This window comes from Aquarana catesbeiana, linkage group LG04 (genome assembly GCF_042186555.1).
Source record: "Aquarana catesbeiana isolate 2022-GZ linkage group LG04, ASM4218655v1, whole genome shotgun sequence".
NCBI classification, from domain to species: Eukaryota; Metazoa; Chordata; class Amphibia; order Anura; family Ranidae; genus Aquarana; species Aquarana catesbeiana.
Genome location: NC_133327.1, coordinates 64434432 through 64578610, shown reverse-complemented (window position 1 = coordinate 64578610; position 144179 = coordinate 64434432). Strand labels below are relative to the sequence as shown.

The window sequence follows — 144179 nt, the reverse complement described above, 5'->3', positions numbered from 1 at the left end:
ACCAGAGCCATGCTATACCCGCACCACCAGAGAGAACCACACTGTACCCGCACCACCAGAGCCACGCTGTACATGCACCACCAGAGAGAACCACACTGTACCCGCACCACCAGAGCCACGCTGTACCCACACCACCAGAGAGAACCACATTGTACCTGCACCACCAGAGAGAGCCACACTGTACCCGCACCACCAGAGAGAGCCACGCTGTACCCGCACCGCCAGAGAGAGCCACGCTTTACCCGCACCACCAGAGAGCCACGCTGTACCCGCACCACCAGAAAGAAAGCCACATTGTTCCCGCACCACCAGAGAGGGAGCCACACTGTACCTTCACCACCAGAGAGCCACGCTGTACTCACACCACCAGAGAGAGAGCCACGCTGTACCCGCACCACCATAGAGAGAGCCACGCTGTACCTGCACCACCAGACAGGGAGCCACGCCACCAGAGAGAGCCACGCTTTTCCCGCACCACCAAAGAGAGAGCCACGCTGTACCTGCACCACCAGACAGGGAGCCACGCCACCAGAGAGAGCCATAAATGTTGTAATGTTCTGTTTCAAACATCACTTTATTAAAAATAAACCTAATGGCTTTTTTTTCGGAATATGTTCAAATGTTTGTTTCCATTTGAATTAATGTACAAATGTCTGAGGTATTTCATTATATATGTGTACATACTGTATAAACATGTACAACTGCACATGTATCGGTTTATAGTAGAATGTACAATAATATGTGGAGCACAGCATATTATTGTGGTGCAGTTTAGTCCATAAAAGCGCTACAGTTTGCAGTGCACCCAATGCACCACCTCTCCCACATAAATCTCTTGCCATAGCTGCCAAATAAAAATTATAGAATAAGCCCCATGTTAACAACATCATGCCATAAGGCGCAAGGGCAGAGGCAGAAGTAGTTGTCAAAGGGTGAGCAACATCTGTAGCCACAAGTCAAGGTAGTGGTCAAGGTGCAGCATCCAGAGGCTGTGGGCATGCTATACCCCTAGATCACTTGGAGGACATGGTAGAGTGGCTAATCAAGCCTTCAAGTTATTCTGAGCCTAGGAGACAGGAGAGGATGATAAAACCTTCATCAGCATCTAGTTATGCCTTCTCAACCACGGTTACTCTTGACATTGCCTCACAACTGACATAGAGGAGTCAGCCGAGTTATTTCAGCACAATATCAGCCATTTGATGCAAGACAATGAGTAGCAAAAAACTGCATATGAGGTTGAAGAGGAAACCAGTAGGAGCATGGAGGAAGGTTTGGCTTGGAAAACCAATTGGTGCAGATATACCTGCAACTGTAGCCTACTGCCAAGTTGGCTCTGGAGTTGAGGAGGGTGCCAGATATAGCTGAGGAGGAACGTGAGAGAGAGGTACAACATCAGCAAGGCAAGGTGTTATCCAGAGGCAGGTCGCAGAGGAGTGGAGGAACTGGTCATCCTATTCCATTAGATGGAAGAGCTCCATGGGACTGGGCACTGTTTTGGAAGCTCCAAAAGGCTCAGCTATGAGGAACAAGCTGAAAATGTGGCTCTGTGGTGCAATGGATAGCGCATTGGACTTCTAGAAAGTGTAGTAATTCAAAGGTTGTGGGTTCGAGTTCCACCAGAGTCAATTTTTGGTAACACATATTCATAATTCTCCCACCATACAAGACTCTGGGCCAGCCACATCTGGAGTATGTTGTCCTCCCTTGCATGGAGCCCCAGACTGAGTAGGTTGATAGTTATTTTGTATTTGTTCCATTGGCGAATAATTGTTGTCACCCTTTCACCAAGCTGCTTGCAATGGTCTTGTAGCCCATTCCAGCCTTGTGTAGGTCTACAATCTTGTCCCTGACATCCTTGGACAGCTCTCTGGTCTTGGCCATGGTGGAGAGATTGGAATCTGAATAATTGCTTCTGTGGACAGGTGTCTTTTATACAGGTACCAATCTGAGATTTGGAGCTCTCCCTTTAAGAGAGTGCTACTGATGTCAGCTTGTTACCTGTATAGAAAACACCTGGGAGACAGAAATCTTGCAGATTGGGTATCAAATACTTATTTCACTCATTAAAATGCAAATCAATTTAAAACTTTTTTGAAATGTGTTTTTCTGGATATTTTTGTTGTTGTTCCGTCTCTCACTGTTAGAAAACACCTACCATTAAAATTATAGACTGATCATTTCTTTGTCAGTAGGCAAACTTACAAAACCAGCAGGGGATCAAATACTTTTTTCCCTCACTGTAAGTATTTAGACAGTGTTCTAGTTTTCCTGGCATTACAGAAAGGGTTGGTCTGGTTTTGTCACCCTCCAGTCGAATAATTCAGGTAACTGTTCAATTAACTGACAAAACGCAACTAAGTAATACAAAAAAGGTTGCATAGCTTAAGCAAGGATGCTGATATACTTTATAGGCTGTAACACAGCTAAAACTTCCTTTAGCAAAAGTGCTTACAAGCAATGTAAGTGGTATAAGTTATTACACAAACAAAGTTATTACACAAACAAGGAAGGATCTGGCTCTGTGGCACAATGGATTGTGCATTGGACTTCTAGGCTCTCTAGCAATTCAACATTTGTGGGTTTGAGTCCCACCAGAGTTCTGTTTTGGTCACGTCGTTACATGGAAATTGCTCCCATGTTGAAAATCAAGATAGTCTTCCAATAAGCCAAAATCAAAAAACCTGCATGTTGATGCCCTTATTTTGCAATGAGAAAGGAGCTAAAATGCAGCCTAGGATCTAATCATAATATTGTGTTGTGTTCACCCCTCTACTACATCATGGTGATTGACAGAACACCATACCCAGATTATGTGATCTTCTTATTGTATCACTGACACTGTTTGCATTTAAACAGAACGGAATGAGCTAAAACACATTTTGAAAATAGTTCATAAAGGCTTTCATGCATTTTCAGTTCCATGGAAGTCAATAATTATCCATGACAATGCATGTATGATGCTTTTTTATTTATTTATTTATTTATTTTTGCATTTTCAACCTCTGGTAGAAGCCTAAATAGTAAAAACCGGCCAACATGAAAAAACACAGGATGCATGAAAATGCATTAAAAAAGCATGCAAATAAAACATATTAAACAAATGAAAACGAAAATACAAAGATGTGAACCTAGCCTAACGGGGTTAGCCGTGGGACAAATAAGGCACATGGTCTTGCCATTAAAGAAAAACTCCTCTAAGACCCCATTAAAACATTTACATTTTAATGTCACAGTGGTGTAGTGGTTAGCATTCTCACCTAGCAGTAAAAAGGGGTTGCTGGTTTGAATCCCAACCACAACGCTACCTGCCTGGAGGTTGCATGTTCTCCCTCTGCCTGTGTGGGGGTACTCCAGTTTCCTCCCACACTCCAAAGACATGCTGGTAGGTTAATTGGCTTCTATCTAAATTGGCCCTAGTATATGAATGTGGGTTAGGAACCTTAGATTTGTAAGCTTCTTGAGGGCAGGGACCAATGTGAATGTACAATGTATATATAAAGTGCCGTGTAAATTGACGGTGCTATATAAGTACCTTAAATAATAATGTGTGTGACGGAATGAGCTAAAATGCATGTGTCATCATAAAGCATAATAGTAACATATCATTACATGGGAAATCCTCTCACTGTGAAAATATTGTCTGTGCCCTAGAATTTTTTGGTGGAGCAAACTCCTACCCAGTGGTGTCTGCATAGTTCTAGCTTCAAATCAAGAGGAGCAGAAAAGGAGATGTGGCACATACAAAGGTAAGTAAGTGACCAGCGAACAGTAATGCTGGAATGTTTCCTAATCCCATTGACCCCCACACTGAATCAATAATTTACCCCAATGACACCAACAATTTCCTCCCACTGACACAGATGGGGCACCATTCCTCTCACTAATTCCCCTGACACTAATAATAGGACACAATTCTATCCAAGAATTACCCTGGTGAATTTTCCCTGTCACTAATATCATCATTTTGAAGTTATTCTTCCCCCTGTTGACCTCTGTTACTGTGGCAGAAATTATATATATTACATCAAGAATCTCACACAGACACATGTTCTGTGGAGGATAGTTTGAGTCGAACATATACATAGGAAAATAATACTGTAGTCAAATAATCCTGAGAACTATGCAGCATTAAGTTTTTCCACCAATGCTGGGAACGTCTCTGGTGATGGCCCAGACAAAAAGGCATATCCTGGTCCTCCAGATTTGAAGCTAGGTGTTTGGTTAACAACACCCTAACCCGTGTAAAAAACAAGGCTGCAAAGCCTAAACTAGATGACCAAAATACTTCATGGGCTGTAACACTCCAAGGACAAGTTTTCTTTACAGCAAATCTAAAGTCACCTTTTAAAATATACAATTAGAAGTTACCTGACATAGAAGACACTCACCTGTTCTACTGCCTACGTCAGGATAGGACACAGCAGAGATCTAATGGCCAGTACAAGGAAACACAGCATGAAATCTCTGGAAATGTGTTGGATGTAAAGTTTTAGGTCTGCACCCTTATGCCGCGTACACACAAGCGGACTTTATGGCAGACTTTGCCCGGCGGACTTTTCGACGTACTTTACGACAGACTTTCCGAATGAACAGACTTGCCTACACACAATCCACCAAAGTCTGTCGAATTCGTACGTGATGACGTACGACCGGACTAAAACAAGGAAGTTCATAGCCAGTAGCCAATAGCTGCCCTAGCGTGGCTTTATGTCCGTTGAACTAGCATACAGACGGCGGACTTTTCGACCGGACTCGATTTCGACGGATTAATTTAAAACATGTTTCAAATCTAAGTCCGTCCAACTTTTGAGAAAACAAAGTCCGCTGGAGCCCACACACGATCGAATTGTCCGACCAAATCCCGTCCGCCGGGCAAAGTCTGCCGTAAAGTCCGCTCGTGTGTACGCAGCATAAGTGCAATTTATTTTAAAACGTATGGCTCCACAGACCCAATGTCTATTCTGATCAAACTAAATCAATAAACTTTCTTTTCTTTTTTTTTTTTTTTTAAGTCCACGCCATTTTTGTAAGTATTCTATGCCAAACATGTCAGTTGTAATGTTCACTTTCACCTGCTATGCTGATGTGTTGTAACAGCTTTATCATAGAACCACAATAAAGTGCTTTACAAATAATAGTACTATAAGAGGTGGATCTTGGGACAAATAAGGCATGACACTTATGGAAGGCTCGAGAATTACATATATTATACATGGCTTAGTTCTTTCCCCATGCAAGCTCAAACTCTTTGAACATTATTCAGAAGCATACTGTTATTGGAAATAGAACTCACACGTGTTATATCTTGCTAGTACTGTACAGTCGCCTTACTAAGCACACCACAGAAACATTCACTTTGCTGTCTTGCTAAGGACTTGCATATTATGCAGTATCATATAAAAAACATCAATGATAGCAAAAAATGTTGCAATGTTCTGTTTCAAACATCACTTTATTAAATATAAACCTAATGGCTTTTTTTTTCGGAATATGTTCAAATGTTTGTTTCCATTTGAATTAATGTACAAATGTCAGGTATTTCATTATATATGTATATACTTTATAAGCATGTACAACTGCACATGTATCGCTTTATAGTAGAATGTACAATAATATGTGGAGCACAGCATATTATTGTGGTGCAGTTTAGTCCATAAAAGCGCTACAGTTTGCAGTGCACCCAATGCACCACCTCTCCCACATAAATCTCTTGCCATAGCTGCCAAGTAAAAATTCTGGAATAAGCTCCATGTTAACAACATCATGCCATAAGGCGCAAGGGGAGAGGCAGAAGTAGTTGTCAGGGGGTGAGCAACATCTGTAGCCACAAGTCAAGGTAGTGGTCTAGGTGCAGCATCCAGAGGCTGTGGGCGTGCTATACCCCTAGATCACGTGGAGGACGTGGTAGAGTGGTTAATCAAGCCTTCAAGTTATTCTGAGCCTAGGAGACAGGAGAGGATAATAAAATAGTCATCAGCATCTTGTTATGCCTTCTCAACCACGTGTACTCTTGACATTGCCTCGCAACTGACTTAGAGGAGTCAGCCGAGTTATTTCAGCACAATATCAGCCACTTGATGCAAGATGATGAGTAGCAATAAACTGCATATGAGGTTGAAGAGGAAAGCAGCAGTAGGAGCATGGAGGAAGGTTTGGCTTGGAAAACCAATTGGTGCAGATATAACTGCAACTGTAGACTACTGCCAAGTTGGTTCCGGAGTTGAAGAGGGTGCCAGATATAGCTGAGGAGGAAAGTTAGAGAGAGGTACAACATCAGCAAGGCAAAATGTTATCCAGAGGCAGGTCGCAGAGGAGTGGAGGAACTGGTCATCCTATTCCATTAGATGGAAGAGCTCCAAGGGACAGGGCACTGTTCGGGCAGCTCCAAAAGGCTCAGCTATGAGGGGCCCATTACAGATGTGGCTCTGTGGCGCAATGGATAGCGCATTGGACTTCTAGAAAGTGTAGCAATTCAAAGGTTGTGGGTTCGAGTCCCACCAGAGTCTCTTTTTGGTAACACATATTCATAATTCTCCTACCATACAAAACTCTGGGCTGGCCGCATCTGGAGTATGCCGTCCAGATCTCAGAAATAGTCCTCAGGAAGGATGAACTGGAGAGGGTCCAGAGAAGTGCAACAAAGCTAATAAAGGGACTGGAGGATCTCAGTTATGAGGAAAGACTGCAAGCATTGAATTATTCTCTCTGGAGAAGAGATTCTTGAGAGGGGATATGACTTCAATGTACAAATACTGTACTGGTGACTCCGCAATAGGGATAAAACTTTTCCACGCAAGGGAATTAAAAAAAAACGCGGCCATACACTAAAATTAGAAGAGAAGCGGTTTAACCTTAAACTGTGTAGAGGGTTCTTTACTGTAAGAGCAGTAAGGATGTGGAATTCTCTTCCACAAGCAGTGGTTTCAGCAGGGAACATCGATAATTAAAAAAAAACGATTCGATTGGCACCTAAACGACCACAACATACATGGGTATACAATGTATTATTAACATAAAAACACACACACAGGCTGGACTTGATGGACTTCTGTCTTTTTTCAGGCTTACCAACTATGTATATAAGGGCTCATTTACACCACTTGTGGTGCGCAAAATGGGAATTTCTACAAGTGTTTTGCGCATTGTCCTCTGTTAGACACAATGGGGTGCCATTCATTTTTCATGGCACCCCAAAGGCTTCCAGCAAAATGAGCACTTTTGCGGCCACCAAACTGTACGCTATTGCGCTACCATAAAATTTGATGCAATGTGATGTTAACAGTCGCTTTACTTTTTGCGCTTTCTCACTTACCTGCCCCTGGATCCAGCACTGTCCTCACCTGAGCCAATTGTTAAAACAGCTTTGGGTCCAGGAACCAACATCTTGACTAGGCAAAACCGGCAATGAAGCCTTGCAGCTTCACAGCTGGCTTCCAACTGTGCATGCGCGAGCTGCGCTGTGGTTTGTGAATGGTCCCGCAGTCTTCCGGGAATTGTGATGTGTACCAGAAAGCTTTGGGGGAGGGACAGGGACTGAACTTTTTCTCAGCTTGCCACAGCAATCTGACTGGAAGTGGGGGAGCGAGTATCTGTCAAAAAATGAAGTGCCAAGCATAAAGGAGGAGGGGGGAGGTGGAAGAGCAGAACTTTTGGGTGAAGTTCCAGTTTGAGTAAACATAGGCAATTCAAAAACTTAGTTACAAAGTGGGTGGTTATATTTTTGGTTATTGGCTTTAAAATGTCAAGAACATTTTTTAGAAAATAAAAAAATATATTTTTTAACTGCCTGGTGAAAGAATAGTGCAGAAAAGTGATTTCCCCCCGCCCGCCTGGCCTCTATGTAAAAAAATATAAGGACTGTATGAGATAATGTATAGAAATAAATGACAGGACACACATATAGAAGCTATCAATGCAATATCAAGAGAAGGCTACGTACAAAAGAAAAAAAGAAAGCTACAGAGAAGATTATGGCATATTGTTTAATATCATCTTTAAAGCTGAAGTTTATTCTGCTTATACTTTGCTTTCTCCAATCCCCCCCCCCCTCAACAACATGCTATAGAAGTTTTTAAGCTGAACTCTGGCCAAAAATGTTTTTGATCATTTGTGCTATAAAAATAACAGAACAATAATGAAGGGAGTACAGTGTGTGACCCTCAATACTTCAGGTTGGCTCTGTGGCCCAATGGATAGCACATTGGACTTCTAGTAAATGTAGTAATTCAAAGGTTGTGGGTTCAAGTCTTACCAGAGTTACTTTTTGTTCACATGCATAAATCATAGTATCAGGTCAGTCCCTCATCCTGGCAGAGAGAGCTCCTATATCAATTACAATAGGTTGTTGCTCATTTTCATGCACTCGAGGAAGTAGGGATTTTAGGAGAAAGTGGTACTAAATACCTAATTCTCCTTCTTATCCAAAATCCCCAACCCCTTTCCCTACTTTATTAGATTTTTTTTAAAAACTCATTTATATTCTTCACAGTTGAATCCTCCCTAATAATTTATAGGTATTGACATCAGACAGCAATTTTCCCTTCCCCTCTTTATTATCATTCATATTTAAGACCACAATTTACTCCCCCCTTACCCACCCAATCTTTTTCTAGCTTCTAGTGTCTTCATTCTTTTAATATTATCTTTAATCTTCTCTACCCTTTTAGCAGGGCCGGATTAAGAACATCATGGGCCTGGTGCTGAGGATTTTGGTGGGGCTTTTTATAAAAATAAATAAATAAATAAAAATGTAAACAATTTTTTGTTATAACAAATTAAATTAAATAGAGAGAGGGAGGATGAGAGAGAGAGAAAGGTGATGAGAGAGGGGTGAGGGGTAATGGAGGGAGGATTAGAGAGAGAGTGGATGCGCATGAGCATTCTTGGGATTGACATCAACACAGCCCAGCCAAGGCAAGTGACTGAAGGCACAGAGCCCGGAAGGAAGACCAGGTGAAGATGGAATCGCCTGGGACCCGCCGGATTGATTACAGCGCAGCACTGGAGGGCTCAGTCTGACAGGTAAGTGTACCTTAATGTGCTAATATGCTGTGCATTCTAGTACATTATGGCATAACCTACCTCAGGGCCTCTAAAAAGTAGTAATGTTATCGAAGATTACTACCGCTTTAATATCACAGGATCCCAGGAGCTTCTCATGGGGCCCCCTACTTACCCAGTGGCCCTTGGGCAATGCCACTTTTTTTTTTACCAGTGGTATATTTACAGTAGCTGACATCCCCTATGTTCCTCTATACATCACAGTAGTAATCACAAAATTAAATGAATACTAATAATGGGCAGCTCAAATATGAGGACTGAGAAGATTTCCTTTAGTTGAACTAACAAAAGTGTGCCAGTTTTAGAGCTGGTAACATTGAGGATATTCAATATAATTTTAAAGAACGTTTTTTGTGGGTAAGAGGCATAGGGGAGGAGTATGGATGGTATAAAAGTGGGAAGTATGTGCAGGTGAGGGAGAGGAATGTGGAGGGTATAACAGTGTGCACTATGTACAGGAGAGGAGTGTGGAGGGTATGACAGTGGGCAGTATGTGCAGGTGAGGAGTGTGGAGGGTATGCCAGTGGGCAGTATGTACAGGAGAGGAGTGTGGAAGGTATGATAGTGGGCAGTATGCACAGGAGAGGAGTGTGAAGGGTATGACAGCCGGCACTATGTACAGTAGAGGAGTTTATGAAAGTGAGCAGTATGTACAGGAGAGGAGTGTGAAGGGTATGACAGTGGGCAGTATGTACAGGAGAGGAGTGTGGGCGGTATGATACTGAGCAGTATGTACAAGAGACGAGTGTGGAGGGTAAGACAGTGGGCAGTATGTACAGGAGAAGAGCGTGGAGGATGTGACAGTGGGCAGTATGTACAGGAGAAGAGCGTGGAGGATATGACAGTGGGCAGTATGTACAGAAAAGGAGTGTGGAGGGTATGACAGTGAGCAGTATGTACAGAAAAGGAGTGTGGAGGGTATGACAGCGGACACTGTACAGGTGAGGAGGATGAAGGAATCTTGGAAGGAAAAATTTAAAGGTTTGTGGAAGGATTTTTAGGGACTGCGTAGTGGTTAAGCGTCAATCTATTAATCGACTTGAGTGCAACCAGCCTGTCAGGTTTTTCCCAAAACAATTAGTGCTATCAGCTATAGTTAGCAACACTGATCATTGTATTGTGTGGGTAGGGAAGGCTTCCCACTGGCAGAACACAAAAACACTGTGGGAGTGATTCCCCCATCCACAGGTCAGCAGGTGAGAGGGTATGTTGGGACAGGCTGGGGAGAGAGGTCTGTTAGCAGGGGGGTGTGAGGTGGTCATGGAGGGATATCAATCAGCATGTGGGGGGAGTAACTCAGAGTGATATGTTTTGGAGTAGGGTCTGTCATCTGCAGGTTGGGAAATGGTCACCTGTCATATAAGTTGAAGGAAGGTGGCTAACATGGGAAGTGGCTGGGGAGTGACCTGGTTGGTGGGGAGTGTGAAATGGATGATGTGTTTTAAGTTTCTTTCACATTTGCAGTAATGCTTACTGCCCATTGAAAAGTGACCTGTGGTGGATTGCTTTTCAATGAGTGGTATAGCAGCAGCTGACAGGCGTTCATCAGGTGCTACTGCCGCCTCCTTGTTTTTTTTACATTGCTGAATGGTAATTTTACATTGTTGGACTATGCTGCTACTGCGAGCGAGTTTGGCTTGCAGTTGCAGAGTGGCCCCATTGAAATCAATAGGCAAGTTTGACAGGCGGTGCTGCCTGTCAAACTCTGCAGGCTCCAAGCTGTTCATTGAGCTCAGTGCCTCTGACAAGAAGTGAGGAGAGGCACTGTGAGCTCATCCTCTCAGTCTGCAGCAGAGTGTGTCAGCTTGTATTTAAATTGGTCGCTCTGTATGTAGCTTCTGACAGGCTACGCAAGGAGCCCCATATCTCCGGAACCATAGATGATAGGAGCCCCAATGGTGAGGTAGGTCTTCAGCTACCTACCCCCCAAAATTTGGGGTCTCTGTGACCCCTGATCACAGAGTCACAAACCTCAAAGTCGATCATTTATTTATTTATTTTTTCGGCAAATGGGCCTATCTTAAGGTAAGGGGCCTAGAGCTGCAGCTCCAATAGCCTCTATGTTAATCTGGCCCTGCCTTTTAGTCCTCAGAATCCTTATATCATTGTTAACCAGTATCTGAAGGACAGCCAAAAAGAGGTTTGTTGTGGAATAAAAATGGACTTATTAGTTTATACTTAAGCCTCGTACACACGATCTGATTTTTGGCCAACAAAACCATGGAATTTTGTCTGAAGGGCGTTGGCCCAAACTTGTCTTGCATACGTACGGCCACACAATTGTTGGCCAACAATCATGAACGTAGTTACATACTACGTGGTTTTTCAGCTCTTTAGTGCCAGTCTTTGGGCTCTTTCTGCTAATTTCGTGTTAGTAGAAGTTTGGTGAGTGTCGATTCGTGCTTTTAATTTCACGCTTTTCATTTCACGCTTTTCAGTTTGTTTCTGAACGGCCGTTCGTCAACCAGACATGTTGCTGAATCGGAGGAGATAATGTGTTATTTATTATTGGCCTTGGAGTTATTGCTTTGACATTATTTTTTTGGTTGAATAATGATTTGATTTGGTATATTTTCTATATTTTTGGATGCATAGAATGCACTTTTTGGTTAAGTTCTATTGGCAGATAGCATGTCTAATTTTATTTGTTTTCTTTTTTTAATGCACAATAAAAAAATTGTGGAGAATAATACTTGGCTTTGTGTTTTACTTCAAATGACAGTTTGGGGGTAGGCAGTTACATTTAAAAAAATACAATGTAAAACTAACAAGGGACACAATATAGTTAGTTGTATCTTTGATCTTAAAAACTCGGGATAATGGTGTTGTGGTAAATTGCCCAAATAAAAAAAAAAAAAAAAAAGCATAATAATATTATTCTTGATATCACTAGAAAAAAAAGCCTTTGAAAATGAGTTTGCAATAACTCCATCAGTATAACCAGCAAAGCAGCTTCATTATTATCCCATTAAAGAAGAGAATATGCGCTGCATTTTGAGATTTCATAATTTGCCACGTCACGAATGTTAATTTTCCATTAAACACTAGTTTACAAGACCGACTGCTTCTGGCTGGTCCTTGCTTCCGAGCATGCGTGCTTGTACTTTGAACTTTTGTACGACGGACTTGTGTACACACGCTCGGAAAATCCGACAACAGACATTTGTCCGCAGAAAATTTTAAAATCTGCTATCCAACATTTGTCCGCGGAAAGTCCGACAACAATTGTCCGATGGAGCGTACAAACGGTCGGATTTACTGCCAACAGCCTGTCATCGAACATTTCCCGTCAGAAAGTCTGATCGTGTGCACGAGGCTTTAGAGCCACAGGTTAGCAAGAAAATATTTCTTAATATTCAATTTTCTAGTGAATTTCTGTAGTTCAATATACAGTATCTCACAAAAGTGAGTACACCCCACACATTTTTGTAAATATTTTATCATATCTTTTCATGTGACAACACTGAAGAAATGACACTTTGCTACAATGTAAAGTAGTGAGTTTACAGCTTGTATAAATTAGCTGTCCCCTCAAAGACACAGCCATTAACTACTTCAGCCCCAGAAGATTTGGCTGTTCAATGACCAGACCATTTTTTGCGATATGGCACTGCGTCAATTTAACTGACAATTGCGCGGTTGCGCAACGCTGTACCCAAACAAGATTGCCGTCCTTTTTTCCCCACAAATAGAGCTTTCTTTTGGTGGTATTTGATCATCTCTGCAGGTTTTATTTTTTGCGCTATAAACAAAAAAAGACCGAAAATTTTGAAAAAAACACAATATTTTGTACTTTTTGCTATAATAAATATCCCCATTTTTTTTAAAAAAAAACAAATTTTCTCCTTAGTTTAGGCCAATATATATTCTTCTAAATATTTTTGGTAATAAAATAAAAATCGCAATAAGCGTACATTGATTGGTTTGCGCAAAATTTAAAAGTCTCCAAAATAGGGGAAAGATTTATGGAATTTTTATTATTATTTTTTTTTACTAGTAATGGCGGTAATCAGCGATTTTTATTGGGACTGCAACATTATGGCGGACAGATTGGACACTTTTGACACATTTTAGGGACCATTGGCATTGATACAGCGATCAGTGCTATAAAAATGCACTGATTACTGTGTAAATGTCACTGGCAGAGAAGGGGTTAACAGTAGGGGCCCATCAAAGGGTTAACTGTGTTACCTAGGGAGTGATTCTAACTGTGGGGGCATGGGATTGACTGGGTGAGGGGAGCGATCGTTGTTCATACTTATAAAGCCTAGGAAAAAAAAAGGGGGATGGGAAGCACGCAAGTTATCACATGTACACGGTCAAATACGTTAGATGACCAGTGTTAAATCCTTCACCCGTCAGGGTATTGTTGCTGTAACCATAAGCATATAGATACAGAAGGGGTGAGGGGGGAAGGAATTTAGCCCAATAGAAGCGGGCTAAAAAAAGGGGTTACTTTTGGCAACAAGTATCAATCATGCAAAAATAACAGCTTTATTCTGATATCAATTGAAAAAGTTAATTAAGAATTAATTTATAAAGTGCAATACAATAAAACAGATTAATTCCAATCAAACATGAAACAAATCCCACAGACAATTCAAACATACAGGACAAACTGTATGTGGGGGCCCACCGGTAGAATCATAGGTGGAGTCCCTCCAGGCTATAGTTTGTCTGTGGCTAGCAACAAGTGTGTTCAAGTGTTTATCCACAAGTCCAGTCCTTTATAACTTTATACCAAAGTTATACAAAAGGTTTCACTGATCACAGTGGCGGTCTGTGCACCGGTATTTAGCTCTGATAATCACAAGTGTAGTAGTCACTCAATGGCATATATCTGAAGCACATGGCGTAATTCAATCAATGTAGCAAGCTAGCTTATATGGATGTTTAACAGGTGTTTAGCCTGTATAACGGTACATTACCACCTCGTTCCGAGACTGCACCGTATGTAGCTTTCCGCGGCTCCTATGTGCGGTTAGTTCCTTATCACTTCAATGTTGTATGATAACATGCAGAGGGGAGAAGGCAAGTCGCATTCATCACCTCTTGCTGCGGCGGCTGCGGCAGCTAGTATGTGCTTAGGGCCGGTCGGTTATGGCTAATCGTTGCTGCTATCAAGACTGATAAGCCATATCGTTCGTGGTCTCCCCGCTCTCACTTCTCACTTCACATAGTACTCCATGCCTGTGACGTCCACGGACTGGGCAGCGTTGTGACGGCAACGTGTTTCGTCGTGTCTAATGGCGTAGCTTCATCTCATACTTAGTATGAACAACAGATCGCTCTTCTCACCCATGACAGCATGGAGATCTGTCTGTTTACATTGACAGATCTCCGTTCTGTTTCTGTGTGGAGCGATCGCGGGTGCCCCGGCAGTCATCGCAACCAATGGGTACGCGCATCGTGGCGAACCGATGTACAGCTATGACGGTTCGCCCAGGGGAGCCAACCTGCCGCAGTATAACTGCGGCGGCTGGTCAGGAAGGGGTTAATGTCTAAACCACTGGCAACAAAAGTGAGTACACCCCTAAGTGAAAATGTCCAAATTGGGCCCAATTAGCAATTTTCCCTCCCCGTTGTGATGTGACTCATTAGTGTTACAAGGTCTCAGGTGTGAACGGGGAGCATGTGTGTTAAATTAGGTGTTATCGCTCTCACTCTCCCACACTGATCACTGGAAGTTCAACATGGCACCTCATGGCAAGGAACTCTCTGAGGATCTGAAAAAAAGAATTGTTGCTCTACATAAAGATGGCTTAGGCTATAAGAAGATTGCCAAGACCCTGAAACTGAGCTGCAGCACAGTGACCAAGACCATATAGTGGTTTAACAGGACAGGTTCCACTCAGAACATGGCCTCGCCATGGTCGACCAAAGAAGTTGAGTGCACATGCTCAGCATCATATCCAGAGGTTGTCTTTGGGAAATAGACGTATGAGTGCTGCCAGCATTGCTGCAGAGGTTGAAGGGGTGGGGTGTCAGCCTGTCAGTGCTCAGTGCACACCACATCAAATTGGTCTGCATTGCTGTCATCCCAGAAGGAAGCCTCTTCTAAAGATGATGCACAATAAAGCTTGCAAACAGCTTGCTGAAGACAAGCAGACTAAGGACATAAATTACTGGAACCAGGCCATGTGGTCTGATGGGACCAAGATAAACTTATTTATCTTGGTCCCATCAGGTCCCATATCTTGGTTCTCAACTTCTGTCCCCAGGACCCACTAACAGGCCAGGTTTGTAAGATAACTGAAATACATCACAGGTGATATAATTTGCCGTTCAGTGATTGCAGTATTTTAGTCTGCCTCTCCCCAAGGTAATACTTAAAATCTGGCCTGTTAGTGGATCCTGAGGACAGGAGTTGAAAACCACTGGTTTAGATGGTGTCAAGCGTGTGTGATGGCAACCAGGTGAGGAGTACAAAGACAAGTGTGTCTTGCCTACAGTCAAGCATGGTGGTGGGAGTGTCATGGTCTGGGGCTGTATGAGTGCTGCCGACACTTGGGAGCTACAGTTCATTGAGGGAACCATGAATGCCAACATGTACTGTGACATACTGAAGCAGAGCATGATCCCCTCCCGTCGGAGACTGGACTGCAGGGCAACATTCCAACATGATAACGACCCCGAACACACCTCCAAGACGACCACTGCCTTGCTTAAGAAGCTGAGGGTAAAGGTGATGGACTGGCCAAGCATGTCTCCAGACCAAAACCTTATTGAGCATCTGTGGGGAATCCTCAAATGGAAGGTGGAAGATCGCAAGGTCTCTAACATCCACCAGCTCCGTGATGTTGTCATGGAGGAGTAGAAGAGGACTCCAGTGGCAACCTGTGAAGCTCTAGTGAACTTCATGCCCAAGAGGGTTAAGGCAGTGCTGGAAAATAATGGTGGCCACACAAAATATTGACACTTTGGGCCCAATTTGGACATTTTCACTTAGGGGTGTACTCACTTTTGTTGCCAGCGGTTTAGACATTAATAGCTGTGTGTTGAGTTATTTTGAGGGGACAGTAAATTTAAGCCCATACACACTCTCTGCTGATTTTTGTCTTCAGATTTACCAAAACCATGTAGTGCAAGGGCCTGCTTGATTGCATACACATTGAAACTCCTAAGGTTTGACCTCATATTATATGGTTTTGCTAAATCTGAAGGAAAAAATCAGCAGAAAATCTGATAGTGTGTATGGGGCTTAATACAAGCTGTACACTCACTACTTTACATTGTAGCTAAGTGTCATTTATTCAGTGTTGTCATATGAAAAGATATGATAAAATATTTACAAAAATGTGAGGGGTGTACTTAGTTTTGTGAGATACTGTAAGTATCAGATTTATTGAGCCGTTTCTTGAGCATATTTCAGTCCTTAATCAAGCACCTTAAAGGGTTACTAAAGCCAAAACATTTTTTTAAATTAAAATAATAAATATGTTATACTCACCTGCTCCGTGCAATGGTTTTGCACAGAATGGTCCTGAACAACCACTTCTGGGGTCTGCCGCTGGCAATTTTGGCTCCTCCTCTTCTCTGTGTTCCCCTATAGCAAGCTGCAAGCACTCTGGCGATGTGATGGGGGAACTTACTACCCCCATCCGAAATATAGTCTATTCCCCACTCTCCTTGATGGGTAACTATCCTCACACTCTTGAAGTAGCATAAATAGATTTTGTAATATAATTCCCCCTTGAACATGGTTCTGAGTTTTTTTTTATTGCGGATTTTTCCACTGTTTTCTACCTCTAATCTACTTTACTCTCATTTCTCCAACTGTACCACTGTTCAGGCATAGACAAGGAACAATTGGAGGATTTATGTATGCTATTATCATTACCTTATTCGGTTAACCGCTTGCCGACCTCCGCACACAGATGTACGTCGGGCAGAATGGCACAGGCAGGCAAATGGGCGTAAAGGTACGTCCCTTTAAATTTGCTCGATCTTCTCCGGCGGCCCGCAATTGTGGAGAGGTAGAACAGGGAAGTGCCTATGTAAACAAGGCATTTCCCCGTTCTGCCTTGTGTAATGACAGAGATCTACTGCTCCCTGTGATCGGGAGCAATGATTGCTGTCATATCCTAGGTAGCCCCCCCCCCCACAGTTAGAATCACTCTCTAGGACACACTTAACCCCTTCATCGCCCCCTAGTGGTTAACCCCTTCACTGCCAGTGTCATTTACACAGTAATCAGTGCATTTTTATAGCACCGATCGCTGTATAAATGAAAATGGTCCCAAAATAGTGTCAAAGTGTCCGATGTGTCTGCCATAATGTCGCAGTTACAATACAAATCGCAGATCGCCGCCATTACTAATAAAAAAAATTAATAATAAACATGCCATTTTGTAGACACTATACATTTTGTGTAAACCAATCAATATACGCTTATTGCGATTTTTTTAACCAAAAATATGTAGAAGAAAACATATCAGCCTAAACAGAGGAAAGAATTTGTTTTTTTATATATTTTTGGGGGATATTTGTTAAGGCAAAAAGTAAAAAAATATTGCTTTTTTTTAAAAATTGTCACTCTTTTTTTGTTAATAGCGCAAAAAATAAAAAACGGCAGAGGTGATCAAATACCACCAAAAGAAAGCTCTATTTGTGCGTATTTGTTTGTGTACAACGTCGCACGACCGCGCAATTGTCAGTTAAAGCGACGCAGTGCCGAATCGCAAAAAATGGCCCGGTCATTTAGCAGCAAAATCTTCCGGGGCTGAACTGTTTAAGGGGTCCACATCATAAGTTGAGCTGATCACCATAGGGGAATCCTTGAGAGCAGATTACAAACCGAGTGTGAGGATTTCATATGACATTTGGAACTGTCTGTGTGTTTGGAGACACTGGTTGGATCACATTTATCTGTAAAAGCTACAAATGTTTTCACTTCGTTCTTTCACTGAAGCACACTGTAATGACTGTGAATGATGAACTGTAATTATATTTGACGGACTTTACAGATTTATTTATAGTGTGATTGCACTTTCTGTATTTACAATTTGAAAGTTTTATATAATTTTATCAGTGCTGTAATTCATTTGCAGTTTATGTTTTTTTACAAAGTTGCAGCCCTCATACAATAAAGGGCTATAGTCCTAGTAGTTGATTGTCCATGTGTGTAAGTTTATTGTGGGTGACAGTTGACAGTATTGCAGTGTAATGTGCTACTACAGCCATTCAGTGCTATATTCATCCATATATATTGCCAATTATACTTTGCAGTGAATTGCAATTTGTGTGGCTATAAATAGGAATGAGCCAAACACCCCCTGGTTCGGTTCGCACCAGAACTTGCGAGCAGACAAAAAATTTGTGGGAACATGCGAACACGGTTAAAGCCTATGGGACACGAACGTGAAAAATCAAAAGTGCTCATTTTAAAGGCTTATATGCAAGCTATTGCCTTAAAAAGTGTTTGGGGACATGGGTCCTGCCCCAGGGAACATGTATCAATGCAAAAAAGAATGCCCAAAGTGAAACAATAAAAATGAAATATTCCTTAAATATCGTGCCTGGGGGGTGCCCTTAGTCTGCCTGTAAAGTAGCGCATTTTCCCCATGTTTAGAACAGTACCGCAGCAAAACTACATTTCTAAAGGAAAAAATGTAATTCAAAATTGCTCGTGGCTGTAATATATTGCCAGATCCCAGCAATATACATAAAAAATCATTGAAAAAAACAGCGTGGATCCCCCCCCCCAGTCCATACCAGGCCATTCAGGGGAACTAAGGGGAACTCCACGCCAAAATTTAAAAAAAAATGGCTTGGGGGTCCCCCCCAAAATCCATACCAGACCCAAAGGGCCATGCTGTTTTTTTCTTAATTCTGTCATAGGGCTCCCCTTAACCACTCAATACACTATATTATATATTGTACACTGCACTATATACCCTGCAGTGTATTATATATATACTACACTGACTGCACTATATACTCTGAACTGCAGTATATATACTATACGGACTGCACTATATACTCTGAACTGCAGTATATATACTATATGGACTGCAACATATACTCTGCTGAAAAATTGGGCCTTAGATGTTGGTGGTGGCAGAACACGGTAACTCCTCACAGTTGCTCCTGTTGGGCGCAGGAACGGGCCCTGCTGTTAAATATTATTTCAAAAATTGTAATTACGTGCCCCTGTTAAAAAGGGGCAGAAACATTAGGCCTTATGCCGTGTACACACAACCGGTTTTTCCGTCAGAATAAACTCTGTCGATTTTTCTGACGGAGTTCCGCTGAAACGGACTTGCGTACACACGATCACACCAAAGTCCGATCGTTTAGAACACGGTGACGTACAACACGTATGACGTGACTAGAAAAAGGTAGTTAAATAGCCAGTAGCCAATAGCTGCCCTTGCGTCGTTTTTGGTCCGTCGGAATAGCATACAGACGAACGTTTTTTCCGATAGGAATTGATTCAATCGGAAAGATTTAAAACATGTTCTATTTCTAGGTCCGTCAGAATTTTCGCAAGAGAAAGTCTGATGAAGCCCACACACGATTGGAATATCCGATGGAATGATTCCGTTGGACCTTTTCTGTCAGAAAGTCCAGTCGTGTGTACGCAGCATTAGGTGTTGGTGGAGCCAGGACACGGTAACCCCTCACAGTTACTCTTGCTGGGCACAGGAAAGGTCCCTGCTATTAAATATTATTTAAAAAATTGTAATTACATGCCCCTGTTAAACAGGAGCAGAAACATTGGGCCCTAAGTGTTGGAGGTGCCAGAACATGGTAACCTCTCACAGTTACTCTTGTTGGGTGCAGGAACGGTCCCTGCTGTTAAATATTATTTAAAATATTGTAATTACATGCCCCTGTTAAACAGGAGCAGAAACATTGGGCCCTAGGTGTTGGTGGTGCCAGAACATGGTAACCTCTCACAGTTACTCTTGTTGGGCGTAGGAACGGGCCCTGCTATTAAATATAATTTCAAAAATTTTAATTACATGCCCCTGTTAAACAGGGGCAGAAAAATTGGGCCTTGGATAGTGGTGGTGCCACAACACTGTAACCCCTCACAGTTACTCTTGTTGAGCTCAGGAACGGGCCCTGCTGTTAAATATTATTTAAAAAACTGTAATTACATGCCCCTGTTAAACAGGGGCAGAAACATTGAGTCTTAGGTGTTGGTAGTATCAGAACACTGTAACCCCTCACAGTTACTCTTGTTGGGCGCAGGAATGGGCCCTGCTGTTAAATATCATTTGAAAAATTGTAATTACATGCCCCTGTTAAACAGTGGCAGAAAAGTTGGGCCTTGGGTGGTGGTGGTACCCTAAACCAAAAATATTGTTGGAAGCTAGCATCATCATTATTGAGGAGGAATAGGATAGGCACACACCATTGCAGCCCCTCTCTCTCTCACACTATTGCAGCCCCCCTCTCTCTCACACACCATTGCAGCCTCTCTCTCACACCATTGCAGCCCCCCTCTCTCTCTCACCATTGCAGCCCCTCTCTCTCTCTCTCTCTCTTCAAGGGATCCCAGATCCATAGCAAATTCAATCAGTTACATCAGCATCAGGTGCTTGATAGCTGCTGATCCAGGACTGATTCATTTTTATGACCTTGGCGCTGAGGACTGAAAAATTGTTCAAAGGCATCGGTCAGCCGGCCACCTTCTCCACCGCACTCCCTCTGACCAAATGAAGCGTTAGAAACACGTTGTCCAGCCGCAGGAAATTATAACCTCCCAGGGTCTGGAAATGCGTTACACACACTTTTCTTCAAGGTCTCCTGAAGATGTTTCATCCTCTGCTCCTTCTGTGAAGGCAGGATGAGTTCTGCAACCTTACCCTTGTAATGTGGATCAAGAAGGGTTGCCATCCAGTGATGAACCCTCTCATTAATACCACGAATCCTAGGGTCCTTTCGCAGGCTTTGCAGAATCAGGGAGGTCATGTAGCGTAAGTTTGCAGAGGCATTCGATTCTGAGTCCTCTGGGTCACTAAGGATTACATTATCCGTAACTACCTCCTCCCAGCCATGTACAACTCCTTGGGTTTCTGGGGACTGAAAACCATCCCTTGAAGTCTGCTACGTGTTATCCTCGACATCCATGCTGACACAATCCTCCTCCTCCTCTTCATCCTGTGTGTTTGGCGGACCCGCAGGAATGATATTTGGATAAAAGGGAGCATGTAGAGGAAGGAAGTCCTCCTCTTCCTCCCGCTGTTCTGCCTAAAGTGCCCTGTCCGTGATACCATGAAGTGTTTGCTCTAGCAGGAAGACTAGAGGGACAGTGTCACTGATGCATGCATTGTCGCTGTTCACCATCCTTGTGGCCTCCTCAAATGGTGACAGAACAGTGCATGCATCCTTAATCAGTAGCCACTGGGGTGGCGAAAAGAAGCCAAGCTCCCCTGACCCTGTCCTGGTGCCATACTCGCACATGATGGTGGGGCTACGGAAGGAGTAACTGTGGACAAGGAGCCGGTGGAAAAGGCTGCTTTGGCAAACTACTAGGAGCCTGGGTGACAGAGGATGACGGCGGCTTCGTTATCCACTCCACCAACTCTTCTGCATGTTGTGGGTCAATAACATGGCCAACAGCAGAAAAAAAGGACAAGCATGCCCCACGGCCACATGCAGAGGATGCTCCATGTCCACGAACACCACCGTTGACTGTAGACACAGAGGCTGCTTGCCCTCTTTTAGTGGCCTGTGAGCGTCTGCCTCTCCTTGGTGGCCTTCCGGACATGATGGGGATTTTTTCTTTTCACAGCACACTACACTGTATTATATACTGTGTACACTGCCTGCACTGTATTAGAAACGGTACACCGGCTGCACTGTATTATATACTGTGTACACCGCCTAAAGTGTATTAGAAACTGTACACACTGTGTTATATACTGTGTATACTGCCTGCAGTGTATTAGAAACTGTACACCGGCTGCACTACATTGTATACTGTGTACACCACCCAAAGTGTATTAGAAACTGTACACACTGTATTATATACTGTGTACACCGGCTGCACTGTATTATATACTGTGTACACCACCTGAAGTGTATTAGAAACTGTACACACTGTATTATATGCTGTGTACACTGCCTAAAGTGTATTAGAAACTGTACATCACTGAATGCACTGTATACAGTATTTGGCAGATGTTGTAGCAGCTGGCAGGGGTCTCAGGGTCTTGAAAGGCAGTGATGGCTTAAAGTTTGGAAAAGGAGGGGTGGGGCCCATCTCAGGTATGGGTGTTCCTACCCTGGTAAATTGAGCCAGTAATGGTTTGAATGAGTTGTTTGGCTGTATCGCGGGTGTCTTAATAGTGGTAGTCCTCGAGCTAGTGTAGTTGTGGATGAGGGCTTGGAAGTCTATTTGGATGGTGATACAGCCAGTCGGTGGAATATAAGTTGCCTTCTAGGATCCTAGACTTTAATAATTGTAGTTTCTGTTCTGAGGTTGGCTTATTAAAACCCTTTACAACCACTTTATACTACAGGCAAGCCTATAATTAGGCTTACCTGTAGCTACACTGGATATCTCCTAAACCTGCACGGTTTAGGAGATATCCCTGTATTTGCATGTGTCAACGTCATCGGCACATGCGCACTTAAGCAAACTGAAGCAACGGCACGTACGTGTCGTTGCTTCAGTTGTACTGTGCCGTTACCGGTGGCTCCTGCGCACATGCGCGGGAGTGACGTCATGTGATTGGCCAGAGCCGCGATACCTGAAAGTAACCCCCCGGAGAGATGACGGCCGCCGGAGGTTTTTTTTTTTTTTTTGGAATTTTTTTAAAGGGTTTACAACCACTTTAATGTTTCAGTTATAAATAAATACAAAACGAACCCCTATCTGCACAAAACAAGCGCTTAGGGAGAAAGTAAAACAGATATAAATCCCTCAATGGGTAAATGAGTGTGGCCAATTAAGGCTGAAGTTGCTAGCACTCATACCTGCTGATTTGCAAGTGTCACTAGTACATAAGTATAAAACAAACAAAAAGGCAGCGCTACATATCAATAAAATAAAATAAAAATATATTACATTCCAAAACGTCCCCCCTTTTAGGACTTGCACTTACTTAAGATAATTATCAATAACGCATCAACATCTTATCAGTGAAATCAGCATATAACCATATGGGGAGAAACCCAGGAGGTGTCGCCTACCACACGCTGCTCAGCTCACTAGCGATAGCAGTAACGGTGTGCCCGATCGGCGTGCTGATGTCACAAATGGTCGTCGTTTGGCCCAAACTCAACGAAAAGCGAAGAGGCAAGTCCACATCATGATGCACCATGGACTGGATGGTGCTGTATTTTATGATGAGCTTTGATGCAATTGTCATTTTTTAAGTATAGCACTTACCATCTTTTACTATATATAAAGTCATGTTTTTAGGAAAATGCACTAGGCCGGTGCGCCCACTGTTTTGTTTTATGGTTTCAATGCTCTCTCTTAACTGTGTCTTTCCCATACCACATGACAAGGCCATAGATCTCCACAACGCTAGTCTGCTCCAGGTTGCAATGGGAGATGGGCTGCTGAGAAGGGAACCAGGACACCGACCCCCTCGCAACCAGAGGATCTGTCACCTTACCAGGCACAGCGCGTAACAACGGGTTACTGTAGCTTGTTCCTTGACTTGGTTACCTTAGCAACTACACTCCTCTTCCTTGTCTTGTGAGTTAGCCTTTTGTAGTAGTGTTACTTCATACCCCATAGGGCAATTACAGACCCAGGTTCTTTGGAATACCCCAGAACCAACATGTACCCCTTGGATAACTTCAGACCAGACTTAGAATGGTTAACATAACTTCGCTGATGAAATGCAGAATGATAATACAGAACGAAAAATGTCCTTTCCCTAATCCTAACTAACAACGGTGTAGTGGCCCAGGTGTACCTCCATGAGGTGAGAGTCCATATAGGCATTGTCCATAACTTGGATGCTGTCGTAAATCCCGGTATCTTCACTTTTTCTCCCCAACAGCAGGACCTTACAGTGCTCTCTGAATGAGACTGCTACTACAATTACTCTCCTACAGATCTCCCTAATCTTAGCGGTCCTCCTCTTTATTTAGCACAGGATGGCCCGCCAAAATCAAATAGGCCAGGAACGAGGCCGAAAGTGTTTACCCTTACCCCAGCCTGAAACGGCTGCTGGAAACGAATTTAATGCGTTTTCAACCTGCCTACAAGCTTAACCTATGACTAAGCCCAATGAGGGCGAAACACATCAGAGGGCCATGGCCTAGGGAAGGACTGTGTCTTGGAAGCCAAATACATTGAATAAACTACTATATTGCAGTGGCGGCTGGTGCTACATTTTTTTTTTTTGAGGGGGGGGCGGCAGTGCTCTGCGCCCGAGCCCACCCTTTTTGAAGCAATATAGAGCCGCTGACTCTAATCATGTGCTTCACAAAACAAAAAAAATAACTTGTAGAACTCTATGCGTCCGGTGATCCGCATGGAGATTAAGGGCCGGCGCATAGAGATTAGGGTGCGGAGCCCCTGCGCCCCTTATGGATGGGCCGCCGTTGCTACATTGTGATTTTAACAGTGTGCGGCTTTGCCATCACTTTTTTTGCAAGTTTGCCTTCATGGCAATACATCCTTATACATGTGAATTGTTCCGCAAATACCGGCATATAAACAAACAGTCATTGATTTTTATGGATAGCTGTGGCTCCCAGGCGGGAAATACACCTGAATTGTGCATCATATGACTCCAGGCATTTGTATGCATGAGTCCAAAAGATATATAGGTAATGTTGGCAATGTATGGACTACAAATAAGTACTTGTTGCAATATGGGGCCTCCAAAAATAGATACAATATGTGGACAAAGTATGAGCAAACATTACAATATGCAGGAAGTTATCGTCCTGACTCCATGAAATCATCTCCGTACATACAGTTGGGGAGTCTAATAAAAAGAGAAAGTATTATGTACCTTTGAGAAGGAAGGTGTAGAAGTGGACTAGTGGCCCTTTGTTTGGTTCCCCACATGGGCTTCTCCTGCCATGAGCCTTAAGGTACTGACACTCGGAAATGACCTAAAGGGGACAAGGACTTGAAATCAAGCCAAAAGATTTAGGTTCTCTGGACTATATCAAGATGTGAAGATTGTACCAGTTTTTTTACTGAGTAAGGGAGGAAGAAGTTGGTTGATGTGTTATTCAAAGTGGGTGCCTGAATACCTGTTTGGAAGCATGTAAGGTGGGCCTGTATGTAGTTAGACCATGGGCAGCTGGACAGGTACTGACTCATAATATACTACACTGATGTGGATGAACAGGATCCCGAATGCAAGGTACACGGTGTAAGCCTGGTCAGGTCCAGAGCTGGTGGTGGCTAGTGGTAAGAGGTCTACATTTCCTGCTGGTGAGTGGAGGACCCCTCAAATGAAACACGCATCAGGTGACCTGATCCCTGGGTTGCATGGGCCCCAGGTGTGTAGTGAAGTCATCTGAACCATAGACTGTAACCACAAGGAAAAGCCCTTGCAGGTAATTAGCTCCCACCTGAACTGAAGACATGAGAGGTGGCATAGTATAAACCTGCCATACACAGGAAGACTTAAGTACTGGTCTGTATTGAGCTTTGGGATGAGAACAGGTAAGTGGTTTGGCCCGAGTAGACCTACCTACATGAAGAGGTAGTTGTTGTGGCTTTAGAGGGAGATTTTGTTTTTTTTAATGGGGCTGGAGGGGGCAACACTTCTTGTTTAAAATGAGGGGACAGAACACAATGGGAGTAGCAAGGCTGCAAATCCAATTGATTTTCATGTATTGTAATGGTCGGCCATTTGTTGCTTTTGTATTCTAACTGTTGCCCATTCCTTGGCCAGTGCTCATGTACTGTGTTGTAATAGTTGCTTGTTCATTTAAATATTGCAAAGGTTGTATGTTTGGTAGTATGTAGTCTAGCAAGATCCAGCTGCCATGCAGGCAGTGGCCAGTGGAGTGATCTTTCATCCAGCAGTGCCTACATTGTTCCAGCACCAGTGCCACTTCTGTTCAGTCCCACCTATATGTATTTTTTCTGTATAGTATTGAACTGCATCAGGTTTTTATTGTTCTGTAGTATGCCGACATCTAGTGGCAGTTTAGGGCCACTACATCTTGTTTACCTATGTGATTTAGAATCTTCCTCTGTCCTCCCCTCCTGTTTAGTGCTAGTTAGTTCAGTCCCAGCTAGACCTTCCCTGTCTGTTCCATGTTCATTCTTTATTCAGTCAGTGTTAGTACTTTGTACAGACAGGACGTAGGAAAATTATTGTCTTCTTGCACTTCAAAGGACTGGAAAAACATCCTCTGTTCTGCAATTAATTTATGTAAAATGGTGTTGGATTCAATTTCTGGATCTTATTGAAGGCTTAAGCTGATAGGGGGTGGTGCCAAGTCAGCAGATGACCATACTGTCCAGACAGACTGAGTCTAAGGAAGTATATCAATGCATAAAGCTGCATTTGAACCAGATCACTGTGCCTTTGCCCTATGAGGTAAATAACCTGGTCAAGTGCGGTAGTGTCATCTGTTTCAGTACACTGCGTTAAACAAATATGCATGTCTGATGGTTCATGCATTAAGTTGTTCTGTTAGTCCATTAAGATGAATGAATGGCATAATGAGGTGCACCTTAATGCTTAGAAATGCATTGCATTAACACAAGTGCAAACAATACAATGCATTCTTGGAAGGGAGCTTAAGGGTCCCTTTATATCTTTGTGTTGTGGTAATGTACATATTACACAAAGTATGTAAAGGGCGTTTTGAATGGCACAGTAATGCACATCTAGTTGCAGTGCACCGCAAAGCATGAAAGACTAAAATTGAGCAACAAACCGGCACGTATCCTTGTTTTTGAAGGGGTAAGGTTCCCCTATTCAGATACTTACAAAGGCCCATTTCTTAAAATTGTTCCCCTCTCCTAACAACTATGCTTACCAACCTGTGTAAGAGAGATGAACATACTTACCTATTTTCAAGCCTCTCCAATCCGGTCTAGTGATCTTCTCTAGATGAAAGAGCGCTTCAACGGCTGGTTGTCTTGTCACCTATAGGCTTCAATGGCCCATCTGTTGTGGTCACTCCCTCCTCTCCCCTGCAGCGGAGCTGGCTAACACCAGGGAGCTGAATCATGTGACTTGACTGGAGTAGCCTGAAAATAGGAAAGTGAATGAATCTTTCCTACACAGGTTAGTATAGATTTTAGGAGGAGGGAGGCGACAGTATTATAAATAGTTAGGGTTAACCCAGAATTTCACTTTAAATGTATATTTATTATATTATATTGAAACTGTAGAAAGGTGACATTTGATTGCTACAGGTTATGACACTGTATGTATCTTGCATGGTTCTGCTCTCTTCCTTTCCTGCAGTGATGCAGGGCTGCACCATTCACAATGCGCAGAAGGAATAATGAAACGGTAAATTGATCTCTTCATAAGGGTTTGCTGAAGACAACATCTTTTAATAGAGAAGCACAATGGCTTTCCACTGAAATGCTGTAATAGTTACCTTGATGTGAAATAAATCACAAGGCGAAGAATGCCATTATGTCCCAGCTCACTACAATTTAAACATTTTACATAATTTACAATATGCAGCAAAAAACTGAGGCTTGGGATGCACACATGAAAGCACACAATATCTCTGATGCTGGCAGAATATGTTCAAAATATTCTCAAAAATCATTTAAAATAGCTGCTAAAAATAGAGATCTTCCAGAAAAAAACTTGTGCTGTAACAGAAATATAATAATCTTAAAGTAGCTCTTGTGCTGCGTACACACTATCGGGATTTCGGTCGGGAAAAGATATGATGGCTTTTCCGACGGGATTCCGTTCAAGCTTGTCTTGCATACACACGGTCACACAAAAGTTCTCTGAACTTTCAACCGTCAAGAACGCAGTGATGTACAACACTACTACGAGCCGAGAAAATGAAGTTCAATGCTTCAGAGCATGCGTCGAATTGTTTCTGAGCATGCGTGATTTTTTGCGCATCTGAATTGCATACAGACGATCGCTTTTTCGAATAGGAACTTTTTCCCACCAAAAAATAGAGAACCTGCTCTCAGTCTTTTGCTGACTGGAATTCCGCCAGCAAAAGTCCGATGGAGCATACACATTTTACGCATTTTCCGACCAAAAGCTCACATCGGTCTTTTGCTGGCGGCAATTCCAATCGTGTGTATGGGGCATAAAACTTAAACTGCATTTAGTTTCGCTAAAGCATGTGTATTAATCAATTGCCATGGGTTTTTTTTATTAAAAAAATTATTGTTTTCACCTTTTTTCATCCTTACATTCCGATGCTGCTGATCTCCTTCTGCCTATACTCATTCCAGCGTCAGTTGCATACCATAAACCAATGTGCAATGTGTGTTGGAATGACCATTTGTTGTCACCAGGGATGAGCCTTGAGTTTGGCTTGAACATGGATGCAAAGTCAGTTCACAGTTCGCGAACATGCAAATAATTTGGCAATGTCTGGCAGTTTGTCTGCCCCACAAACCTCTAACTGGCCTCTAGCCAGAAGTTTGTCATCTAGCCGTGGAAACTAAATGACAGATCCAAATTGACTTCTGTTTGAAATTGTAATTAAACTGTCAGGGATTCTAGGTAATGTCATTGACCAAATATGGACATGACCTTATTTTGTCAATGACGTCACCCAGGTTCCCTGGAACTGTGGGATAGATTTACTAGAGGTGGAGCAGTCAGAATCTGGTGCAGCTGTGCATGGTGGGTACAATCAGCTTCTAACTTCAGTTTGTTCAATTGAGCTTTGGCAATAAAACCTGGAAGCTGACTGGTTTCTATGCAGAGCTGCACCAGATTTTCTACCAGTTCACACTGTTCCCACATGGGCCAGGGTTGTCAAGAAGAGGCCCTTGTCCCCATCAACATGGTCTTTGGGGGGGGTCTCCATGCCTTTTTTTAAATTTTGGCGTGGGGTTCCCCCTCAAGATCCATACCAGACTCAAAGGGCCTGGTATGGATCTGTTTTTTTTTCCAATTTTGGCATGGGTTCCCCCTCAAGATCCTCAGAGCACAAGTCGCATGCCACAAGTCGGATCAGTTAAGATGATGATCCCGACTTCAATTCAAATCAATGAGCTTAAATTGTGCCCAGGTCAGACCAAAGAAGTGCAGGAAGCATTTTCAAAGTCAGACCAACACATGTCGGACTAGTGTGAACCGGCCCTTAGTAAATAACCCTCTTTGTTAATATTCCAGAAGCAGCAGTGTAATGGCAAGAAGTCATTGTGGAGGCGGGTCTACATTGTTGGTTGCTAGATGACATAATTGACATTGAATTTAAATTGTGGTGCATGGTTTTTGTGCATATATACAGTATCTCACAAAAGTGAGTACACCCCTCACATTTTTGTAAATATTGTCAACACATGTGACAACACTGAAGAAATTACACTTTGCTACAATGTAAAGTAGTGAGTGTACAGCTTGTATAACAGTGTAAATTTGCTGTCCCCTCAAAATAACTCAACACACAGCCATTAATGTCTAAACCACTGGCAACAAAAGTGAGTACACCCCTAAGTGAAAATGTCCAAATTGGGCCCAAAGTGTCAATATTTTGTGTGGCCACCATTATTTTCCAGCACTGCCTTAACCCTCTTGGGCATGGAGTTCACCAGAACTTCACAGGTTACCACTGGAGTTCTCTTCCACTCCTTCATGACGACATCACTGAGCTGGTGAATGTTAGAGACCTTTCTCTCCTCCACCTTTTGTTTGAGGATGCCCCACAGATGCTGATGTAGCACCCTGATGTTTAGGCAAGGTTGCTCCGAAATTTACCTGCCAGGTGTAGCTACCTTGGCTTATTGTTAGTGATCAATTGGTTTTGCCCTAAATCTAGAATTGCTGCACTTCTCTCTTTTGTCACTAGATGGCCGGGTATCTGGTGGCATTAGATAAGAGAAGGGCAAAGCAAGGACAGATTATGAGTATATAGATCTCAGCCAATGGGCAGGGGTTTTCTTAAATCCCTTGGCCTGCTGGGAGAACCTATATATTTGGGTGGAGTCAGGTGATCGGGGTTCTGTGCCACCTGGATGGCTGTCTGGGTGGATGTGTGTTGTATTGCCCGGGTTGCTAGGCTGGAGTTTGGGCTTATCCCGGACACATCTAGCTGCTGGGCTGTCTGAGGGTCTATCCAGAAGCAAGAGAGCAGCGTAGGGTTGGGACTGCATGCTTGCAGTCCAACCAGAAGTGACGGTTCTGCCGGCTGGAGAACCTGTCATGGTCGGAGGTAGAGGGGAAGCTGTCGCCATTAAGGGACCATCCACCTTGTTACCAGTGACTGCAGTGAGTAGCTGAAGCAAATACCGGAGCAGTATTCTTACCAACCGGGGATGGTGAAGAATGGGGAAACTTCAGCAGGTTTCAAGCCAGGGACCCAGCCAGCGGAGGTGACACTTGCAGAGCAGCCTTGTGTGGCAAGCCAGAGACCGAGCAGGCCAGTGGGGTGAAGCTTGAGAAGTATCTGGAGTGCCAAGCTAGGGACCCATCAGGGAAGCGGGGTGATGCTTGAAGAAGATACTAAAGTGAAGATTGGAAGAGCTCAAGGGATCATTGGCAGTGAATCAGCAAGTCTAGTGAGAGACACTGGGAGCTCAGTGGGTTGAGAACCTACAAGAAATGATTGTAAAGAAAGTGAAGGAGTTTGTTACAATTTGTGTTCGGAACTGTTCTAAGACTGTTGCCATAGGAGACAGCATTCCTTCACATGCAGATGTGGTGTCTTGCTGGATGCCTTTACCTGCATGGTTGTCTACCTGTAGAAGTCTTGGAGTCTGCTAATTAACATTGCAACTACCTTAAGGGTGTCCTGGCCCTAAACCCCCTCTCCTATAGTTCTGTTCAAAAGAAATAAAATCTCTTTGCATTCAAGAAGTATCTGGCGCCCATGAATCTATCTTACACTACACCCACTATGCCTTACAACCCATGCTATATGGAAGGATGTCAGCAACTCTTGACTCTGGAAGTTCTCATTAGACTAAAGGAGGCCTGGAACCTTGCTACACTCAATAGTCTTTAGGTCTGCAGACATGCTTGGCCAGTCCATCACCTTTACCCTCAGCTTCTTTAGCAAGGCAGTGGTCGTCTTGGAGGTGTGTTTGGGGTCCTTATCATGTTGGCATACTGCCCTGTGGCCCAGTCTCTGAAGGGAGGGGATCATGCTCTGCTTCAGTATGTCATAGTACATGTTGACATTCATGGTTCCCTCAATGAACTGTAGCTCACCAGTGCCGGCAGCACTTATGCAGCCCCAGACCATGACACTCCCACCACCATGCTTGACTGTAGGCAAGACACACTTGTCTTTGTACTCCTCACCTGCTTGCTGCCACACACGCTTGACACCATCTGAAGTAAATAAGTTTATCTTGGTCTCATCAGACCACAGGACATGGTTCCAGTAATCCATGTCCTTAGTCTGCTGGTCTTCAGCAAACTGTTTGCAGGCTTTCTTGTCCATTATCTTTAGAAGAGGCTTCCTTCTGGGACGACAGCCATGCAGACCAATTTGATGCAGTGTTTGGTGTATGGTCTGAGCACTGACAAGCTGACCCCCCACCCCTTCAACCTCTGCAGCGATGCTGACAGCACTCTTATTTTTTTTTTTTTTTTATGGTTGAACTAGATGTACTTTTTTCAACCTGACTAACCATGTAACTATCTAACTATGTAACTATGTAACTATGTAACTCATATGTCCATTTCCCAAAGACAATCTCTGGATATGACCCTGAGCACGTGCACTCAACTTCTTTGGTCGAGCATGGCGAGGCCTGTTCTGAGTGGAACCTGACCTGTTAAACTGCTGTATGGTCTTGGCCACCGTGCTGCAGCTCAGTTTCAGAGTCTTGCCGATCTTCTTATAGCCTAGGCCAGTGATGGCGAACCTTGACACCCCAGATGTTTTGGAACTACATTTCCCATGATGCTCATGCACTCTGCAGTGTAGTTGAGCATCGTGGGAAATGTAGTTCCAAAACATCTGGGATGCCAAGGTTCGCCATCACTAGCCTAGGCCATCTTTATGTAGAGTAACAATTCTTTTTTTCAGATTCTCAGAGAGTTCTTTGCCATGAGGTGCCATGTTGAACTTTCAGTGACCAGTATGAGAGAGTGAGAGCGATAACACCAAATTTAACACACCTGCTCCCCATTCACACCTGAGACCTTGTAACACTAACGAGTCACATGACACTGGGGAGGGAAAATGGCTAATTGGGCCCAATTTGGACATTTTCACTTGATGTGTACTCACTTTTGTTGCCAGCGGTTTAGACATTAATGGCTGTGTGTTGAGTTATTTTGAGGGGACAGTAAACTTACACTGTTATACCAACTGTACACTCACTACTTTACATTGTAGCAAAGTGTCATTTCTTCAGTGTTGTCACATGAAAAGATATAATAAAATATTTACAAAGATGTGAGGGGTGTACTCACTTTTGTGAAATACTGCATATATATATATATATTTTTTTTTTTTTTAATTATTTTTTTTAATAAAGTTTGGGCATTTTTATTTACATGTTTCTGTTTGTTTGCTCTGTACCCCATAGTCATTCATGTAGGAGGTGGGGTAGTTATCTGGGGGGGCTCTCTTATTCTAAAAGGATCTTCCAGATTTCAACAAGTCCTCTCTGAAGACTCCCTCATCTCTTTTTGGGGGACAGTTGTGAGGATAAAGCCCTAGTCTCCATCAACATGTAAGGTACTTTCCCAATGTGGAGTACATGTGACCTGGCACTATATGTTGTGGAGGGACTGTATGCTCACTGCCCCCACCTTTCCTGGCCAGCTAGGCTGCATGCCGGGATAGGAGTATTTTATGAATTTTTAGGGGCCAGTGCACCAATTAAAGCGATTTTTTTTTTTTGTTAATTGTGTGGGGTCCTTTTAAAAATTCATACAAGAACCTTATCCAAGCATGCAGCCTGGCTGGCCAGGGAAGGGGGCAGTGAGCATGAACGATACCAGGCAACATGTCCTCAACATTGAGGGGGTACCTTGCAAGGGGGGGGGGGGGGCACTGTAGCCTTTCCCCCTTCCATGGCACTTTGTCCCCATGTTGATGTATACTATTTACTACCAGAGGTGTTATAATGCACTAAATTTTTTATCCAACCTCTGTATTATTGCTTTTGTTATAAATGAAAATAGAGGTCAAAATAGCACTTGCATTGTTTAGCCAATCATTTTCTGAATTTTAGATCTTTGTGTAACCAGGGCCACGGCTAATATGTAATAATTAAAGCATATTTCTGTGCGGACAGAGTTGAGGGGATAGACACATTTTTGGGGAATGAAACAAAATGGATCTTACCCCTGTATGTCATGTGCACAATGTTCTAGCATGAAAAAAAAGTTACTTCATCTGCCCCACAACTGTACCCCCCTTTCTTATCTGCCTCACTGCTGTACTCCCTTCTCTTCTGCACCACCAGTGTACTCCCTTTCTCATCTGCCCCACTACTGTACCCCTATGCTTATCTGCTTCACTGCTGTACTCCCTTTTCTTCTGCTCCATCACTGTACTGCCTTTCTCATCTGCCACACTGCTGTACCCCTATACTTATCTGCTCCACTGCTGTACTCCCTTCTCTTCTTCCCCACTGCTCTACCCCCTTTACCATATGCTCCACTGCTGTACCCCACTTCTCATCTTCCCCACTGCTGTACTTCCTTTCTCTTTTGTCCCATCACTGTACCCCACCCCTCTCTTCTGCCCCACTGTTGTACTCCCTGCTTATCTACCCCCTTCTCATCTGCTCCACCGCTGTACCTTCTGTTTATCTGCCCCACCACTGTACCCCACTACTCATCTGTACCTGGCACTGTACCTCTTGCTCATCCACCCACATCGCTGTACCCCAATTCTTATCTGTACCTGACCCTGCACATCCCATTCATCTGTTCCAGGCACTGCATCTACTGGTTGCTTATATCTCATACTGCACCTCCCGGTCATCTGTATCTGACATTGAGCCTCCTTCTCTTTTTTTCCCGGCACTGTTCTCTCTGCTCCGCTGTCGCTTTCAGCATTTCCTGGCAGGAGTTTATGCGGCGGTGCGCTCTGGGGGGGCAAGAGCTGGATGTCCGGGGCAATAATGAGGCTCCATGCACACTAGCTTTTTTTAAGCTCCTAGAAGCTGTTATTTGCATTTTTTTTTCTGCTCCTAGAAACTAAAATAGTGTGTCCATCCACACTACTTTAAGCTATTAGCATTTGTTAAGCTTAGCATCTAGGAGCAGAGAAAAAAAAATAGTTTTTGTAGAGCTTTTAGAGCATTTTTCAAGCAGAAAAGAAAAAACGCTGAATGCTCCTAACTGCTCCTTAAGTGCTACTAAGAGCTTTTTTTTTAGATTTTTTTTTTTCTTCATGTACTGCGAAAATGCTAATAAAATGCTAATGTTCCTAACTGCTCCTAAAGGCTTCTAAAGGCTACTAAAATGCTACTAGAAGCTGGCATAAAAATGCTATTATTAGCATTTTTCATCCAGCGTTTTTTTCTAGCTTTTTTTTGAGATTATGAAAAATGCTAGGGTGCATGGAGCTTGAAGAGAGAAAAAAAAAAAAAAAATTACAGGTGCTGTGCTAGATCAGTGGAACTGTCAAGGAAGCCAACGTGTGAAGGCAGTAGGTGCCATCCGAGGCACATGTGCTGGGGGTTACCAACCCCTGAACCAGGTTATAACAAACTTGATACTAATATCATCAATTGTATACTGTAGATGTTTCGTCTTTTATTGTGACTGGTGGTATGATACCATCTATATAGGAAATTTTGTATGTAAAAATATTTTTCAATAAAATCAGATTAAACGTAATATCGTAACTTGATACAAAAGAGACACATAATTATAAAGTCACTAAAAAATCTAAAAGTAATACATATGTAAGAAACAAAATAAAAAATAAAACACTTAATAAACCTTTACAAAAATAAATATAAATCAAAATCCATTATATATATATACTGTACATACTATATATATATATACAGTATATTTTTTGACAATAATGAAATATTTATTGCTTTAACATTACTCTCTGTCCTGCTGTAAACTATTAATCTATATTGGCAACGTTCCATCAGTGTCAGACACGTACAGTATTTTGCTCCTGCTGTTTATTCTGTGGTCACCTAGGACACCCCATTGTTCACGAGAAGGACTAGTTGTCAGGTTTGAATGGAGAGTCTGTTTACCACAACATGATGTGTACGTTGGAGGTTGTGTACACAAGTTGGGGAAGTGCTGATCTCTCCCATAAAGACAAGCTGTGGAGGTCATGACAATGCTGCAGGACCCCCTATCCCAGAAAGGTATGTTCATGGAATAATGGATTTACATTATGCTGATTCTTGCCATCTGCAGGTTTTAACAATAAATATGAACAAGATTAAATATGAATAATCTTGAGCGTCAAAAAAAATAAATAAATAAATAATTGAATGTTTTGCTAATTAAATATCTTTATTTGCCATAGCATTAACCACTTAAGGACCAGGCCTTTTTCTGACATTAAAAATCAGTATTGTTTGCTAGAAAATTACTTAGAACCCCCAAACATTATATATATTTTTTTGGCATAGACCCTAGAGAATAAAATAGCGGTGGGTGCAATATTTTATGTCACACTGTTTATGCGCAGCGGTCTTTCAAATGCAATTTTTGTCAGTAAAATTTTTTTTTGTGATTCAAAAAAAAAAAAAAACATAAGTTGTCCAAATTTTTTGTATAATGTGAAAGATGATGTTATGCCAAGTAAATAGATACCTAACATGTCACGCTTTAAAATGGCGCACGCTCGTAGAATGGGAACAAACAATCTCCATAGGCACCTCTCCCATCACTTTTATCTGAAAGGCTGCCGCCTAAGGGGAAAAATAATACTGGGGTTATGGCATCTAGCTGCTGCCATAATAATGGCATTTAACGTCAAAAACGTGACGTACATTCCCAGTTAGGTGGTCGGCAAGTATGGCCATGGCCTATTTTTCTTTTATGTAAATCAGGTTTCTACAGTTAGGCAGCAGTTGGGGGTCACATAGCTGTTTGTAGATAAATCTTCTTCAGCACATATGTGTTAAAAAATGTGTTCTAATGCCTTAATTCCACCCAAATGCTCTTACATAAAAAAAAAAAAAGTATCCACAGTATTATAGCACACCACAAAACAGGATATGATTGCTCTATGCGGTGCACTGCACAACTTTCCAATAATAATGTTAGGCAAGTTTTTGTGCATTAGGAAGTATGGGCTGCCTTAACTTTGCACACATTAACATGCATTTGTTACCATGTGAATGACTCATTAAAGAGACCCTGTCATCAACTTAAAAAAATTGCAGGTAAAAACACAGAAAAATCAAATATTTTAAATACTTACCTGAGTTGGACCACCCTTTGCAGCTATAACAGCTTTAACTCTTCTAGGAAGGCTGTCCTCAAGGTTTAGGAGTGTGTCTATGGGAATGTTTGACCATTCTTCCAGAAGTGCATTTGTGAGGTCAGGCACTGATGTTGGACTGGCTCACAGTCTCCGCTCTAATTAATCCCAAAGGTGTTCTATCGGGTTGAGGTCAGGACTCTGTGCAGGCCAGTCAAGCTCCTCCACCCAAACTCGTTCATCCATGTCTTTATGGGCATTGCTCTGTGCACTGGTGCGCAGTCATGTTGGAACAAGAAGGGGAAATCCCCAAACTGTTCCCACAAAGTTGGACGCATGAAATTATCCAAAATGTCTTGGTATGCTGACGTCTTAAGCGTTCTCTTCACTGGAACTAAAGGGCCAAACCCAACCCCTGAAAAACAACCCCACACCATAATCCCCCCTCCACTAAATGATTTGGATCAGTGTACAAAGCAAGACATGGATTTAAAGACATTGGAGATGGATATAAACACATTGGTGGAAATAATCCCAACTGGGAAACAACAATAACAACTCAGCAATCTTCCTACTCAGGTTTTTTTTTTTTTATTCAGATATAACTGTGGTCCAGCACTGTACTATTTTCGTGGTAATCTGGTAAACTAATGCTGGCCATACACGGTTAGAAAATCATTCGAATAAGCGTTCTATACCCTTGATCGTTCGACTTTCAAAACATTAGTGGTCTAATTCCGATTATGGAAATGCAACGTTTCATGGCAAAAAACGAACTGTCGTGTCAGATTTTTTTAGCCTAAACGATCGATTTTCTAAACATTAGTAATGTAATTGATCGAACACAGTTTGAAATAAATCTAAAGCGCATGCGTCCGTTAAAGTGTATTCCCAGATTGTGTCATTGATGAAAATGTACCCTTTATGTTGTTATCGATCGATAATATGTCAATAAGTAGGCAAAATTCAACTGTTTTTTTCTAACGATTTTCTAAGCGTGTATGGCCAGCATCAGAACCCATTTTGCTTACCTGTGTGCAATGCAAGAGAGGAGTTCCCAAACACACCCTTTGAAGGTTTTGTGTTTACCATACTAAAGCCTGTCAGTGGTAAGAGGCACATGTATTCACATCTGACTTGGAGGTATAAATCGGATTGATGACATATCCTCTTGCTGATGACCTCTATGTCAATACAAGATACAGTAGTGATGTAGAGGTCATTAGGAGGGGCCTATATGAGCTGTGGGGTACCCAGGAGACTGACACTCCTGGAAGTGTTGGTTTCTACTGAACAGCAGAGCATTCAGCAGCTTGAAAATTACAAAAAGGAACACTAGGTGGCGCCTACCCAAGTGCAGCATCAATGAGTTTAATATGAATAAAAAGCCAAAGAAATAACATCAAAGAGCTCATCTGAAGCCATGCCACATTGGATGGAAGCCGTCCACCGGAAGAGCTGCTTGTGACAGCAAACAGCGTGTTGTCAGTGAGGAAACCAAGTCCAATGTGAGGAGGAAGTGAGGAGAGCCACTGTGAAGCACAGGACAGGATGTGATGTCACACCTGGGGCGGTCTGGTTGGTATGGTAATGCATTTCAGAATTCCTATTGGCTCCTTTCTTAAACCATTGCCACCATTGGCTTTCTGATCGTAATAAACCCATTGACACTGCACTTAGCTGGTGCCCCCTTGTGTTCCTATTTGTAATTTCAGAGATTCGTTCCTGTCTTAGGTGAAGCTGCCTACTGAAGTACAACACCCTTCCTTTGGGATTTTTATTAACTTCTTATGAACAATTTATACCTATCCTACACAAGTGTATCTTCACATTTATCTAGGGGGGGGGTAGAGGCTAACACATGTGGATGGTGCATCAGCATTTGTATCCTCCACAATTTCATTTGTTGTTTCAGCAGCTTGGGCAGTGGGAAATGTAAGTTTATACTTTTTTTACATGTATAACCTAACTTTGAATCTTTAGTATAGGGACAGGAATGCTTTAAAGCTCATTGACACCATTGTGGTGCATTAGTGCAATGTTGCGTGTTAATGTGCATTGGCTTAGGCTGCTTTCATACTGAGGCGCTTTTCAGGCGCTATATCGCTAAAAATAGCGCCTGCAAAATGCCTGTAAAGAGCCTCTCCTCTCACTCAAAGCCCGAGGGCTTTCACACTGGAGCGTTGAGCTGGCAGGACGCCAAAAAAAGTCCTGCAAGCCGCATCTTTGCAGCGCTGTAGGAGCGGTGTATTCACCGCTCCTAATACGCCCCTGCCCATTGAAATCAATGGGCAGCCCCGCCAAACCACCGGCATAGCGCCGCTGCAGTGGTGCTTTGCGGGTGGTTTTAACCCTTTTTCACCCGCTAGCGGGGGTTAAAAGTACCCCGCTAGCGGGCGAAAACCCTCCGCAAAAGCGGCACTTTAACGCCGGCGCCCCCAATGCCCCAGTGTGAAAGTAACCTTAAACGGGTTGTAAGCCCTAAATGTAAATAAATAAATAAATAAATAAACCTGCAAGACAAAGGCCTAATGAACTAGTATGCATAGCTTACTAGCTCATTATGAATTACTTACCTGAGATCGAAGCCCCCGAAGCGGTCCTCGCTCACCGCTCCGGCAGCCGACATCGCTCCCGGAGTTACTTCCTGGTATTGCGGGCTCCGGCGCTGTGATTGGCCAGAGCCGCAATGACGTCACTCCTGCGCAACGGTAACGGCACAGGCTAACTGAAGCAACGGCACATACGTGCCGTTGCTTCAGTTTGCTTCAGTGCGCATGTGCCGATGACGTTGGCAGATGCAAATACAGGGGATATCTCCTAAACCGTGCAGGTTTAGGAGATATCCAGTGTAGCTACAGCTAAGCCTTATTATAGGCTTACCTGTAGCAAAAAGTGTGCTGTAAAGTGTTTACAACCACTTTAACTGCTTGCCGACCGCCGGGTGTCAATTGACGGCAAGGCGGCGCGGCTCTCATATGATGCCCTCGCCTTCCCGGCCCACCAGGGGGGCGCGCGTGCCGCCGGCGGCACTGGCGCCCGCCCGCCGTGTCACTGGGGACTAGATGTGCATGCCTGGCGGCCGGTGTGTGGAAACACACAGATCCAGGTCCTGTCAGAGGAGAGGAGACTGATGGTGTGTTCTCAGTACAGAGGAACACCGATCGGTCTCCTCCCCTTGTGAATCCCCTCCCCCTACAGTTAGAATCATGCCCTAGGAACATAATTAACCCCCTCGATCACCCCCTAGTGTTAACCCCTTCCCTGCCAGTCACATTTATACAGTAATCAATGCATTTTTATTGCACTGATCGCTGTATAAATGTGAATGGTCCCAAAAATGTGTCAAAAGTGTGTCCGCCGCAATATCGCAGTCACGATAAAAATCGCAGATCGCCGCCATTACTAGTAAAAAAAATAATAATAAAAATGCTATAAATCTATCCCCTATTTTGTAGACGCTATAACTTGTGCGCAAACCAATCAATATACGCTTATTGTGATTTTTTTTTACCAAAAATATGTAGAATACGTATCGGCCTAAACTGAGGAGAAAAATTTTTGTTCTAAAAAAAAAAAAAAAAAATTGGATATTTATTATAGCAAAAAGTAAAAAATATTGTGTTTTTTTCAAACTTGTCACTCATCTTTTGTTTATAGCGCACAAAATAAAAACCGCAGAGGTGATCAAATACCACTAAAAGAAAGCTCTATTTGTGGGGAAAAAATTATAACAATTTCATCTGGGTACAGTGTTGCATGACCGCGCAATTGTCATTCAAAATGTGACAGCGCTGAAAGCTGAAAAATGGCTTGGGCAGGAAGGGGGTGAAAATGCCCTGTATTGAGGTGGTTACGGTAACCTGATATTTTGCATGGACTGTCTAGTGCACCAAAAAACGTGCATGTAGCATTTCTACAGGTACAAAGCAATTTATGTCTGTTGGCAAGGAGCATTGGGTTGCTATTCAGAATGAAGGGCACTTCATCATTCAAATGAATGTAATGCAAATAGGGCCTAATATTCAGTTTTTGCTTTTATTTAGAGATTTACAACATAGTTATTATCCTTCAGGCTTGAGGACCAAAGTATTTTAGATCAGTTTACTTTTTTCAGCTTTTGTGTATCTTTTTCTATTGAATATTATGGTGTTTCTTAGATTAAGAAAAGTGGTCTACATGTTTTTCAGATGATGGAGAAGGCCATCCTAAAGAAAAGCCTGGTAAAGGAATCAGCTTACCTCTTATCCGCAACACTGCACTATCTTATCCTAAGTAAGTAGTAACATATCATATATCCTATCCTTCTTCAAGGGCTAGTTAAATGAAGTAACGTTCAATGCAACATACATAGAAAAGACATTAGATATAAAGACATATCCTCGAGGAATTCCTTTTTATTAATCAGTTGACTAAAGTTTTCTTTTTATGTATGCCATGGTTGATATCCAGGGCTTACTATTATAATTTTGAGCCAACTTACATCCTATAGATGTGAATAAATGGAATCTGCCATTAACCACTTCCCGCCCGTAGGACGTCATATGGAATCCTGGACTTTGTGTGGAGATATCTGAATGATGCTTGCAGCTGATCCTTTTTTCAGCCTGAAATTCCCTCACCATAGAGCTGACTGCGGTCCAGATGGTCCCTGGCCATCTCTATGACCCTTGGGGGCCAGAAGCAAGGTCATGATGTCACTCCCGGCATCGGCAGATGTAAACACTGGCGTTTTTTTTACTGGCAAGCCTGAGATCTATTCTTTTTTTCTTTTGTATCTCAGGCTTTTCAGCATAGAGGAGAGATCTGGGGACTTCTAAAACACCAGACCTCTCTGTAAAGAGGACCTGTCATGCCCTATTCCTAAGGGATGTATACATTTAATATATATATTTTTTTTAAAGTACCCCTGTTTTCTCATGCTTGCACGCAGAAGCGAATACATACATAGGCCGCGCCCACATATGTACAGTGCCTTGCAAAAGTATTCACCCCCTTGGCTTTTTACCTATTTTATTAAATTACAGCCTTTAGTTCAATGTTTTATTAATCTGAATTACATGTGATGGATCAGAACACAATAGTCTAAGTTGGTGAAGTAAAATTAGAAAAATATATACATAAAACTATTTTTCAGAAATAAAAAACTGATAATTGGTATGTGCGTATGTATTCTCCCCCTTTGTTATGAAGCCCATAAAAAGCTCTGGTGAAACCAATTACCTTCAGAAGTCACATACTTAGTGAAATGATGTCCACCTGTGTGCAATCTAAGTGTCACATGATCTGTCATTACATATACACACCTTTTTGAAAGGCCCCAGAGGTTGCAACATCTAAGCAAGAGGCACCACTAACCAAACACTGCCAAACACTGCCAGCTGGCATCATGCTGTGGGGATGTTTTTCAGCAGTGGGACTGGGAAACTGTTCAGAGTTGAGAGAAAGATGGATGGTGCTAAATACAGGAATATTCTTGAGCAAAACCTGTACCACTCTGTGTGTGATTTGAGGCTAGGACGGAGGTTCACCTTCCAGCAGGACAATCACCCCAAACACACTGCTAAAGCAACACTTGAGTGGTTTAAAGGAGAAACATGTAATTGTATTGGAATGGCCTAGTCAAAGCCCAAAATGCAATCCAATAGAAAATCTGTGGTCAGAATTAAAGATTGCTGTTCACAAGTGCAAACCATACAACTTGAAGGAGCTGGAGCAGTTTTGCAAGGAGGAATGGGCAAAAATCCCAGTGGTAAGATGTGGCAATCTCATAGAGACTTATCCATAGCAACTTGGAGCTGTGATAGCCGCAAAAGGTGGCTCTATAACAGTGGTTCTCAACCTTACTAGTGCCGTGACCCCTTGATAAAATTTCCCAAGTTGTGGAGACCCCAACCGTAAAATTATTTTTGTAGCGTGGGTTGTCAGCACCCAAGGCAAGGCAAGTAATTTGCGCCCCTAATCCACGGACATTTAGCGCTCCCTGAGTCCCTTCCACTCGTACAGTATTAAAACCTCTTATGGTACATTTTAGGATGTACCACTCTTTCTCTCTGTTATCCTTTCTTTCCCTTTTATCTCTCTCTATCCTAATTTCTTGTTTTTTTCCCCCATCCCTCTTTCTAGCCATCTTTCTTGTTCTTTCTTTTATTCTTTCTCTCCCTTTCTCTCCCTGATCTGAGAACTGTAGTGGGGACTTTTAATGACAACTATAATCACAGGTAGTGTTACTCACTGTGTCTCCGACATTGTGGTGTCTCGTAGCAGTGACACCTATGCCGAAATCAGGAGATGGGGTCTCCTCCAGACGGCGGGCGGCTGCGGGCGCCAGGGACAGCCCTGCCGGGCGGCCACAAAATAGCTGGGAGAGCGGTGCGGGCTTCAGAAACAGCCAAGGATTTGGTGACCCCTGGCAAATCATCATTTGACCCCCGAGGGGGTCCCGACCCCCAGGTTGAGAACCACTGCTCTATAAAGTATTGACTTTAGGGGGGGTGAATAGTTAGGCAACATTGACTTTTTCTTTTTTTTGTTCTATTTGTTGTTTGCTTCACAATAAAAAAAACATCTTCAAAGTTGTGGACATGTTCTGTAAATTAAATGATGCAAATCCTCAAACATTCCATGTTAATTCCAGGTTGTGAGGCAACAAAACACGAAAAATGCCAAGGGGGTGAATACTTTTGCAAGGCACTGTAAACGGCGCTCAAACCACACATGTGAGGTATCGCAGTGAACATTAAAGCAGGAGCAATAACTCCAGTGCAAGACCTCTTCTGTAACTCTAAATTGGCAACCTGTAAAAAGTGTTAATGCGTCGCCTATTTACATTTTTAATGTTTGGCGCCATTCCATGAGTGTGCGCAATTTTTAAGCGTAAAAAAAAAAAAAAAAAGGACAAGAAGTGCCAATCTAAGTGTAGTATCATAAAAACTTTAATTTAAATAAAATAAAAACAACAGCCAAATGGCTACTCACAAAGGCAGGATTAATATAGGCAAGGACATATAATGGGTCCAGGGACGTCCTCCTCAGATGTTGTAAAGGTACATAGTGCAGGTTCCAGTGGAGGTGCTGTCAGCGCTATGATGTACGGGTGGTCTCTGGGGTCACTGCTGTGGGTGCTGGGCTGCAAAGGGGATGGAAGTGTCCGCAAGGAGAGCCGGCATCTACTCGGACATAAGGAGCCAGGACCGTGGCAGGAAACAGGAACCGGATGGAGACAGGCATGGAACGCAAACACTATTCCAGAAACCAAAAGAGCGGAAGTGACGTATGGACGTGTCAGATGACGCGTTTCAATGCTTCCGCATTTTCTTCAGATCTAATCTTCAGATTTAAGCGTGACATGTTTAGTATCTATTTACTTAGTGTAACATCATCTTTCATATGATATAAAAAAAAACTGGGTTAACTTTAGTTTTTTTTAATTCATTTTCAAGTTTTTTTTTTTCAAATAAACAAAATCATGTTTGAAAAATTTCTGCGCAAATACCAGGTGACATAAAAAATTGCAACGACCACTATTTTTTCCCCTAGGGTCTCTGCTAATATATATATATATATATATATATATACACAGTCAGGTCCATAAATATTGGGACATCGACAAAATTCTAATCTTTTTGGCTCTATACACCACCACAATGGATTTGAAATGAAACGAACAAGCTGTGCTTTAACCGCAGACTTTCAGATTTAATTTGAGGGTATTTACATCCAAATCAGGATGATATTAAAAGCAGGTTACATTTTACTGAAAACTGTATATTTTATACGTCAGTCAGCAAGCCAGCAAGCAAGTCCTATACTGTACACTCTATAGTCTATACCATCCTTTCTCAACCAGTTTCTCCAGACATTGCTAGGGGTTCCTTGAGCTGTGAACAAATGGAATATATACAGAAAAGACAATACATGTAAAGAATTATCTTTAGTGGGTACTTGATGGAGAAACCCTTGTTGGCAAGCACAGAGGTAAGCCATTTCTTGTAGATGGTCACCAGGTTTGCACACATCTCAGGAGGGATTTTGGTCCACCCTTCTTTACAGATCTTCTCTAAATCCTTAAAGTGGTTGTAACTCTAAAAAAAAAAAAAAAAAAAAAAAAAAAGAGATCCTATTCCCTTATAGCAGGTTAAACAACACAGTGCTTGTGCTGTCTAACCTGTCTCTCTCTAAGCTGTAAAAAAACTGGCTGATCCTGCCTGTTCCTGTGTCCCCCTTGGTGTGCTGACCACAGTAATCATGGCTGCTGATCCCTGACTACCATGGTCAGTTTACATGCCTTCGTCATCCGCTGCTCACCTCACCCCGGTCTGTCAGTTCCTGTGTGTGCTTGAGCCATCTCCGCCCCTCCCCCTCATGCCACTATTAGTAGTAAAGTAAACTTAAAGTGGATGTAAACCCTCACATACACCCAGTGATGTGAACAGCCTCAGATGATACACAGAGATGAAATAAATCTTCCTACATAAGTTTTATTTGTATATCTGCTGCCTTCAGCTGTTTAGAAAGTGAACATTGTGTTAGAAATTTTCCTTCCTGTTCCACCACTGGGTGTGGAGTCTTGGCATACACTGTGTGAGAGCTGATTGGAGGAAAGGCACCCACCCCTCCACATAGGCAGAGGAATGAAGAAACATGCAGAGCTGTACTGTGAATAGACAAGCTCTCTGCTAATCTATCTCTAAGCACCCACCTGACACAAATTTCCAGCTGTTTTTATCTCATGTGCCGGAGAACTTGTCAGAAGTTATTTTGCTGATAACAGAGGGACGAAGCAGCAGAAAAAGACGGGACTTAGTGCTTTAGAGAGCGATAAGTAAACACTATATGTGCTTCACTGCTTCGGTCAGATTTCATGAATGGGGTTTACATCCACTTTATTGAAATATCACTGCTAGCTCCTCTCTTTTATGCAACCATAATACACTGTGTACATGTTTATGGAAAACAATGCCTCTTAATACTTTTTTTCAGATCCCTTCTTGCTGGTCACGTGACCTCCAGCCGCTGTCCTTCCCCATCTAAGGGCTGAGCGGCCAGAACAGTGGTCACGTGACCTCCTCGGCTGATGGCAGATGGAGATCTCAGTCTCTCCAGCTGTAGCCTGTAGATCGGAGGAATAGAGTGGCCGGAGATCATGTAACTGGCCAGAAGAGATGTGAAAAAAGGTATTTAGAGGCATCGTTTGACACAAGCATGTTATGGCTGCATAAAATAGAGGGGCTGGCAGTGATATTTTTTTAAGGTTACATCCACTTTAAGGTTTCTTGGGTGTCGCTTGGCAACTCGACCCCTCCATAAATGTTCTACAGGATTAAGGTCTGGATACTGACCAGGCCACTCTATAACATTAATGTGCTTCTTCTTGAGCCACTCCTGTTTTGCCTGTGATGGTGTGTTTTGGGTCATTGTCATGCTGGAAGACCCATCCACAATCCATCTTCAGAGTTCTAGATGAGGGCCCCGTATATTGGCGGCTCAATGCGGCAAAGTGGGCCTGTTCCTTCAGCAGAGAAACAGCCCCAAAGCATGTTTTCACCTCTGTGCTTGACTGTAGGGATGGTGTTCCTAGGGTCATAGTCAGCATTTTTGTTGCTTCAAACACAGCGAGTTGAGTTAATGCCAAAGAGCTCAATTTTGGTCTCATTTGACCACAGCACTTTCTCCCAATCCTTCTCTGAATCATTTAGATAATCATTGGCAAACTTTAGACGGGCCTGTTCATGTGCCTTCTTGAGGAGGGGGACCTTGCAGATGCTGAAGAATTTCAATTCGTGGAGGTGTATTGTGTTACCAATGGTTTGTTTGGTGATTGTGGTCCCAACTGCCTTGAGATTATTTACAAGCTCCTTCCATGTAGTTCTGGGCTGATGCCTCACTTTTCTCATGATCATCCTTACCCCATGAGGCGAAATCTAGCATTGAGCTCCAGACCGAGGGCGATTGATGGTTATTTTGTATTTCTTCCATTTGCGAATAATCGCTCCAACAGTTATCTCCTTCTCACCAAGCTTCTTGCTTATGGCTTTTAGCCCATTCCAGTCTTGTGCAGGTCTACAATCTTGTCCCAGCTTGCCCACGATGGTGAGGTTTGAATGGAAGAAAGCGAATCTGTGGACAGGTTTCTTTTACACACATAACGAGTTGTTGTTAGGAGCACCTTCTTAAATTGACAGGACTAAACTGTGTACCACATGAGCACATACTGTAGCCAGGCTGTGGGAGCCAGAATTATTGTTGGTTGGTAGAGGTTAAAATAATTATTTTACTCACTAAACAGCAACTCAATTTATAACATTTGTATTGTGTTTTTTATGGATTTTTGATTGATATCACAGAAGCGCATTTGTGGGGTCAGGCACTGATGTTGGACGAGAAGGCCTGGCTCACAGTCTCCGCTCTAATGTGAAGGCCAGTCAAGTTTCTCCACCCCAAACTCATCCATGTCTTTATGGACCTTGCTTTGAACACTGGTCCAAATCATTTGTTACATAGTTACATAGTTACATAGTAGGTGAGGTTGAAAAAAGACACAAGTCCATCAAGTCCAACCTATGTGTGTGATTATGTGTCAGTATTACATTATATATCCCTGTATGTTGCGGTCGTTCAGGTGATTATCTAATAGTTTCTTGGAGCTATCAATGCTCCCCGCTGAGACCACCACCTGTGGAAGGGAATTCCACATCCTTGCCGCTCTTACAGTAAAGAACCCTCTACGCAGTTTAAGGTTAAACCTCTTTTCTTCTAATTGTAATGAGTGGCCACATGTCTTGTTAAACTCTCTTCTGCGAAAAAGTTTTATCCCTATTGTGGAGTCACCAGTACAGTATTTGTAAATTGAAATCATATCCCCTCTCAAGCGTCTCTTCTCCAGAGAGAATAAGTTCAGTGCTTGCAACCTTTCCTCCAGACCCTTTATTAGCTTTGTTACCCTTCTTTGTACTCGCTCCATTTCCAGTACATCCTTCTTGAGGACTGGTGCCCAGAACTGGACAGCATACTCCAGGTGCGGCCAGACCAGAGTCTTGTAGAGCGGGAGAATTATCATTTTATCTCTTGCGTTGATCCCCCTTTTAATGCATGCCAATATTCTGTTTGCTTTATTAGCAGCAGCTTGGCATTGCATGCCATTGCTGAGCCTATCATCTACTAGGACCCCCAGGCCCTTTTCCATCCTAGATTCCCCCAGAGGTTCTCCCCCCAGTGTATAGATTGCATTCATATTTTTGCCACCCAAATGCATTATTTTACATTTTTCTACATTGAACCTCATTTGTCATGTAGTCGCCCACCCCATTAATTTGTTCAGGTCTTTTTGCAAGGTTTCCACATCCTGCTGAGAAGTTATTGCCCTGCTTAGCTTAGTATCGTCTGCAAATACAGAGATTGAACTGTTTATCCCATCCTCCAGGTCGTTTATAAACAAATTAAATAGGATTGGTCAGCACAGAACCCTGGGGAACCCCACTACCCACCCCTGACCATTCTGAGTACTCCCCATTTATCACCACCCTCTGAACTCGCCCTTGTAGCCAGTTTTCAATCCATGTACTCACCCTATGGTCCATGCCAACGGACCTTATTTTGTACAGTAAACGTCTATGGGGAACTGTATCACTGAGGTCCCTCAGTGAGTATAACAAACATGCTTTACTGCATATACAGTATATCACAAAAGTGAGTACACCCCTCACATTTTTGTAAATATTATCTTTTCATGTGACAAAACTGAAGAAATGACACTTTGCTAAAATGTAAAGGAGTGAGTGTATGAGCCGCTGAGAGGCTGAAACTGCCGCTCCCCGCCCCTCCACAGTTCAGTGTTCCAATAAGTGTGGAGGAGCAGAGCGGAGAGCTGCGGATTGACAGTCAGCAGCTCTCTGCTCGGGGAGCCAAGAGAACCGAGCCATCGGCAGTGTTAGTTGGCTCGGTTCTCAGTGCAGAGACTCCAGGGGACAGATGCATCATCCACTTAGGTAAGTATAAATATGGAAAAAAATCCAAACCCATACTTCTCTTTTAATCATTGCATTGTGAGTGTCTTCTCAGCGACTAGTTGAGAATGTACCATTTCTAGATGGTAATAAAAAGCAAATCAGTACAAATCAGTACCCTCCCTTGTTGGAGGGGGGATTTTGGTGTGAGGTTGTTTTTCAGGGGTTGGGCTTGGCCCCTTCGTTCCAGTGCAGGGAACTCTTAAGGCGTCAGCAAACCAAGAAATTTTGGACAATTTCATGCTCCCAACCTTGTGGGAACAGTTTGGGGATGGCCCCTTCCTGTTCCAACATGACTGTGCACTAGTTCACAAAACAAGGTCCATAAAGACATGGACTTAGCAGGGGTGGCGGAAAATTAACTTCAGGTGCAAAAATTCACATTATAATAGTAAGTAAACATATAGAATTAAATGTAACAATCTAAAAAATAAAAATTCCGAAGTGCTTTAATGGTGTGAACCTCCCAACTAAAAAAGTTTTTGTACTTGAAGATAGTTTGTATTGCAATTATCTGTAGAGGGGTTTCCATCCCTGCTAAGTTAAAAAAAATGTTTTTGCCTTATTCTTATTTTGATGTGTATTGCATGTGAAAGCACATATCACTGGAATTATTGCACTTGAAGTTAATCTGTATGGCAAATATCTATAGGAGGGGTTTCCACCATCCCTGCTAAGTTTAATTTTTTAATGTCTTTTTTTAGTTTGATGTGTATTATATGTGACGTTACATATCACAGAGACCGGTATTGTGGTAATATTGAAATTTATTGAGATTTCCATACATTAGAGGATTCAACCATTATTGTTAAGTTGTTGATTAGTAAGTTACCGCTGTTTTTTTGTGGTGTGTGAACACATAACAGTGCTTAGCGGCAGGTCTTTTACTGATACTTTTTAATTTTACCTCCAGTAGTTTATTGCAAATAGTAGCGTGGTGATTACCTATTTTACTAAAGATTGGCATGTAGCATTAATAAACATCAACAGATTTCAGTTGTTCCCCACCAGGCCGACCCCCCATTGACAATGTTTCTGGCTGCTGAGTTCATTTCCCCATCCCTGCATTCAGTGCACTGATGGGCACTGATTGGCAGCACTGATGGGAACTGATTGGCAGCACTGATAGGCAGCACTCAGGGGCACTGATTGGTGGCATTGGTTAGCACTGATAGGCAGCGCTGATGGGCACTGATTGGCACTGATAGGTGGAACTGATTGGAAGAACTGATTGGCACTGATTGGCACTGATAGGTGGCACTGATTGGCACTTATAGATTGCATTGGTTGGTACTGATTGGCAGCACTGATTGGCACTGACAGGTAGCACTGATTGGCACTGACATGTGGCACTGATAGGTGGCATTGGTTGGCACTGATTGGCACTGACAGGTGGCACTGATTGGCACTGATAGGTGGCATTGGTTGGCACTGATTTGTGGCGTTGGTTGGCACTGATTGGCACTGACAGGTGGCACTGATAGGTGACATTGGTTGGCACTGACAGCTGGCACTGATTGGCACTGACAGGTGGCATTGATTGGCACTGACAGGTGGCACTGATTAACACGGATAGGTGGCATTGGTTTGCATTGATTGGCACTGACAGGTGGCACTGATTGGCACTGTTAGGTGGCATTGGTTTGCATCAATTGGCACTGACAGGTGGCACTGATAGGTGACATTGGTTGGCACTGACAGGTGGCATTGATTGGCACTGATAGAGGAGAGGGGCAGCAGATCGCCAGGCTTGTAAGAGCCATTAAGTGTGTTAAACTGTCATGTAACGTCACTGCTTGCAGAGACTAGCTGTCAAAACTCGGCAGTGATGTTGGGGGTAGGCGGGACCAAACAGCTATCATACACCAGCTAACGGGATAGGGGCTGGGCGGGCTGCTGCATGCATGTGGCTCTGCCCCTTTCTTAAGAAGCCCCCTTTCTATCAGCTATCAAACACCAGCCAATGGATTGGGCTGCTTAAAAAAGGGGCGGAGCCACATACATGGAGCCGCCCGCCCAGCCCTTATCCCGTTGACTTGTGTTTGATAGGCTAGCTGTTTGGTCCCAACCACCCCCGAAATCACGAGTTTTGACAGCTAGTCTCTGCAAGCAGTGACATTACATGATAGTTTAAACCACTTAGTGGCTCTTAGCCTGGCAATCTGCTCAATGTAAAAACGCTATACACTCTCTTGTAGCATTTCACAGGAGAACTCAGGAGACAGCTGGTGTTCTGTCGGATAGTGCCCGCTATCGAGAAGTGACCGGGTTGTACTGTGCATGCACCATAAGAAACAGAACAACAGCTGATTTTACGATCAGCTGTTGTGACTGCGAATGCGCAGTACATCCCGGGCACTTCTCGATAGTGGGCACTATCCGACAGAACACCGGCATGCAGCTACACTAGCAGGGGGTGATTAGGGCGTGCCCAGGCACACCCCCTGTGCACGCCTATGGTGATAACTATTATAGACCCTTAATTTCTTTGTAAGTGGGCAAACTTACAAAATCTGCAGAGAGTCAAATAATTATTTTCCCCACTTTATGCTGAGACACAAGTAGAAAGAAGGTGAGAGTCTTGTAAGCACAGTGGTGACAGAATAACACCAATAAGGGACACAGAAGTTCATTTTGAGCACAATAGGTGAGGGGCAAAGAAAAGATACAAGAGACAGATTTGATATATTTACACTGTTTATTATATTTCTGAGAAAAATAGACCATTTGTCAATACGCACAGGATAATAAAATTTTATTCACTCATTATACGAATTGGTTTATTCTAGTTTGATATGTTGAATTTGCAAACCACTGTTGGATTTACATTATATAATGCATTATAATCTGTGCTATACATAGACTACATATTTATTTTTTAGCACTAATACTGAATATTCACGTTATTACATATTTAAACATTGAATAGTAGAGCAGCAACACTCACTGTAATATTTGTATACACTACATAGTTTTGGGAAAGCTAACCGGTGTTTGCCGCGTACACACGGTCGGATTTTCTGACGGAAAATGTTCAATGGGAGCCTTTTGTCGGAAATTCCGACCGTGTGTAGGCTCCATTGGACATTTTCCATAGGAATTTCTGTCACACAAAATTTGAAATCTGGATCTCAAATTTTCCGACAACAAAATCCGTTGTTGGAAATTCCGACCGTGTGTACACAATTCTGACGCACAACATTCCACGCATGCTCGGAATTAAGCAGAAGAGCCGCACTGGCTATTGAACTTAATTTTTCTCGGCTCGTCGTACGTGTTGTACGTCACCGCATTCTTGACAGTCGCATATTCCGACCAACTTTGTGTGACTGTGCGTATTTCCGTCAAAAAAAAACATGGATTTTGTTGTCAGAATGTGCGATCGTGTGTACGCAGCATAAGAGTGTTAGTATGGGAGTACCACTTATTTATTTTTTTTTTTTACAATATTTTTAGGGGTTCCATTGAACAGACTGGACCCCCTAAAACAGCGGGAAATCTTGGAAGTAATTCTGAATTCTTCTGAATATTCCTGATCCCTTATATAGTATGATATACAGTAAAGAAGAGGGATTTTGGATTCATAGACTACACCTCTATTTAGTTTGAATGCCTTACTTACATTATGGTAATCTTGGCACCATGGATTGCAGAGTTGGCCTAGTCACACCAGGAATGTTGAAACTAGGAGGCACCAGTGTTTCAAGACATGTTCTCATTTCAGTTTCTCATGTACAAGTTTGAAGAATGAATGTGGTGACCAATTACATTTGTTATTTAAAATGGACTGCAAGAAACTGACAAATTTAGTTGGGAGTCACCAATTTCAAACTGGTCCTGGAGCAACTGAAGTGTGGAATATGTTGTTAGGTCATTGGTGCATTCTAGCTTCAGGAGCCCTGGTCTGGATAGGCTAACCCACAATGATGCCAGGTTTGACACATTAATCTTTTCTGTTATTTTCACACGGCTACCCATAACATTCCAATTTACTGGGCAGGTATTGATCTGACTGGTGGCTGAGGGGAAGTCTAGCTACTATTAAGAGCACATTGATGTACCAGAACTGTAGCTAAGTACTATATTGCCACTTTTTCATTACAGCTGTGATCTAGATTGGAAACCTTCTGTAAGATGGTTGCCCTCTCCAAGATACTCAGATGCTCCACTGCCTCACATCAAAGAAAACAAGTTCCCGGATCGAATTAGACTTCAACGTTCTTATCCAAGTAAGCCACCTTAATTCTTTGAGATTATTTGGAATCTAAGGAAATTCAGTTGTTCAAAGCTTTTAGCTTTCATATTCTCTTCATATTTTAAAGTGTAACTCTAGCCAAACCTTTTTTTTAACTATGGAGCAAGGAAGAGCAAGAACCTCTGTCTGAGATTAGAAAATTAAATAGGAAAATACTAACAGGGCAGCATGTTCTCTGCAAATTAATCAACAGGGGAGACATGCGTATAGACAACCTTAAGCATATGTAGAATCCCTGGTAGATGGGCTACACACCAAAAGACTGAAAAGGTATTCCATGGACATAATAAGGACAATCTAATAAAAATCATATCAAATAACCCATAAAAAACACATGTCTAGAAAATTAGATCCGCATGGAAGACTATGAGATGACATCAGGACATTCTTGAGACTGCAGAAAGTTGGGAAAGGAAGAGGGGGGAAGCAGGAAAAAGGGTGGAGGAGAGAACGTACAAGGTAAAGGGGGTGAAAAGTATGGGGGAAGGAGGTAAAGGAAGAGAACCGCAGATAAGGAATGACACAATGTCTACTTAGTCATTAAACAGTAGAACTCCATTATTTTGGTTAAATGGGTCAAATGATTTTCATTACTCACTTCATTGAGTTTATCCTACATTTTCTGTTCCCAGAGACACAACAAGAAGTAAGTGGAAATCTCAATAAAATGAGAAATAATTCTTTTTACATTTGCCAATGGAACAGGTGTCCCCACTGAAAGATGTCCCCTTTACTTCTTTTCCAGTGACAATTGTAAAATTTTGCATTCTCCTTCAGTTTCACTCCTAGAGGAAGACTTATTTCAGTCTGCGAGAAACCTGAGACTTGAGTGCAGATCCAGTTTTAAGCAGGATGAGGACCTGAAGACACAGCCATAGCTACACTGGAGTGGTTTGAAGTCAAGAATCTTGATGCCTTTGTCCCACCCAAAAAATTTATGTTCACCAACAGTCAACAGTTAAAAATACATTGACACTGTTGAGTATGTTGTATAAATCAAATTGTACAACATTCCAGTAAAATCTATAGTCAGCACAATAATTATCAGCAAATTACATAATATCATGTTTCTGAAATTTACTTTCTACATGATTACAAGCTAAATCTGGGGTATGGAGGAGGATATACACCGATCAACCATTACATTATCACCACTGACAGGAAAAACGAATAACATTAGTTATCTTGTTACAATGGCATCTCACTGCTGGTGTGCTTTAGAAGGCAGCAAGTGAACATGTTGTTCCTGAAGTAGCTGTGTTCAAAGCAGAAAAAATGAACGTACGCAAGGATTTGGGTAACTTAGACAAGGGCCAAATTGTAATGGGCAGATGCCTGGGACAGAGCATCTCCAAAACGGCAGCTCATGTGGGATGTTTCAAGTCTGCAGTGGTCAGGACCTACCAAAATTGGTCCAAGGAAAGAAAACCAGTGAAACAGCAACAGGGTCATAGGTAGCTAAAGCTCATTGATGTATGTGGGGAATGTAGGCTGGCCTGTGTAGTCTAATCCAATAGAAGGGCTATTGTAGCTCAAATTGCTGAAAAAGTTAATGTTGGTTCTGATAGAAAGGATTACATAGTGCATCACAGTTTGTTGTGTATGGGGCTGCATAGCTGCAGACCAGTCAGCTTGCCAATGCTGATGTGTGTCCACAAGCAAAAGCTCCTACAACACACATGTGAGGAACAGAACTGGACCATAGAACAATGAAAGGTGGCCTGGCCTGATGAATTCAAGAATGGTTGAGGAACACAACAAGTTCAAGGTGTTTGCTTGGCATTTCAATTCTCCAGATCTCAGTCTAATTCAGCATTGGTGGAACATGCTGGAAAAAACAAGTCTGAACCATGGAGGCCCCACCTTGCTACTTAGAGGACTTCAAGGATCTGCCACTGATGGCTTGGTAAAAGATGCCATAGCATACCTTCAAAGGCATCCGGGGTTTATGGTGGATGGTCATAAAGTTACGGGTGATCGTTATATATTTGTTTGTACTATACATATCTTTTCTTCCAATAGTGTTCTGGCCGGTCAGGGCCGTATTCTACAGGGAATACTACAGGGAGTGGCACCAGGTAATAACATCTGCAATACTCTCTGCAGTATTGTACTTTGAGCCTAGACAACATGTTGACACACCAACGTCAGAGGCATATGTCTATGATGGCCTGGACTCACAGAAAATGGATTGAGTTACACTGTTTTGAAAAGGACTGGCAGCAGACTGATTATTATGCAGGAGAACAGTCCTTAGGGCAGGGTGAATAATGCAGCATTTTTATTTTTAATACATCTATTTTGCAGCGAATTCCATCAAAGTCTATGGGGGGACGATACTTGATACTAAATTCTGGCCATTTTCAAGGCTAATAGGCAAGCTATTGTCAAAAAAGAGCATGGGGACTGAACGTTGCCAGGGATCGTTTAACAAAGAATAACATTTTTTAAAATATCGTATAGGGGGGAGAGTGTCCTTTTAACCTCTTGTCGCCGGCCGTACGCAAATATGCGGCCTCTCGGTGGGTGGGCCTTGGTGCCGAGCGCAAATACAGCTGTGCCGAGAGCGTGCGCATTGTTTGGGATCTTTTCTACCCTTATGCTTAGAGTTCCTGTGTGGATTTCTTACTTTGTCCTGTTATAAAGGTTTTAGGATAATTACCGTGTTATCAGACCTTGCGCGTGCACACGGGAGTAAAACATCACAGGAGACAGTGTATGATGCTTTAGCTCAATTTGTATTCAGATTCATACAGAATATATAGTAGAATTACAGACGTCATCTTTCAGGCGTTTACATTTGAACCAATCACAATAAGACAACTCAATGTCACTGAAACCTTAATGATTAATTGCACATGATCATATCTACTGTTTACTATCTTTTATCTAATATTTGCTCTCTTGGTTCGGTCAGGGCGATCAGGTACTTTCTGCAAATTATCTCTTAGGTAAATAGACAAAACATAGTCAACAGTTTCTGAGTTTAACTTGAAAGTCCTACTGATGAATAATAATCTTATATAAAAGGATAATGGAAGCTGCATAATCAACATGGAGGCTGTGAAGTCAGTCATATCCTCACAATCCCTCCTTTTATCCCTGAATAGGGATAAATCTTAAAGCAAATCATGAGTCCAAGGTACTATCCACAAGATCAAGTTCTGAGCATCTCTGTCTCGTAGAGGGATGCTGCATCTTGAGGGTAAACATCACCATTCCCCTGGTAATGATTAGGCCATTATCGGTTGTAGCTCATATTCAGTTCCTGATGATTGATTCATCTTGTAATGGTATCCTTTGACCAAGCAGAGCAGGATTTTGAAGATGACATATGCAAAAAGAACAAACAAAAGACACATCAGTATCACACCAACTTTCTTTATCCAAAGAAATAGTCCACTAAACCACTCTCCAACTCCTATTCCTTTAAATGGATTCCATCCTTCTTCTGCAATGCTCCTAGCTTTGTGCTGTAATTTTTTTATTTTATGCAAATGTTCTTCTATCTTGTCTTCATAGTCTGATGTCCAAGTGCAACATTAATTTCCTATATATTGACAAAACCCTCCTTCTGAAGCTAATAAGTAATCTAAAGCCATTTTCTCATGCAAAGCTAATCTACTTAATTCTCTTACTTCTTCATTTAGCAAATCAATAGCATTTGTGGTTTCATTCAAAATTTCGTCCATTATATTTGAAAAATTATTTAATTTTTCCATTAGAATAATTCCCCACCCTGTGAAGGATGGGGACATAGACCAGGTCATGTCCCCAGCATCAAACAGTTCTCATTTCTCTTTATTATTCCATACAGTTTTCAACTGATAACTAGCATCTACAGTGGGGACGGAAAGTATTCAGACCCCCTTAAATTTTTCACTCTTTGTTATATTGCAGCCATTTGCTAAAATCATTTAAGTTCTTTTTTTTCCTCATTAATGTACACACAGCACCCCATATTGACAGAAAAACACAGAATTGTTGACATTTTTGCAGATTTAATAAAGAAAAACTGAAATATCACATGGTCCTAAGTATTCAGACCCTTTGCTGTGACACTCATATTTAACTCAGGTGCTGTCTATTTCTTCTGATCATCCTTGAGATGGTTCTACACCTTCATTTGAGTCCAGCTGTGTTTGATTATAATGATTGGACTTGATTAGGAAAGCCACACACCTGTCTATATAAGACCTTACAGCTCACAGTGCATGTCAGAGCAAATGAGAATCATGAGGTCAAAGAAACTGCCTGAAGAGCTCAGAGACAGAATTGTAGCAAGGCACAGATCTGGCCAAGGTTACAAAAAAATTTCTGCTGCACTTAAGGTTCCTAAGAGCACAGTGGCCTCCATAATCCTTAAATGGAAGATGTTTGGGACGACCACAACCCTTCATAGAGCTGGCCGTCCGGCCAAACTGAGCTATCAGGGGACCAGAGCCTTGGTGAGAGAGGTAATGAAGAACCCAAAGATCACTGTGGCTGAGTTCCAGAGATGCAGTCAGGAGATGGGAGAAAGTTGTAGAAAGTCAACCATCACTGCAGCCCTCCTCCAGTCGGGGCTTTATGGCAGAGTGGCCCGACGGAAGCCTCTCCTCAGTGCAAGACACATGAAAGCCTGCATTGAGTTTGCTAAAAAAACACCTGAAGGAATCCAAGATGGTGAGAAATAAAATTCTTTGGTCTGATGAGACCAAGATAGAACTTTTTTGGCCTTAATTCTAAGCGGTATGTGTGAAGAAAACCAGGCACTGCTCATCACCTGTCCAATACAGTCCCAACAGTGAAGCATGGTGGTGGCAGCATCATGCTGTGGGGGTGTTTTTCAGCTGCAGGGACAGGACGACTGGTTGCAATCGAGGGAAAGATAAATGCGGCCAAGTACAGGGATATCCTGGACGAAAACCTTCTCCAGAGTGCTCAGGACCTCAGACTGGGCCGAAGGTTTATCTTCCAACAAGACACTGACCCTAAGCACACAGCTAAAATAACAAAGGAGTGGCTTCGCAACAACTCCATGACTGTTCTTTTTCTGTCAATATGGGGTGCTGTGTGTACATTAATGAGGAACAAAAATGAACTTAAATGATTTTAGCAAATGGCTGCAATATAACAAAGAGTGAAAAATTTAAGTCTGAATACTTTCCGTCCCCACTGTATATCATTATCTGACACATAGGCAGCGAGCGAATACCAATGTTACCAGGGTACAAACCCCAGAAACATTAGCAGGAACAATTTTATAGGCGTGCTCTCCACACAACCAGAAGAAAGGTGTGGTTATTGAGAAACATTTAGGAATCCTAGCCTTTTGTATGACTTTATCAATCAGAAAAAAGGTTGAATACAGATGTTTGTTCATTTTTGCAGAACTACAATGCTTTCCTTGACATACAACCAAATTATCCATACTGTGGGGATCTGATATATCTATATCCCCTATGTCTATTACAAGGCCTTTGGGACATTTGATTCTTCCAAGTCTCCCACCTTTCCCTCCTAGTCTATATCCAATACTAGGTTTTCCATGTTTACCACTGACATAAATTGGCTGTCGTAATTGTTTACAGAAGAATTAATCCCTGCTGGAAAAATTCTTTCCTATTCCTGATTCCCAAAAAGTATCATAGGGATATGCAAGTCTGACATTCAAACTTTCATTCATGGGTGCTGATTTATGGTTATGTTGTAGGGAATAAATACAGCCATCATTGCTGGATTTGTAATACCCAAAGGGGGTTTGGAACATACCCAGCAGTTAGACTTGTTGGCTGTCTGAGCAATTTTCATATGAGTTTTCCATAACAGACTAGGGTATTCATTATTCTCGATATTCCTCTTGCCAATGTGTGAGGTAGTTATGACCTGGTTGCAATGTGATCTATCTGACCAAGGACACACATCATATATGTCACATGCAATCATATAGATAACAAGAGCGAGAGTTATGCCGCTTACACACGATCGGAATTTCGGCCCGTAAAAGACCGATGAGAGTTTTTTGTCTGAAAATGCGACCGTGTGTATGCTCCATCGGACTTTTGCTGGCCGAATTCCAGCCAGCAAAAGATTGAGAGCATGTTCTCAATGTTTCAGTCGGGAAAAGTTCCTATCCGAAAATGTGATCGTCTGTGGCAATTCCGCCGAGCAAAATTCCTACGCATGCTCGGAAACAATTCGACGCATGCTCGGAAGCATTGAACTTCATTTTCTCGGCTCGTCGTAGTGTTGTACGTTACCGCGATCTTGACAGTCGTAATTTCAGCAAACTTTTGCGTGACTGTGTGTATGCAAGGCAAACTTGAGCGGAATCCCGTCGGAAAAGCCGTCATATCTTTTTCCGACGAGAAGTCTGATCGTGTGTATGCGGCATAATAGCAATAGTGCAGGCAGTTACTCCCCTATTTCTCATCAGCACTGCCAATGGTATCTCCTTAGGTAGTTCCCTTCTTGGTGCCTTGGAGCTCATCATTTCTTCTTGGTCCTGTGAGTGGTGCATTCTTGAGCCTGGAGGCATGTATCCACACCGGGGATTGCTCTGTTAGAACAGCCGTTCTAGTAACTGCGACCACTGTTGTCGGTTCACCACAGGGTGGATCCAGTGAACCATGTTTCTGCAGTTGTTTGACAAGAACTCAGTCACCTGTTTGAAAAGGATGTGTTGGCTTGCCTGCTGGAAGTAGGAAAGACAAAGAGACATCACCATAGATTAATTCAATTTTTCAATTAATCTGACTACATGCTCTTGTTGTATGACCTATATATCTCCTTGCTGTATCTGAGGTGTACCTCTAACCCAAAGTAGGAAATGGTCTACACATGAGAATCTCAAAAGGGGATAATCCTGTGGTTTTATTCGGGGTCATTCTAATTTCTGCAATTACAGCTGGTAAGTGTTCTATCCAATTTTTGAAACTTCCCCCTGTTCCTTTTCTTAGTTTATCTTTAATGGTCCTGTTCATTCTTTCTACAATTCCCGAACTTTGTGGATGATATGGTATGTGGAACTTCCAGTCAATAGCTAATAGTCTGCTAATGTGTCCTGTCATTGCAGCAGTGAATGCTGGTCCTTTATCACTGTCTATGACCAAGGGGCAACCATATCTCGGAATCCATTCCTTACACAAGATTTTAGCAACTGTTTTAGCACTTTCTCTCATAGTGGGGATGCCTTCTACCCACTTTGAGAATTTATTCACAATTACCAAAAGATATTTGAACCCTCCCTTTGCTACTGGCATGTGTGAGAAATCAATTTGTAATTCCTGCATTGGACCTTGGGGTACTGGTAAGTGATCCAATGCTCCTACCTTTTTTCCTTGTACATTGTTCCTTGCACATGTTAAGCATCTGGAAAGTTGAGCATCAACTAGATTTCATAGATCTCTACATACAAAATGCCTGGAAATAGCTATTAATGTCTTCTTTTTACTCTTGTGTCCAAAACCATGATAATGAGAGATGAACAATGGAGCAGCCGCTCTTGGGAGGCCATACTTACCTATGTCTCCCTCCTTGTTGGATCACAGACCAAATCGGTCTTGGGACAACCCATTCCTTGACCAGAACTGTATGTCTTCTGGAGTTGCTAAGGCTTGTAAGTGTCAAAGGTCAGTATCCTCTACCAGAGAAGGTATTAAAAATTTTGACATGAGCAGATATGAAGGGCAAACCGGTTTGGTAGCGATTGCTTTAGCAACTTGATCTGCTAATCTATTTCCCAAGGCAATTTTATCTGTCCCTATGCTATGACCTTGGCATTTAATTACAGCAACTTTTGCTGGGAGCATTATTGCTGACAGAAGATCTTGAATAAGATCTGAATGAGAAATTCCTTTCCCATCAGCTGTGACAAAACCTTGCCTTTGCCAGATTTTTGCGAAATCATGGACTGCACTGAATGCATACTTGGAGTCTGTGTAGATATTTACCTCTTTGTCTTTGTATAAATGACTCTAGTCAAAGCAACTAATTCAGTTGCCTGAGCAGAAGGGTAGGTTAGTGAGTTTGCTTCAACTACAATGTCAGGTAGCTGTACTATTGCATAACCCGTGTGAAAAGTCTTGTCATTTGGTCGTTTAGAATAACCATCTACAAAAACATCCTCTGCTCCAGGTATAGGAGTATCTAATAAGTCAGGTTTTGGTGTAGTGTCCTGCTGTATTATGTCCATACAATCATGTTCCTCAAGTGTGCTATCATCAGAATGTGTGATCATGGCATGTAAGAAAGCAATTGGGCCTGATTTTGGGGGAGAATATTTTATCTCCAAATTTGCTGAAGAAGTGAGAATCACTTCATATCCAGAACTGCGCTGAGCAGTCATGTGCTATATGGTGTTATTTCTAAGCACATGTATCACTTGATATGTTGTGTGGAGGACAGTATTATGTGAAAGGGTGAGAGTTTGAGCACTTTCTACTGCAATTGCACATGCAGCCATTGCTCTCAAGCATGCTGGCATACCTTGTACGGGTATTGGCAGCACTCTGGAGAGAAAAGCAGTTGGTCTCATAGAGCTACCGTGTTCCTGGGCCAGGACTGCCACCATTACTGCTCCCCCCTCTCTACAGTACAAATGAAAAGACTTGTTGTAGTTAGGGATGCCAAGACTTGGTGATGCAACAAGAAGATTCCTTAGAGTCTTATATGATTTGTGCATATCATCAGTCCATTGTAACTTTGCTGGTTGTTCCTGGGTGGTGGTTGCCCGGAGAATGGAATCATAATGAGAACAGTCTGGTATCCAGTGCCTGCAATAGGTAATCATGCCAAGAAAATCATTTCAGCTTTTGTGGATGGTTTGGGCAGAGTAGTGATGGCTTTTACCATATCTGGAGAGAGCTGTATTTGCCCATGGGAGAATAGGAATCCCAAGTATTTCACAGTTTTCTGGCAGTAGTGAAGTTTGCTTTTGGAGGTTCTGTGTCCTGCTTCAGCAAGGTGTTTCATTAGAGAGATAGAATCTGTTTGGCACCCCTTTTTATCTGTATTGATGAGAAGGAGATCATCTACATATTACTGCAGGAGTGTGGAGCTGCAACTGGGAGTCCAAGACCTCAGGGTCTCCTGAGCTACTCAAGAGTACTGCAGGGGAGTCCACAAATCCTTGCGGAAGCCAGACCCAGGTCATATGGATTTTTTGAAAGAAAAAAGCCAACGGTGGCTGTGTCTCCTCATAAATTGGGATACAAAAATAAGCATTACTCAGGTCAATAACTAAAATATTCGGCATCTGATGGTATAGATGTTATCAATGAGTTAACATCAGGTACCACTGGTGCAATGGGCTGTATCAGGTTTTTAATGGCTCGGAGATCCTGTGTGAACCTATAACTTCCCTTTGGTTTGGGTATTGGATTTATAGGTGTGTTGTAAGGGGGAACAGTGGGTTTAACAACACCACTCTGAAGTAAGTCCTCTATAACAGGTGTAATTCCTTCTTCCTTTTCCTTACTGAGAGGCTATTGTTTTACATAGATTGGAGATGTGTTGGGTTTGAGTGTTGCCTTGTAAGGTGTGCAATCTATGAATCCTACATCAGTGGGGTGGTCTGTCCAAAAGTGGAGAGGTACTTCCCTTAATTCGTTCTCTAAGTCCTAGAATAACTGAGCAGTAACATGTTCTGTTATGTTAGTTGGAGGTACAATACATGCCGTAGGTGAAGTGACATTGACTCCCCCTTGTGGAGAAAATTGGATGCTAATCTGAAAAACATCAAGTAAATCTCGGCCTAACAAGTTAATAGGGAAATCTGGTATTATCATGAAAGAAAACTTTCCCAGAAATGTTCCATCTAGTGTAGTTACAGTCAAGGGTGGGGTGCGCCCGCACCGTGTCTGAACTCCAGTAATGCCTATTGAGGTCTCACCTTTTTCCCATGGCCCTTCATAAGAATTGGCACTTAATTTAACTTTTACTAGCTCCTGAATCTATCAAGAGATCAGTTGCTGTGCCCACTATTATAAAAGAGCATAAAGGCAGCTCTGTCCATGAAGGGGAAAGTTGGGTAAATTCTGAGGTGAGGGAGTTTACTTCTAGGCTGTCCTATTGGGTTTTTCTCCTGTTCTGCCAATCAATGAGATAACGTACTGCTCTTGGGAATGTTTGCCTTGTGTCCTGCTGAGGGTTAGGCATATAGTTCTGCCTTTTATTTGGACAATCCCTTTTCCAATGACCAGTTTGTCCACATTCAAAACAACGATTCCTTTGCTGCTCATCAATACCACCTCTCAGGGGAAACTTCCCTCCTGCTCTATCTCTATTGTCCCTATTCACTCTATGTTGATATGCCTGTATTACTGGTTTTCCATAATCGAAACATCCTGCAGCATGTTTTACCATTATCTTATCTTCTAATTCTAATACGTTTGTCAAAAAGGTCTCTATGTGGAAAGATCCCGCATATCCCTCTACAAACTCTTTAGGTGTCTCACCTTCTAGGGCTTTAGGAATGACTGCTCCACTGGACCTCTTACCTACAGACTTTGGTACATCATTATGTGTCTTATACTTAAACTTTGTTTTAGAAATTGCATCATCCGTTTTACTCCATTTAGCAAATATATTACCCATAATGCAGATATTATTTAACAAACTCTACAAAGCGGAAATATAACACACAAAAGGCAATCCCACTTCTGACACCAATTGTTAGGGTTCCTTTCTACCCTTATGCTTAGAGTTCCGTGTGGACTTCTTACTTTGTCCTGTTATGAAGGTTTTAGGATAATCACCGTGTTATCAGACCTTTCGCGTGCACACGGGAGTAAAACATCACAGGAAACAGTGTATGATGCTTTAGCTCAATTTGTATTCAGATTCGTACAGCATATATAGTAGATTACAGACATCATCTTTCAGACGTTTACATTTGAACCAATCACAATAAGGCAACTCAATGTCACTGAAACCTTAATGATTAATTGCACATGATCATATCTACAGTTTACTATTTTTTATCTAATATTTGCTCTCTTGGTCAGGTCAGGGTGATCAGGTACTTTCTGCAAATTATCTCTTAGGTAAATAGACAAAACATAGTCAGCCGTTTCTGAGTTTAACTTGAAAGTCCTACTGATGAATAATAATCTTATATAAAAGGATAATGGAAGCTGCATAATCAACATGGAGGCTGTGAAGTCAATCACATCCTTACACCCCCTGTGCGCTCCCAGCACAGTTACTGGCAGCCAACAGAAGGCTGCTTGCAATCGTGTGACCGCCGTGGCAGCCAATCACGGCAGTCACATGTTCATAAACCCTCTGGGCATCCTAAACCTCTTAAAGGGTCGGCTCCAAGAGGTTAATGCAAGTTAAAGAGTGTGATTCAAATTCTTGGAAATAGCAAACCTGTGAAAAGCCACCGTTATGTTAATTTGTGCCCTTATCAACCCATTTCAATCTCAAGTGCAAGTTATGTAAACGCTGCATTGGAAAAAAAAAAGATTCTAGAAAAATTATTTTTTTCTAACCCTTTTTTTTTTTCAAATATTTTTTAACCACCTCAATACTGTGCACTTACACCCCCTTCCTGCCCAGACCAATTTTCAGCTTTCAGCGCTCTCACACTTTGAATGACAATTACTCAGTCATGCAACACTGTACCCATATGAAATTTGCGTCCTTTTTTTCACACACATAGAGCTTTCTTTTGGTGGTATTTAATCACTAGTGGGTTTTTTATTTTTTTTGCTACTAATAAAAAAGACCGTAAATTTTGTGAAAAAAATGCCTTTTTCTTTGTTTCTGTCAAAATTGTCATATTAACAGGTTATTTCTCTCTCAGAGCATATGCATACAACAAATTACACCCCAAAATACATTCTGCTACTCTTCCTGAGTATGGCGATACCACATGTGTGAGACTTTTACACAGCCTGGCCACATACAAAGGCCGAACATTGAAGTAGCATCTTCATGCGTTCTACGAGCCTAAATGACACATCTCATTTCTCAACCACCATTTACACTTTTGAAGGCCCTGGAGCACCAGGACAATGGAATTGCCCCCAAAATGACCCCATTTTGTAAAGCAAACACCCCAACGTATAATCTATGAGGCATAATGAGTCTTTTGAACGGTTCATTTTTTTCCAGAAGTTTTTGGAAAATGTGGAAAAAAATGAAAACGCATTTTTTTTTACACAAAGTTGTCCATTTATCAGATATTTCCAACACATAGCATGTACGTAGCAAAGATGACACCCCAAAATACATTCTGCTACTCCTCCTGAGTATGGCGATACCACATGTGTGAGACTTTTACACAGCCTGGCCACATACAGAGGCCCAACATCCAAGTAGCACCATCAGGCGTTCTAGTAGCATAAATGACATATATCATTTCCTGGCAACCTATCATTTTTGAAAACCCTTCATATTTCTAACACATAGTATGCACATACCAAGAATTACAATCCAAAATAAATTCTATTGCAGAAAGGGTAAAAAAAAAAGCATTACCTGTGCTTTTAGTAGTATCCACAGAGGAGAGCACTGGTCCAGGCAGCAGGCAGGGAGGTGCTTAGCGACAACAATATTAACTATCCAGGCAGCAGGCAGGAATATTGTCTATAGTCGGCACAGCACAGTCCATAGAAATTGTCCAGGCAGAGACAGCCAGCACAGCCATAATATTGGTCCTGGTACACTGTTAACTGCAGACACTCATTATTGTACCGCTCTCCAGCCTTCATAAACATACTGCCTCCTGCTACAGCTAATTATTTGAATAGTCCAGGTAGCGGTGTGGTCCATTCATCCGACAGGCATGGGCATGGTGGCAGTAAGCCAGCAGCAGGCTGAGGGCCATAATCAGGTAAGACCTGTGCACAGGGGCACAGGGGTAGAGGCTTCAACCCACCCAAATCTCTATGAAGCCTCCAGACTCCAGACCCTATTTCCGAAACCTGGAGAAAACAAAAATAATTGTTTTCTCCAACCGGAAAAACAATTCTGGAGCCCCTCACATATGTGAGACCCCTGTGTACTACAGTAGCAGGGCAACAGATCAGTCCAAGCGGTAGGCAAAAGCATAGTCCATAAAACAGGCCAGGGTCAGTTCACGTGCAAGCAGTCCAAGCGGTAGGCAGTAGAGTAGTTGATAAAACAGGCCAGGGTCAGTTCACATGGAGGCAGTCCAAACGGTAGGCAGAGGCATAGTCACAAAACAGGCCAGGGTCAGTTCACATGAAAGCAGTCCAAACGGTACGCAGAGGCATAGTCAAAAAACAGACCAGGGTCAGTTCACGTGGAAGGCAGTGGCATGGTTATTTGGGAAAGAATGGAAAATGGTCAGCACAGATGATGAAAATGGGGAAATGGTTAAAAATATGGGCTAAAATTTTATGGATGTATGATAAAGTTGGAAGCATTCACTAATGCAAAGGCCAGGTTGGGAGGGACACTGGGGACAATGGTAGCTGGTATCTTTTCTAAATCCTTTTTTGGTGCACACGTGACATTTTTTTTGCCGTCTTCGGCCTGCTTCAGATGGTGGAATGCTGAAGGGGAAGTGGCGCTCATGAAGTCGGCAAACAGCCTCAGAGCGAAGGTCTTCTGGGGGGGGGTCTTTGGTGATAGATGAGGGACGTGACAACTTCTTCTATGAATTTTAGGAAGGGGGCGGGGCTTTCAATGGATTTGGTGTAGACTACGTAGGAATTGTAAATGGCCAAATGGATGAGATAAATTGCTACCCGAATCGGGACCTCCTTATTGACAAATAGGGCTGAATCATTTGATCGTTAAAATCTACCCCCCCCCCCCATGTAGAGATTATAATCTTGGACACATGTTGGCTTTTCAATGGGACCTTGTCTTCTTTGTACTTCACTTGCAGTGTCGTCATGGATGGTGGACATCATGTGCACGTCCCTCTTATCCTTCCACCTCAAGGCCAGCACTTTGTTGCATCTCAATGATGCTCTTTCCCCCCTTCGCAGCTTTTTGTTCGCTAAAGATTGTGGGAAGCCCTTTCTATTTTTTCTGGAGGTTCCACAGGCCAGGGTTTTTGCAGTGTATAAGTGTTTGAAAAGGGGCAGGCTCGTGTAAAAGTTGTCAACGTAAATGTGATATCCTTTGTTTAGAAGTGGGTATGCCAGGTCCCATACAATCTTTCCAGTTGTGCCCATGTAGGCCGGGCTGGAGCTGGGAATCTTTTCCTTTATATATGCGGAACAAATATCCCGTGGCTCTCTCACATAGCTTGTATAACTTTACTCCGTATCTGGCCCTTTTGCTAGGAATATACTGCTTTATTCCTAGCCGGCCCTGAAAAGGGTACCAGGGACTCATCGACGCAAATATTCTGATCGGGGACATAGAGTTCTGCAAATTGTTTCGAAAAGAAATTTATCAGTGGGCGAATCTTGAATAACTTGTCGTAATTTGGATGATTGTGGGGAGGGCACTGGGTGTTGTCGCTGAAGTGAAGAAAGCGCATTATCATCTTGTATCGGGACCTGGACATTAGGGCAGAATAAATGGGCATATTGTGGATAGGGTTGGTGGACCAATAGGCATGTCCTTCATTTTTTTTTTTTGTAATCCCCATGTTTAGGGTGAGGCCCATAAACACTTTGAACTCCTCCAAATTCAGATCTCTCCACTCAAAAGGACGGGCATAGGATGATTGGGGGTTGTTGGCAATATATTGCTGGGCATACAAATTTGTCTGGTCCACAATAAATTGCAGCATAGTGTCGGGCAAAAAAATATGAAAGAAATCAATCTCTGGGAAATTTTGGGTGTTGGCCTGCACACCTGGCAGTGCTGTGAACGGGGGAATAATTGGCGATGCTGAGTTGGAAGGCAGCCATGTCGGGTTGGCAAGACCATCTGGCATGTATGTAGAGGCCCTGGCTCTTATGGGCTGTGACACTCCAGTAGTTGGATTGGAATTTCCTGTGCTGGTACTCAGGCGTGATGTGGCAGGACTGGTACTGGGTCTGGGCATTTGTTCCTGGGGCCTATCGCCGGCGGCAGCGCTGGTACTGGGCATTTGTTCCTGGGGCCTAACGTTGGCTACAGCGCTGGTACTGGGCCTGGGAATTTGTTCCTGGGGCCTATTGGTGGTTGCAGCGCTGGTACTGGGCCTGGGAATATAATCCTGGTTTCCAGAGTGTCGTGCCCTTTTGGGAGGGACCCATTCTTCCTCCGAATCATTTCCTGATTCACTATTTGGTTCAAATGCTGAATTTGATTCAGAATCCGAATTGGAATCTGATGAGAACTCCCCATTGCTCTCATCGGTCATGGAGAGGATCTGGAATGCTTCCTCACTGCTGTATACTCTTTTGGACATGACGCGGTGTGACAGGTGGCAGGTGACGGTCACTGATGGGCTGTGCGATGGGTGGCAGCTGACGTTCACTGATCGGTGATGATGGTGTGACAGGTGATGGGTGACGGTCACTAAAGGGTGACAGGTGATCGGTGATGGCTGACGGTCACTGATGGGTGACAGGTGATGGGTAACGGGTGATGGCTTGCGGTCACTGATGGGTGACGGGTGATGGCTGGCGGTCACTGATGGGTGACGGGTGAAGGCTGGTGGTCACTGATGGGTGACGGGTGATGGCTGGCGGTCACTGATGGGTGACGGGTGATGGCTGGCAGTCACTGATGGGTGAAGGCTGGCGGTCACTGATGGGTGACGGCTAGTGGTCACTGATGGGTGACGGGTGAAGGCTGGCGGTCACTGATGGGTAATGGGTGATGGCTGGCGGTCACTGATGGGTGACGGGTGATGGCTGGTGGTCACTGATGGGTGACGGCTAGCGGTCACTGATGGGTGACGGGTTAAGGCTGGCGGACACTGATGGGTGATGGGTGATGGCTGGCGGTCACTGATGGGTGACGGGTGATGGCTGACGGGTGATGGGTGACAGGTGCACCGCTGATGGTCACTGATTTGTGACGGGTGACAGGTGCACCGCTGACGGTCACTGGTGGCAGTTCCTTATGTGACAGGTGCACTTTATTGGGTGACTGTGGTGACTGTTGGGTGACAGATGACAATTGGGGGGGCGATGGGACAGGTGTGGTGTTGGTGCAGACACTACAGAACACAGATCGGTAACTCACTGCTTCTGGCTCTTCTCTCCTCACACTGGAAACGGTGTGTGAGGAGAGAAGAGCTGGTAACAGCTAGTTACTGCTCTGTGTTTACATTTATGATCGGCCTGTGAATGGATCACAGCTGATCACATGGGTAAACAGCCAGCCAATGGCTGTTTACCGGCGTCGGTGACGAGTAGTGTTCCCGGGAACACTCCGCCACCGACGTGCACGCGCAGCGCGCTCGTGATCGTGCGCATGCGCCGTGTACAATGGGGTGTACCTATCTGTGATCGGCCGTGACTTCATCACGGCCGATCACGTGGTAAACAGCCATGTCTAATGGCTGTTCACCCCCTCAGTGGCTAGCAGTGTCTCCGTGACACGCCGCCACCGAAGGAACAGGGATGCGCGCGCACGATCGCGCGCATTCCCTGTTTTAATGGGAGGCTGTCATATGACACCCTCCCGCAACGAGGCCCGTGCCGCCTGCCCGTCAATTGACGGCCGGCGGTCGGCAAGCGGTTAAAAGAGTTTTGAGTTTATACATACAAACAACCACACAACCGTTGGCATAATAAAACATGGGCATGAATTCCAAGTGTAGTATAGCTGTTCTCCTAGAATGCATAGAACGATTTTCATACTTAGATATGTGGTACAGTAAGAAAAGTCAGTAAAACAAGATATCATGCATGACAAGTTACAACGGGTGTGAATAACATACACTTTGGGGTTGATTTACTAAAGGCAAATAGACTGTGCACTTTGCAAAGTGCAGTTGTCCTCTGCAAGTGTCGTTGCTCCAGAGCTTAGTAAATGAGATAAGGCTTCACTTTGCAAAGAATACCTAATCACGTGCAAGGAAAAAAGACTGAATTTTTGCTTGCACATGATTGGATGATGGAAGTCAGCAGAGTTTCTGGGCACTGTGTATAAGTGTTCTTACTGCTAAGAGCAAAGTATTCAGCAAGAATCAGCAAGTGTAGCCCTAAAACAATGCCATTAAACATTTCTAAACCAAAACCAAACCTAAAAGGCTGTGTCACATACCTTACAGCGGAGCCTGAAATGATGAGGGTGGCCTCTTGCACGATTCCTGTCCAAGCACCCCTGGTGGTGGGTACAGGGAGTGCGAGGGCAACGAAAGGGTGCAGGTGCCTGCAGGCAGGAGGCTGGAACTTGGAGATACACGAACCTCTGCTGAGGAGATGTGGAAACTGATCACCAGACTTGTTCAGCGGGAGCCAGATCAGGATCAACTGCAGAGTCAGGAACAGGCAAGAGTCGGCAACAGGCTGGCAGCGGGGTACTGAATCAGAAGGCAAAACCATAGTCAGGAACAGGCAGAGGTTGGCAACAGACTGGCAGCGGGGTACAGAATCAGAAGGCAGAGCAGTAATCATAAGTCCGAGCCAAGGTCAGTATTGCATGTAGAGGCAGGTTCAGCAGGCAGGGGAGGTCCAACAGAATGGTCAGAAGATAGCCGGGTTTTCAGGAACAAAGTCAATCAGGCAGAGTAACAACAGGAACACAGGGACAAGCTGAAGACGATCCAGCACTGATGCTAGGCAGACTCTCTGTTTATATAGGGTGCTGTGTACCAGGATTCGCGTCAGCGCACGTGCATGCGCGCATGCCTGTTAGCGCATTAGCGTCTTAGCGCATTAACGTGTTGGCACTCGCGGGTGCGCGTTAGCGTGCGCGTTTGCATGGAGGTGCCATTGTGCATGCTCACTCTGGATCTCATTTGTCTCTGGCTATGGTTCCATGCATGCATTCCATGCATTCCATTAGCGGAACGAGGGTTGGCAGCTGCTGCACGGAGATGGGTGCTTGCTTTGTGAGTTCTCAGACAGGCTGACAGTTTTACCTATTTCTCTTGCAGGCAGGTCATACCAACATCTATCCTGAATCTGTCTACCAGTGGCGGTGCGTCCATAAGGGCGCACGGGCGCTGCCCCCTCTCTACTGCCACCCCCTCGAGCACCAATAAATAGATTCATGCATTGCCCGGGCACAGTGGGTGCAATTGATCGGCACAGTGGCGGAAATTGATGGGCACAGTTGCTGCGTTTGATGGCACAGTGACGGCAATTGATGGGCACAGTGGCTGCATTTTATGGGGCACAGTGGCTGCATTTGATGGCACAGTGGCTGTGTTTGATGTCACAGTGGCGGCAATTGATGGGCACAGTGGCTGCATTTTATGGGGCACAGTGGCTGCATTTGATGGCACAGTGGCTACGTTTGATGGCACTGTGGCTGAATTTGATGGGCACAATGGCGGTAATTGATGGGCACAGTGGCTGCATTTTATGGGGCACAGTGGCGGCATTTTATAGGGCACAGTGGCTGTGTTTGATGGCACAGTGGCTGTGTTTGATGGTACAGTGGTGGCAATTGATGGGCATAGAGGCTGCGACTGATGGCACAGTGGCTGCGATTGACAGTACAGTGAGGCTGCAATTGATGGGGTTTTTTTCAGAATTTTTCAGTTTGTTTGCGCCCCCCAAAGATTTTGAGCACCAGCCGCCAATGCTGTCTACATAAGCATACCTGAAACAACCTTATAAGCCTTGCAAGATTTTCTCAAAGACAAGAGATATTGGAGCTAACCCCGGGGACCTGTAACCAGGGGTCCCATAGTTTAATACATTTAAAAGGGGTACCTTGGTATTTCAGGATTTGCCTCTTTGAGTAAGGTACTTACTTGGGTGCCCCACTCTTCAAAAGTAGGGAGAGAGGCGCTATCCATTTCAACAGAATGCATTTACAAGCCAGGTACAATAGGCGAGAAAAAGCAGTCCGGGCATGGGGCGTAAATAGTTCCTCATCAAGAAATCCCAGGATACAGATCATGGGATTATTTTGAATGGATACCTGAAAAGCTCGATTAATGACTGAGATTATTTTGTTCCAGTAGCGTACAAGTTTGGGGCATCTCCAGAACATATGTAGGTGGTCAGCCGGAGTACCACCTTTTTAATACCGATTCCCAATAAAATCCAAGGAAATAATTCTGTGTATGTATTCAAATTTGCAACCAAATTAAATCCCTGTGTGTGCTAAAAAAATAACGTTTAATACGTTAGAATAGACTACAAATGCTAAAAGGTATAATATACATGAGGTATCACTGATATGAAAAACAAGCTCTGGGACTCAAGAGGATTTAGGAAGTAAAAGGCTCAGGGATTCAAGTGGGAATTCTCACAGCATGCATCAGCTACAATGTGTAATGTTCTATTGAAACCAGCAGATGGCACCAACTCACTCCTAATGAGTTAATGGGACACTAGAATTTTCTTGTTAGAGACTGTACATCTGTAAATCCTATGTTTTTGTTTTTTTAAAGCTTGATTCTACTTTATAGTAGTTGTAATCATAATTAGGCCTCATGCACACTGGACGTTTTTAACGCTGCTCTTAGGGGTGCCTAGCGGGGTTATTTTTCTGTCTCTAAATGCCCCTGAATGTTAGCCTATGTGTCCAAGTGTGTCCAGTAGAAGCAGTGCTTTGGCAAAAAAAAAAAAAAAAACACTTGACACGTGTAAACGTGTGTAAACAAGTGTTAACGCTAGGTTGCGTTTAGCACTTAATCGTTAATTCATTTCAATGGCCAGAATTATTATTCTGGCCAATGAAATGAATTAATGCCCAAGTACTTGATGCGCGTTACGCGTTACGCGTTAAAACACCGCTGCCAGGAGGAAGGGTGTCTAGGAGAGCTGGCCAAAGATAGCCAAAGCATCCAGTGTGCATGAGGCCTTATAATGTACATGAGTGAAGCTAGATTTATTCTTTACCTGCTGCTTAGCAGCGCTACACTGTATCTACTTTGCATCTTTACTGCTCCCAGTCCAGCAGTCTGACTGATTGGAAGCAGTTCTGACTGATTGGAAGCAATGCACTCATTTGCATTGTTCCAATGAGTTGCAGTGCATTAAAACACGCATGTTTAATGTGCAGTATTTTGCATTAACGCACATTGCGCTAAGGCATCCTATTCATTTTGAATGGATATGCCATTTTTTTACAATATAGGATGCCACAAAGCACATTTCGTTCACCTGTGTTCACTGCAGTGCACTATATCCTGTAGCATATGCATTGTGGTCACTGGCAAGTTCAGCCCTTCTCAACCAGGGTTCATCCAGACATTGCTAGGAGGTTTCTTGAGTTGTGGCTGATTGACCCCCCATCTGATAGTGCCCACATAATTCTGGGTACAACACCACTTGACAGAGCCAACAGCTTGACACCAATTCGTTTTTTTTAGCAAGCTATAGGAGTATCAACCAGACCATTACTGTAAGCGGAGCATTCTTCCTACTGACCACCAATCAATTTTATCTGGGGTTCCCTGAGACCTAAAATATTTCAAGGGTTCCTCTGGGGTAAGAAAACTGAGAAAGGCTGGGCTAGGTGCATCAGGGAGCCATCACAACGCATTGTACTTATTTTTGTATGTTACAATGCGTTGCGGTAACATGCAGCAACAGTTGCATTTTCCTATGCCTCACCACAATACAATAGTATTAATGGGACCTAAGTCTCAACAGCTTGTAATCAGGAGAATTGAATGCTAGGCAATTAGATAGCAGACTGTAGTAAAATACTAGTAGTCACAAGAAGAGTGATCCACACATCTGAATATGTATTACTACAGGGGGCATATGAGACAGCAAACATGTAACATGTCTTAGCACAGTTCTCCATTACATTGAAACATTACAATAACTTAGAACTCACTCACACCGGCTGTGTTGGACAGAGTATTCCAATTCAGTCCCAAGAACATAGCAATTTAGCCTAAAGCCACGTACACATGATCAGATTTTCTGACGGGAATTGTGTGATGACAGGCTGTTGGCGGAAAATCCGACCGTTTGTACGCTCCATCAGACAATTGTTGTTGGATTTTCCGTGGACAAATGTTGCATGGCAGGCTTTAAAATTTTCCGCGGACAAATGTCTGTTGTCGGATTTTCCGAGCGTTTGCACACAAGTCCGTCGAACAAAAGTACAAACACGCATGCTCGGAAGGAAGGACTAGCTGGAAGTGGCCGGTCTTGTAAACTAGTGTTCATAATGGAGAATTGACATTCGTGACGCGGCAAATTATGAAATCTTGAAATGCAGCGCACAATTCTCTTCTTCTTTAATGGGATAATAATAAAGCTGCTTTGCTGGTGATACTGATGGAGTTCTGCTAAACGTATTTAAAAGGCTTTTATTTTCTAGTGATATCAAGAATAATATTATTATGCTTTTTTTTTCTTTTTTTTTGGGCAAGTTACCACAACACCATTATCTTGTAGTTTTTAAGACCAAAGATACTACTAAGTTGGTGTCCCTTGTCAATTTAACATTTTATTTTGTACATAGCCAAGTGTTATTCTACACAAATTTTTTATTGTGCATTAAAAAAAGAAAACAAATAAAGTTAGACATGATATCTGCCAATAAAACTTAACCAAAAAGTGCATTCTATGCATCCAAAAATATAGAAAATATAACATATCATTATTCAACCAAAAAATAAAATAAAAGCCTCATGCATGTGTCCTGCTTCTTAATATAGGGGGTCACCAATGACAAGAGTTGGTGAAAGCAGGGGTCCGTCATCCGGAGATAATTCCGAAAATCATGTGGATTATTCTCCTGGAGCTCCTGCAGCAAAGGCATATGACATAATTGGTCACCATTAATAAAGCAACCAATTTTTGGTCCAAGAAATCCTCCTCCTCCTGTTCCTGGACTGAACTTGGGTCAAAGCAATAACTCCAATGCCAATAATAAATAACACGTTATCTCCTCCGATTCCACAACATGTCTGGTTGACGAACGGCCGTTCAGAAACCAAATGAAAAGCGCAAAATGAAAAGCGCAAATCAACACTCACCAAACTTCTACTAACATGAAATTAGCAGAAGGAGCCCAAAGGTGGAGCTAAAGAGCTGAAAAACCACGTAGTACGTCACTACGTTCGTGTTTGTTGGCCGAAAATTCCTTGCCGTTTGTATGCAAGACAAAATCCAGGCACACGCCTTCGGACAAAAGTCCGAGGTTTTTTTCTGAGGAAAATCTGATCCTGTGTACAAGGCTTACGTCTTGTGATGCATGCTAAAAAAAAAAATAGGACATGTTGCTAGCCTGCACTGTTGTGCATGGCAGCACACATTCACATAGCACAATGATGTACTGTAAATGAGCCTCAAAGACATATGATTACTGTCTTCTATACACTATAGGTTTTCTCAAAGAAGTACTGTTAAGTAGATAGATGTGCTTTTCGAACCATGGCTGCCCTATAGCCAATTGGAGTAGAGTATGATTAAAGTAGAGTATGATTGGAGTAGAGTATAATTATATTAGAATATTATTGAAGTAGGGAATGATTAGAGAAGGATATGATTGGAGTAGGGTATGATTGGAGTAGGGTATGATTAGAGTAGGGTATGATTAGAGTAGGGTATGATTGGAGTAGGGTATGATTGGAGTAGGGTATGATTAGAGTAGGGTATGGTTAGAGCAGGGTATGATTGGAGTAGGGTATGATTGGAGTAGGGTATGATTAGAGTAGGGTATGGTTAGAGCAGGGTATTGTTAGAGCAGGGTATGGTTAGAGCAACGCTGTATCCTGAACTAGGCCAACAAGGCCCAGGCCTAGGGCAGCACTTTGCAGGGGGGGCAGCACGGAAAGAGTCCCCGCTGGGTTGCGCTACACTGTTAGTGTAGCACCAGGCTTATGGGGTGGACTGGGCTGAGAGGCAAATTAGTCTAGCGCCCCCTTAAAGCGGCCGCACTGCTTCCGGTATGCGGGCGGCTGGCATTCCGCAACTGGGGGGGGGGTGCCGATTCTAATTTTGACTGTCCTATCATCCTGTAGCACAAACCTTTCTCACTGTGCTATATGTTTTCTGCTGGTTATATCTTCTTAGTCCTCTCCATAAAATTATCAGAAATTTGTGCTTAAAGTAGAACTATAGGAAACACTTTTTTTTTCTCACTTTGGATAGAATAAGGGAGGGTTATAGCCCCTGTCAGTTTATTTTTTACCATCCCTGCCCCATTGCAGAGCTTTCATTTCACTTCCTGCCCCATAGCCAAACAGGAAGTGAGAGGAAATCTATGCAAATGAAGGGAATCCTTTGCCCCCCCCCCAGGCCCTCAGGACCAGTGTCCCCACTCAAACATTTCAGGGCGGGTCTTAAACAGCAAGGGGTGTGTCCTTGACAGGAAGGGGTGGGTCATATTTAAATTAGGGGTTACAGGAGTTTAATCAGGCCTAGGGCAGCAAAAAACCTAAATACACTACTGGGTTAGAGTAGGGTATGATTGGAGTAGGGTAGGATTGGAGTAGGGTATGATTAGAGTAGGGTATGATTAGAGTAGGATATGATTAGAGTAGGGTATGCTTAGAGTAGGGTATGATTAGCTAAGGGTATGATTAGAGTAGGGTATGCTTAGAGTAGGGTATGATTAGAGTAGGGTATGATTAGAGTAGGGTATTTAGAGTAGGGTATGATTAGAGTAGGGTATGATTAGAGTAGGGTATGATTAGAGTAGGATATGATTAGAGTAGGGTATGATTAGAGTAGGATATGATTAGAGTAGGGTATGATTAGAGTAGGGTATGATTAGAGTAGGGTATGATTAGCTAAGGGTATGATTAGAGTAGGGTATGATTAGAGTAGGGTATGATTGGAGTAGGGTATGATTAGAGTAGGGTATGATTAGAGTAGGGTATGATTAGAGTAGGGTATGACTGGAGTAAGGTATGATTGGAGTAGAATATAAAGAGTAAAGTATGAAAAGAGTAGATTAGGATGGATGAGTGCTGATAGACCAGGTGGAGTGAAGTTGGCCAGTTTCGGGAAATGAATAAAGCATGTTTATTCTGTATCTTTCAGGAAGTGGTTTAGCTGCTGGAGCTGAATGGAGCTTTTACCCCAATTTGGGATTCCCCTTCACTTATCACAATGGCAAACGCTGCATTATTGATGGAGTTCATCAAAGCAATCAGATGTCTTCACGTGTACAGTCATTACCAAGCTGCTTGGGAAGGAAAAAGAAAGGTAATTTGCAGATCTTGTTATTGAGTATAGGAAACAAAATATACATTTAATTTAGTAGGGCAGACACAGTACATCCTTTTACATCAGGACTGTGATGAGCGCCATTTACATTTGAAACCTGCTACTGCAGGCCATCTGTTCACATATACTGGTGCTCTCTTAGTGTCTGCTATTCATTTGCTACTTATAATAAATTTCCAGTACTTTTTTAATTATCTTCCCGATTTACCTTTCAATCCCTTTTCCTTTAATTCTTTACATTGTAGTGGCTTCTGGCCCCATTTTTTTTCTAATGTTACCTAATAGTCCAGTGGTTTCAGTATTCTTTCAATTACTCACTCGGTGCAAGGATGCAGGTTGGGGGTTCTGATTTCACTGGCCACTTGCTTATAACAATGACTTAGACACCACGGGATTATCATGAACACCAAGCAATTAGGAAGGTCTTAAGGAGGTCGGCAATAACATGTTCCGTATTCATTTCAGTCCAAGTTTCCATTAAAGCTATATTACATTTGTTTATTTGAGGTACCCTGTTTCCCCGAAAAAAAGACCTAGCGTGATTGTCAGTGATGGCTGCAATATAAGCCCTACCCCCCAAATAAGCCCTACCCTGTTTCCCCGAAAATAAGCCCTACCCTGAAAACAAGACCTACAAGGACTTTAACTAGGGCTTATTTGGGGGGTAGGGCTTATATTGCAGCCATCACCGACAATCACGCTAGGGCTTATTTTCGGGGAAACAGGGTAGGTATATATTACTGGCAATTTACATAATCACATCAGTCCTTGCCTCTAAAGAGCTAACAATCTAAGCTGGAATCTTCTGGTGCCCCTATTGTATTTTGACTGCTATCAAAATTCTTGAATGGCAAGTGCATCCAATCAGATTTTCAGCTGACAATTTTCCGTTCAGCTCCTTCTAACTTTTAATCACAGGATATTAAAGGAGTTGTAAAGGTTCGTGTTTTTTCACCTTAATGCATCTTATGCATTAAGGTAAAAAAACTTTTGTTACTCAGCAGCCCCCCAGCCCCCCATTTTACTCACCTGAGCCAGTTCGTTCCCTTAGCGGAGACACGCTCTACCTTTCTGGCCGGGGTTCTCGGCTCTTGATTGGATAGATTGATAGCAGCGCAGCCATTGGCTCCCACTTTTGTCAATCAAATCCAATGAAACGAGTGTCTATAGACGCAAATGCTGGACTCTGGAGCGCGCCCGTACGGTAACCCCCTGGGAGATCGCTTCTCCTAGGAGGTTTCCCGGTACCAGGAGGAGCCGTGATCGCCGCCAGGGGACTCCAGAAGACAAGGTTCGGGGCCACTCTGTTCAAAACGAACTGCACATTGGAGGTAAATATGATATGTTTGTTATTTAAAAAAAATAAAAATAAAGCGAGGGTTTTGTAACCCTTTAACCACTTCCGGACCACCGCACGCCGATCTACGTCCTAACTTTGACGGGGGATATTGTTGTTATGGCAGCAGCTAGCTGTCATAACCCCAGTATCTTCGTGTTCGCCCGGCGGTCCGGTTTCTGATAAGAGTGGTCTCTGTGGCGGATTCGCCGCTTTTATCAGTGGCGGGAGAGGGGCCCCCCCTCGTCCTCCGCTGCTTATCGGATCCGTCGGCAGCGGCGGAGGCAATTGGATCTTCACCCTGGCTGGGCATGGAGATGAGTGAGGGGAAGATGGCCCCCACCGGTCTCCATAACAATGCAGGGCGGAAGCGACGTCACTCTGGTAAAACGTCACTTCCGCCCACAGCTCTTAAAGGGACATTTTGTTTTATTTTCTTTTTAAAATGACAATTTTTTTAAATTATTATTATTGCATTTAAGTGTAAATATGAGATCTGAAGTCTTTTTGACCCCAGATCTCATATTTAAGAGGTGAAAAACTGACACAATTTTTTTTTTAAAAAAACAGTGTAAAAATAAAAGGTAAAATAAATAAGAAAAAAAAAAATTTTTAAATGCTTCCCGTCCTGCTGAGCTTGCGTGCGGAAGGGGACGCATACGTGAGTAGCGCCCGCATATGAAAATGGACCACACACGTGAGGTATCGAAGCAATCGGTAGAGCGAGATCAATAATTATAGCCCTAGACCTCCTCTGTAACTGGGCTAACTTTACTGTTGTCTTATTTTTTAATTCAAAAAAGTGTATTTTTTTCAAAAAAAAGTGCTCTTGTAAGACCGCTGCGCAAATACGGTGTGACAGAAAGTATTGCAATGATCACCATTTTATTCTCTAGGGTGTTAGAAAAAAAAATGTATAATGTTTGGGGGTTCTAAGTAATATTTTAGAAAAAAAAAAATATTTTTATCTTGTAAACAGCACATCTAAAAAAGAGTCTCGGTCCTTAAGTGGTTAAGACGCAGGCAGCCAGCAGGGCCTGCCACTGAGTGAATTTCAGCCTTAGGAAATTCATGCCATTTAAGGCAAGCCTAAAGTGGAGCTAAATGTATTAAAAAACTGTGAGCAGGCAGCTATTTATTGCGGAAGAGACCTGCAATGCCTTTTTTGCAATAACAAACTCATACCTGCTTGCAGTCTTCTATTGAATGCACACTGAGCTGCGCATTGCAAAATAGCTCAAGCTCTGTCAGATTGAATGGAGAGCATCTGTGAACAGCAATTTTCAAGTCTTGCCACAGATTCTCAATTAGATTTAGGTCTGGACTTTGACTGGGCCATTCTAACACATGAATATGCTTTGATCTAAACCATTCCATTGTAGCTCTGGCTGTATGTTTAGGGTCGTTGTCCTGCTGGATGTTGAAGCTCCGCCCCAGACTCAAGTCTTTTGCAGACTCTAACAGGTTTTCTTGTAATATTGCCCTGTATTTGGCTCCATCCATCTTCCCATCAACTCTGACCAGCTTCCTTGTCTCTGCTGAAGAAAAGCATCCCCACAACATGATGTTGCCATCACCATGTTTCACAGTGGGGATGGTATGTTCAGGGTGATGTGCAGTGTTAGGTTTCCACCACACATAGCGTTTTGCTTTTAGGCCAAAAAGTAAAATTTTGGCCTCATTTGACCAGAGCACCTTCTTCCACACGTTTGCTGTGTCCCCCACATGGCTGCTCGCAAACTGCAAACGGGACTTCTTATGGCTTTCTTTCAACAATGGCTTTCTTCTTCACGACCAATAGTTGTCCTGTGGACAGATTCTCCCACCTGAGCTGTGGATCTCTGCAGCTCCTCCAGAGTTACCATGGGCCTCTTGGTTGCTTCTCTGATGAATGCTCTCCTTGTCTGGCCTGTCCGTTTAGATGGACGGCCATGTCTTGGTAGGTTTGCAGTTGTGCCATACTCTTTCTATATTTGGATGATGGATTGAACAGTGCTCCGTGAGATGTTCAAAACTTGGGATATTTTTTTATAACCTAAACCTGCTTTAAAGTGGATGTAAACCCAATGTCATCCTTTCTAAACTACTGCCATGGGATTTATTTATAAGGATATACATGCCTCCTGCATGTATCTTTACCTGTCAAATGTCTCCCCTCTGTCTGTTATGAGACCCGAAAAACTGCATATTCTGTGGGTGGGTCTGTTGTCTGGAGCTCGGTGGGTGGAGTCATGATGTCAGTAGACTCCCCGCCCACCTCTACACTCCTTGTCAATATGCATTTTTTCCTGTTTATTTCTAACACTGAACTTCTGCTGAACTTCTGCTATGATCTCTAACATCCAGTAAAAAGATAGGAAAGTAACCACATGACTTCAGCATGCCAAATCATGCTGAGGTGTGGAACAGCCAATCCTTGCAGAGCTGCTGAAGAAAGGAGTGGGGGAGGGAATTAAAAATTACTGCCTGTGTCTTAGACTGTCACTCACAGCAAGGGGGAGGATTTGACAAAGTTTTTCTCAGTTTGTCAAGATTTTTCTCACTGAACAATAAAAGAGGATTGCTCAGAGATGGATTAACTCTGTGTGACAAGACTGGGCTCAAATGATAGGAAATATTATAATCTACAGTATGATATAAAAAAAAAACTTCTCCACAACTTTTTTCCTGACCTTTCTGGTGTGTTCCTTGGCCTTCATGATGCTGTTTGTTCACTAAGGTTCTCTAACAAACCTCTGAGGGCTTCACAGAACAGTTGTATTTATACTGAGATTAAATTACACACAGGTGGACTCTATTTACTAATTAGGTGACTTTTGAAGGCAATTGGTTCCACTAGATTTTAGTTAGGGATATCAGAGTAAAGGGGGCTGAACACAAATTTGTCAAGATTTTTCTCACTGAACAATAAAAGAGGATTGCTCAGAGATGGATTAACTCTGTGTGACAAGACTGGGCTCAAATGATAGGAAATATTATAATCTACAGTATGATATAAAAAAAAAAAAAAAAATTCGGGACTTCTCCACAACTTTTTTCCTGACCTTTCTGGTGTGTTCCTTGGCCTTCATGATGCTGTTTGTTCACTAAGGTTCTCTAACAAACCTCTGAGGGCTTCACAGAACAGTTGTATTTATACTGAGATTAAATTACACACAGGTGGACTCTATTTACTAATTAGGTGACTTTTGAAGGCAATTGGTTCCACTAGATTTTAGTTAGGGATATCAGAGTAAAGGGGGCTGAACACAAATGCACACCACACTTTTAAATTATTTATTTGTAAAAAATGTTGAAAAACATTTATCATTTTCCTTCCACTTCACAATTATGTGCCACTTTGTGTTGGTCTATCACATAAAATCCCATTAAAATACATTTATGTTTTTGGTTGTTACATGACAAAATGTGGAAAATTCCACGGGTATGAATACTTTTTCAAGGCGCTGTTTGTCAATTTAGTTTTTGGCTGGGCTGTAGTTAGCTCAGACTGATTGTATAGTTTTTTTTTACCTATTTTCCCTAAGCTTAAGTTGGCTTGTGACTCTCACTGTCACCAGTAAATGTCACTGTATCACTGGTCATAGTATGAGATTTCACAAATAAAACTAAGTTACAAATATTTATATTTTCTTCAGCCAATCCAGTAGTAGGTTTATGCTACTGGTGCATGCTGGTGGACTGTATAAATATTTGGGACAGGCCATGTGCTCTCTCTTTTTCCCTGGACTAAAGGCTTATGAGGGTTGTTGCTGGATAGAGCGCTGCTGTTAGGCCCAATAGGCTGGTTTTGGAGCCTAACATGTGCTGAAGTGGTCCTGAAGCTGTCCTGCCTCTTCCAGAGGAAACTGTGCCAAGGAGGAGGCCCAGGGGAGGCCCCTTGCTAGAGAGCCAGGACGAAGGCTGGCCTCTCAAAAGGGCTTGGTGACTCACTTGGAGGACTCACTGAAATCTGGGAATGTGCTTACAGTGTTGCCAGGTCGGCTTAAAGGTTCTGACACTGTGATGATGGACATTGGTCTGGATTTGGAGAGTGATCTGCTACAGTATCTGATACCCCTAACCCTCACCTCCTTAACCATTTAGTGGAGGGGGGCGGGACGAGCGCCGACAGATTATATACAGTGAGAATCTCCTATGATGGACAGAATAATGGTCCAATGGTGGCCCAGGAGACGGGACTTCCTATTACAGAGGCTGCCAATTAAACAGGAGATTATTACTATGTAATCTAATGGTGCTCGTCCCGCCTCCCTCCCTGTCCCCTCCGATGCAGCTAAAATTGAAGTATTGGCGTATAGCACGCACACGCTATTTGCACCCGATTTTCATGGTGAAAGAGTGAGTGTTATACACCAATAAATACAGTGTGTGCGTTTGTGTGTGTGTATATATATATATATATATATATATATATATTATATACTGAATGTGCAGCTGCCAGTCCTGTCAAAACTCAGAAGCCTCAGTGACTCATGATCTTATGGAGATTTTCCATTTAGAGTATAAAATCGGTTTAAAAGCAGCTGCCTTGCATAACATAGTAGTGCACTTAGTTTATTACTTTTAGCAAATGCCGTCATTCCTCATCTTTAGAGCTGCATGCATACATAATATAGTTATATAACTCTGAGAGCCAAGAAAAATTCTTACAAAAATTAGCAAAAGTGTTAAAACTACGAGTAAAGACAAAATCTGTGTATGAATCTTACAAACTGGCTGTTTCTTAAACACAGGAGAAAAAAAGTAATTACTGCCCACAGTACCCAATCAGGTTCCATCATTTATTTATTTAGAAGATTAAAATAGTAATGTAAATGGTCTTTTTTTCTTTTTGTTAATGTTTTTCATAAATGTTTGCAGTTGAAGAAAACTAGATGTACTAGCAAATTTAGATACACTTAGAGATTAAAGCCCAACTCAAGCTCACCCTTTATAAACAGTTACAGCAAAATGTTCATTTTTTTTCCTTTTTGGTATAAATGTTTTACATAAATAAACGCTAATCATTGTAAGCATCCCTCTCAGTGGTAATTGGTTTGTCTCAACCCTCCAACTGCTACATCTACAGAAGAGCTTGTTCTGTTGAAAAACAACAGACTTACTGGCCAGATCACTGGGTGAAAATAAAGGAAAGAAATCATAAAAAAGCAAACTAATGCATCACATCTAAGAATTTGTAAGCTGCAATATATTTGTTTTATAATGTTTGCTTTGGTGTTTAATACCACTTTAATGCCCCGTACACACGGTCGGATTTTGTTTGGACATTCCGACAACAAAATCCATGGATTTTTTCCGACGGATGTTGGCTCAAACTTGTCTTGCATACACACGGTCACACAAAGTTGTCGGAAAATCCGATCGTTCTGAACGCGGTGTCGTAAAACGCGTACGTCGGGACTATAAACGGGACAGTGGCCAATAGCTTTCATCTCTTTATTTATTCTGAGCATGCGTGGCACTTTGTCCGTCGGATTTGTGTACACACGATCGGAATTTCCGACAACGGATTTTGTTGTCGGAAAATTTTATCTCCTGCTCTCCAACTTTGTGTGTCGGAAAATCCGATGGAAAATGTCCGATGGAGCCCACACACGGTCGGAATTTCCGACAACACGCTCCGATCGGACATTTTCCATCGGAAAATCCGACCGTGTGTACGGGGCATTACAATAATTTTCTACACTTTTTTTATTTTATCTTTTTATATAACTTTATTGCTTTCACATAGGGGGTTGGCAAGCCACATTGTCCATTGGTATTGAAAGTGTCAGGTTCTCTTTAAGGACAAATCAGGGGTCTATTACACCCCTAATGTCACCTCACCACTCTATTAAAGCCAATCAAGCACAGATCAGGTGCTTCTTCCCTGGCCACAGTGGCTGGCGAATGACAGCTCCAAAACTGGATGTGAAGAAAAACTTGGGTGTGCAATATAAAGGAAAACAACTATTGGCGCTCAGGAAGCTGGATGGAGTGGGTATAAGGCATAGCTTGGCCAGTGGAACAAGTCTGTGTGAATAATAAGGTCCACCAAAAAAAGTGACTGTCTCTGGAGGTATGGAAATGATATATATTACAGTGCAGCACAATTCATTCATATAACTTACAAAATATAATATAAAAGTCTCTTTTAGTCTCTTGAGTATAGAGGGCCTTATAAAAGTATTCATATCCCTTGAAATATTCCACATTTTGTCATGTTACAACCAGAAACATAAATGGATTTTATTGGGATTTTATGTGATAGACTAACACAAAGAAATGGAATGAAAATGATAAATGGTTTTAAATTTCTTTTACAAATAAATATCTGAAAAGTGTGGCATGCATTTGTATTCAGCCCCCTTTACTCTGATACCCCTAATTCAAATCTAGTAATCCAGTGGAACCAATTGCCTTCAGAAGTCACCTAATTAATAAATATAGTCCACCTGTGTGTAATTTTATGTCAGTATAATTACAGCTGTTCTGTGAAGCCCTCAGAGGTTTGTTAGAGAACCTTAGTGAACAAACAGCATCATGAAGGCCAAGGAACACGCCAGACAGGTCAGGGATAAAGTTGTGGAGAAGTTTAAAGCAGGGTTAGGTTATAAAAAAATATCCCAAGCTTTGAACATCTCAGGAATCACTGTTCAATCCATCATCCAATAATGGAAAGAGTATGGCACAACTGCAAACCTAACATGGCCGTCCAGCTAAACTGACAGGCTGGCAAGGAGAGAATTAATCAGAGAAGCAGTCAAGAGGCCCATGGTAACTCTAGAGGAGCTGCAGAGATCCACAGCTCAGGTGGGAGATTCTGTCCACAGGACAACTATTAGTCGTGCACTCCACAAATCTGGCGGAAGAGTGGCAAGAAGAAAGACATTGTTGCAAGAAAGCCATAAGAAGTCCTGTTTGCGGTTTGCGAGAAGCCATGCGGGGCACACAGCAAACGTGGAAGAAGGTGTTCTGGTCAGATGAGACCAAAATGTAATTTTTTGGCCTAAAAGCAAACGTTATGGGTGGCGGAAAACTAACACTGCACATCACCCTGAATACACCATCCCCACCGTAAAACATGGTGGTGGCAGCATCATGTTGTGGGGATGCTCTTCTTCAGCAGGGCCAGGGAAGTTGGTCAGAGTTGTAGGGATGATGGATGGAGCAAAATACAGGGCAATCTTAAAAGAAAACCTGTTAGTCTGCAAAAGACTTGAAACTGGGGTGGAGGTTCACCTTGCAGCAGGACAACGACCCAAAACATACAGCCAAAGCTACAATGGAATGGTTTAGATCAAAGCATATTCATGTGTTAGAATGGCCAAGTCATTCTTGGCCATTCATTCTTGACAATTGAAACAATCTTCCAAAACTGTGTTCAGTGAACCTCCACCTCTATACGAAGTGCCCGCTCACCTGCTGCATCAGATCCCACTACAGAGTCTAATACGCCTTATCCACTCCTCCTTTGCATGCCTCCGTATCTCTCCTCCTTCTCCTGGATCCAGATCTGAGTGATCAGAGTTAACTTTTACTCATCCTGAACTATATCTAGACTACTGCAAAACCTTTCAAGAGCATGTCGATGACCTTAGGCAAGTGCTTTGCAGAATGCGTAAGAATGGCATCAAACTCTGACCAGAGAAATGTGAACTTTTCAAACATCAGACTCGATACCTTGGTTGGATGGTTTCATGAGAAGGCATCAAAATTGACCCACATGATCTTAAAGCTGTATTACAGCTCTTCAAAGGAACAGGGGTGTCACCATCTAAGTGCAGCAGAACAATTCGTTTATTGGGTGTGCAATGTAGCTTTCAGACCAGGGAGGGTGGGAAGGAATGCATTTGTCAATCCAGGGAGTGTAGTGTAGGATGTAGCTGTCAGTTCGAGGAGTGTGGAAAGGGCTGTAACTATCAGTAAGGGGGACAGGTTCAACTAGTATTGGCAGTGGTAAACCATAAACAGGAACACCTAGGAACCATTCAGGCATGTTTGTCCTGCACTTTTATTCAACAAAGCAGCAAACAGACAGGAAGATTTTTTTGTGGGGAAGGCATTTGTGCGGATGGGGGCAAAAAATTGTGCTGGGAGGGGGGTTTTCAGCAGGGGGCGGATTTGTACTGGTAGGAGAGGGAATTTATGTTTAGGGGTAAGCACGCAGATTAGTGCTCATTTTTTCATTTCTTTTGCGGGGGGGGGGGGGGGGATTTTTTGATGACACCTAATGCTCATACATCTTGGGGGGGAGGGGGGTGCACAGTTAGGCATGCCTGCCCTGGGATCTAGATGACCTTGTCCCAGCACTGCCTACATTTACCACCATTTTGGATCCATGAAATCAGAATTTGGTGTTCCAGATTAGGTGCCAATGATTAGAACCTCTTTAGGGAATAGGCAGGTGGAACTTGTCTTATATAAGCCTCATATATTTAGGGTCTAGTGTTGTGGTGCCATCATTCCAGGATCAAAAGAGCTCCCAAAGGTTGTAAGTAATTTATGGATGCCTATGAGTTTGAAAAGAGATTTTTAAAGGATGACCAAATTATTTAAAACGATCCATTACTCTGTAAGGAAAATAATCTCCAAGTGGTTGGAGATTATTTTCCTTACAAAGGACTCGTAATGTTTCCAGCATCGGCCAACCCAGTAAATTTTTCCCAAGAACTGAATGTTTCACGCTAAAGAAAATTTCCAAGGAACCCAAAACTTAGTTGCAAGATCTGCAGATGAATTGGCATCAGCTAAAGTCAAATTGCATGCATCTACAACCAGAAGGAAATTGCACCGATTTAACCTGCATGTCAGATGTACCAGGAAAAAACCTTTGTTGTCCGAAAAAAAAACACTGGTGCAAGACTACAGTTTGCCATTGAAAGTATAGGAAAAGGCCTGGCCTTGCGGAAAATGTACTGTGGACTGATAAATCAAATATAGAATTGTTTGCCAACAGTAACAATAGACATGTTTGGCTCAAACCGAAGACAGCATTTCAGTATTATAATAATAAACCTTATGATAACAGTGAATCATGCTGGTAGAAATGTTATGGGACCGCTTTTCTGATTCAGGACCTGGGCAGCTTGTAGTCATCTAACCAGCTATGAATTCTGCATCATATAATGCTTGATGAGAATGAGAGACCATCTGCTTGAAAGATTAAGTTGAACCAGAAATAGATCTTTGAACACAATAGTGAATTGAAGCACACAAAAAAAAAACACCAAGGAATTGCTCAAAAGGAAAAATTAAGAGTTATGACCTGGTCTAATAAAGACCCTAATTCATTCCCATTCAAATGTGGTGGGGGGGATTTTTGGCCAAATCATTCAATGTTGGGTGACATAATTGACCATATTTGGTCAATGACATAACTCAGGATCCCTGGCCAGTTTGCAGACATTCAGCAGCCAGCCTGAGAGCTGGTATTTATGAGGGGAGTAATAATGGAATAGAATCACTGTGGCGTGGGTCATTGGGGCAACGTTCATCTGATTTATGATGGACGCTGTTTGCCATTGGATTTATACTGGTGGCCAATGTTTATTATTTTATTACTTTTTAAAACAGGAATTTTCAAGTTATCTCTGTGTTTTTCTATATTTCTTTTTTGTAAATGAGTAAAAAGGGGTACTATGTAGCCCTTACTACTTACATAGGGGAGAGGATTGGATATCTGTGGCCCCCTTATCTTTAAGGTCAATCCAGATTCTGATAAGTCCTTCTTGCAGATTCCCACATCAACATAGGGACAAGGTGCCTTGCAAATTGGGGAGGTTCCTTCAAGGTACCCTCCAAATATTGAGAGGGCATGTGGCCTGTTATTGTTCAGGGGGATGCATGCTCATTGCCCCCCCCCCCCATCCTTTTCTGGTTAGCCACTCTGCATATCTGAATAAGAGCCTAGTATGGGTTTTGGGGGGACCCCTTGCCATTTGTTTTGGCTGGGGTCTCCCTCAAAATCAACACCAGTCTCTAAGGGTTTGGTATGAAATTTAAGGTGGTCCTCATGCAGTTTTTTTTTTATAAAGACAGAGCAAACAACCAGCAGGGAAATCCCTTTGTGGGAGTACATCCTACAAGTATGCAACTTCATGTTCAAGTATAAGCTATCCCGCAAGCAAGTTATTGTGTATTTTTATTTGGCACATTAAAAGACCCACTCCCCACTGAACCCCCTATGGGAAAAACCCCTATTTACTATGCCTTTTGAATTGTCTTGCAAAAAAGACTAGAAACAAAATCTAAGATTCAGTTGTTATAGACTTCAACATGGTTTGGATGCCATGTTTGGGGATTATCAGATGTCCAACGAACTAAACTTTACTTTGTTTGCTCATCCTTAGTAGACAGTTTTGGCCACGGGTATACTTACTTTTTAAATGGAACACCATTATATCTCTTGATATTTTTTATGAAAAAAAAATATTAAAAAGACACATGTTCCTTGAATTGTTGTTAAGTATATCACCTTTATCTGATCTAATGTTTGCTTCTTCAAATATGTTTAAAAGTTTACAGATTCCATGGAATATACTCACTTTTTCACTATATACTGTATACAGTATACGGTATTGCCAAGTAAAAAGTTTATTGCCTGCAATGCTGCTGTTCATCCTGAAGAGGGATCTTATGTGTTATAGTTGTACAGAAAGAGCCATATCATAAAAAGGCTATTTCATGAGAAAATCCGATAACCTTTCCACAGGAATCCTTGTGTACTTCATCCAGTAATGAATATTTCATGCTTCTTTTTATATCTCAAAAATTGAATGAGCCAGCAGAAAGAGGGAAAAACAGCCCAAGACATAAACACATTGCCCATTAAAACATAGCACAAAATAGGATTGCTCTAAAAGTCAGAAGTCATCACTTTCTAACATGTGTGACCATACAAGATATATGATGTTCAGTTATAAATAAATGGAAGATTCCTGGGCTGTGTTGGGAGAAGACACGCGTGTGAATTTTCCATAGATATTACTTTTGGGAAATGAATGATAAGGAGATATTGTAGACCAGCATTGCTCTGTATCATCTCTTTACCTCTTCAAATCTGGATTTGTTTTCCAACAGCTGGTCATATGTCCCTTTTCTATTATTCTATTACTTTTTAAATAGTTCTGCATTAGAGCATTTTTTTTAATCTTTTTGTACACATGTAAAAATCATTTTTGACCATAAAATTACTTAAACCCACAGAAGATTATACATTTTCTAAAAGCAGACCCTGTAGAATAAAAAGATGATAGTTGCAATTTTTTATGTCACATGATATTTGTGCAACTGTTTATACAACTAACATTTTCAGGAAAAAATATGATAGAATGAATTTTAGTGCAGAAACACACTATAATGCTCAATTCTTTGTAAATTATAAAAGCTGAGGTTGCTTTGAGTAAATAGATACCAAACATGTCAGGTCTTAAAATTGCGTGTGCCTGTGATATTGTACAAAATCTCCAGTTTAGAGTTAGGCAGGAGCTCTTGTGCTAGAATTATTAGGCCGTGTTCACACTAGAGATCGCAGCGCCTCACAGCAGGAGTCCGGTGTGTCTCCATTCACCGTTTCAGATCCCATTTCAGCCCGAATTTTTGGCTGAATTCGGACCTGAAACGGACCAAAAGATGCACAATTCGCACCGGAGCCACTGCGGAGATTTGTGAACCGGCTCCATAGCGAGCCGGTCACAATCTCCTGCTATGCGAATTGGATGCAGGGGAACCCACATTCAGTTTGCAATAGTATGAACCCAGCTTTACTCTCACTCTGATGTTCGCGGAGATACTTCACATGTGTGGTGCCACCGCGGTTTAAATACATGTGTGTACCCAGGGTCTGTGTTTGTGGGTGTGTGCAGAGCAAGTGGGGTTATGCTTATTTTTTTTAAATACTTTTTTTAATAATTTTTTTAACTTTTTTATTTTATTTATTTTTACATTAATACCATCACAAGGGGTTAAAAAATCCTTATGTGATAACATTGGGAAGGTGACAGGTACTCTTTAGACCCCAATATCTCCACTGTTCTCCAGTGCATGTAACACGAGCACAGATTGGTTACATGTGTTCCCTGGCTGTACCGGTCAGGAATTGGTGGATCTGAAACTGGAAGTGACTAAATGATTATCACTCCAATTTTCTTTGTTTAAAGAGGTGATAAAGGCATGGATGTGCCTCGGTCACCCATCCCCCTTTTTCCATCCTGAATCAGCTTGATGTGGTCCCAGGCTCCCAGGAATTACACAGGGGCGCGCCAATGGGGGGGACACTGCGCCGCACCCTCTGTGAAAGTGATTGCCGCTGCATCACTTTCACTTTCACTTTCAGGGAGCCAGCTAAACAAAACAGACACAGGCTGATGGTTGCAACCCTTCACCTCTTAACTATTCTCTCTTTGGACATACATAGTACCTCCAAATACCTCAATTGGTTAAAGTAGACTTGAACTCAAAGAAATAAAGATTGGTTATGTTATAGGGAACATCTAGAACAGAGGTCTCCAAACTGTGGTGGGTGGATGTGGCCCTTTGCTCGCTTCTATCTGGCCCTTGGGGCACTATTCCTTCCACTGACGCCAGAGAGGAGGCACTATTCCTCCCACTGACACCAATGATGTAAGTTTTTTTACACCAAATTGACCACCAAGTCTTCGGCATTATTTACTCCCACCGATGCCAAGGCATTTTCTACTCCCACTGGCTACAGCCTGGCCCCCCTAAAGCTTGAAGGGCAGTAAACTGGCCCTTTGTTACAAAAGTTTGGAGACTCCTGATCTAAAACATTTAATTTTGCCTAAGCTGTAGCCGCAAATCGTCTGAAAAAATTTGAATACCTCCTGAAAAATAGCAGTGCACGTTCTGGTATATAAGTGTGCCTAAGCGCTCCTGTGTCTAGCCTCATAGTTGTATATCTGCAACGTGTTGCTTCTGACTGCTAGGGGATTTGGAGTAAGATTTGGTGGTCACTTCTGTGTTGCTCATTGTTTTTCTGCTGGAGGCTCTGACGTTAGAAAGTTTTGCCTTTACCAATATGGCTGCTTTTATACAGAAACAGAGCATGGGACAAGGCATGGAAGTCAGTAATGGGGGAAAAGTTTAACTGCAGGAAACCACAGGCAATGCTGGTGATTAGTCCTTTGCCTTCCATCTGTTTTCATTTTTTGGGGGCAACGTTCAGAATTTACAGTGACTTGAAAAAGTATTCATACTCCTTTAAATTTTCCACATTTTGTCATGTTACAACCAAAAACGTAAATGTATTTTATTGGGATTTTATGTGATAGACCAACACAAAGTGGCACATAATTGTGAAGTGGAAGGAAAATGATAAATGGTTTTAAAAATGTTTTACAAATAAATATCTGAAAAAAGTGTGGCGTGCATTTGTATTCAGCCCCCTTTACTTTGATACCCCTAACTAAAATCAAATTGAACCTATTGCCTTCAGAAGTCACCTAATTAGTAAATAGAGTCCATCTGTGTGTAATTTAATCTCAGTATAAAAACAGCTGTTCTGTGAAGCCTTCCAAGGTTTCTTAGAGAACCTTAGACCCCTTTCACACTGAGGTGCTTTACAGGCGCTACAGCACTAAAAAAAGTGCCTGCATAGCGCCTGTAAAGAGCTGCTCCTGTCTCTCCAGTGTGAAAGCCCTCGGGCTTACACACTGGAGCTTTGCGCTTGCAGGACGTTAAAAAAACTCCTGTAAGCAGAATCTTTGGAGCGGTGAAGGAATGGAGTATACACTGCTCCTTCACTGCTCCTGCCCATTGAAATGAATGGGCAGCCTGGTTATACCGCCGGCATAGCGCTGCTGGAGCAGCGCTTTTCGGTGGTTTTTAACCCTTTCTTGCCCGCTAGCGGGGGTAAAAGCGCCCCGCTAGCGGCCGAATAGCACTGCAAAATTACGATAGGGTGCTGCTAAAAACCTTTACTGCCGACGCACCCACCGCCCCAGTGTGAAAGGGGCCTTAGTGAACAAACAGCATCAAGAAGGCCAATGAACACACCAGACATGTCAGGGATAAAGGGTTATAAAAAAAATATCCCAAGCTTTGAACATCTTACAGAGCACTGTTCAATCCATCATCCGAAAATGGAAAAAGTATAGCACAACTGCAAGCCTACCAGGACATGGCCATCCACCTAAACTGACAGGCCGGGCAAGGAGAGCATTAATCAGAGAAGCAGCCAAGAAGCCCATGGTAACTCTGGAGGAGCTGCAGAGATCCACAGCTCAGGTGGGAGAATCTGTCCACAGGACATCTATTAGTCGTTCACTCCACAAATCTGGACTTTATGGAAGAAGAAAGCCATTGTTGAAAGAAAGCCATAAGAAGTTCTGTTTGCGATCAACCATGTGAGGGACACAGCAGACATGTGGAAGAAGGTGCTCTGGTCAGATGAGACCAAAATTGAACTTTTTGGCCTAAAAGCAAAACGCTATGTGTGGCAGAAAACTAACACTGCCCATTCACCTGAATACACCATCCCCACCGTGAAACAAGGTGGTGGCAGCATCATGTTGTGGGGATGCTTTTCTTCAGCAGGGAAAGGGAAGCTGGTCAGAGTTGATGGGAAGATGGATGGAGCCAAATACAGGGCAATCTTACAAGAAAACCTGTTAGAGTCTGCAAAAAACTTGAGACTGGGGTGGAGGTTCATCTTCCAGCAGGACAACGACCCTAAACATACAGCCAGAGCTACAATGGAATGGTTTAGATCAAAGCATATTCATGTGTTAGAATGGCCCAGTCAAAGTCCAGACCTTAATCCAATTGAGAATCTGTGGCAAGACTTGATAATTGCTGTTCACAGACGTTCTCCATCCAATCTGACAGAGCTTGAGCTATTTTGCAAAGAAGACTGGGCAAAAATTTCACTCTAGATGTGCAAAGCTAGTAGAGACATACCCAAAAAGACTTGCAGCTGTAAATGCAGTGAAAGGTGGTTCTGCAAAGTATTGACTCAGGGGGGGGGTTGGTTGTAACATGACAAAATGTGGAAAATTTCAAGGGGTATGAATACTCAAGGCACTGTAGTTCCTCTTTAAGGGATGACAACACCATATCCTGTATACAACCTAAACGTGTCTCACCTCTCTTCACACCTACTCTATTCATAGGCATGCTCACCCTAATCACCCGTTGTGGTCCAGATTCCCCTTGTTGCCCTTCCCCACAGCACTTCCTGCTTCCCTCCACTGTGGGCACACAGGGGGATGTTTTAGGATGTAAAGCGGGGAAAGGGACTAGTAAATATGTTATTTTTTTTTAATGATTACAGTGAGTGATTGGTAACGATCACTCACTGTGTTCCTTCATAACTGAAGCATAGTAAATTGTTTTTACTATGCTTCAGTTAATGAATGAACAGGAAGCCGCTCAGCACAAAGCTTTTTCCATTCATTCACTGTCCAGTGCAGCTGAGGCTGCAGAGAAAAGGACTGGAGAATCTCTGGTCTCAGCCTCTTTCTCTGCCTCAAAAATTAGACATCAGGGGTCTGTTTAGACCCCTCATATTTCATCAAAGCCCCCCAACGTGGTTCGTAAATAAAAAAAAAAAAAACCTTTAGGGAGGGGTGGGCTCCCTCCAGGCATACCTGCCCTTAATCTATCCATTCTTATATATGTGCTCCAACTGAGGAGACTCTCAAAATTATAGTTAGGACTGCAGTACACTGAGGTGTGTGATGTGGCCGCTGCAGCTTACACATGTATTTGCAAATGTGTGCAAACCCTTTGTTTTAACATTATCTGTTAGACAGGATCAATTCGGTTTGTTGCAGTTTGGCTGGTAAATGGGCTGGGAATTTTTTGTTTGATATTTTTTGGCATGCATCGCCTTTACATGTCTTCTTTGCTGCAAAGGTCAGTCGTAGCTTGGGGAGGTTGCCATTTGTTTGTACTGTTGTTATTTGGTTAGGGGACACACTGGATACCTTCGCTGCGAGTGTGCTATTGCTGAGTGTCCTGTGCATCCCTATACTTTTAAGGAGGGATTGGCTCCCTCCAGGCCTACCTGTCCTTAATCTATCCATTATTATATACTCTATGTCCTCCAACTCTGGAGAATTTTCCAAGTGGTAAGTGAGCTGGGAATTTTTTTTTTTACACCAACATCAGCCCTACTGACACCATCCACTGCTCTACTGAAACCGCCCACACTGTCAAACTGACACTGTCCATGTTTTAATACATCTTAAAATGTTTGTTTACAGATATGTATCTGTGTGTGTATGTGTATATATACACAGTATCTCACAAAAGCGAGTACACCCCTCAAAGCACAGTATCTCACAAAAGTGAGTACACCCCTCAAAGTTTTGTAAATATTTTATTATATAATTTTATGTGACAACACTGAAGAAATGACACTTTGCTACAATGTAAAGTAGTGAGTGTACAGCTTGTATAACAGTGTAAATTTGCTGTCCCCTCAAAATAACTCAACACACAGCCATTAATGTCTAAACCACTGGCAACAAAAATGAGTACACCCCTACGTAAAAAGGTACAAATTGGGCCCAATTAATCATTTTCTCTCCCCGGTGTCATGTGACTTGTTAGTGTTAAAAGGTCTCAGGTGTGAATGGGGAACAGGTGTGTTAAATTTGGTGTTATTGCTCTCACTCTCTCATACTGGTCACTGGAAGTTTACACGGCACCTCATAGCAAAGAACGCTCTGAGCTCTGAGGATCTGGAAAAAAAATTTGTTGCTGTACATAAAGATGACCTAGGCTATAATAAGATTGCCAAGATCCTGAAAATGAGCTGCAGCTCGGTGGCCAAGACCATACAGCAGTTAAACAGTACAGGTTCCACTCAGAACAGGCCTCGTCATGGTCGACCAAAGAAGTTGAGTGCTCGTGTTCAGCATCATATCCAGAGGTTGTCTTTGGGAAATAGACGTATGAGTGCTGCCAGCATTGCTGCAGAGGTTGAAGGGGTGGGGGGTCAGCCTGTCAGTCCTCGGACCATACTCTGCACACTGCATCAAATAGGTCTGCATGGCTGTCATCCCACAAGGAAGGCTCTGCAAACTATGATGATGCACAAGAAAGCCGCAAACAGTTTGTTGATGACAAGCAAACTAAGGACATGGATTACTGGAACCATGTCCTGTGGTCTGATGAGACCAAGATAAACTTATTTGGTTCAGATGGTGTCAAGCGTGTGCGGCGGCAATCAGGTGAGGAGTACAAAGACAAGTGTGTCTTGCCTACCGTCAAGCATTGTGGTGGGAGTGTCATGGGCTGGAGCTGCATAAATGCTGCCGGCACTGGGGAGCTACAGTTCATTGAGGGAACCATGAATGCCAACATGTACTGTGACAAACTGAAGCAGAGCATGATCCCATCCCTTGGGAGACTGGGCCACAGGGCAGTATTCCAACATGATAACGACCCCAAACACACCTCCAAGATGACCACTACATTGCTAAAGAAGCTGAGGCTAAAGGTGATGGACTGGCCAAGCATGTCTCCAGACCTAAATCCTATTGAGCATCTGTGGGGCATCCTCAAAGGTAAGGTGGAGGAGCTCAAGGTTTCTTACATCTACCAGCTCCATGATGTCATCATGGAGGAGTGGAAGAGGACTCCAGTGGCAACCTGTGAAGCTCTGGGGAACTCCATGCCCAAGGGGGTTAAGGCAGTGCTGGAAAATAATGGTGGCCACACAAAATATTGACACTTTGGGCCCAATTTGGTCATTTTCACTTAGGGGTGTACTCACTTTTATTGCTAGCGGTAGACACATTAATGGCTGTGTGTTGAGTTATTTTGAGAGGACAGCAAATTTACACTGTTATACAAGCTGTACACTCACTACTTTACATTGTAGCAAAGTGTCATTTCTTCAGTGTTGTCAAGTGAAAAGATATAATAAAATATTTACAAAAATGTGAAGGGTGTATTTACTTTTGTGAGATACTGTAAGTGACTTTGAACCTGGCATGTTTTTTGGTGCCAGACGGGCTAGTCTGAGTGTTTCTACTGGGATTTTCACGCACAACCATCCCTAGGGTTTACACAGAATGGTCCGACAAGAGAAAATATCCGGTTAGTGGCAGTTGTGTGGGGGAAAATGCCTTGTTGATGGCAGAGGTCAGAGGAGAATGGGTAGACTGGTTCGAGATTATTGAAAGGCAAACGGTAACTCAAATAACTTATTGTTACAACCAAGGTATGCAGCAAACCATCTCTGAAAGCACAACACATGGAACCTTGAAGCAGATGGGTTACAGCAGCAGAAGACCACACCAGGTGCAACTTCTGTCGGCTAAGAACAGGAAACTGAGGCTACAATTCACACAGGCTCACCAAAATTGGACAATAGAAGATTGGAAAAATGTTGCCTGGCCTGATGAGTCTCGATTTCTGCTGCGACATTCAAATGGTAGGGTCAGAATTTGGTATAAACAACATGAAAGCATGGATCCATCCTGCCTTGTATGAACAGTTCAGGCTGGTGGTGGTGTAATGGGGTGGGGGGTATTTTCTTGGCACACTTTGGGCCCCTTCGTACCTATTGAGCATCGTTTAAATGCCACGGCCTACCTGAGTATTGTTGCTGATCATGTCCTTCCCTTTATGACTACAGTGTACCCATCTTCTGATGGCTCCTTCCAGCAGGATAATGCACCATGTCACAAAGCTCAAATCATCTCACCACTGGTTTCTTGAACATGACAATGAGATCACTGTACTCCAATGGCCTCCACAGTCACTAGATCTCAATCCAATAGAGCATCTTTGGGATGTGGTGAAGATTCGCATCATGGATGTGCAGCCAAAAAATCTGCAGCAACCACATTGTGCTATCACATCCCTATGGACCAAAATCTCTGAGGAGTGTTTCCAACACATTGTTGGATCTATGCCACGAAGAATTAAAGCAGTTCTGAGGGTGACGAAAGTGGGTCCAACCCACATACTAGCAAGTTGTACCTAATAAAGTGGCGTGTGAGTGTATCTACTATAAGTCACTACTGTGACTATCTTCTATTATAGGTGTAGCCCTAGCCTCGGACAAAAGTAATACCTGTACTGCCCTAGTGGCAGCCTTGTCATTGTTAGAGGGGTAACATCCCCTATATAAACCTCATAGTTTCGTAAATATTAAAACGTAAAGAAATCATGCCTATTTTCTGCTGTATAGCCTTTAAATCCACCATTCTTTAACCTGTGCTTCTGTTTTTGTTACATTATGGGTTGCCTTAACCTTTAGCATATACAGTATATATTTATACTTTTTATATATAGACATTTGGCCTATTTTTATGAAGGGTGCTTAATGTATTTTTAGTCTGATATATCCTAGGTGTTATACAAAAACAATTTCTTAAACATGTAGCTTTACCTTTGTCACACTAATCATGTTGAATTTGAAGGCAAGTGGGGTTAGACAGCACCCTAAAATATGCTCATGTGACTGATTAACATTAATTAATTTAACTAATTAATGAAAGTTGTACTTTTATAGGAAACAGAATGCACACTAAAAAGAAAATCACCCTTCAGGCTGGGTTCACACTTTCTTCGTATGCAGTTCACAGTAGGGGCTCGGTGCGTTCCCGTTCACCGATTCAGGTCCAATTTCAGCCCAAATTTTTGTCTGAATTCGGACCTGTCACACACAGGACTCCTGTGCAAATTTGCACCCGAGCCGCAGTGGAGATGTGTGAACCAGCTCCATAGACAGCCGGTCAAAATTTCCTGCTATTGTGAATTGGATGTGGAGAATCCGCATCCAATTCGCAATAGTGTGTACCCAGCCTCCTTGTGTAATTTGATTGAAAAGGGAAACCAATAGATAAATATTTTGAATCTTGGATTGGTCCAGCAACTAGTTACATCAAAATAACAAGGAATTGGTCACCTGAATTCTGCTACAAGATCTTAGGGAACCTTAAAGTGGAGGGCCACCCCAAAAAAAAAATGCACCAAAAATGTGAAATTAAAAAAAAAAAAAAAAACGTGAAAAAAAAAAACGTACTCACCTGATACCCTTGTTGCTAGGCAGTCTTCCTAATCTGCCTCTTCCTATTCCGCGGCATGTAATGCTCCTCGGTGAGCAGCCCCGTTGCCTTCTGGGAACTGTGTGTGTTCCCAGAAAACCACGGGGCCATTCACAGAACGCCGCGCCGCTCGCACGTGCGCAGTAGGAAACTGGCAGTGAAGCCGCAAGGCTCCACTGCCTGTTTCCCTTACTTAGGATGGCGGTGCCAGGACCCGAGAGCCGAGGGACAGGTCGGCCTCGGGCGGCCGACATCGCGGGCACCCAGGACAGGTAAGTCTATTTATTTAAAGTCAGCAGCTACAGTGTTTTATAGCTGCTGACTTTAAAAAAAAAATGTAGGCGGCCGGAATCCCGCTTTAAGGAGAATGGGAGGGTGGAGGTGGCAAGTCAACAATCCAACCCAAAAAGCCCTCTGAACTCAGTCCAGCACATTCCTGCAAACACCACATAAACAATTCTTCAACACTGGCTACATGACCTGGTGCCAGGCTGAACCAGAATTCACATTATTAACCGACAAGGGTAAAGGCTATTTAAACCCAAAAAACTAAATGTAATATATTGCAGCTCACCAGTCCTTAGATGTGGGGCTGCCTTAGTTTTTTTCAGGCTTTCCTCCTTTATTTCACCTGGTAATCCTGCAAATATTACAGTACACCTTCATACCTCCCAACATTTTGAGATGGAAATGAGGGACACCTATCAACAAAAGAATGCAGGCATAGGACACACCCCTTGCCACGCCCCCTTAAAAGGAGAATTGTACAAAAAACAAGATTGGTTAAACCCACAAGTGCTTTTTTTACCACTACTATTCCTTTATATTGGCTTTTGGAATTTACATATGCAGTCATTTAGAAATCAGATGAAATCTTTAGTGCTGGAAAACAGTTTTTGATAGATAAAAAGTGCATTTTATATACATCTATATAGATCAGACCAAAATGAGGGACAAATGAGGAGGAAAGTGGGACAGAGGGACATTGCTCCAAATCAGGGACAGTCCCTCGAAATCAGGGACAGTTGGGAGCTATGCACTTCATTTCCCAGAGTGGCTACTCTCACTTCTCTTCTGTATAGATTGAGGGGGGCATGGTTGTCACCCAGGCTTGACTTCAAACGAGTCTTCTTTTCTTCATCTCTGATACATGAGGGGGGGGGGGGATTAGTAATTCACAGACTCAAGATAATATTGTTTTATTCTTTTAGTTCACCACTACATTTCTGGCAACCATAACAGGTATTTTATGTAATTGCTGAAAATGTTAATAACTGCTTGCTGCCCGCCCACCGTCAAATGATGGCGGGTTGGTGCAGCTCTCATTCTGGGACTCCATGGGGGCAAGCAGCGTGGCGATCACGGCCGCATCGTGTTGCTAGGACGCGGCAGGACCCCGATCTCTGTAAAGAGCCACGTCCGTGGCTTTTTAACCATGTGATCAGCTGTGTCCAATCACAGCCGGTCACATATAAATAAAGAAGTGCAGGTAATCGGCTCTCCTCCCCTCACACTGACAGAGTGTGAGGAGAGGAGAGCCGATCAGCGGCATCTCCTCACAGGGGGACATCTAGAGATGTAATCAGGGCACTGATCATCAGTGCCGTGATTAAAATAGTGCAATACACTGTCACCAATCAGTGCCCAACATTGTCCACCAATGTCAGCTATCGGTGCCTACCAGTGGCAGGAATCAGTGCCTACCACTGCCCACAAGTGCCACCAATCAGTGCCCATTAGCAATGCCAGTCAGTGCTGGCAATCAGTACCACCTATCAGTGCTGCCCATCAATGCCCATCACTGCTGTCAATCAATGCCCATCAGTGTCGACCATCAGTGCCACCCATCAATGCAAATCAAATGCCCATCAGTACCGCCTATCCGTGCCGCCTATCAGTGCCCACCAGTGCCGACCAGTGCCGCCTATCAGTGCCCACCAGTGCCGCCTATTAGTGCCCCCCAGTGCCACCTAACAATGCCCATCAGTGCCTCCTATCTGTGTCACATATCAGTGCCACCTATCAGTGCCCATAAGTGCGGCATATTAGTGCCTCTTCATCAGTGCCACCTAATCAGTGGCCATAAGTGGCCTCTCATCAGCGCCCATAAGTGTCACCTCATCAATGCCCACCAGTTCAGCCTATCAGTGCCCATCAGTGCCGCCTCATCAGCGCACATAAGTGAAGCCGAAAAATTACTTACAAAATTTACTGACACAAAAAAAAAGTAAAAAACATTTTTTTTTTTCAAAATTTTTTTTTAATAAAAATAAAAAACCCAGAAGTGATTAAGTACCACCAAAAGAAAGCTCTATTTGTGTGAAGAAAATGATAAAAAAAAATTGTGTGGGTACAGTGTAGCACGACTGCATAATTGTGGAGGGGGATTAGAACACCTGCCAGTTTTTATGGCTGCCTGTGTCCCCATTAAGGAGATTCAGCCTCTCAATTTGTCCTGTTTACCATTATGAAAGTGAAAGTAAAATAAAAGCCCACATTTTGTGTTGTCCTCAGAAAAGTAATAGAGGGCAAATTTTCCAATGGGGACACTAGTTCTAGTGACCCCAATGAATTCCTTTAATCTGCCTGCAGGGATTTCCTCTCACTTCCTGTTTTAGCTATTGGACAGGAAGTGAAGGTAAATCTTCCTAATGGGACAAAGAGGGCAACAATAAACCTTACAGGGTATAACCTTCCCTTACTCTATTCAAAATGGATGAAAAATTTTTGCCTATAGTTCTACTTTAACCTGGAAAAAAGAAATCTAATTCTATCACCCTGTCAAAGTACTGGAAACCTGAGCCTGCAATATATTCCATTTCTATTCTTGGGTTTAGAAAACCTTTAAGATAAGCATTTTTTTCTACACTTTTAGGTACAGCACAGAAGTTAAATTTTTGTTCTGTCTGACAGAAATGACAAAAATAGTTTTTTAAATCTTTTCGCAATCTGTCATACTAGACATGTTAACAGACATTGCATACCCAGGTTCCATTTAATAGGCCTTTATAAGTTTACTTAGGACTTTTAGTCTGCCTGGGGTTCTTTGAATTTTGCATACAGAACGTAAGCTACTTATTACAGTAATCACAATGACAGCTCCTATAATGCAGCAGCTGTGATCGAAAAACGAAGTCAGCATATATATCATCCATCATTTATCACTTTCATAGGCAATCAATAAATATCATGCATGGCTTTTTAATAAAGGCTTTTTTCAGACCCAGCAAAACCAAAGCATTAACCACAATGATATACAGTGGGGACGGAAAGTATTCAGACCCCCTTAAGTTTTTCACTCTTTGTTATATTGCAGCCATTTGCTAAAATCATTTAAGTTCATTTTTTTTCCTCATTAATGTACACACAGCACCCCATATTGACAGAAGAACACAGAATTGTTGACATTTTTGCAAATTTATTAAAAAAGAAAAACTGAAATATCACATGGTCCTAAGTATTCAGACCCTTTGCTCAGTATTTAGTAGAAGCACCCTTTTGATCTAATACAGCCATGAGTCTTTTTGGGAAAGATGCAAAAAGTTTTTCACACCTGGATTTGGGGATCCTGTGACATTCCTCCTTGCAGATACTCTCCAGTTCTGTCAGGTTGGATGGTAAACGTTGGTGGACAGCCATTTTTAGGTCTCTCCAGAGATGCTCAATTGGGTTTAAGTCAGGGCTCTGGCTGGGCCATTCAAGAACAGTCACGGAGTTATTGTTATTATTTATTATTATACAGGATTTATATAGCGCCTACAGTTTACGCAGCGCTTTACAACATTAGGGCAGACAGTACAAGTACAATACAATTCAATACAGGAGAAATCAGAGGGCCCTGCTCGTTAGAGCTTACAATCTAGGAGGGCGGGTCAAGTTATACAAAAGGGTAATAGCTGTGGGGGATGAGCTAATGGAGAAAATAGTGCAGTTGTTAGATGGAGGCAGGATAGGCTTCCCTGAAGAGGAAAGTTTTCAGGGATTGCCTAAAAGTGGATAAATTTGGAGACAGTCTGACAGATTGGGGTAGGGAATTCCAGAGGATGGGTGAGGCTCAGGAGAAGTCCTGGAGGCGGATATGGGAGGAGGTGATGAGGGAGCTAGAGAGCAGGAGATCTTGGGAGGAACGGAGATGGCGATTAGGTTGGTATTTTGAGACTAGGTTAGTGATGTAGCTGGGGGCAGAGTTGTGGATGGCTTTGTAACTTATTGTTAGTATTTTGAATTTAATTTGTTGGGCGAGTGGTAGCCAATGGAGGGATTGGCAGAGAGGGGTAGCAGACACTGAGCGGTTTGTAAGGTGGATGAGTCTGGCAGCCGCATTTATGATGGACTGAAGGGGGGATAGTCTATTTAAAGGTAAGCCAATGAGGAGTGAGTTGCAGTAGTCAAGGCGAGAGATAACCAGGGAGTGAATCAGGAGCTTTGTGGTTTCACTGGTTAGAAAGGTTTAGAGATGTTGCGGAGGTTGAGGCGGCAAGCTTTGGAAAGTGATTGGATGTGGGGCTGAAAGGAGAGTCCAGAATCCAGGATAACACCTAGCACCCTGACATGTGGGGACGGGTGAATGGTTTTGCCATTGCTCTTGACAGAGAAGTCAGGGGAAGAGGCACGTGGGGGAGGGAATATTATAAGCTCGGTTTTGGACAAGTTGAGTTTGAGGAAGTGGTGTGACATCCATACAGATATGTCGGTTAGTAAGTTAGTGATGCGTGAGGAGACTGATGGAGTGAGTTGAGGGGTGGTGAGATAGATTTGTGTGTCATCAGCATAGAAATGATATTGAAAGCCGTGAGAGGCTATCAGCTGACCCAGGGAAGAGGTGTAGATTGAAAATAAAAGAGGTCCAAGAACAGAACCTTGGGGGACCCCGACAGAGAAGGGAAGAGGAGTGGAGGAAGTAGAATTGTAAGTGAGACTGAAGGTGCATTGGGATAGGTAGAATGAGAGCCACTGAAGAGCACAGTCATGGAGACCGAGGGAGTAAAGTTTTTTTTGAGGAGGGGGTGGTCAACCATGTCAAAGGCAGCTGAAAGATCCAGAAGTAGGAGTACAGAATAGTGTCCGTTGGTTTTTGCAGTTAGTAGGTCATTTGTGAGTTTTAAAAGAGCAGTTTCTGTGGAGTGTTGAGGGCGAAATCCAGATTGAAGGGAATCAAGAAGGTTGTTTTTAATGAGGTGGTCACTCAGTTGGTTGTAAACCAGGCGTTCAAGGAGTTTAGAGGAAAAGGGGAGCAAGGAGGTAGGGCGTAGGTTGTTAAGATTGGTAGGGTCCAAGGATGGCTTTTTGAGTATGGAAGTGACCAGTGCATGTTTTAGAGCATCGGGGAAGATGCCAGAGGTGAGGGAGAGATTGAAGATGTGGGTTAGAGAGTGTAGGATGGGATCAGAGGGTGACCATAGCATTTGAGAGGGAATAGGGTCCAGGGGACAGGTGGTTAGGTGGGCGATAGAAAGGAGTTTAGCAACTTCGTCTGGAGTAGCAGATTTGAATAGGGGGGGTGTCAGTTGTACCTGTGGACATGGGGTCTTAGCTGGGGGAGATACCTGTAGAGTGGAGATTTCATCACGGATTGTATCAATCTTGTTTTTGAAGTGATTAGTGATTTCCTGGGCAGTGAGTAAGTCAGTAAGGGGAGGCGGTGGAGGACAAAGTAGAGAGTTGAAGGTAGAGAAGAGTTTACGTGGATTGGATGAGAAGGTATTAATAAGAGTTGTAAAATAGGTTTGCTTGGCAGTGTGGAGGAAAGAAAAGTATTTTTGGAGGGCAGATTTGTATTGGTTGAAGTCTTTGAGAGACTTAGTCTTGTGCCACAGACGCTCAAGAGCACGACTACATTTTTTGAGAATTTTAGTGGCTGGGCCATTCAAGAACAGTCACGGAGCTGTTGTGAAGCCACTCCTTCGTTATTTTAGCTGTGTGCTTAGGGTCATTGTCTTGGAAGGTAAACCTTCGGCCCAGTCTAAGGTCCTGAGCACTCTGGAGAAGGTTTTCATCCAGGATATCCCTGTACTTCGCCGCATTCATCTTTCCCTCGATTGCAACCAGTCGTCCTGTCCCTGCAGCTGAAAAACACCCCCACAGCATGTTGCTGCCACCACCATGCTTCACTGTTGGGACTGTATTGGACATGTGATGAGCAGTGCCTGGTTTTCGCCACACATACCGCTTAGAATTAAAGCCAAAAAGTTCTATCTATCTTGGTCTCATCAGACCAAAGAATCTTATTTCTCACCATCTTAGAGTCCATCAGGTGTTTTTTAGCAAACTCCATGCAGGCTTTCATGTGTCTTGCACTGAAGAGAGGCTTACGTCGGGCCACTCTGCCATAAAGCCCCGACTGGTGGAGGGCTGCAGTGATGGTTGACTTTCCACCAGTTTCTCCCATCTCCCGACTGCATCTCTGGAGCTCAGCCACAGTGATCTTTGGGTTCTTCTTTACCTCTCTCACCAAGGCTCTTCTCCCCCGATAGCTCAGTTTGGCCAGACAGCCAGCTCTAGGAAGGGTTCTGGTCATCCCAAACGTCTTCCATTTAAGGATTATGGAGGCCACTGTGCTCTTAGGAACCTTAAGTGCAGCAGAAATGTTTTTGTAACTTTGGCCAGATTTGTGCCTTGCCACAATTCTGTCTCTGAGCTCTTCAGGCAGTTCCTTTGACCTCATGATTCTCATTCTCTGATATGCACTGTGAGCTGTAAGGTCTTATATAGACAGGTGTGTGGTTTTCCTAATCAAGTCCAATAATTAATCAAACACAGCTGGACTCAAATGAAGGTGTAGAACCATCTCAAGGATGATCAGAAGAAATGGACAGCACCTGAGTTAAATATATGAGTGTCACAGCAAAGGGTCTGAATACTTAGGACCATGTGATATTTCAGTTTTTCTTTTTTAATAAATCTGCAAAAATGTCAACAATTCTGTGTTTTTCTGTCAGTATGGGGTGCTGTGTGTACATTAATGAGGGAAAAAAATGAACTTAAGGACCAGTCTTGGTTTTGATTTTAGGTGTTTACGTGTTTAAAACAGGTTTTTTTGCTAGAAAATTACTTAGAACCCCCAAACATTATATATGTTTTTTTTTTCTAACACCCTAGAGAATAAAATGGCAGTCATTGCAATACTTTTTTTTTCACCGTATTTGCACAGCAGTCTTATAAGCGTATTTTTTGGGGAAAAAATTCACTTTTTTGAATAAAAAAATAAGACAACAGTAAAGTTAGCCCAATTTTTTTTATATTGTGAAATATAATGTTAAGCCAAGTAAATTAATACCGAACATGTCACGCTTGAAAATTGCGCCCGCTCATGGAATGGCGTCAAACTTTTACCCTCAAAAATCTTCATAGGCGACGTTTAAAAAATTCTACAGGTTGCATATTTTGCGTTACAGAGGAAGTCTATGGCTAGAATTATTGCTCTCACTCTACCAGTCGCGGCAATACCTCACATGTGTGGTGGGAGCTACTCGCGTATGCGCTCTGTGCACAAGCTCGTCGGGACGGGGGTTTTTAAAAAAAAAAAATATATATTTTTATTATTTATTTTACATTATTTTATTTATTTTTACACTGTTTAAAAAAAAAAAAAATGTGTCACTTTTATTCCTATTACAAGGAATGTAAACATCCCTTGTAATAGAAAAAAGCATGACAGGACCTCTTAAATATGAGATCTGGGGTCAAAAAGACCTCAGATCTCATATTTACACTAAAATGCAAAAAAAAAAATGACATTGAAAAAATATGTCTTTAAGAGGCATGGGCGGAAGTGACGTTTTGACGTCGCTTCCGCCCAGCAGTGTCATTAAGACGAGTAGGCGCCATCTTAGCCTCACTTGTCTTCAGGCAGAGGAGGGAGACGGAGGCGATCGCCTCCGTCGCTACTGACGGCTCCGGTAAGCGGCGGAGGGCACCGGATTGCGGCGGGAGGGGTGGCCCCTCTCCTGCCACCGATAAAAGTGATCTTGCAGCGAATCTGCCGCAGGGACCACTTTTATCAAAAAGCCGACCGCCGCACGAAAACGGGGATACCGGGGTTATGGCAGCTAGCTCCTGCCATAACAACGATATCCCCCTTCAAAGTTTGGACGTACATCGGCGTGCGGCGGTCCAGAAGTGGTTAAATGATTTTAGCAAATGGCTGCAATATAACAAAAAGTGAAAAATTTAAGGGGGTCTGAATACTTTCCTTCCCCACTGTATATATCTATATACATATATATATCTATATACACTTTGTATATATATACATATATATATATATATATATATATATATATATATACACACACTATATTACCAAAAATAAATATTGAGTTGGCCCACCCTTCCCAGCCTAAACAGCTTCAACTCTTCTGGGAAAGCTGTCCACAAGGTTTAGGTGTGTCTATGGGAATGTTTGACCGTTCTTCCAGGCACTGATGTGGTCGAGAAGGCCTGGCTCATAGTCTCCGCTCTATTTCATCCCAAAGGTGTTCTACCAGGTTGAGGTCAGGACTCTGTGCAGGCCAGTCAAGTTCCTCCACCCCAAACTCACTCATCCATGTCTTTATGGACCTTGCTTTGTGCACTGGTGCGCAGTCATGTTGGAACAGGAAGGGGCCATCCCCAAACTGTTCCCACAAAGTTGGGAGCATGAAATTGTCCAAAATGTCTTGGAATGCTGACGCCTTAAGAGTTCCCTTCACCGGTACTAAGGGGCCATCCCAACCCCTGAAAAACAACCCCACACCATAATCCCCCCTCCACCAAATGATTTGGACCAGTGCACAAAGCAAGGCAGAGACATACTTCATTCATTTTTTTTTATTTGATTTTAAAATATACTTTTAACATGTAAATTTTAAGCATTTTTTTTTTTTTACTACTATCAGAATACGCTGATCATTGGCCACTAATTGCCAAAAGTTTTCCAACATTCTAATTGGTCAGAAGTTGACTTCTGTTGAACAGGGATACCCACACATGGATTGAATTTTGATCCTTCCATGGCTAGATTAAGATTTCTTTCTGGTGATATCCCATATAGTTATTTTTGAAGCTAAATAAACTGCTAAGTGGATTTTGCCTAAAACTTAAAATAGATGTAAAACCAATCACTTAAATCTCATAGAAGCATTCACATGTTAATGTAATTTTAAAAGTGATTTTCAATTTCAATTTCAATAGCAATCCCTAGTGATCCTGCCCAAGGATCCTTATTCAGGCATTTTCTGTTATAAGGTGACAAGGCTCTATTCTTGTCTCCCAATAGTACTAACTCAATAGTTGTCACCTTACCACGCAGGCTTTCAAAGGAGACTACAAGTCGTTATTTATAACTTGTATTATACAGGAATGGTCTACTATTGGTAACCCACTAAGAAATGCTATGCGGCCATTGCTGAGGGGCATTCATGTAGACAGGAAGTGGCTAAAAGGAGGTTCTGGGAGTGCTAAGATACATCAAAGGGTAAAAAAAGGTAAAAACAACACCCTAATTAAAAAAAAAAGAAAATTATTCATGATACACAGCACTTTAGCAACTAAATGTCATTCTATTAAGATTTACATGTACTTTATGCTATGTAACTTTTTTAAGTGCATTTCATCCCAGTGTGGAGCTCTCCTCTCTTAAAGAAATACATCATTTGATTTATTCAGTTTACCAGTCCAGAACTGGTAGAAAAATGCCTTCTGGGGAAATAACATCTGGTTATTACTGTAGCTAAATAGAATAGTGATTGGGTTTGGGTTAATGCTTAGATGTGCATTTTCTGTGCAACATATTAGAATTGAAGTCCAGAATAGCTTAGTTGTAATTATGATCGGGCGTTCCCATCTTACTTGTGGGCAGGCGAAGCCCACAAGCATAAACTTCCTGGGTTTCGGTGCTGCTGAATAACAAGCATGCACCGCCCGTTCTTGCGCATGTGCAGTAAGCTCATTTAGCAGGGCAGTAAACTTCTCAGGTTGCCATCACAACGGGCACCGTCGTCTGAAGTGCCAAACCAGAAGACCGGATATGGCGTAGAACAACGTGACCTGGTACTACGCCATATCCAGTCTTCTGGTTGTTTGTTGTGGTCGGTGGAACACACGCCATCCACGGAGGTGGACGCGGTACAGATCCAGCCATACCCATTGGTGACAAGCCAGCAGCCCCAGTGCTGGGTAGGCACTTTCTAATGTAAGGAGCCAATCGGCTGCTCTTTTTTATTGCCTTTTTAATAAACAGTATCACGCTATGGATGTTTTTTACTTTTTTTACATATCCTGCCTTATACTTTGAGAAAGAGGGTTCCTTGTACATCTCTAAGTCATACACATATGCGAGCAGGCATATACCTGCCAAAGCGATATTTCTTTTTCTTTTTAAGTAAAGAATTCAAATACATCTGGTAAGCAGTTTTTTCATCTGCTCACGTTGGGTGTATATATATTTTTTTGGTGAAGGATTACTCACTATCAAGTGTAGAAATTAAGATCACCTTGCAACAAATTTCTTGCAATTGGAAAATCATGTTTTTTCTTTTTTTTGGGGACTGTTTTTTTAGCACTTATGTATTTTTATTCAATTCAAGATTTTCACCTATGGACATTCATTTTAATATGGTCTAGCTATTCACATCTATTCACGATTATATGTGGTATGCAGTCGTGTTACATGTAATTAGCACCCCCTACCTCACTTTATTTGAATCTAGAAGTGTCTATCACTTTTTCAGGGGAGCAGCATATTTTAAATTTTATTTTTAGGTTGGCGTGGAGTCTATTTTCACATTTGACAAACTATGGTGCTTAAAATTCTCTATAGGCAACTCTTTACAAACCTGTTTAGAGTTTCACAGAAGCTCTGGTGCTAGAATTCTTGCTCTCATTCTGATTGGTCTGATCGGCTGCTTTCCTGACCGCTGGCGGCCAGGTAAACAAATAGGTGGAACCGGAAGTGACAAACTATTCGTCACTCCCGGTTTCCAGGGTTACAGAGAGAAAGGAACGATGCCAGTTCCTCTCTCTCTGTTTAGGGCAGCCATCGCCGCTGGCCGCATTGCTCCCGGGCTTCACAATGGGACAGGAGAGCCCGGGAAAGGCGGCGGCGATCAAGTGGGAAAGGCGACCGCAGAAGTGATCAAGTGGCTAATTAGCCACTCAGATTGCTTCTGCCTTGAAGAAAATCGCTGGCCGAAACGATACATAATGGGAAGATGCCTGTAGATGCAGGCATCATCTCGATATAACCACTGAAACCCAAGGACGTCCATGAACGTCCTATGGGTGGCAAGTGGTTAAAAGCATTACATTTCTAAGCGTATCAACGCATAGTGGTCATGCGGATACGGTCTAGGTTGCAAGTGCCACGTCTTATCGTATTAGATTAGAAGAAATTAGCAAATTTGGGCTTGAGACTTTTTAGGCACAATAATTACTAAATGTGTAATTAAAATTCTAGTTTATTAGAAAATATTTAAAATAAGGAATAAAAAGGAGAAACAAATAGGATTCAGTTCATGATCACACAGTTTTACAAGTTATACACTCCATACATAGCTGAATGGTTATAGAAAACAGTTCAGTATTTGGAATTGAAAATTCTGTTCAGTATAGTTACATTGTGTTGAACCAGAAGCTATGCGGTGGTAACAATCAAATTCTGTATTGGCTCGACATGTTGCGCACCACATGCGCTTCTTCAAGAGCACAGAACTGAATACCTCAGGGACTTTACAACTGTGTTTAATAATAACAGCAACCTCTTAGCTACATATTTGCAGCTCTCAATAATTAGCTGACATCGTCAATTTTAGTTTGATTGAATGAGGGGGATCTGGTGTCAGTCAGGGGTTAGCGACGGCTTGTACTGAGATTCATATGAGACTTGCTGATTAGGACATTGCTATTCCTGATCCCCACTTCTGATGAGACTTATAGACTTATATTGAAGTTAGAGGTAGTAAGCAGTAGCAGTTAGCAGCGTGGAGCCACACAGCCGCCTCGTAGAGAGCGACTGGTAGTGTGGATCGTACATTGGTTAATTAACAGTGGTTAAAAGCGTTAGCTGGACTGTGACTTTGTTAATCAGGTCCATCTAAATCTGCTAGTGCACCTGAAACTATGCTCGCCTGAGTCTGTCAATGTTGCTGTCCAAAGGTATCACCATTGCTCCTCCATCTAGAGTCATAAGAAACATAGAGCTCAAAATCCTTGTCACTTCAAGGTTCTTTGTAGCTAGGGGAGACCAGTTAACTGACATTCACTCATCTCCTTCCCCTTTACCTATTGATACTCATCATGTCAGTCCCGGGCCCAGAGCAGGTGTTGTGCAAAGAGGTCTTTGGAACCAATCAGGCATCTGTGCAATCAACTGATTACTTCCATAGGAAAGCCAATAACGTGTCAGATTTACATGGATTGTAGTGTGCGTAAAACCCCCTGATGCTGACATTCGTTGGTTGCAGAAAAAAGGTTAATGATATCCCGGATAGCAGGTGTTCTAATCTTTTCCCACTTTATCCAAAACTAAAATGAAAAAAATAAATAAACTTTAATTTTGTGGGTTATTTTTATATATTTTTTTATTTCTTGTGAAATATTATTACATTTCCATAGGAATGATGCTGATGCTTTTCTGAAATTGTATCAGGGTATGTAAATAATTGCTTGGTGGAATGATAAAGGGTAAAAAGAAAAAAATGACAATGGCCTTTGTTTTTTTTTATATATATTTAAATCAGCTCTCTGCCTTGCTTTTAAATAAAGCTGTGTTGGTTATCTTTCATCCGGCATTATCATTGTCACAATCATTTTGAGTAGGCAGTAGTATTCCTAATCCTCCCCGGTGATGAGCTGTACTAACCCAGGGTGCTTGTTTCTTACAAGGAAACCTAATGGGGAGTCCCACAGAAGATAGATAGTTGCAGCATGCGTGTCCAGATTAATTATTCATATAGAGGGACACTCTGTGAAAGCTAAAGAGAGCGGCTCATCCCATCCATAAATTACACCATTACATTGGAACTGCAGAGATATATTCTGCAGACCACACAAGTAGTAAGTCATGTTGCTTTTTATATAGCGAGTACAGTGAAAAAGAAGAAAAACCCTCTGAAATGACTATAATTCCACCGTCTGCCTCTAAAGTGTTTTCTTATTCTGTACGGCTAGTCTTTGGTTCTATCAGTGTGCCTTGTGTTATACGGTTGATTTAAAGTGGATTTTTCCTTTACAGGTCTCCATGACGTGTCACAATATATAACAGCAGTTTTAGTTCTTAAAAAACAAAAACTACAGCTTTTATCATTGTTCACCTTTCAGGAAGATTTTCATCCCCTAAGCAACTCTACATCTACTGAATAGTAAATACCATAGATCTTCCTGTTGGAAATGGTGAAGGTCCTCTCATGGCCAGACGCAGCTCTTCTGGGTCAGGCTGAAATTGACTGTATTGCGGCCTCTAGTGGCCACTCTGGGCCATTCAAACTGTGTACATGCACAGTGCACCTTCTCATACCTCCCAACCTTTTGAGACTGGAAGGAGGGGCACCTATTAGCAAAAGCATGTAGGCATAGGACACCCCCCCTGCCACGCCCCCTTGAAAGAGAATTATTAAAAAAAAAAAAAAAAAAAAAAAGGATATATTACAAGTGCTTTTTTCCCCCTACTATCCCTTTATACTGGCTTCTGAAATTTACAAATGCTGTCATTTAGAATATGGACGAAAGGCTTAGCATTGTGAAACACTTTTTGAAAGATATATAGTGCATTTTATATACAACTTTATAAATCAGACCTAAATGAGGGATAATTGAGGAGGAAAGAGGGACAGAGGGACTTTGTTCTGAATCAGGGACAGTCTCTCGAAATCAGGGACAGTGGGAGCTATGCCTTCTCCTGGATTCAGCTAAACTTGGTCTTGGCTGTGCACATGCGCAGATATTAAACAGCCAGCAGCCGCCACTACTAAGTGTAGTCAGGTGCTGGGCTACAGCAGTATGGAGATGGAGACATTGCCCTTTAATCCTCTCTCCCACTACTGAGATACTGATGTTATGCTGCATCATCCTCCTCAGGTCAGCAGGGAGAGAGCTAAAGCCAAGCAAGCCCAAGGACTTGTATGCAGAGCACTGAGAAACCAGAGAGATGTAGATCGAGACAGTAGCCATATAATGGATACACTATAATGGTTACACTACATTTTCCAATATGCACTGTGCAGTAGGAGAAGTGGAGAGAGGATTTTTATTAAACTGGCTGGGAAAGTTCTTCCTGTTGGCACCAAGGGAGTTAGAGAGAGAGCACCTCTGTCTGAATAGCCTGCCAGCTGGTGATCATGCCAGCGGAGATCCAAGGCTCAGACTGAAAGTGAGGACATCTGTGGGCAGTGCAGTACCAACCACATCGCAGCACAGCTGCAGCAGGGAGACTGGAGCATCCACTCACCCTCTGCGTCCCACTGCTGATAACCAGAGGCTTTGGAGGAGAGACCAAGGGGGCCCCCCTTCTACAGCAAGAGTTCACTGCAGCATCCCAGAGATTGGTAAGAGGGCTAGTCACCCATTGTTGATACTACTAGCAGGGACTGAGCTGTTGGGAGCAGGTTACCAGGTGTACCCAATCCATAGTGCACCCATACTGCACTTATTCCAAACCTAGACTGCAGCTATACCAACCTTATACCGCATTATACTGAACCTTTACCGCATCTGAACCACATCTACCTTGCACCAGTGCCGAGACTATACCGTACTTATACTATACCTATATTGCATGCAGGTTATCTGGGACTGCTGTTAAAGCGATAGTAAAGGCATTTAAAAAAAGAAAAACAAACCCTGCAAGGTAAAGGTATAATGTTCTAGTATGCCTTTACCTTGCGTACTGACATGCTAGCACATTATGAAAGACTTATCTTGAAACAATGCCCTCCAGCAGCGAGCTGCAGAGGCTTCCATCTTCACCCACTCTTCCTTTCGGGGACTCTGGCCGCCTAAATGAATGAGCTGCGATGATGTCACTCCCGTGCATGCACGAGTCTTGACCGGGGCACACAGTTCTGAAGGAACTGCACAGGTATGCCATACCTATGAAGCGCATATGCCGGTAACATCATTGGCTGCTGCTTGCTAGAATATCTCCTAAACAGTGCACGTTTAGGAGATATTCATTTTATCTACAGGTAAGCTTTATTATAAGCTTATCTGAATCGCATTGCCACCATAAATGCACATTAGCAGTATAGTTGAAGCACTGGATAGATTAAACTTTACTACTGCTACAATTAAAGTGACCTTGCTACTGTTTATGCTGATCTGGATGTCATCTTATGCCTAGTCCTAGTTTATCAGTGGCGGTCTGTCAATGAGGGGTGCACAGGCGCTGCCCCCCCTATCCATGCATCTGGCCCCCTAATCTACATACAGGGCGCCAGACCTGTTGTGTGACAATAGCAAATAAATATTCGCTGTTGCCACACTGATCCTCCTCCCGGCCAATCAGGAAGTGGGTCTTGAGACCTGTCACCCGATTGGCTGAAAGACCAGGCTATCCTATTGGATGCTTAGGATAAGGATGGAGGAGACGCATGGCAGAAGCTGCTGTGATGCAGAAGAGGAGGAAAGGACACAGGAGCCGCTGTCAGTAACCCGGCCAACCGGGGGGGGGGGGGGGGTTGTTGTTTTTGTTTGCTGCCCCCGACACCCCCCCCCCCCAAAAAAAAAAACAACCACCCACCACTGGTTTTTACCATTGTTATTAATCCATTTTATGCTTGCCTAGTTACCTAGTTATTGGATGGCAATATATTAAGTTTGCCTTTACTACCTGATTTGGAACCTGGGTACTACCAGCCCTACCACTGGTTACTAAGTATTACCTTCAGTGATTTCCTGTGATATTGTATGTTTGTAGACTCAACCGGGTGTGTTAGAGAGTCTGAGGCTTTTTGGAAAAGGTCAAGACAAAGAAGAGAGGACCCATCAGCGGATCCTATGGGGGTAGTGCTGCATAAGCTTATCTGAAGCTAGGAGGGGACACACTGCACATGCATGCAGTGTGAATGGCCCAGAGCGGCCACTAGGGGGGAAATATAGATATGTCATTCATCCTGCCCTAAAAACAGCAGGATGGAGAGGTATGGGGGACCAGCGCATTTCCTGGAGAGGACCTAAAAGAGCTCCATCTGGAATTGGTGGACCTTCAATGCTTTCAACAGAAGGAATTATGGTACGTACTGTTCATTAGATGTAGAATTGCATAGGACAATTTTCTGAAAATCTTCCTGAAAGATGAACTTACATTTTAAAATTTGTCCTTGAACTCCCATCCAGCGATTTTGTCTTAGCTGAGATGATGTCATTCGTCTGATGCAGGGAGCATTTCCTTAGTGTCTACTGACCCAGGATCAATGTATAGCAACTCTGTAGCAAGTCATAAAATGGAAAGCTGCAGCATGTGCTGATCTTTGTCAGATATTTGTGAACTTAGCTAAGCCACTGTCAGCAGCTCAGCTCTCAAAGTAGATGGTGACCCTTGATGATACCTGAACAAAGATGGCTCCATCCTTCTTGAGTACTGTGATCTACCTGCGTGTGTTACACATTACCTAGCTTGCATGTACTTAACATTCAAACTATATCTGATGCTACGGTAAGTCCACTATAATATGAACAATCAAGCGAAAGGGTTAATAGCGCCCTGGATAACAGTAATTGGACACTAACTGACACTTTTGACACTTTTTAGAGACCAGCGACACTAATACAGTGCTAAAGCTACAGTGATCAGTGCTAAAAATATGCACTGTCACTGTACTAATGACACTGGCTGGGAAGGGGTTAACTTAAGGGGCGATCAAAGGGTTAACTGTGTGCCTAACATTGTGTAGGAGGTGCTTTTACTATGGGAAGGCATTGATACATGTTCCTACTTTGCAGGAACAGAGGATCAATGCCTTCTCTACTGACAGAACGGTAATCTCCCTTGTTTACATAGGCAGATCGCCGTTCTGGCTCTCTGCCCAACAATCGGTGGGTACCGGCGGACAGTCTGCGGTACCCGCAGATCAGCTCCTGCTGTGTCTAATCACAGCAGGAGCGGGTCGCCGGCAGCGGGCATGTGTGCTCCAGACTCAGAAGTGCAGGATCGCGCACTAGGTACATGATCCTGCACAAGAGAGCCGCCTTGCCCCTGTATATGTACAGTATTCGGTCGGCAAGTGGTTAATACAAACTGTGTAAGTACCTTAATGTGACCTGATATTTTCCTCTTGCAGTCCCTGAACAACAGGGCTGGAGTGTGAGAGGAAGAAGCAGTGCAAGGGCAAGAAGTATGCTGATAGGAGTATAAAACAGAGTGACCAGGGACAAGCTCATCACTATACTGCTTCTCCTTTCACTGTCCATTCACAGGCTGGGGAGGGTCCAGGGCAACTTGGGTTTAGAGGAAGTGGGTTGAATGAGGCTGGCAATCAGACTGTGGATATCTGATGGCTGAAAAAAGTACTATGGGGGAAATCTCTGCATTAAAGCTGAATATTAATGCTGTTTTGTATTATATCTTGTTATTTTTGGCTGGAGTTCCATTTTAAACACAAATGCATATTATTAAGGTGATCTTCCTTTTCTGTTTGTTTTTCAAGTCTGTGATCTCAGAAATGGAATCCCTGAGGCCCAACCAGGTGATAAACCTTTCCATACAGTGGAATACAGCCCTGACTTCCATAAATTTGGATCAACAATGCCGGTGGTGAATTTTAGGTGGGTGTTTTTATTAGGCGTTAGGTCTTTTTATTGGCATATCTTGTGTGTACTGAGCCAAATTACTTGTAAATCCAGCCTTTTATTAGTAACTCATTTTTTTATTAGCTGCAATGCTATATTTGCAAACAAGCACCAAAATCCTCATCTCCAGAGCAATGAATGTGTGCAGCATTGTGTTGGCAGGATCAGGCGATCAGTCATCCATTGGAAGCTTTTATTAAATGCTAAAAAAAACAGTGATTAGCCATTTTGATAATGCCAAATGTTTAAAACCAAATAAAGCTGAATGATGTAAATTCCATTTCCCACCCACTACTTATTTAATGTTGTCAGGAGATGGAGCAGTAATTGCCTAAAGCTGAACTTTGGATAGATATAAAAAAAAACAAAAAAAAAAACAGAATTTATTTTTTTACAGATATTTATATAGTGCCCTTAAAGGCTAACTTCACATTTAGGAGCATGTTCCATGTTACACCTAAATTTAGGGTGTGACATACAACATGTCCCTAGTGACCCACCTCCCAGCACTAGTGATCTTCTTCCCGCGCCTGCTGTCAAAATTTGAAAACAAAGCCGCTGTGCGGGGCTCCGCCCACAGGGCCACATCATTCATTCACAATTTCCTGTAAAAAAAAAAATAGTCTACAAGTACCATCATCTATTGCAGCTTGTAGTTCTCAATGACCTGCGAGGGCACTGGTGAGCACTCTCGTAGTCCATTGATTCTTTCTGCCATTCAGTAACTGTCTGCCCGTACTGAAAGTATGGACCGACAACTTACTAAAGTGCCTGCAGGATCCACGAATTGCACTTGTGATCTGCTGATCGGGGGTGCAATGCTTTAAAGGCTGCAATGTAACTTTTTACAAAAGCTGAACTTATTACCCACTTCACCCCAAATCACGTACCTACACGTCATTTGGATAAAGTGGTTATACCGGGGTGATGCCTTTGCAGGCTGCAGGGTTCATCCCAGTACCGTTTTTTTTTTAGAGCTAGCAGTCAGCTCTCTCATGATAACAACTGATGCGGCTAATGAGCCACTCAGCCGTTATAAGGAGTCGGAGGGGGCGTCCCCCCCCTTCCACCGCCTTCCGCCCCTCTGCCCGGGCCTTCCGTCCCACCAGCACGTCCCCTGGCTGTGTGCAGACAAGAACGAAGCCGATCAGGTCTCCTATGTAAAAACCCGGAAGCGACATCACAACGCCACTTCCGGTTCACTTGGAGGCATATGGCGCCGATTTACAAAAAAATGGCAGTCTTCCAAAATGCCGATTTTGGTGTTTTTAATACTTTGAAGTGCAAAGGAGGGAATTGGTGTCTTTTAGACCCCCGATCCCTAAATAAAGAGCCTAATACTGCCTATTACTGTCACAAGGGATGTTAACATCCCTTGTGACAGCAATAAAAGTGATCAGATTTTTTTATTTATTTAAGGGGACAGTGTTAAATAAAAGAAAAAAAAAATTTAAAGCGCCCCTGTCCCCATGAGCACGCGCACCAAAGAAAACGCATAGGTAAGTCACGCCTGAAATGTAAACGGTGTTCAAACCACACATGTGAGGTATCGCCACGATTGTTAGAGCGAGAGCAATAATTCTAGCAAAAGACCTCCTCTGTAACTCTAAACAGGTAACCGTTAAAAAATTTTAAACGTCGCCTATGGGGAATTTTAATTACTGTAGTTTGTCGCCATTCCACGAGTGCGTGCAATTTTAAAGCGTAACATGTTAAGTATCTATTTACTTTGCATAACATCATCTTTTTAAATAATTAGATGTGCAAAACACAATATATTGAGGACAAACTAGTAGCCCAGTATATCACATATAAATATGTGTATAACGTAAAAAAATCTGGTGATGTCAAAGTAAAACCTGTAAAGGTGGGCAATTATATGCAAATAATAAATATAAAATATATCTAGACAAATATGTGGGGACCGTCAATCACAGTCCATAAGATAAATCAAACAAAATTCATCAGTGAAAAACTTGCATCCACTATACAAACACCCAATGTCCTTAAATATGAATCAAAAGGAGAGAGGGGTAGAGAAGGTGATTCAATTCCACTTGCAGTGACTCCAACGGGTATAGGTAAAGTAAAAGGTGGACCCTTACCCTCCGTGTTGGACCCCCTCGCTGGCGGGGTCTATCAATCATGCAGACTTTATCCTCTGCAAGGACCGTGTTACGATGGACTCTGCAACAGCTGACAGGAACAATATCCTCAGTCCAGACCGGTCCAAGTGATGCGCCTGGAGGGGGGGGGGAGAGACGGCTCTCTTGCTCCCAGAGCGATGGAATGGATAAAGCAAAAAGAGCGGAGCTCCAATAGTGTAAAAAAGTTTCAATTTATTATTAAAAATACAAACACAAACGGAGAGTGCACGCTCCGTAAAAATAATGAAACAATTAAAAAAGCCGGCTAAAAATCAAGCAGTAACCCGTGCATAACATGGGGCAATCGTGACAGCTTACAACACGTAGCCACGCCCTACATGTTTCGTCATGAGTTGACGTCTTCAAAGGGGCACGGGCTACGTGTTAAGCCATCCCCTATATAATCTAAAGTGCGCACCAAGCCTCGTCTCCACCTCCACTCACATACAACAAGAGCATGCCAGAGTGGGGAACCAAGCCTCTACCTGGTGCTCTTCAATAAATGGATGATACCAAAGTGACACGCTAAGATAAAGAATAAACTGAAAGACACTTATAACTCCTCAGAGAGTGCCACCACAGTACGCCACCTAGAGGAAAAACCTAGCACTGCTAGGCTAATGGTAAATCCTCCGGAAGACAGTTTAAAAGTTCAATGACAAGGTAAAGAGCTAAAAAACATTACTAGTTACCAAAAAGACATGAAATCATTGTGGTTAATAATGATAAGGAAATAAATAAAAAAGTAAATAGCAAAATGGTGGAAAAATATTAATCCCAAAAAAATTACAAAAATAACGAAATCTCTATAATTAACAAAGAGAATGTTATGCGTAAAGGAATAATATCCAGTCACAATATAAACCTAAAGGCCAATCCATTGACATGAAGAGCACCCAGTATCACAATAGTGCGACCATATAATTCAAAATACCTACTGACTATTCTCTCCAAACAGTTGAATGATCGAATTCATAAGTCATCAGCATGTCTGAAGATGCTAAAAAGCAATAATGTACAAGGAAATTTTTAATGAAAAGTATAAATAATAAACTTATCCAGAGTGATCCCCAGAGGAATGGATGAAGAAAAAGAAAAAGAAAAAAATTGGAAAAAATATATATATACTAGAAAAAACCAAAAAAGAGGAAACTAAAGAGGAAAAAATATATATACAAAAAAAAAAAAAAAATATATATATATATACAAAAAAAGGGGCAAAAACAAAACCTAAGAGTTATCTATAAACGCATTCAACTCAATGTCTACGTTTAGACGTAAAGGCCTGAGAGAGCGGATCTTATAGATCCACTCCATCTCAAGCCTAGAGATGGCACGTCTCTTGGATTCCCTCCCTCCAAGGGAGTTTAAGTTTGTCAATCCCCATGAAGAGGGTACCCCTAGGGTCTTTTTTGTGTTTGTCAAGGTAATGTTTGGAGACTGGGTGGCCCAAGAAGCCCCTTTTGATGTTCCCAATGTGTTCCCCCAGTCTTACCTTTAGCGAACGAACCGTGCGGCCCACATAGTGGAGCCCGCAGGGGCAAGTTAATAAGTACACTACATGGGTTGTCGCACACGTAATAAAGGATTTAATATGAAAATTAAAAGAAGAATTATTGGTACGAAATTGACACACCTTTCTCTCAGTAAGAGCATTGATGGAACAAACCTCACAGTTTCTACATTTGGAATAACCTGTTAAATGTTGGAAAAACATAGGTTTATGAACTGGAGGGTCACAAACAGCTGATACCACCCGTGTACTGATTGAGGGAGCACCTCTAAACACCAGCTGGGGCCTGTCCGGGAGAGACGGTCCAAGCAGGGGATCATTTTTGATAATGTGCCAATGTTTATTCAGAATCTTCTTGATAGCAAAATGTTGACAAGAGTATCTTGTTATCAGGGGACAGACTAGCTTACTATCCCTCTGTGTCCTAGGTTTATCCACCAATAGGGAATCCCTATCAAGTGAAATAACCTGATCCAGCTTCTCTTCAAGAAATTGCACATCATACCCCTTCTCTATAAATCTGTCAGTCAAGACCCTGGACTGGGCAAGAACGTCAGTGGTGGTGGAGCAATTCCTTTTCAATCTGGTATATTGGCTTTTAGGGACAGAATCTAGCCAAGCTTTATAATGGCAACTGTCCCGGGGAATAAATGAGTTACGGTCCGTAACCTTGAAGTAGGTAGAGGTGAGTAAAGAGTTACCTTCGCAACGTATCTCCAGATCCAAAAAATGGATCTTTTCCTGACTGGCCTCATATTTAAAAATTATGCCCCTTTCGTTACTGTTAAGGCCCTCCATGAACGAACAAAGGGAGCCATGGGAGCCATTCCATATGAGGAGGACGTCATCTATGTATCTAGCCCACAAAACCAATTCTGGTCTCCGGTGGGCATAGATGACGTCCTCCTCCCATTTCCCCATAAAAAGATTCGCCAAGCTGGGGGAAAATTTAGCCCCCATGGCTACACCTTCAGTCTGGAGAAAGAATTGTTTGTTATGCCAAAAGAAATTGTGTGTAAGCTGTCACGATTGCCCCATGTTATGCACGGGTTACTGCTTGATTTTTAGCCGGCTTTTTTAATTGTTTTATTATTTTTACGGAGCGTGCACTCTCCGTTTGTGTTTGCATTTTTAATAATTTATTGAAACTTTTTTACACTATTGGAGCTCCGCTCTTTTTGCTTTATCCATTCCATCGCTCTGGGAGCAAGAAAGCCGTCTCCCCCCCCCCTCCAGGCGCATCACTTGGACCGGTCTGGACTGAGGATATTGTTCCTGTCAGCTGTTGCAGAGTCCATCGTAACACGGTCCTTGCAGAGGATAAAGTCTGTATGATTGATAGACCCCGCCAGCGAGGGGGTCCAACACGGAGGGTAAGGGTCCACCTTTTACTTTACCTATACCCGTTGGAGTCACTGCAAGTGGAATTGAATCACCTTCTCTACCCCTCTCTCCTTTTGATTCATATTTAAGGACATTGGGTGTTTGTATAGTGGATGCAAGTTTTTCACTGATGAATTTTGTTTGATTTATCTTATGGACTGTGATTGGCGGTCCCCACATATTTGTCTAGATATATTTTATATTTATTATTTGCATATAATTGCCCACCTTTACAGGTTTTACTTTGACATCACCAGATTTTTTTTACGTTATACACATATTTATATGTGATATACTGGGCTACTAGTTTGTCCTCAATATATTGTGTTTTGCACATCTAATTATTTGCATTTTCACGTGTACTATCATATTGTAAGCGCCCTTTTTTTGGTTTTTTATATTTTTTTTTTTTTTTTATATTTTTTGCATTTTGTACACAGATATTGGTGTGTTTTAAGTGCTGCTATCAATTTGCTTTTTAACACTTTGCTCCGCAGCGCGGTTTTTTCTTTTTCATTTTTATAACATCATCTTTCACAATGTGCAAAAAAATTGGGCTGTCTTTACTGTTTTCTTATTTTTTAATTCAAAAATATAATTTTTCCAAAAAAAATGCGTTTGAAAGACTGCTGCGCAAATACAGTGTGACATAAATATTGCGACCACCATGTTATTCTCTAGGGTCTCTGCTAAAAAAATATTTATAATGTTTGGGGGTTCTGAGTAATTTTTAAGGAAAAATACTAATTTTATCTTGTAAGCAACAAGTGTCAGAACTAGGCTTGGTCCAGAAGTGGTTAAAGAGCTTACAATCTAAGGTCCCTGATTCATATTCACACCAGTGGCGGTGCATCCATAAAGGGCACAGGAGGAGTGCCGCCCCCTCTCTCCTGGCACCGCTCTATCACCATAGATAGATTCATGCATTGCATGAATCTATCTATGGTCACCGCTGACACCCCCTATTCAGGTATCTGGCCCCTTTTCAGGCGCCGGGTACCTAAATTACAGCGGCAGGGTTTTTTTTTTGGAAGCACCTGATTAGAGTCGTAGGCTCTAATAGGCGACCAAAAAGGTGAACAGCGGGCGCAATGTTGTGCGTTCGCTGTTCACTCAGCTGTGTGTTAGCAAAGCAAAGGAATTCACTTTGCTAACACTGAACCGCCTCTCAGCCAATCAGGTGCTTGGGTCTGTTACCTGTCACCTGATTGGCTGAAACGTCAGGTGCTGTGATTGGACGCCTGATAAAGAGGACGAAAGAAGACATCGAGAAGCGTGCAGGACACCGCCGCTGACCCGCTGCGAGACAGGTAAGTGCTGGGCGATGCACACTGGCAGCATTTGATGGGGCACAGTAGTGGCTATTGATGGGCACACTGGCAGCAATTGATGGGCACACTGGCAGCAATTGATGGGTACAGTAGCTGAGTTTGATGGCACAGTGGCTGCATTTGATGGCACAGTGGCTGTGATTGATGGGCACAGTGGCTGCATTTGATGGCACAGTGGCTGTGATTGATGGGCACAATGGCTGCATTTGATGGCACAGTGGCGGTAATTGATGGGCACAGTGGGTGCGTTTGATGGGCACAGTGGCTGCGTTTGTTGGGCACAGTGGCTGCGCTTGATGGGCACAGTGGCTGCATTTGATGGCACAGTGATGCCAATTGATGGGCACAGTGGCTGCGTTTGTTGGGCACAGTGGCTGCGCTTGATGGGCACAGTGGCTGCATTTGATGGCACAGTGATGCCAAATGATGGGCACAGTAGCTGTCTTTGATGGCACAGTAGCTGCAACTGATGGGTTTTTTTTTTTCAGTTTGTTTGCGCCCCCCCAAAAAACTTTGAGCACCAGCCGCCACTCATTCACACACTAGGGCCAATATACCAAGAGCATGTCTTTGGAGTGTGAGAAGAAACCAGAGTACCCAGGGGAAACCAATGCAGGCACAGGGAGAACATGCAAACTCCATGAAGGTAGTATTGTGGGTGGGATTACAAATCGATGAACCTAGTGCTGCTAGGCAGAAGTGCTATTCTTTAAGTCACACTGCACATATTTATTAATACATTGTTAAGAAACCAGTGTTTCTTTTAGTCTACTGTACAGTAGAGCTCATAGAGGGTGATTCAAAAGCAGCCCAATGAGCCAGTCAGGTTTGCTAAAGAAAGCGGAGTGGTAGCGAGCTGAGCTTATCAGTGTGCTGCTTCTCATTTCGCTGTCCACTCACAGAGTGGGAATAGTGAGGAGACCTGTACGTGAAAGTGAAACTGCAACATGGAAGGATCAGGGTTCGACTTGTCAGGCAGGACTGTGTTGTGTGGCAGAGCTGTGTAAATCCCATGACTGGATAAACAGAAGTACAAATCCTTTAGCAGATAAAACTAGTTTTACATAACGCAGCAACATCTACACACACAGGACACCTAACATTAGAAGTACATTTTTTCTTCCAAAGCAAATATACACTGGTACTGACTAGTCTTCCAATGTTTCTCTTCTCCCAGTGCTGATGGAGAGGGGAAGGTGGGGGCAAAGAAGGATGCTATGTATGTACCCAATGTCCTCCTTATCAACTGATGATGTCCTTGGTTGTTAGGACGCCAGCAGCTGGAAGGTTGTAATATTGCACAATGAAAACCTGTGGCTTTCTGTAACTAAAAGGCAGGTTTGACCCACCCACGGACTTGTATTACATTTTTGGCTAATTTTTAGGAATTTTGCCAAGGCACCCCTGAGGAAACCTGGAGGCACACCAGGGTACCTGGGCACGCTGGCTGAAAAAGACCGATGTAGCTCTCATACTATTGTCAGAGGCACCAGTGACACCTACTGGCAGCATAAAAAAATTATGGTGGGTAAACACGGGCAAAAAATCAGCTGAAAACAGTCGATTCGGCAGTTACTGGCCCGTGTGCACAGCTTCTCATCGGACAGAAGCCGATCTCACGACCGACTTCTGTCGAACAAGCATGCTGGAAAACTGGCAGCTGATCAGTATCCAGGGCAGCCCCCCTGTCAGAACACAATAGCACAGTGGGGAGATCACTGTACTAACGTTACATAGTTAGTACAGCGACCTCCTTCGTTTTTTTTTTTTTTTTTCATTTAGCCCACTGGATTGAACGAAGATAAAAAAAAACTGCCTGTGTGTACCAGGCTTAACAGTATACAGAGTCTAGGATGAAGCTAAGAAAGCGGAACTATCCATTCAGCTAAGCTGACTGAAGCTTAGCACTACTAAATTTAAATAGTCACATCTGGTTAAGACAGGATGGCTACACTTGCAAATGTTGGAAAAAATGCAAAAATAACAAACAAAAAAACCTACTTGCTTGTATCTCCTCTGAAAATAGGGATTTTGTCCAGTACGATGCAGTATCTTTGCAGTGGAGAGATGGGTTGTAGCATACCTCCCAACATTTTGAGATGGGAATGAGGGACACCTACTAACAAATGTATGTAGGCCTAGGACACGCCCCCTGCCACACCCTCTTAAAGGAGAATTGACCAAAAAAAAGGTTAATTAAATCCACAAGTGCTTTTCTTACCACTTCTGTTCCTTTATATTGGCTTTTAAAATGTACAAATGCAGCAATTTAGCATTTGAATGATAGGTTTAGCACTGCGTAACACTTTTTGAAAGATAAAAGTATATACAACTATATAGATCAGACCAAAATGAGGGACAAATGAGGAGGAAAGAGGGACAGAGGGACATTGTTCCAAATCAGGGACTGTCCCTTGAAATCCGGGACAGTTGGGAGCTATGGTTGTACTACCAGTCAAGTGTTAATATACAGCATGGCAGCAGTTTTAGATTGAAAGTCTTCTGCATAGAAAGAGACACCAGTTGGACAAAAGCTTCTATTAGTGTGTGAAAAGCCTATTGCCTCTTTTATTTCTTGAAAAAGAAGTATAAATCTACCAAATAACTTTCTGATGGCATTATGCAACATGCAGCTGTTCCCGAAGTCTTGCACATAGTAAATAGGAGGAAATTCACTTATATCAGCACTATATTTGTATCTCAGGAACGTCTTGGCCAGGCTGAGGTCTCAGCAAAGCTGCATCATTATTAGTGAAATGCTAACAGTGCAGAAGTTTAATGTGACTACATTTTTGGGCAGATGTCCACGTGACCAGGTAATTGCTTGAACGCAGCATGATTTATAGCAGAAAATAATAAAAGTATGGCATTTCTGTGAAATACTATCCTTTAATGTTTGAAAAATCGGTTTAATTTCATGCAAACGAATTAAAGCGGTACGCCAAACAGCTAAAGACATGGAAGAAATACAAATATTGGAGCTGTTTTACCTGCCAATGGTTTTCTATTTCTCTCCATCCTGTCCTGAGATCTACACATCTATATTATGTCACAGAAGCAGCAGGACTGGAGACCTCATTTTTTTTCCCACTGAAGTTAAATCAGAAATAAAGTCTGCAATACTTAATTCTGCACCAATAGTCTGACACTAGAGACATCCCTTGCCGGTCCTCTCCCTGGCTTCTTGCTGGTTTTAAGCTGTCTTGATTGGCCCATAACTTCTGAACATGCGCAGGAGTTCAGTCATCCCAGCACACAGGCACTATACCAGGAATGTAAATTGAGCTATGCATTTCAGAGTTCAGCTTTAAAGTGGTTGTAAGCCTCAGACATGACATACGAACAAAGCATATCCCTCTTTGGTGTCTACCCGTTTCAACCCAGAGTACTAAGTGTAATTTCTGTCTGCTGCCTTGTTCCTCTGCTATCTGCATGGGTCACTTTTGACAAGTTTTACGGACACCAAGAGGAAAAAGGTGACAGGAGATGGAGTTCCAGCCTGTGATTGACAGCCTCAGCTCTGTTCCTGTGTGCTGTGTAGAGGGGAGGGGGGTGTTCCTTCCCTCCAATCATCTCTAAGCTCTCCTTACTGAGTTTAACTTCAGCTCCCCTTACCTTGCCTCTGAAAGCTCAGGCAAGCTGTATACATTTTTCACTTTGAACAGATGTAGAGAAGAGAATACTGCAGATAAACAGGTACAACTTATGTGGGAAGATTTGTTTCATCTTTGTGTTTCACCTGAGGCCAGTCACTTCACTGGATACTATGTGAATCAATACACCTGTGCCAAAATGAACAATTCAATAAAATGCAATAGATGGTAGCTGCTGTTCCAAACCTTTAAGTGAAGTACTTATCCTGCACAAAACCTATAGTGCAAACAGCGCTTGCCAATATCACACTAATAAGTGAAAAAGTGTGCCACGTGAACTACATAAACTGAGAGCAACCAATATGTGACAAAAATATGTGTATGGATATAGAAAACCAGGGGACTGTTATGCCCTGTACACACGGTCGGAAAAAGTGCGATCGTATTGTGTTGTCGGAAATTCCGATCGTGTGTGGGCTCCATCGGACTTTTTCCATCGGAATTTCTGACACACAAAGTTTGAGAGCAGGATATAACATTTTCTGACAAAAAAATCCGATTGTTTAAATTCCGATCGTGTGTACACAAATCCGACGCACAAAGTGCCACGCATGCTCAGAATAAATTAAGAGACGAAAGCTATTGGCTACTGCCCCGTTTATAGTCCCGACGTACGTGTTTTACATCACCGCGTTCAGAACGATCAGATTTTCCGACAACTTTGTGCAGCTGTGTGTATGCAAGACAAGTTTGGCCCAAAATCCTTCGGAAAAAAATCTGATGGATTTTGTTGTCGGAATGTCCGATCAATGACCGATCGTGTGTACAGGGCATTAGGATAAATAGACCCTTAATTGGTGAAATCATAAAGTGCCTAATTTCATAATAGTATCATGTTCCAAACAAGTGAATAAATGTTGTGGTAATGGTAATTAAAAATTGTGTAAAAAACAAAGTCCCAAAAAAAGTCCTTTCGATACTCCAATAAGAAATAAAAAATAATAATTCCTCCTGCAAGGATCAAACGATGAAAAATTAGGTGTGGATGTACACTCACTCTCAGTTTTTTTGCCAGTGTTTAAGGTGTTTGTCACAAGTGAAGATGTGCTGTGCTGAGCTCCACTGGAGCAATCCTTGGTGGGGCTAGCTATGTCTTTTCGGCCAAATTGAATGTGCCTGGGCCTCGTAGACGAAGAAACGAGGTTTTGCTTGTAAACGCTTCTCTTTTTAGAGAGCTGCACCCTGGGATCCAGTACTTTTGGTATTAAGGCCATAAAGTTTTACAGGTCCAGGATTGTGGGTTCCCCAAGGGTCCCCGGTTCCTGAAGGTTTGTTAACGGAACCCACCGTGAAGGGTGAAGATTGGGTTTGTTGGTTTTACCACAGAAAACCCTGCGGCGGGAAAGGTAAGTGGAGTTTTCTTATGAAATGTCTCCTTTAAAGTAAATGTTGTCATGCCTAAGTGTCATCACTGGGGGCTGTATGGAGCACGTACCTTCTCATGCTTTGCTCAGAGTCACGCTGTGTCGTAGAATCAGCAGACTTTTTTCCTCCGGGTAGCAGGCAGACCTTCGATAAGTTTGGGGGGTTTTGCTTCCTCCAGCCACCCCCACCTGGGCTGAACTCTTCCCCTCTTCATGAGGCTGAGTATAAGGGAGAACTGAAAATGATCGGCAATGCCGTTTTCTTTCACCGCTCCTACTCGGCGGCGGCTTCCAGGTCTCCTCCACGCCATCCTTCACTCACAAGCCGTTCCCGTCGGATCGGAGGCCCATGCTTGTGCGGGAAAACTCCTTTTTTGAAAGAGAAAGGAGGGGGGGAGCCATGCGAGGTGGTGGCGGGGCTTAGCGTGGCATTGGCGTCCTCCAACGCGGGAGTGTGTTTTAATTAAAAAAAAAAACTCCATTTATACTGGCTGCAAAATTGTCAGAGACATAAGAGCAAAGAGGAGCATGAAAGAGGTTTTGGTGACACAGGCATTTCCTGTTTGACACATTTACTATTTGAATCAGGCTGAGAATTAATAGCAGCGTCAGTGGCTGGACTTTTGCTCAAGCAGTGGGTGCAATTTCTTCTGGTAGTACCTCTGCTTTGTGCATCGGGCTAAGGTCAGAAGGGGGGGTTGAAAAACCCCCCAAAAAAAGATAAAAGGGTCTCCCTCAAGCTCTGGAAAGCCTACTCATCTCTACAAATGGCATCCTCCCCTGAGAGAGGGTGGCTGGTCAGAGTGAGCATCGGGGAGATGAAATGTTTGCAATCTTTTTAGTAAAATAAACAGGGGCTGCAGTGTTGACAGTTTCAAAACTGCAGCCTCTGTTTATTTTACTAAAAAAGATCTTTTTTCCTCAGCCATGATAGGTTTAAAAAAAAAAAATTAGCGACTTTAATCGCATCCCAGTATGAGTCAAAATGCGACAGGTTCTCTTCCGTTGCCCAGGACCCTTAAACTGAGGAACTAGGGGCGGGAGAAGATGAATTCCCTCAGGGGACTGTGGTGAGGCTGATGACTCCTCTTCTGAGGTGTCAAATGCAGGAGAATCAGCCTGTTTCAATCTTAAGATTATGCTCAGTTTCATTTGAGACTGCTGCAAAACATTATCCTATCAGCTTGGAACAAAGAGTTCAAGCTCTAGAATCCCAATGTGTCTGACTCCAAAGCCTACCGCCACATCACCCTGAAAGCACCTGATCTCGTCTGATCTTGCAGGGTCGGGCCTGGTTAGCACCCGGATCGACCACCTGGAAATACCAGGTACTGTAAGCTGGGTATGCCGGAGCCTCAGTTTATGGTTAATATCCAAAAATTTGCAAAGGGGAAAACCCTTCCTTCAGTTACTACGGAAGTGGCCCAGATCAGAAATGACCTTACCCATTATCATTCTAGAAATTCAGGCTGAGCACTTGGTTCTGAGGGCCTGAACGTTCAGTTTATGGTATTGTCCTGCCAGGATTCGATCCGACTATGCCACAGCAAAGGCCTATATTAATCACCAAGGGGGCACAAGAAGTTGTGCGGCCCAGAGAATGGTGAATCATATCCTATCTTGGGCAGAAAACAATGTACTTTGCCTTTCGGCGGTCTTCATTTTAGGAATAGAAAATTGGCAGGAGGACTACTTGAGTCGCCAGCAGTTGTTCCAGGGAAAATGGTTCCTTCAGCCCGATATCTTCCAGTCAATATGTCAAAGATGGGGGATTCCAGACATAGATCTGTTTACGTCCAGGTTCAACAAAGAAATCGACAACTTTGTTTTAAAAACAAAGGATCCGCTAGCATGCGAAACAGATGCCTTGCTATTCACGTAGAATCGGTTCTCACTGATGTATGCATTACCTCCTATTCTGCCTGCGTGCACGACTTCTTCGCAGGATCAAGCAGGAAGGGAAGTTGGTGCTTCTTTTGGCCTCCAGCGGGGCCCAGGAAATCTTGGTATGCAGGGATCGTAAAGATGACAGTAGGGGACCCATGGACCCTACCGCCACGGCCAGACCTTCTTTCGCAAGGTCCTGTATTCCATCCTACTTTACAAATGCTAAATTTAACGGTTTGGTTATTGAGACCCACACTCTGAAGAAACGTGGGCTGTCAGGTTCAGTGGTTTCTTGGTTAATGCAAGGGAGCCGGCCTCCATAATTATACATTATTGAGTCTGGAAAGCATATGTCCCCTGATGTGAAACCAGGGGGTGCACCCCAGGAAATAGGTGAAAGGTAGAATCCTTGACTTTCTGCAGATGGGGTGAGAAATAAAGCTGGCCTTGAGTGCTTTCTAAGGACAGGGCTCGGCCTTATCGGTATTATTTCACTTGCTTTGCTTTCTTTGGTTCGTAACTTTATTCAGGGGGTAACGCGGCTTAATCCCCGGTTAGGTCACCCCTAAACCCTTGGGACTTTAATTTAGTTTTTGGCTTTATTACAAAACAACCTTTTTTTTGGACCGATACGACATATTCCCTTGGTCCTTTTTTGACAAGGAAACTATTTTTTCTGGTAACCATATCTGCTGCAAGAAGGGTATCAGAATTGACTGCTTTTTCTTGTAAAGAGCCATATTATTATTGTTCACAAGAATAAGGTAGTATGGCGTCCTCATCCTAACTTTTTACCGAAGGTAGTATCAGGTTTTTATCTAAACCAGGATATTGTTCTATCTTCATTTTTTCCAGAACCCTGTTCTATGAAAGAAAAATCACTACATTCTCTTGATGTGGTGAGAGCAGTCTACTTAAAGACGACTGCTCAGATTCGGAAAACTGATGTTTTGTTCGTATTGCTTGAAGGTCCTAAAAGAGGACAGGCAGCATGGAAATCTACTATTCTAAATCGATTTGACAAGTAAGCATTCTAGCTTATGGTTTAAAGAGGTAGTTTCTACCCTCTCAAATCAAAATGCACTCCTCTAGGGTTGTTAGTGCTTCGCGGGCAGTGCATCACCAAGCCTCCATGGCTCAAATCTACAAGACCGCAACTTGGTCTTCAAACCATACATGTACCAGGTTCTATCAGGTGGATGTAAAAAGACATGAGGATGTCGCCTTTGGGCGCAGTGTACTGCAGGCAGCATTATAAGTCCTCTGATCTCATGGTGCCCTACTTTTTGTTGTGCCTCCCTCCCCTCAGTTTGCATTGCTCTGGGACATCCCACATAGTAATTACTATGGCTCTGTGTCCCGTGATGTACGATTAAAGAAAATAGGATTTTTATAACAGCTTACCTGTAAAATCCTTTTCTTTTGAAGTACATCATGGGACACAGAGGTCCCGCCCCTCTTTCTAGTATACACGTGTATTGCTTTCCTACAAAACTGAGATACTCCCGTTATGGGAGGGGTTATATAGGGAGGCAACTTCCTGTTTAGGATGTGTCAGTGTCCAGCACCTGAAGGTGGACTATAACCCACATAGTAATTACTATGGCTCTGTGTCCCGTGATGTACTTCAAAAGAAAAGGATTTTACAGGTAAGCTGTTATAAAAAATCCTATTTTTATAATAGAAACAAAGAAAAACTTTTTTTTTTTCAAAAATGTGGGTCTTTTTTTAGTTTGTTTAGGAATAAAATAAAACCCCCAGAGGTGATCAAATACCACCAAAAGAAAGCTCTATTTGTGGGAAGAAAATTTAAAAAATTTAGATTGGGTACAGTGCTATTGTCATTCAAAGTGTGACAGCGCTGAAAGCTGAAAATTTTCCTGGGCAGGAAGGGGGGAAAGTGCTTGATATTGAAGTGGTTAAGCAAATCCTCCAGTATCCTCCTCGTCTGGACGTAACTTCAAACGGATATCACCAGTGGTATAGATAAGGAAAAAGAGAGCAGGGGGATCTACAACATCTGGTGAGTGTGAATCCACACTTAATTTTTCATTGTTTGATTCATGCAGGAGGAATTATTATTTTTATTTTTTATATTGGAGTATTGAAAGGGCTTTTTTGGGACTTTTTTCTTTTACACAATTTTTAATTTACATTTAACAACATTTATTCACTTGTTTGGACATAATATTATTATGAAATTCTGCACTTTATGATTTCACAGATTAAGGGTTTATTTATCCTAACAGTCCCCTGGTTTTCTATATCCATATACACAAATCAATATCACATATTGGTTGCTCTCAGTTTACGTAGTTCACATGGCACACTTTTTCACTCAATAATGTGATATTGGCAAGCGCTGTTTGCCCAATAGGTTTTGTGCACGATTAGTACTTCACTGGATACAGTGCCTTGAAAAAGTATTCATAACCCTTGAAATGTTTCACATTTTGTCATGTTAAAAACCAAAAATGTAAATGTATTTTATTGGAATTTTATGTGATAGACCAAAACAAAGTGGCACATAATTGTGAAGTGGAAGGAAAATGATAAATGGTTTTCAACATTTTTTACAAAATACAAATAAATATGTGAAAAGTGTGGCATGCATTTGTAGAACTACCTTTTACAGCAATTACAGCTGCAAGTCTTTTTGGGGATGTCTCTACCAGCTTTGCACATCTAAAGAGTGATATTTTTGCCCATTCTTCTTTGCTAAATAGCTCAAGCTCTGACAGATTGGATGTAGAGCATCTGTGAACAGCACTTTTCAAGTCTTTCCACTGATTCTCAATTGGATTTAGGTCTGGACTTTGACTGGACCATTCAACACATGAATATGCTTTGATCTAAACCATTCTATTGTAGCTCTGGCTGTATGTTTTGGGTCGTTGTCCTGCTGTAAGGTGAACCTCCGCCCCAGTCTCAAATCTTTTGCAGACTCTGACAGGTTTTCTTCTAAGATGGCCCTGTATTTGGCTCCATCCATCTTCCCATCGACTCTGACCAGCTTCCCTGTCCCTGCTGAAGAAAAGCATCCCCACAACATGATGCTGCCACACCATGTTTCACGGTGGGGATGGTGTGTTCAGGGTGATGTGCAGTGTTAGTTTTCCACCACACATAGCGTTTTGCTTTTAGGCCAAAAAGTTAAATTTTGGTCTCATCTGACCAGAGCACCTTCTTCCACATGCTTGCTGTGTCTCCCACGTGGCTTCTCGCAAACTTCATACGGGACTTTTTATTACTTTCTTTTAACAATGGCTTTCTTCTTGCCACTCTTCCATAAAGATCAGATTTGTGGAGTGCACGACTAATAGTTGTCCTGTGGACAGATTCTCCCACCTGAGCTGTAGATCTCTGCAACTCCTTCAGAGCTACCATGGGCCTCTTGGCTGCTTCTGATTAATGCTCTCCTTGCCCGGCCTGTCAGTTTAGGTGGACAGCCATGTCTTGGTAGGTTTGCAGTTGTGCCATACTCTTTCCATTTTCAGATGATGGATTGAACAGTGCTCTTTGAGATGTTCAAAGCTTGGGATATTTTTTTTATAACCCTGCTTTAAATTTCTCCACAACTTTATCCCTAACCTGTCTGGTGTGTTCATTGGCCTTCACAATGCAGTTTGTTCACTAAGGTTCTCTAACAAACCTCTGAGGGCTTCACAGAACAGCTGTATTTATACTGAGATGAAATTACAAGCAGGTGGACTCTTTTTACTAATTAGGTGACTTCTGAAGGCAATTGGCTCTACTAGAATTTAGCTAGGTGTATCAGATTAAAGGGGGCTGAATACAAATGCAGGCCATTTCCAGATATTTGTAAAAAAAAAATTGAAAACCTTTTATAATTTTTCTTCCACTTCACAATTCTGTGCCTCTTTGCGTGGGTCTATCACATACAATCCCAATAAAATATATTTACAGTTTTGGTTGTAACTTGACAAAATGTGGAAACTTTCAAGGGGTGTGAATACTTTTTCAAGGCACTGTATATGTAATCATTTATAACCACTTTAGGGTATGTTAAAAATGTATTTTTGGATTTCCCATATTTTTTTGTTTTAGTGATGGTGATCAGCAGGACAAACAGGGTACAGTACTACAAACCTGACAGGGGTCCTTATACATCCACACTCTATCCAAAACGAAAAAAAAAAAATTTGGCTATACAAACTTTAACTTATGAAGCCGAATACAAAATGACAACTGGTGTAAAACCAACATGGTTAGCCATAGTGATTTCCTAAAGACAGTGTGCCTGCATTCCTGTTTTTTTTTTATCTGCTTATGTTATTAATGCATTTAATGTTGTTTTACAGGGAGTCATTTAAAGTTAAAGCTGACACATTTATTCCTCTTCAGAACATGCCCAAGTCACCAAGGTAAGTATAATAGCCATTGGCTAGTGTATAGTATGGCAGATTTCTCACAATAAAGCAAAATGTAATTTCTGCAAGGGAGTAGACTTGGTTTAAACACCCTCTCAGGTAGAATTATATTTGTTTCTTCTGGGTTTATTTTCCGCGACCGCTGAGACAATCAAACTCAGTTAGCCAATCAGAGAGAGAGGGGGCAGGGCCAAACTGTGGCTCCGTTTCTAAATGGATACACAGAGCTACAGCTCGGCTTGCGTACCCCCATAGCAACCTGCTTGTTGTGGGGGCACTCAGCAGGAGAGAGGGACCAAGAGCACCGAAGAGGGATCCAAGAAAAGAAGGATCTGGGCTGCTCTGTGCAAATGCACTGCACAGAGCAGGTAAGTATGACATGTTTGTTATTTTAATAGAAAAAAAAAAACTAAACTTTACAATCACTTTAAATTCTCAATTGGAACGAATGGATTAATAGATCATTTGGAGGACTGACAAATGACAATGAAGTTCCACAGAGGTAGCAAGTTATGTAATGGCATACTCAGGGGCGGACTGACAACTCATGGGGCCCCTGGGCAATAGGAGAAGATTATGGGGCCACCGGGCAATAGGAGAAGATTATGGGGCCCCCAGGCAATAGGAGATTATGGGGCCCCAGGGCAATAGGAAATTATGGGGCCCCCAGGCAATAGATTATGGGGCCACACAGTACACACACACAGACACACAATATACACACACACAGTATACACACAAACAGAATACACATACACACAATGAAAAGGTACTGGAGAGGCGGGGCAGCTATAATCTTGGGATTTTTAAAGAAACACAGATTTTTACATACTGTCCCTGGTTTTATTGAGGCTGGCAACCCTGATGGGGCCCCTTAGTGGCAGGGGCCCTCGGGCAGTGCCCCAGTGCTTGAATGGTCAGTACGCCCCTGGGCATGCTATAAACTTAAAGTAACTTGTACTATACGTAAAGCAGTAATAAACCCAAAAGGACACATATATTGCAGCTTACCAATTCTTAGATGTGATAAGTGCATTTTTTCTTTTTTAGGCTTTCTTTCCCTTATTTTTCACCTGGTGATCCAGCCAGTAATTCAACAAAACAAATTGCCCTGCAGAAGTAGCAGTTACAGGGTTGAGACAAGCTATTGCCACTGCCAGGGGTGCTTACAATGGTCATCTTTTATTTATTTATTTTTTCCTAAAAGGAACAATCCTGCTGGTGTCACTGCTTATAAAGTGTTAGCTGGCGTTCAGCTTCAGTTTGTTAGTGTATCTAAGTCTGCCAGTACATCAAATCCCCCCTCCCCCCAGATTAACAATGCTACTGTCTAAAGGGGCCCCTGTGCTCCTTCATCCAGAGTGGGGGTGCTATAATACAGGAGGTGTGTTACTGGTGAGATCACCAGGTGAAAACAGAGGAAAAAAATCGGAAAACAAAACGAATGCAGTCACCACATCTAATAATTGGTAAGCTCCAATATATTACATTTTTGGTTATTTATTATATTATTATTATAATATCATATTATAAATTATATTATAAATAAATTATAAATATTATATAATATATTATTATTATTAGGGGGACACAATTAAGAGTTAAAGGAAGAAAAGAGTTGAAGAAGACTGGATGAAAGAGAATTATTGAGAGTGATGAAATTGGTCTGTTTGGAAGGAGGGAGGAATTCAAATGTAGGAGGGCAACTGTACAAAGTTGTCTCCCAGAGACCTAGTTACAGTATGCACCACACTTAAAAATGTTGTTAAAAATCCACACTTGGCTAAATAATAACAAGCTGCCAACACTATAATTTGTGATACTTAATATAAAAAAAAAAGTGCAGCACTTAAGGTATACCATTTTATCCACATAGAATACCTCAAAATGGTGAAAGCCTAATTAGCCATGTGAGAAATATAGCTACAGATAAATCGAGTCCGTTATGTAAACAGTCCTTGTAAGCTAAGAAACCATCTGGATAACAAACCATACCACTTACTGGAATTCAATAACCCCCTATGCATGAGTGGTCATAAAGAGCTTGATGTTAATAGGAATAATCAGCATGGACATCTATGAAGAAGCTTCCGCTCTTTCTTTCTAGAACTGAAATGTCAAGAAGGCGGTAAGCAAGACAAAGAACCATGTATTATGTACTGTAACCCCACCATGATTAAAGGCAAATTACACACTCAGATGTGAATAATCAAATATGAACAAAGCCTAACACACACAGCAAACGTGACACTGCAACACGTGTAGTCCAACCCACTCAATAAGAATTATTCATGCTCAAGGAACATCCAGTGGTTAAAAGTGTGACATTCAAGAAGAACAGCCCAACCACTTACCAAAATGCCATTGAGTTTGACCGTCAGCATATGATTGGTCGCAACACACTGGAGATCTGTACACTAGCTCTGTCCCTTGGGATGAATGAGAGAAGTCCCGCTCGACTCAGCTCAGTAATATGCAGCAAGAAAATGATAAACATAGAGGAAATGCTCCTTAGTGTAGTAGTTGCTTTATTAAAAGATAAGTAGTGCTCTCAAATAAAAACAAATCAAATATGGTACAACCACAATGTATGAGAACAATCCGCCTGAGGTTCCCTACAGATCAGTCAGTATGTGCAATGATGTCAGTACATCCTGGCTCTTCCCTACGCATTTCATCACAAAATAACATCATCAGGGGCTCCACGCTTGCTGTAGAAGGCAGCTATGTCTTTTGAAACTTCTGGTGTTGTCTCTTGGCCTGCGTTGTAGTGGTCGAGCCTAGCTCTGTATGTAGTATAGTAAGGGGAGCAAGTGTATCCAGGGAGGATGGGGGGTGTTGTTGTAGACAGAAGTATCCAGGTTAGGACAGGGGTGGCATTTTCTCATAGTGATAACCGCTTGTGACTGCAGTTTGTTAAATTTCTGAGATAGAATTAACATAAAAAATGGAATAGTTCTTTAAGCACATGTGTGAACCATCCATACATTGGATAAATTGGGATGGAATCTTGGTAGGTCCTGGTGGTGGAGTTATAAGGATAGGTATTGGACAGTCTCACTGTTGACAGTGAAAGTACTGTCCATGTATGGTTGCTTGTAAGTTGCCTTATACTATTATGCTATATAGACACTGTAACAAGTTTCCTCTGCCTGACATCCACTTGATTTTTTTTTTTTAATTCTCTCATTTCAAATCTTCCTAGCCTGATATGTCTAATCCATTTAAAGTGACACTGTCAGGCTAAAAAAATCCTAAAGGAAGGTCCCTGGAATATAAGAACATTTATACCCCCCTCTTCAGTGGCCTGTTTCCTACCTCTCCTCCATTCCAGTGCTGCTGCCTCCATCAGGATCTTCAACATTTGACACCTTGGGGAGTGTCAGATCATGTGTCCCCCAGTACACACTTTGGTTCCATGCCTTGATCCTACAGTCCACTGCAATGACATAAGGATCAGAGGATGGAGCCACAGTGTACAGCTGGGGGACTAGCATCTGACACTCCTGGAAGCGTCAGTTGTTTTGATGGAGGAATTGTAGAAGACACAGACTGTTGGAGAGGTGAGTATAAAAGCCCTCTTATTACAGGTACCTTTCTTTTTTTTTTTTTTTGCTTGCTGAGGTCACTTTAAGTAAAGGGCATGGTGATCTTTTATTCATGATTTTCACCAGCCCTGAAAGTGTTATTATATTTCAGGGGAACAATGCATTGGAATGTTGAGATCTTTATGATAAATATACAATTAGGTTCAGGTTTTTATGGAGAGTATGCAGACATTGAAGGGTGACATGTGTCATATATTCCATTTTTATGTTTTCTAAATTGAATAATAGTGACTCTGTACATCCCCAGTGTTCCTTATAAAGTCAGAGTTCAGAAGAAGAGTCTGGAAGAAGAAATGAGAAATGTGAAAGAGCTTAACTCTTGGAAACCTGCCAAACGAAACTTCCCCCTTGATGTACCCAGCAACTGATGCAACATAAAACCACAATAGAAGGAAACAAATGTAGCACAGTGTAATACTTTCTTTATCCAGTCTTTCATTCTTTGTATTGTTGTTGCATTGTTATATTATTATGTTCAATGTGGTAATATTATTTTTAAATCTGTGGCCAGTAATAAGTACAGTAAAACACCAGTGCCTGGTTTCTTTCAAGTTCAAAACACTGCCTACGGCTGCTTTGACCAGGTCAGTGCAATACAGCACAGGTCTGTATTTGAGTTCTATGTAAGGGTTGATACTTTTTGTGAAGAGGTGTGAGTTTTGGTATTAAAAGTAGAATTATCCTTTAGGTGTCAGGGTTAAGAGTTTGGGTAAGAGAAAGCTTATCTACACACAAGAACAAAAATGTAGTATATTGTAGCAGCTTGGTGTTCTATTTTCAGGATTTTTTCCCCCCTAAATTTTCACATGTTGATACTTTAAGTAACAAACCTCCTGTCATAGGGTGACAACACTCACTATACTACACCTACAATGGAGCAGAATTATCACCCTGGGCTGCTCTCCTGATTAAACTATAAACACATCCTCTCCCTTCATCTCCATAAAAAAAGGGGGGGGGAGTGTTCCATAGTCCATGGAATATAAATGGGAAGGCTGATAACATTGCTTGAGATTTCAGTTTTCCATACACAAAAAGTTACAGGGTTACAGGGTTACAAAAAGTTACTGGATATCTTGAGGTCAACAAGAATGTTTCTATACTTGCAGAAAACATTCTTACCTTGAAAAATGCAGCCACCATATCTAAGGTAAGCTGAATTTTTGTTCTTGGGTTTAGATATCCTTTTAAAGGATAATTTTCAGGACTAGGCTTATGCCACTTACACACGGTCGGACTTTCCTACGGGAAATGTTCGATGTGAGCTTGTTCGACCGTGTGTATGCTCCATCGAACATTTGGTGTTGGAATTTCCACCCACAAATGTTTGAGAGCAGGTTCTCAAATTTTCCAACAACTTCACTTTGTTGTCGGAAATTCCGAGCGTGTGTACACAAGTCTGTGCACAAAAGTCCACGCATGCTCAGAATCAAGTATGAGACGAAAGCGCTCGGTCTTGTAAAACTAGCGTTCGTAATGGGGATAACACATGACTATTGAACTTCCTTTTTATAGTCCTGTCATACATGTTGTACGTCACCGCGTTCTTGACATTCGGAATTTTGGCCAACATTTGTGTGACCGTGTGTATGCAAGACAAGTTTGAGCCAACATCCTTCGGAAAAAAATCCACGGTTTTGTTGTCGGAAAATCCGATCGTGTGTACGGGGCATTAGACTTAGTTCCTGGACTCAGGTTGAGCTATTCTTAGGAGTTGTGAGGAGTTAGGTTTAGGTTTTGGATAGCGGTACTTTATTAAGTATTATTTTTTTGAGTGTGATACTCCACGAAAGAAAGGGTTTAGGACTTATGAGAGGTTCCAGTTACAATCCGGCCTCTGCACCAGTGATAGGGGCTGCATTCGAAAAGAGAGATCATACTTCACAAAGTATAGATGTTTATGGAAACAAATAACTTTTTTGTTCTGAATAAAGTTGGGAATTGTCCAAATGTGTCCTTGTTGCTTTCTGAGGAGACTAGTACAAATAGATTTTCCCTATCTTTGGTACAGCTTCACCAGCCAAGGCTCTGCCATTAGCTGAACCACATTTGAATACTATGCTAAAGACCTCATTAGTAGAATCAATGAACTGTGATGTCCACTTTCTCTAATGGAAGTTGCTCCCTCTTTGGCCAGAATGCTGCAAAATCTTGATTATTAGCAATGGAGAAGTAACAGAAAGACACATTGCTCATTCAGACAGCTGAAGGAGATAGAAGGTAGGAGAACCTAGGGAAAATGACACAATCAGAGGGTAAGACCACCTGGAACTATAACTCAAGATCTAACAGACCAATGGACAACTAACCAGGTGTACCCAGGAACGGATCCCAGGTGTACCAGGGAACAAATCCCCACAGCTGCGGGAGCAGTGTGTCCGCGCACAAGCGGAGGTTTGCCAGAGTTGCAGGGTCTAAGGAGCCACCAGGTTTTCACCAAAGCCACTGGAGGTATGGATATTGTGCTGCAAGGCAGCCCCCAAGTTTCAGCTCTCTAGCAAACTGGTATGGGCACAGTGCAACCAAATAGCACACTGGAAGGACACGGGGTACACACAGACACTATACTGAGAGAGACACACACAACAACAGGAAATAAAGGGATCCACAGACAGAAACCAAAAGGGAATATAACTGCACAGCCAGAGGGAAACACTGAGAACAAAGACAGGATCAAACAACAATCTGTGATAGAAAGAGATTCTGTGACTGATGAACTGTCTCCATCTATACAACCGCAAGTTTTTCATGGACCTTACCATAAACATCTGCTGAAGACAGATACTCAAGTTTTTTAAATGTGAAATTACTTATTTTGTGAAATTACTTCTCTTATGTTGTCACTTCCTTGCTGCCCAACACCCAGATGTCACATGTCTTTTCTTTTTAGTTAGTGAGTGAGATTTTTGAGGATGTATTACTTCATGATGCCTTCAGATACAGAGTTCAGTGAGATCTTCTTTTACAGCTTTTTTACTGCTTGTTAAGAATATGTAAATAGTTAAATGTCTATAACCTGGCCACAGTTTTTTGTTATTCACCCAAGAGGTACTGACTTATGAAATGCCTGACTTCATAGTAGAACCTGGGTAATCTTTGATCAAGCTAAGAAGCCAGACTTAGACAATAAATTGAAAAACAAAGCTAAATACAGTCGTGTGTAGTAAGTAAGTACATCCAAATGAGCATTGCTATTTTTTTCAATATATCTGAACAGGCAAACATTTCATCTTCTTTGTAGTAGTGCCTATAGATAAAGGTGATATACAGGAATAAAAACACAGGGAAAATTTGTAATTTCGATTGTTTATTCACCAAAACTATCAATAGATGTTATGGTGTACTATGAAAAAAGTATGTGCATCCTTGACCTTAGAAGTTTGTATTGCCCCCCCTTCAACAGAATATATTTCTTGTAGACCTTTTGTTTAATTGCTTGCCAATCTCTGACAATCTGTGTGGTATATATGATCACTCCTCAATGCAAAATTCCATTTGATTCCGGTTCCAGAATGTTTGTGGGTTTCTTGCATTAACTGCCAATTTCAAATCCCCCATAACATTTTTACTAGAAGGCAAGTCTATAACCCTCTTTCTTCTTTTTGGGTCATTCCTTGGTGGATGTGCTAGTGTGCTTCTGATCCTCATGTTGAAATACATTTACAGTTCAACTTTAACTTTCAGATAGATGGCCTCACATTCTCATCGTGCACACCTTTTCTCAAAAACATTTTGTGGAGCTGTATAGTTTCAGTAAAAGGTAAGAAACAATACAGCAACCTCAATCTTATTCTATTGCTATCAACAACATAGTATTGATTAGCATAAAAGGAGTGTACAGTGATGAAAAGGAATGTCCAGAACATCACTCAACAAGAAACAAGTTAATCTCCACACCCCTGTGTGAGTTATCTTCTGTCCAGCAATGGCATGACCAGGTCATGTGGCAGTATAGGGATAGTCACATCAAAGTTAACATAGGAATTATAATTAAAGACAATCATGTTTTCCATCTTTTCTTGTATGTTTTATTAATATTCTTATTGTGGTGGCATTTTTATAGGATTAACTAAGAGCTCACTAGGAAGTGACCCAGGGGGCTAGTGTGGGTGAGTTAAACCAAGCCTCCTGCACTTTATAAATGATTTGAGGGTATCCCTTTTGTAGGTATGTACATTTCTATTTCTAGTAGAGTCAACTGTATTTTGTATTTTTTTAAAAACAGTCTTGTAATTGGAACATTGATAGGGTCTGGGACTAAGTACTCAGGCAGAATTCCCAATATAGAATAGAGGCTTCCATTGCCTAAAAAGTTTGGGGCACCTCCACAACATGTGAATAAGTGTTTCTGTATTCTGGCCACATTTGGTCTAACCGGTGGAATTAATATGCCCCCATTTAAATTGCTTCTGTGGTGTGCTGTAGACTCTATGGAAAGAACAACTTTTACTATGGTGGTAAAGCGGTGGAAAGTACTATTTCTAGAGTTGTGGCCAATCATCATATGTAAGAGGGCAAATATCCCATTTCCACCCCTACTTTCTTTCTTTTCATTGTAGATTTTGTTTGTTTAGATGAGAGCAGGACAACATATACCTGCATTTTAGCAGCAAGTCTTCTCTCTGACAAGCTTGTGTTGTCAAAGAGTTCAAAGGGAATGGGCATAAAAAAAAGGAGTTGTACGTGTTTGGGAATGTATTACATGCCTCAAAACTCTAATGCCCCGTACACACGGTCGGACTTTGTTCGGACATTCCGACAACAGGATTTTTTCCGACGGATGTTGGCTCAAACTTGTTTGTTGTTTGTGCTTGTCGCACAAAGTTGTCGGAATTTCCGATCGACAACCACGCGGTCACGTACACCACGTACGACGAGACTAGAAAAGGCCAGTTCAGAACCAAGCGCGGCACCCTTTGGGCTCCTTTTGCTAATCTCGTGTTAGTAAAAGTTTGGTGAGAGACGATTCGCGCTTTTTCAGACTCGTGGCTTTCAGATCGTTTTCTGCTGTTCAGTTTGTGCTTGTGGGTTTGTATCTGCTCTTCAGTGCGTGCAGTCAGTTCGTATCAGAGTTTTCTGTGTGATCTTGCCTGCTCGTTGCTGTTTTTCAGGTCGCTCTTCACAGGCCTTGCTGTTCTTCAGTGCGTTCTGTTACTTCGTTCTGAGCAGCCGACCGTTTTCTAGCCATGTTTCGTATGCGTACTCCTCGTACAGTTCGTGCTGTGCGGGGGCTTGGTGTTGGGGTCCTGACCTTGACACAAGTCCAGTCCATGAACAGGGTGGGGAGGAGTTCATGGACCAAGAATTGGTTGCTTCAGCGTCACCAGTTCTCTCATATGCTTTTGCTCCATGAGATCCGTGAGAATAATCCTGATGATTTCAGGAACTTTCTCAGGATGACGGACCCCGTGTTTCACCGTTTGTTGGCTTCGCTGACCCCCTATATCAGCAGGCAGGATACCTGCATGAGGCAAGCCATCACTCCGGAGCAGAGGCTCGTCGCTACCCTGCGGTATTTGGCCACAGGGAGAAGCCTGCAGGACCTCAAGTTCTCGACAGGCATCTCCCCCCAGGCTCTTCTTTGTGGACATTTACTGCTTGTGTTTGTTTGAGCTGACCCTGACAGAAATGTGTGGAGTGCAGAAAATGTCGTGATTGTGTAACCTTATACAAAGCACTGTTGACTGTTATTTACTAAATGCAAAGACACTTTTCACTACAAGTGCACTTGCAACTGCACTGAAACTGCACTTGTAGTGCAAAGTGGATTTCCCCTTAGGAAATAACCCCCATTTTCTCATAAAACAACAATTACATCACCCCAAAAGTGTTGTAGCGTGAGACAATAATCCACACATTCTTGATGAACAATCTTTTTAATACCTGCACAATCACATGTGCATTTACCAAAGGTTTTTCTGACAAACCAACATGTTTGTTGTATACCAATTTTTGTGGTGCCAAAATCAGAATGTGCATTTTATAGAAAACAGGCCTGTGTAAAACCCACAAGAAAGACACAAATCTTGATCTTACAAAGTTCACATTTGGTAGAACTGGAAGGCAATATCAGACATGAGTATTTAGGAACTGTGTTTGATATAGCGTTCAGATGGGGGTAAATCACCCCTGGAAAAGCCAAATTTGGAAGATGCACACCAATTTCACAATGTCAACATGTGCGACCTGCCATCACGGGGGATCAAGGGACGTGTTTTGGGGGAGAAAGCCCTTCCTCACCGCTACTTTATTATTGAGGAAGGGGTTGCACCCCCAAAACGCGTCCATTGATCTCCCGTGATGGCAGATAGCACATGTTGACACACTGTGTGCATCTTCCAAATTTGGCTTTGGGAAAAATCACAAAAACATTTCGCACATTGTAGCACACAAAAGAAGAAAGTGATTTGGAGGGGCTTTAAACTCGCCCCAAAACATCAATGATGTTTTTATATTTTGGAATAACATCATTGATGTTTTGCTTGATGTTTTCCAATTGTAAATTACACCCCATGATCTCCCCGATCAGGATCTGGGCACTTTCGGATGTGAAAGGATCTGGATCCACAACCTCACGATCACCTAAAAAGAGAGGAACCCCAAAATAAATTAGGTTTCAAAAAAATGGCACAATCCATCTCTTATCGGAGCCTGTGGTCGCAGACACTCACCTGTTGTGGTAACTACTTCCACCACGTCTTCATCCTCCTGCTCATCTTGTGTTGGGGGGATTTCCCCTTCTTCCAGAGGGGGGGGGGGCTCTGGTCTCCTCGGATGAGGGGTGTCTTCCGAGTCTTTTCTCCCCTATGTAAAACAAAAATGGTATAATTAGCACACAGATATTTAATGTCAGAACTATAAAGATGAAACATTGC

The 144179-nt window shown here is 42.5% G+C and overlaps 1 protein-coding gene and 2 non-coding genes across 3 annotated transcripts; all 3 read left to right on the top strand.

Annotated features, from left to right (window-relative positions):
• Nucleotides 1–1543: 1543 nt before the first annotated feature.
• Nucleotides 1544–1628, top strand: TRNAR-UCU (transfer RNA arginine (anticodon UCU)). Its single transcript is given in 2 exon segments — nt 1544–1580; nt 1593–1628. It is a non-coding gene; the product is annotated as a tRNA-Arg (tRNA).
• A 4796-nt stretch (nt 1629–6424) lies between these two features.
• Nucleotides 6425–6509, top strand: TRNAR-UCU (transfer RNA arginine (anticodon UCU)). The gene is given in 2 exon segments: nt 6425–6461; nt 6474–6509. It is a non-coding gene; the product is annotated as a tRNA-Arg (tRNA).
• A 28586-nt stretch (nt 6510–35095) lies between these two features.
• Nucleotides 35096–140250, top strand: SPATS1 (spermatogenesis associated serine rich 1). The gene is made up of 7 exons (XM_073625283.1): nt 35096–35425; nt 40683–40767; nt 52602–52726; nt 76737–76901; nt 115886–116003; nt 133628–133690; nt 137552–140250. The coding sequence occupies exons 1-7, from the start codon at nt 35392–35394 to the stop codon at nt 137670–137672; spliced, it is 711 nt and encodes a 236-aa protein (XP_073481384.1). The 5' UTR covers nt 35096–35391; the 3' UTR covers nt 137673–140250.
• Nucleotides 140251–144179: the final 3929 nt, after the last annotated feature.

Bases quoted from the DNA above. Each gene is read 5' to 3' on its own strand.
- SPATS1 (XM_073625283.1), top strand. From the start codon at position 35,392: ATGACAATGCTGCAGGACCCCCTATCCCAGAAAG. The intron at 76,902-115,885 runs GTAATTTGCAGA...TTGTTTTTCAAG, and splicing joins CTTGGGAAGGAAAAAGAAAG to TCTGTGATCTCAGAAATGGA. The intron at 116,004-133,627 runs GTGGGTGTTTTT...GTTGTTTTACAG, and splicing joins ATGCCGGTGGTGAATTTTAG to GGAGTCATTTAAAGTTAAAG.